This window comes from Oncorhynchus clarkii, chromosome 22 (assembly GCF_045791955.1).
Source record: "Oncorhynchus clarkii lewisi isolate Uvic-CL-2024 chromosome 22, UVic_Ocla_1.0, whole genome shotgun sequence".
NCBI lineage: Eukaryota > Metazoa > Chordata > Actinopteri > Salmoniformes > Salmonidae > Oncorhynchus > Oncorhynchus clarkii.
Window position 1 is genome coordinate 18,919,071 of NC_092168.1, and position 138,777 is coordinate 19,057,847.

The window sequence follows — 138,777 nt, forward strand, 5'->3', positions numbered from 1 at the left end:
CCTGAGCAGGGGACGGACCTGAACTGGTACTCCAAGATGAAAGCCTCTTGCTGTAGGTCTATCTGAGGGAGAACAGCCTAGAGGAGATGGATGCACTGGATGGAGAGGCTGAGGCTAGCAGGCTGGAAAGGGCACCCTCAGGAGGGAACCTGCAGCCCTTACTGTCATCTATGGCCCGTAGAGTCTCCTCCTGCTCTCCTCACCGATCCCTCACCTCAAAGTTATGGAACAAGATAAAATAGAACACTGACAGATGCTTAACCTCTAGCGTCGAGCAATCCCGTATCCGGGAGCGTAATCATAGCCTCAAGCTCATTACCATAACGCAACGTTTCCTATTCATGAAAATCGCAAATGAAATGAAATAAATATATTGAAACACAAGCTTAGCCTTTTGTTAACAACACTGTCATCTCAGATTTTCAGAATATGCTTTAACCAAAGCTACACAAGCATTTGTGTAAGAGTATTGATAGCCTGGCATAGCATTAAGCCTAGCATTCAGCAGGCAACATCTTCACAAAAAAAAGAAAAGCATTCAAATAAAATAATTTACCTTTGAAAAACTTCGGATCTTTTCAATGACGAGACTCTCAGTTAGATAGCAAATGTTCATTTTTTGCAAAAATATTATTTATGTAAGAGAAATAGCTCCGTTTTGTTCACCACGTTTGGCTAAGGAAAAAAATGAAAATGCAGTCACTTACAACGCCAACCTTTTTTCCAAATTAGCTCCATAATATCGACAGAAACATGGCAAACGTTGTTTAGAATCAATCCTCAAGGTGTTTTTCACAATTCTATTCGATGAAAAATCATTCCTGGCAGTCGGTTTGTCATCACCTCCGCTGTACCCGCACCCCACCATACCACTGTCGGCGCATTATTCCCTGAATATATTCTACCATGCCCAGAAATCTGCTCCTTTTATTCTCTGTCCCCAACGCTCTAGGCGACCAGTTTTGATAGCCTTTAGCCGCACCCTCATTCTACTCCTCCTCTGTTCCGCGGGTGATGTGCGGGTGATGTGGAGGTAAACCCAGGCCCTGCATGTCCCCAGGCACCCTCATTTGTTGACTTCTGTGATCGAAAAAGCCTTGGTTTCATGCATGTCAACATCAAAAGCCTCCTCCCTAAGTTTGTGTTACTCACAGCTTTAACACACTCTGCTAACCCTGATGTCCTCGCCGTGTCTGAATCCTGGCTCAGGAAGGCCACCAAAAATTCTGAGATTTCCATACCCAACTATAACATTTTTCGTCAAGATAGAATTGCCAAAGGGGGAGGAGTTGCAGTTTACTGCAGAGATAGCCTGCAAAGTAATGTCATACTTTCCAGGTCCATACCCAAACAGTTCGAACTACTAATTTTGAAAATTACTCTCTCCAGAAATAAGTCTCTCACTGTTGCCGCCTGCTACCGACCCCCCTCAGCTCCCAGCTGTGCCCTGGACACCATTTGTGAATTGATCGCCCCCCATCTATTTTCAGAGTTTGTTCTGTTAGGTGACCTAAACTGGGATATGCTTAACACCTCGGCAGTCCTACAATCTAAGCTAGATGCCCTCAATCTCACACAAATCATCAAGGAACCCACCAGGTACAACCTTAAATCTGTAAACAAGGGCACCCTCATAGACGTCATCCTGACCAACTGGCCCTCCAAATACACCTCCGCTGTCTTCAACCAGGATCTCAGCGATCACTGCCTCATTGCCTGTATCCGCTATGGAGCCGCAGTCAAACGACCACCCCTCATCACTGTCAAACGCTCCCTAAAACACTTCTGTGAGCAGGCCTTTCTAAACGACCTGGCCCGGTTATCCTGGAAGGACATTGACCTCATCCCGTCAGTTGAGGATGCCTGGTCATTCTTTAAAAGTAACTTCCTCACCATTTTAGATAAGCATGCTCTGTTCAAAAAATGCAGAACTAAGAACAGATACAGCCCTTGGTTCACTCCAGACCTGACTGCCCTCGACCAGCACAAAAATGTCCTGTGGCGGACTGCAATAGCATCGAATAGTCCCGCGATATGCAACTGTTCAGGGAAGTCAGGAACCAATACACGCAGTCAGTCAGGAAAGCTAAGGCCAGCTTCTTCAGGCAGAAGTTTGCATCCTGTAGCTCCAACTCCAAAAAGTTCTGGGACACTGTGAAGTCCATGGAGAACAAGAGCACCTCCTCCCAGCTGCCCACTGCACTGAGGCTAGGTAACACGGTCACCCACCGATAAATCCATGATTATCGAAAACTTCAACAAGCATTTCTCAACAGCTGGCCATGCCTTCCGCCTGGCTACTCCAACCTCAGCCAACAGCTCCGCCCCCCCCCGTAGCTCCTCGCCCAAGCCTCTCCAGGTTCTCCTTTACCCAAATCCAGATAGCAGATGTTCTGAAAGAGCTGCAAAACCTGGACCCGTACAAATCAGCTGGGCTTGACAATCTGGACCCTCTATTTCTGAAACTATCCGCCGCCATTGTCGCAACCCCTATTACCAGCCTGTTCAACCTCTCTTTCATATCGTCTGAGATCCCCAAGGATTGGAAAGCTGCCGCAGTCATCCCCCTCTTCAAAGGGGGAGACACCCTGGACCCAAACTGTTACAGACCTATATCCATCCTGCCCTGCCTATCTAAGGTCTTCGAAAGCCAAGTCAACAAACAGGTCACTGACCATCTCGAATCCCACCGTACCTTCTCCGCTGTGCAATCTGGTTTCCGAGCCGGTCACGGGTGCACCTCAGCCACGCTCAAGGTACTAAACGATATCATAACCGCCATCGATAAAAGACAGTGCAGCCGTCTTCATCGACCTTGCCAAGGCTTTTGACTCTGTCAATCACCATATTCTTATCGGCAGACTCAGTAGCCTCGGTTTTTCGGATGACTGCCTTGCCTGGTTCACCAATTACTTTGCAGACAGAGTTCAGTGTGTCAAATCGGAGGGCATGCTGTCCGGTCCTCTGGCAGTCTCTATGGGGGTGCCACAGGGTTCAATCCTCGTGCCGACTCTTTTCTCTGTATATATCAATGATGTTGCTCTTGATGCGGGCGATTCCCTGATCCACCTCTACGCAGACGACACCATTCTATATACTTCCGGCCCGTTCTTGGACACTGTGCTATCTAACCTCCAAACGAGCTTCAATGCCATACAACACTCCTTCCGTGGCCTCCAACTGCTCTTAAACGCTAGTAAAACCAAATGCATGCTTTTCAACCGTTCGCTGCCTGCACCCGCACGCCTGACCAGCATCACCACCCTGGATGGTTCCGACCTTGAATATGTGGACATCTATAAGTACCTAGGTGTCTGGCTAGACTGTAAACTCTCCTTCCAGACTCATATCAAACATCTACAATCGAAAATCAAATCAAGAATCGGCTTTCTATTCCGCAACAAAGCCTCCTTCACTCACGCCGCCAAACTTACCCTAGTAAAACTGACTATCCTACCGATCCTCGACTTCGGCGATGTCATCTACAAAATTGCTTCCAACACTCTACTCAGCAAACTGGATGCAGTTTATCACAGTGCCATCCGTTTTGTCACTAAAGCACCTTATACCACCCACCACTGCGACTTGTATGCTCTAGTCGGCTGGCCCTCGCTACATATTCGTCGCCAGACCCACTGGCTCCAGGTCATCTACAAGTCCATGCTAGGTAAAGCTCCGCCTTATCTCAGTTCACTGGTCACGATGGCAACACCCATCCGTAGCACGCGCTCCAGCAGGTGTATCTCACTGATCATCCCTAAAGCCAACACCTCATTTGGCCGCCTTTCGTTCCAGTTCTCTGCTGCCTGTGACTGGAAGAATTGCAAAAATCGCTGAAGTTGGAGACTTTTATCTCCCTCACCAACTTCAAACATCTGCTATCTGAGCAGTTAACCGATCGCTGCAGCTGTACATAGTCTATCGGTAAATAGCCCACCCATTTTTACCTACCTCATCCCCATACTGTTTTTATTTATTTACTTTTCTGCTCTTTTGCACACTAATATCTCTACCTGTACATGACCATCTGATCATTTATCACTCCAGTGTTATTAATCTGCAAAATTGTAATTATTCGCCTACCTCCTCATGCCTTTTTGCACACAATGTATATAGACGCCCCCTTTTTTTTTTTTTCTACTGTGTTATTGACTTGTTAATTGTTTACTTACTTCATGTGTAACTTTGTGTTGTCTGTTCACACTGCTATGCTTTATCTTGGCCAGGTCGCAGTTGCAAATGAGAACTTCTCAACTAGCCTACCTGGTTAAATAAAGGTGAAATAAAAAAATAAAAAAAAATAAAAATCAGAGGCAAACGGAAAAATACTGCAGCTGGAGATTACGCAATAATTGCGACGGAGGACACCAAGCGACCACCTGGTAAATGTAGTCTCTTATGGTCAATCTTCCAATGATATGCCTACAAATACGTTACAATGCTGCAGACACCTTGGGGAAAACGCGGAAAAGGTAAGCTGACTCCTAGCTCCTCCACAGCCATATAAGGAGTCATTGCCATGAGGCGGTTTCAAAAAATGCGGCACTTCCTGATTGTATTTTTATCTGGGTTTTTTCTGTAACATCAGTTCTGTGGCACTCACAGACAATATCTTTGCCGTTTTGGAAACGTCAGAGTGTTTTCTTTCCAAAGCTGTCAATTATATGCATAGTCGAGCATCTTTTCGTGACAAAATATCTTCTTTAAAACGGGAACGTTTTTCATCCAAAAATTAAAAGAGCTCCCCCTATATCGAAGAAGTTAAGCTTACGGTGTCCATATTAGGACAGCATGAGGCTGACAACTCCCTGAGAGGTTGCCACCTGATTACGACTCTGAGGCTATTCTTGTATGGATACCATAGACTGTATATTGCTTTCTTATTGATATTTTATTGTATAACTATTTCCTTTTTCTATTTCTTACTTTTTAACTCTGCGTTGTTGGGAAAGGGCTCATAAGTAATCATTTCACGGTAAAGTCACCGTTTCAATTCGGCGCATGTGACAAATACAATTGTATTTTATTTGATACCAGCTAGATAAAATGTGAATTATCTGTCTCACTTCTCCGCTCACCATATCAGCGTAGCGTTTGAGAACTGGGTGAATCTCAAGCTCCATCAGCAGGTCTCCCAGCAATTTCCTCCCATGGTACAACTCCATCCTCAACCTCCTCTCAAGCTCCAGACTCGGGTTGAGGCCCAGATCCTCTGCCTTCCTCTCCCCCACCTCACTGACCTCCTGCTGGGCCTCATGTTCTATCATCAGCCTCTCCTGTCGGAGCTTGGCCTGGATGTCCTGTATCCTGTAGGTGGCCTTCTGTAACTCACCTCCAGAGCTAGCACCCACTGCTCTTTCCCAGTCAAAGCCATAAGCTCCCTGCTAGACTTCCTCAGTCTGGCTTGGGCCTCTCTGGCTATTCCCTCCCTTCTCCTCACAACCAGGATATGCTCCTCATTCCCTTCTCATCTCTCGCCGGTAGACCTCTGGGGATATCTGGATAGCCTTCAACCCACCGCACCCTGCTCTCCTACCCATGTGTCAATGCTGGTGCAGGTCTACCCACTGGTAGTCAAGTCGGGCAGCCCTAGAGCTCTTATAGAGGATATCCGGTACAAGCCATTGAACCTTGACGAACCACTCAGCCCCATCAGCATTGGTCAGTAGACTGAACTTCTCTGCCTTGATTGGACCAGGGACAAACATCAAAGCCCATCTGCATCGGAGAACAAAGAGCTAATTGGCCACCTTGGTCAGAGACGTAGGGGGTGGGCCTTTAGAGTCAGAGGTCAAAGGGACATTCCAAACAGAATTGGCAGTGTGCTTGTCTTCGTCAATGACGTACATGTTTTTGCAGAGAGGGACTATCACTTTCTCGCCAAAGGTCTCTTTCAAGGTGCACAGATGTTCGACGAAAGAGAGAAGCCACATGATGCAGTGTTTTGTGTCTGAGCCTCTGTAGCCACTGACTACCACCACCAGGCACCTCTGTAACCTCAGAGAGGAGAACCCACAGCTGCTCCGAGCTGTTGATTCATCCTGGCGTTTCATGGTCAGGGCACATAAGACTGACTGAAGAGTGTACATATTGAAGGAGTGTTTGCAGTGTTGGACATGGTCCTGGAATGAGGCACTCTCTCTCTTGAGGCAGGTGTACAGGTTATCCATGGTTTCTGCTTTCCCGTCTAGCAGCACCTATCTGAGGCAAACTTTTCCATTACACCAATAAGACACACTGTCCAAACAACACAGTTTTTCACTTTCACAAACAAGTATTTTCAGTGCGGACCCTGTGCCATCTGTATGTTTGCCCTGACTCTAACGATATTATGCAGACAACTAAGTGAAATGGAAATGTTTTCATACGACCATTCCTGCACATTTCACAAGTAGCTAATTGATTATTATTATATTATGTGTATGTTGCTTAGCAGCTCGAGATGGATGTGCATTAGCGAAATCATTGAATCATCACATTTTGCACTTAGGGAAAAATACATGACGGGGGTTGCTGAAAGGTATTTTCACAGGACTCCTGAAAGATTCATCTGTCAAGTGGTCGTCTAGTCGAGGCACATGAAACACCGCACAATGGTGTTCAAACTTTCCATTGCTCACTCTTGAGTTTAATTGAAAAGAGCAGAGTGAAGAGAAGGGCGCTGTTTTGACAAAAGCTAACACCCAAAACAAAAACATTTGACTGATGAGATGAAAGGTTTGAGGGTGAAATTTTCCAGCTTTGCTTTAATTGCTTGTTTAATTGTAGAGAAAGTGGGGGTCTCCAAGTCTAAAGGCTTCATGAATAGCGGCCATTAGGCTTTAAAAAAAAAAATTAATAATAATAATAAAAAAGTAAGTATGTGTGTGATTGTGTGTCTTAGCTTCCGTGTGTGCCCATAGTAGGGCTGGATGCTCATCAGAACATTCGGACAGTTGTGATCTGCAATCCAGGCCTCTTGCCATTCTTCAATCCATCTCGGGAACATTCCCAGAGTGCTGCATTCCGGAACAATTGTTCTGAGACCCGAGATGTTTTTAGAACAAGAGAGACTTGGAAAAGTTCAACCACTCTCTCCAAGGAAACAACTACTGGCACAGCCATACAACCCTAAACAGTGCTTTTTTTCAAACTTGTTTGGACACTTATCCTTCATAGTTTATGGAACAGATCACATTACCTTTTGGGATTTAAGAATAACATTTGACATACATTACATTACAGAGGGCACTATATTATTGTGCTAGTGGCTGCCAAGCCATAAATATGTCAACCTCACTCTGGCAACCATAGGCTTCAACATGCTGTCACTAAGCAATGCCATAGGGGTATGACAGCTACAAGTCACTCCTATTGCACTAGCTCTGGGCCCTGTCAACGTGTTGCGAGGCGAGTGTCAGAGTCTGCAGGACATCTACAAGCTTGTCTGTTTACACAGCTCTACGTCGCTATTCAGTGTTTTAGAAGGTAAAGAAAGAGACAGGCGGGCATGGACATAGACATTAGGCTCATGAGTAAAGGTGGCTATTTCACATAGCAGTACTGCTCTTTTGGCTATAGTAGTCGATCAAAAACAACGACTGAGTGTTGTCATAAAGGTTATAGGACATGAGAATTTTTGACAAGTGGTTAAAAAGTCACAGGATCAAACAAAAAAATATATTATTGAGAGTTTAGAAATAAACGAGACGGTTAAGTTCTAATCCTTTTTTTAAATGCTTCTCTGGAGCATATTGACTACCAAAAGGCTCTATAATTACAAGTAAACTTTTTGCTTGATTGTAGGATTGGTTTGCATTTGGTGCCTTCCAGTATCAGGATTGAGAAACTCTTGGGTATAGAACTTCATCCATATCTGTCAGTGTAGTATGTGTGCCGAGAAACAGCTTGCCTAATGCTGTGTGTGCATGAAATATATATCTCATCGTAGACAATCCAATGACAATAAAAAGGTAATGGAATGAAGGTTGGTGGTTGTAGCGCTAAATTGAATTAAACTGTCTACACACCGTATTTTTCCTCATCCACTACTGCAGATAGATCTTGGGCTTATTTAGGCCATATACAATGTAGTTCAAGTTTAAATCACGTCACAATTCACACGGTTTTACTCGTGACACACAACAACAATGCTACCCATTGTCTTGTGGCTTACTATTAGCCTGGAGACACCGAGGGGTCAAGAGCAGGTCTGGGAGCAGATTTATTGCATGTAATTACTCAGGATATATCAGTAGGGGGAGAAAACTCAACACTGTGTTACTCTCAGATAAATCTATTGCCTCTCCCTGCTGTCCAATCTATTTAGGTAATATAGAACTGTAATACGATGCTTGAAACCAAAAAAAATATGGACATGAGGGGAGGGTGACTTTTTTAGTGGAACTAGGTCATCAATTTACAGCTTAACAAAACTATTTAATTGGATGCTGTCTGTATGTGTGTGTGTATGTGTGTGCATCTCTGTCTGTCTGTATGCACTTCTGTGTGCCTACAATAGGGATGTGTTGTGGTCACTGTATGTGTACTGTCTGTCTCTGTCTGGTGTACAGTGTGTGTCGGTTACCCCAATACATGTTGCTAGTTAAGGGTAGAGAGCGGATCACCAAGCCTGTACCCTCTCTCCCCATCCCTTCTTCCCCCATCTAGGCCCTCCATCCCACCCCAACATTAATATACTGTACATTTTAACATACCAAAATGTAAGGCCTGCTTGTCCGTTTCACTTGGGTATAGCCGGAGGATGGGGTTTTAAGTATAGAAGCATGGGAAAGGAAGCAGCCTGACAGTGGTTTAGAGCTGGGAGATTGCATAAACACAACTCCCAGTCCCACGGACTGATAAGACCCTGAATCCCTAAAGGGGTTCTCATTCGCTGCAGCCATGAAACAATGTTTCCTTGGTTAGTTGGTTTTCAGCAGCGACTCTACTTCACAGGAGACCGACTGGGCTCCATATTTTGCGTGTGACCTTCCAGGAACAGAAGATGAATTAATCTACAGATATAAGTCAAGGTATTATCTTACCTCATTTGCACACACTGTATATATACTTTTTCTACTGTATTATTGACTGTATGTTTGTTTATTCCATGTGTAACTCTGTGTTGTTGTATATGTCAAACTGCTTTGCTTTATCTTGGCCAGGTTGCAGTTGTAAATGAGAACTTGTTTTCAACTAGCCTACCAGGTTATTTAAAGGTGAAATAAATACATAAAAAATGTATCCAGTTGTGTAAAGTACTTAAGTAAAAATACTTGAAAGTACTAATTAAGTATTTTGTTGTTGTGTATGTATTTAGTTTACTACACTACATCCCTAAAGAAAATATTTACCTTTCACTACCATACATTTTCTCCGACAACCAAAAGTACTCATTACATTTCGAATGCTCGGGCAGGACAGCAATATTGTCAAATTTACACACCTATTAATACAACACATTGTCATCCCTACTGCCTCTGATCTGGCATATTCACTAAACACAAATAGTGTGTTTATAAATGAGTGCTGGCGTGTGCCACTGTCTGTTCATATATTAAAAAAACTAGAAAATCGTGCCATCTGGTTTGCTTAATATAAAGAATATGATATATAGCTTTATATATTACTTTTTACTTTTATTTAAGTAAATCGGTTGGGTGCAGTCAAATGCTGTACTTTTTAACTAATTGTTTGGTGTTTGTAAATCTACTCACAACTCCCAGTATAACCCATGTCCCAAGAGATAAATTCATTCATTTAAAAAAATATTCAGTAAACAGCTGGCCATTCACTATTTTACCAGCTATTAGAGATAAAAATACAAATGTTTTGTGTCAAACAATACAAAGCAACTTGATATTTCAATCATATCAGAACATAAGCGGATGTTCTCTTTCCCTCTTCAGTCATCTATTTTTATAGAACTAAATGACACGACAAGCGATTATCCATTTGAGTCACTTATCTGCACAGAAAGAATGCTAGTATGCTAGGGCGAAGTGAGGTGAGGTGATAATCTGGCAAGGCAGGGCATGGATTAATAAGTAATTTTTCAAACTGCCACAAGTTGAGGGAAAATTATGTGTAAAAGCAGTTGCTGGCATGCATTTGCCAGACTGTCATGTAGCCTGGTTCTGGCATAAGCCGGTTTCAAATCCTATTGCTAGTGTACCATGTGGTCTTAATGATGCCAGCCTGAGGCCTGAGACCTTTACTTTACATTTGCCTTGTATTCTAGACGATCAAAGGTGGGAAGCAACATGTTGATGGTGACGATACTCAGTAGGACGCACTATCTGCACACCTGATAGGTAGTTGCAGGTGCAAACATTACGTATTGCCATTACTGAATTGTCATTGTTTGATTAACTATGGACAGTATCTATTTCTGACAGATGGAGAATCGACAGACTATTTTGACCTGCCTTATTGTGATCCTCATGGCCTTAACACGTGAGCAACAATTACACTACTTCGTTTGACTTGGTCCTCCAACCTACTTTTCAATGCCCTTTCGAGGACAGTTGCATTTTTATCCTGATACAGCAATGTCTACAGCAGTCTAGTCCTCTAATTGTCATGCTAAAGCAAAAACATATAAGGCCTTTAAAAGTGGGGGAGAAAGCAATACAGTGCCTTGTAAAAAAAAGTATTCATCCCCCTTGGCGTTTTTCCAATTTTGTTGCATTACAACCTGTAATTTTAAATGGATTTTTATTTGGATTTCATGTAATGGACATACACAAAATAGTCCATATTTGTGACGTGAAATGAAACGAATAACGTGTTTCAACAAAAAAAATGTAAAAATGTAAAATTAGTGAGTGTATATGTATTCACCCCCTTTGCTATGAAGCCCCTAAATAAGATCTGGTGCAACCAATTACCTTCAGAAGTAACATAATTAGTTAAATAAAGTCCACCAGTGTGCAATCTAAGCGTCACATGATCTCAGTATATACAGTGCCTTGCGAAAGTATTCGGCCCCCTTGAACTTTGCGACCTTTTGCCACATTTCAGGCTTCAAACATAAAGATATAAAACTGTATTTTTTTTGTGAAGAATCAACAACAAGTGGGACACAATCATGAAGTGGAACGACATTTATTGGATATTTCAAACTTGTTTAACAAATCAAAAACTGAAAAATTGGGCGTGCAAAATTATTCAGCCCCCTTAAGTTAATACTTTGTAGCGCCACATTTTGCTGCGATTACAGCTGTAAGTCGCTTGGGGTATGTCTCTATCAGTTTTGCACATCGAGAGACTGACGTTTTTTCCCATTCCTCCTTGCAAAACAGCTCGAGCTCAGTGAGGTTGGATGGAGAGCATTTGTGAACAGCAGTTTTCAGTTCTTTCCACAGATTCTCGATTGGATTCAGGTCTGGACTTTGACTTGGCCATTCTAACACCTGGATATGTTTATTTTTGAACCATTCCATTGTAGATTTTGCTTTATGTTTTGGATCATTGTCTTGTTGGACAAATCTCCGTCCCAGTCTCAGGTCTTTTGCAGACTCCATCAGGTTTTCTTCCAGAATGGTCCTGTATTTGGCTCCATCCATCTTCCCATCAATTTTAACCATCTTCCCTGTCCCTGCTGAAGAAAAGCAGGCCCAAACTATGATGCTGCCACCACCATGTTTGACAGTGGGGATGGTGCGTTCAGGGTGATGAGCTGTGTTGCTTTTACGCCAAACATAACATTTTGCATTGTTGCCAAAAAGTTAAATTTTGGTTTAATCTGACCAGAGCACCTTCTTCCACATGTTTGGTGTGTCTCCCAGGTGGCTTGCGGCAAACTTTAAACTACACTTTTTATGGATATCTTTAAGAAATGGCTTTCTTCTTGCCACTCTTCCATAAAGGCCAGATTTGTGCAATATACGACTGATTGTTGTCCTATGGACAGAGTCTCCCACCTCAGCTGTAGATCTCTGCAGTTCATCCAGAGTGATCATGGGCCTCTTGGCTGCATCTCTGATCAGTCTTCTCCTTGTATGAGCTGAAAGTTTAGAGGGACGGCCAATTCTTGGTAGATTTGCAGTGGTCTGATACTCCTTCCATTTCAATATTATCACTTGCACAGTGCTCCTTGGGATGTGTAAAGCTTGGGAAATCTTTTTGTATCCAAATCCGGCTTTAAACTTCTTCACAACAGTATCTCGGACCTGCCTGGTGTGTTCCTTGTTCTTCATGATGCTCTCTGCGCTTTTGACGGACCTCTGAGACTATCACAGTGCAGGTGCATTTATACGGAGACTTGATTACACACAGGTGGATTGTATTTATCATCATTAGTCATTTAGGTCAACATTGGATCATTCAGAGATCCTCACTGAATTTCTGGAGAGAGTTTGCTGCACTGAAAGTAAAGGGGCTGAATAATTTTGCACGCCCAATTTTTCAGTTTTTGATTTGTTAAAAAAGTTTGAAATATCCAATAAATGTCGTTCCACTTCATGATTGTGTCCCACTTGTTGTTGATTCTTCACAAAATAATACAGTTTCATATCTGTATGTTTGAAGCCTGAAATGTGGCAAAAGGTCGCAAAGTTCAAGGGGGCCGAATACTTTCGCAAGGCACTGTATACACCTGTTCTGAAAGGCCCCAGAGTCTGCAACACCACTAAGCAAGGGGCACCACCAATTAACCGACACCATGAAGACCAAGGAGCTTTCCAAACAGGTCAGGGACAAAGTTGTGGAAAGGTACAGATTGGGGTTGGGTTATAAAAAAATATCCGAAACTTTTAACATCCCACAGAGCACCATTAAATCCATTATTAAAAAATGGAAAGAATATGGCACCACAACAAACCTGCCAAGACAGGGCAGCCCACCAAAACTCACGGACCAGGCAAGGGGGGCATTAATCAGAGAAGAAACAAAGAGACCAAAGATAATGCTGAAAGTCCCACAGTGGAGATTGGAGTATTTGTCCATAGGACCACTTTAAGCAGTACACTCCACAGAGCTGAGCTTTATGGAAGAATGGCCAGAAAATGCCATTGCTTAAAGAAAAAAATAAGCAAACACGTTTGGTGTTCGCCAAAAGGCATGTGGGAGACTCCCCAAACATATGGAAGAAGGTACTCTGGTCAGATGAGACTAAAATTGAGCTTTTTGGCCATCAAGGAAAAAGCTATGTTTGGTGCAAACACAACACCTGTCATCACCTCGAGAACACCATCCCCAAAGTGAAGCATGGTGGTGGCAGTATCATGCTGTGGGGATGTTTTTCATAGGCAGGAACTGGGAAACTGGTCAGAATTGAAGGAATAGTGGATGCCGCTAAATACAGGGAAATTCTTGAGAGAAAACAGTTTCAGACTTCCATAGATTTTAGACTGGGACGGAGGTTCACCTTCCAGCAGGACAATGACCCTAAGCATACTGCTAAAGCAACACTCGGGGAAACATTTAAATGTCTTGGAATGGCCTAGTCAAAGCCCAGACCTCAATCCAATTGAGAATCGTGGTATGACTTAAATATTGCTGTACACCAGCGGAACCCATCCAACTTGAAGGAGCTGGAGCAGTTTTGCCTTGAAGAATGGGCAAAAATCCCAGTGGCTAGATGTGCCAAGCTTATAGAGACATACCCCAAGAGACTTGCAGCTGTAATTGCTGCAAAAGGTGGCTCTACAAAGTATTGACTTTTGGGAGGTGAATAGTTATGCACGCTCGAGTTCTGTTTTTTTCTCTTATTTCTTGTTTGATACACATTAAAAAAGGTTTTGCATCTTCAAAGTGGTAGGCATGCTGTGTAAATCAAATGATACAAAAGGCAACAAAATAGGGAATATGCCAAGGGGGGTGAATACTTTCGCAAGCCACTGTATATCTCCAAACTGTCCTATTCCAAATACAAGAGCTTTGTGGTCCAACAGTTGTTTCGCTGTCAGTTTTTATACCACCTAAAAATAATGGAAAAACACATTCTAACTAGTGTCTACTGATTCAGTAGTACTAAAAGAGACATGTGAGACTGTGGAATATTTCACCGCCTCCTCCCTCGCTCCATAATGGTCTGGGATTTATATGAAACATGTTTTGTTGACACATCCTTAACAGACATGAAATCACCAACCCACTGCCGAAAATCTACAGTTCTATCGAATGGTTGATGTTTTTTACTCCTATTTTGTAATAGATTGGGAGTTGGGATAAACAGGTCTGCTGTCACGATGTGTTTACTTTTCACCAACTCTTGTTTTTTTTCTAGGGTTTAGCGAGGGTGGCTACGTTGCACAGTGCAACAGGCTAACGTTCGACCACTACGTGCATGGTTACTGCCTCCCAAACTTCAACCAGAGCATGGAAGCTAGCAACTATCAGCACAGATGTCCCTGGCCCACCTTTAAAGAGTGCGTGTGTGTACCCCTACAACAGAGGGGTTTGGTGTACAGCCTGACCTGTCTCTAGCCTTCCTGCCTATTGTATTTTGTATTGAGGGGGGTGGGGGGGGGGGGCCCTGAGCTCACATCCCCTGGCTGATGAGTGAGAACAGAGGAAAGGGCTAAGTATAGCCGCGTATGACCATTTTTAATGGCTATATCGCTAAAGATACAACCTTTAGTCATGGGAGAGTCAGACCTTTCCTGTCTCCAGGGTGTATTTTGTGTAACTTCACGTTAGAGCTGATTCAATGTTTTGGGGTGGTAGCCTAGTGTACATGTCTAGCCACACTGCTCCACTCGTATTTCTCCGACATCACATGTTTATTCAGAGCGAAGATGTAGTGCTAGCCCATTAATTACACTGTAATAATTCATATATTACTGTTGACATCGCCTGCAGGGCCCAGACCCTGGAGAACTAAATGGTGTGTTTGGGTGGTGTCTCTTTAACACGGGGAACAGATCAACCGGTTACACCCTGAAATTTGAGCGATTGGTTCACAGTAGTCCAGGCTGTTTAGTACATGCTACTTTTATTAGTCTGTTTTGACAGTGGCTCTGGCCCATTTCTCTCCTCTTTCTTAATGAAGTGTGCACTTGTTCACTCCCCACTAAAAGGAATGGAGTGAGTGAATGCCCACTTCAGGAGAGAAATAGGGAAATGGAACATTACTTTTTTTTACCTTTTCACCATCAGCTCCTACATCATTTTGAAGCACTGTGTGGAACAAGTAGCCACCAGTACCAGGTGTGTGGAGCCTTCACTGAAGGATGACATCTTCCTAGAGGTGCACCAGATGTTCTTCTCACTCTGCTCGCGTGTGGAGGACCCGGCTTTCGCTGTCCTGATGTTGCTGATTCTGCCTTGTATCATCACCATTCTGCTCCTACCCCTGCTGTGTGTCCACATCACCACAACCACTGGGCTCTGAGAGCCAACCCTCTTGGTGGACAAATCTTACAAATGCACACACACACACACAAAATACACTTTCACGTGAGACACACTAGACGTAGCCAACAGAAAGTTGGATATCTGTTTAACATTCAGAAACACACATTTTTGCACACCCATATATTGTATGTTGAATAATGGTACTTATAGTATTGTAATACCCTGTTATGTTCTTAAATAAGTCTTGAATAAAAATGTGATAGATTTATTTGAAACACATAATAAAGATTTATTTGAAACACATAAATATTTATTTTCAGACAAAAAAATAACAATTTGTTTTACAGTAGTTTGAAAACCCCTTTACAATAATAACAGGCTGAACCGCTATTCAAGTATCCACATAACAGAAGTATCTTTCAGTATTGCTAATGCTAAAGTAATTAATAATTTATCATAAAATTAACTCACATACTTTTTTTTCTCAGACAGACAAACCTCACTTCATCAGGTATCGTTTTCAGAGCAGAAAAACGTATCTTTGTGTGTGTGTGTGTGTGTGTATGTGTGTCACTATATTTGTGTGTGACATGGCTTCAGGATGATTTTAACACAGGTATAGCATGTATAAACCATACTCACCTTCTTAAGAGTGACACTAAAAACATTGTCCTTCATTGAGAGATATGTCATAAGTCCTTCATTACAAGTGAGCTGCAGAAAATCCTTTAAATGCCACAAGACCGTCAATTAAAGTCAAATTCACCTACCTAACAATAAACCCGTTATCTACTTCCCCAGAGTCTGATGAACTAGTGGATACCATTTTTATGTCTCTGCGTACAGTATGCAGGAAGGTAGTTTTGCGAGTCAAAGCTAACTAGCATTAGCATAATGACTGGTGCTAATGCTAACTGTTCCAGTATACTTCCAGTCATTGTGTTAATGCTAGTTAGCATTGAGGTAACTAGCTCGTAGCTTCATTGTCAAAATCTTGAACTATCCCTTTAAAGGGGACCTTCACCTTTATAACTTTATATTCATTACAAGGTGCAAACTTGTAGGACAAGTTGGGAATGACCAATTAATAAAAATAAAAAACTGGACATACAATAGGATGTTGCCACAGGGTTAGCAGTGCTATCTTATTACTTATGAAGGTAGATACATAAAAGATATACAGGTAATCTATTTGCATACATTTCTGATTGTCTACAGTACTTCTTAACGCCTTCACAAATGTCCTAGTCATCCAATCAAATGAAGAAAAAAAAGGTCCCAGAGACTTCAAGTGAGAGACGGGTAAGTAGCAGCGGCTACAAAATAACGCTATATTCCTAGATTTTGGGTGGGTGGTCTGGTCTGTGCTAGCATGGAGGTATCAGGCGACGAAACATTGTGGATTCCCAACATCCAACATGCCAGGCCTATTTCATGGGCCTAGAACTATTTTCTTTTCATGTCCCTGCTCCAAATCTTGAGGAATCCAGACAGAACAGAAGAAAGTGGCTACACTATACCTTTTTATTATCTTGAATAATAACCACTCTTCCAAATCTTTATTTTTTTCCCAGTGACTGAGTGATTGTTTTACTGAGTGTAGGCATATCCACCACAGGGCCACGGGGATCTCTGGTAGCCCTCAACACACCAGCAAGCCTGTGTTCTCAAACAACAATGACCTTTCCCCGTTTTTCCTTCACATCAAGTGAGGGGGAAGCTTTCTCCCCTTGCCCTCATCCCATTTTCATGTCTGACGCCATGGTAACTGTGATACCTTTTGACTTTGACATGCCAAATACAATGCCAGTAGCTGTCTATTACTCCAAGCCCAGAGTAAAGCACGGCCACTTTGGTCTGAGATTCTATTGACTTAAGTCCTTCCTTCAGAAGCCAAGTTGACGCTAGCATACCTCCAGTTTAACAGAGCAGCGGAAGAGACAGTGCAGACAAAGTAGAGACTATCAAAACAACATCCCTGGAAACTTACTATATAGGCCTGTACATTCAATACGTCTCAGGGGGTAAGTAGGTTGTCCATACACAACATGCCATTGCAATCCCAGTATCTACACTCTTAGGGAAAAAAGCTGATAAATAGTAGTACCTTGTAGGGTTCTTCGGATTGACCCCATAGGGGGAACCCTTTGCAGAGGGTTCTATCTTGAATCTTTTATATAGTGTTCGTTATAGAACTCCCTGTATATGGTTCTACCTAGAGCATGCTGGGAAATACTGTATGATATATGGTTCTATGAAGAACCCTTGCCTTCCAAAGTACCCTTCTTGCTTTCCAAAGAATCCTTATTGCCATCTAAAGAATTATCAAAGAACTCCTTCCTACAAAAACGGTTCTTAGAATGTTAAAGGTTCTAGGTAGAACCCTTTCCCTTACAAAGAACCCTTGTCTTCCAAAAAGGGATCTTCAGATCAAAACGGTTCTTAGTAGAACCCTATCCCTCCGCAAATAACCTTTTTAGAACCTTTTTTTCTAAGAGTGCAGTGTTTGTACGACAAGAGTCAATAAGACATGCGATGTTACACTTCTCTAGTGGGGTCCATTTAAAAAATAAAAAAAACAGCAGTATCCTATTATACAATACATCATTTTGTCAAATTCAGCAGATGCTTCAATATTTGAAACATGGTCTCCACTTCACGTGTATCAATTTAAACCTATGGTTCTGCAGCACTGTTCATGATAACATAGTCCATTTTAAACAGACAAACATTCTGTGTGGGGTAGAAACTTGAACCTTGGGGAAAAGAGTCCATTCCAATCACTGTACATGTTAAACACATGCCAAGTTGTATATAATCACTTCTGAACCACTTGTGTGTATAATTTTAAATATTTCATTGAATGGTTTGTGTACACAACAGGGACACAAAACCAATGATCAATGATCTATTTGCTTTACAAAGGTTAGTTTTACCTCATGCTATAGTACCCTTCACATTCAACAGTTGCCTACAGAACATGGAAGTACAGTGCCTTGCGAAAGTATTCGGCCCCCTTGAACTTTGCGACCTTTTGCCACATTTCAGGCTTCAAACATAAAGATATAAAACTGTATTTTTTTGAGAAGAATCAACAACAAGTGGGACACAATCATGAAGTGGAACGACATTTATTGGATATTTCAAACTTTTTTAACAAATCAAAAACTGAAAAATTGGGCGTGCAAAATTATTCAGCCCCCTTAAGTTAATACTTTGTAGCGCCACCTTTTGCTGCGATTACAGCTGTAAGTCGCTTGGGGTATGTCTCTATCAGTTTTGCACATCGAGAGACTGAAATTTTTTCCCATTCCTCCTTGCAAAACAGCTCGAGCTCAGTGAGGTTGGATGGAGAGCATTTGTGAACAGCAGTTTTCAGTTCTTTCCACAGATTCTCGATTGGATTCAGGTCTGGACTTTGACTTGGCCATTCTAACACCTGGATATGTTTATTTTTGAACCATTCCATTGTAGATTTTGCTTTATGTTTTGGATCATTGTCTTGTTGGAAGACAAATCTCCGTCCCAGTCTCAGGTCTTTTGCAGACTCCATCAGGTTTTCTTCCAGAATGGTCCTGTATTTGGCTCCATCCATCTTCCCATCAATTTGAACCATCTTCCCTGTCCCTGCTGAAGAAAAGCAGGCCCAAACCATGATGCTGCCACCACCATGTTTGACAGTGGGGATGGTGTGTTCAGCTGTGTTGCTTTTACGCCAAACATAACATTTTGCATTGTTGCCAAAAAGTTAAATTTTGGTTTCATCTGACCAGAGCACCTTCTTCCACATGTTTGGTGTGTCTCCCAGGTGGCTTGTGGCAAACTTTAAACAACACTTTTTATGGATATCTTTAAGAAATGGCTTTCTTCTTGCCACTCTTCCATAAAGGCCAGATTTGTGCAATATACGACTGATTGTTGTCCTATGGACAGTCTCCCACCTCAGCTGTAGATCTCTGCAGTTCATCCAGAGTGATCATGGGCCTCTTGGCTGCATCTCTGATCAGTCTTCTCCTTGTATGAGCTGAAAGTTTAGAGGGACGGCCAGGTCTTGGTAGATTTGCAGTGGTCTGATACTCCTTACATTTCAATATTATCGCTTGAACAGTGCTCCTTGGGATGTTTAAAGCTTGGGAAATCTTTTTGTATCCAAATCCGGCTTTAAACTTCTTCACAACAGTATCTCGGACCTGCCTGGTGTGTTCCTTGTTCTTCATGATGCTCTCTGCGCTTTTAACGGACCTCTGAGACTATCACAGTGCAGGTGCATTTATACGGAGACTTGATTACACACAGGTGGATTGTATTTATCATCATTAGTCATTTAGGTCAACATTGGATCATTCAGAGATCCTCACTGAACTTCTGGAGAGAGTTTGCTGCACTGAAAGTAAAGGGGCTGAATAATTTTGCACGCCCAATTTTTCAGTTTTTGATTTGTTAAAAAAGTTTGAAATATCCAATAAATGTCGTTCCACTTCATGATTGTGTCCCACTTGTTGTTGATTCTTCTCAAAAAAATACAGTTTTATATCTTTATGTTTGAAGCCTGAAATGTGGCAAAAGGTCGCAAAGTTCAAGGGGGCCGAATACTTTCGCAAGGCACTGTACACAATGACAGTGGTGCTACACAGTGATTTTGATACCTGTGGTATAATTCCAGTGACTTTGACAAAGGTTTTGAATAATGTTAATAATTGCAAATTCCTCCAACTAACAGGCATTTAGAATGCATCCCATATGTCAATATCGCTTCATATAATTTTGGCAACTAACAACAAACTAAAGTAAATAGGTAGGCTAACATTTAATTCGGTAAGGTCACAAAAATACAATTTTTTTTAACATGTTCAAGGTCAGCAGATCTCAATGTGTTTACTTGTATGCATCCACAATCATTGGATTGGCCTGTTGGGCAAAATATACCTTATAAAGTAACATCTCTCCAAAACACACGTAATCCTCATGTACTGTATCTTCGTTTCAGGGAGAACTGCATTCAGAGGGGATCAACGAATGTATCTTCTCCTGTTATTAGTATCGGTGCAGGTGAATCACAAAGGTCAAAAGTGAACGTATCCTGTGAGGAGCACACAACTAAAGGGAGTGCACACAGTGAAAATAATGCCGAACTTCCTGTTTGGTTAACGTCGTCATTGAATTCCACTGATAATGGCTACAGTACGAAGAAGGGTAAAAAGGCAGTTATGCTGAGGAGGGCAGTAGAGTATTGGCTCCCAGTGAAACCAGTGTGGCTGTCATACAACCAGTGTTCATTCCACTGGTGCCCCAAATAAATGGGACCCCAACACAGGGAGGGAAAACCAACCTACTGGAGTACTTGGGGTTGTTGTCATTGCACTTACGCCCGGAACCTGTAGAGAGCTTGACCGTTAAAAGCAAGAGGAAGAATCCATGTCCAGGGTTTGAGTGGGGACGAGTGTTTATGAATTATTGGTCTGTGTTTAAAAGGTGCAATGTCCATGTCACGCACTTGAGGATTCCTGACACGCTCAGCAACAGTAGGGCAGCAGAGCTACTGACCTCTTTGAGAGGAAAAACTGTTGCAGCAGGAAAACCAGAAACAAATTATAACAGTGGGGTTATTCCTTTACATCATTTTTAGATCAAAGTACAGTAGAATTTGAATATAATATATGTATATACAGTATATATACACATAAGGTTTCTCTGTTGGACGAAAATCCTACCGTCATCTGAGTGTTTTCAAGACACAGCTCCCAGACGTAATAAGAAACATGCTCGTGATTGGAAGATGGAGAGAGCCTTGGAAGATGGAGAGATCCGATTGGGCCTACCCGTGTGACGTGTCTACACAAGCATGTGAATCTCATTATACTCGTCCCGACCATCCTCGTCAAAGTTGGGGGAGTCCTCATTTTCCCCGTCGAGCTGTAAGAGCGAGAGATGTTGGGATGTCATCAGAATCTTCATTCATAGTGTCTTGATGCTTTGGCCAATATAGTGAAACAATAATAGAAGAATATGCATTTAGCAGACATTTTAATCAAAAGCGATTTACAGTCATGCGTGCATACATTTTACACGTGGCTGGTCCCAGGAATCTAACCCACAATTCTGTCATTGTCACACACACACACACACACACACACACACACACACACACACACACACACACACACACACACACACACACACACACACACACACACACACACACACACACACACACACACACACACACACACACACACACACACACACACAATTATCCTCTGTGTTTTGATCAAGTCCGTTCTCCAGGACCCCTGCCTCCTGTTTTCGTTAAGATCATGTGGTTTAGAGACTTGACTTCGAGGAGATAAACATTTTTAAAATGTATTGTTAACTGAATTAAAGTACTGTGTCGCACGCACATTTCACAAATAAACTGAAATCCTCTTGCGAACACGGGACATCAGTGTTACTATTTGTAACGTGTGACCCAATGTTGCCTGGACCAGATGATTGTGCCTGAATTCAGAGAATTCCAGGAATGTCCACCTACCGCCTGAAGCTCACGCTCCTCAAAGACCCGGGAGAGGATGAGGCGGCGGAGCGGCACGGTCATGATGAGGATGAAGGGGAAGGCGAGTGAGGCCACGGTCGACTTGACCACCCACAGTAGCACAATGCAGGCCAGCTGGATGATGGTGAACATGTTCATACGCCACGTCTTCACCTGTGGCCCACGCACACACAAACATGTAAATGGGGTTATACTGCTTATGCTTATGACAAGTCTTACAATGCATCATACCTGCAGACTTTAAGTACAGCCTTACCCATAATTGAAATAAATTGAATTCATATTTTATATTAATTTGTTTAGGAATAATGATCTGGGCAGGACAATTAACACATACTGTTCATAGAGATGAGACAGACAGACACTGAGTGTACAAAACATTAGGAACACATTCGTCGGGGCATGGACACTACAAGGTGTCTAAAGCATTCCACAGGGATGCTGGCCCATGTGGACTCCAAAGCTTCTCACAATTGTGTCAATTTGTCTGGATGTCCTTTGTGTGGCGGACCATACACACAGGAAACTGTTGATTGTGAAAAACCAAGCAGAGTTGTGGTTCTTGACACACTCAAACCAGGGCGCATGGCACCTACTACCATACTCCGTTCAAAGGGACAAATATTTTGTCTTGCCAATTCAACCTCTGAATGGCACACATGTACAATCCATGTCTCAATTGCCTCAAGGCTTAACAATCCTTCTTTAACCTGCCTCCTTCCCTTCATCTACACTGATTGAATTGATTTAACAAGTGACATCAATAAAGGATCATATCTTTCACCTGGATTTACCTGGTCAGTCTTTGTCATGAAAAGAGCAGGTGTTCCTAATGTTTTTTTGTACACTAGTAAATACATGTTATATCACTGTCATAATTCAACCCCATCCTGTCACCGAGTTAAGATTTGCTACCCTGCCTATGGAAATGATTATATAGCGGGGCAGCAGGTAGCCTAGTGGTTAGTGTTGGGCTAGTAACCAAAAGGTTGCTGGATCAAATCCCTGAGCTGGCAAGGTAAGAATCTGTCATTCTGCCCCTGAACAAGGCAGTTAACCCACTGTTCCCTGATAGGCTGTCATTGTAATTAAGAATTTGTTCTTAACTGGCTTGCCTCGTTTAATAAAGGTTAAAAAAAATAGAATTAGATGGATTGAGCTCCATCTAGTGGGTGGATCCCCTTCTGTCTTTCACTAACATTGACAGCCTACACCTGACTAGACACGGATCAAAAACATACCTATTGCAATACCGACATTAGATCAATGTCTATGGTCAACTTCATCCTTTTATCATTTGATTGCAAAGTAAGTCCACACACACAAGTCCGACATCATGCACAAATAAACTCACAAACATGCAAAACCAGGATACCAAAATAGATTGGGCACAAATCTATAACAAAAACAGAGGTCGAGTAGATTCTCCATCGTATTCTGCTATTGGGCTCACCTTGGTCACGTATATGTGGTCGGGGTGGTGCTTGGCGGGCGTGAACATGAGTGTGATGCGCTCGTAGAGCTGGATGCCGGTGATCGACGTGACGCCCATGTAGAGGAAGATCCCGAACAGCACGGCCAGTGGGATGTTACGGAGCACGTCCGTCATCACGATAGACATGCCTTAGGAAAACACAAGTCAAAGGTGAAAGGTCAAATGTGTGAGATCCAGGTCGCATGGGGATCTGTAGGTTGGTTGAATTCAGATCGACTGAGCCAGTTCAGCAGTAATCTCGGTTAACCCGGAACTCAAATCTGGTTATATTTAAGTAGTCTGTCCACGAGTGAATAGTTCTGGTGTAACACCATTCAAGAACGTCTGTTACAGTACCTTGCAAACGCATTCATTCATGGACATACATAAAATAGTCCAAATTGGTGAAGTGAAATGAAAAAAATTACTTGTTTCAAAAAATTATTTAAAAAAATCAGAAAAGTGGTATGTGCATTACTGTGTGTATTCACCCCCTTTGCTATGAAGCCCCTAAATAAGATCTGGTGCAACCAATTACCTCACATAATTAGTAAACCTGTGTGCAATCTAAGTGTCATATGATCTGTCACATGATCTCAATATATAACCTGTTCTGAAAGGCCCCAGTGTCTGCAACACCACTAAACAAGGGGCACCACCAAGCAAGCGGCACCATGAAGACCAAGGAGCTCTCCAAACAGTTGTGGAGAAGTAGAGATTAGGGTTGGGTTATAAACAAATATCTGAAAAAGACTTGCAGCTGTAATTGCTGCAAAAGGTGGTTCTACAAAGTATTGACTTCGGTGGGGGGGGGTGAATAGTTATGCGTGCTCAAGTTCTCTGTTTTTTGTGTTATTTCTTGTTTGTTTCACAATAAAACATATTTTGCATCTTCAAAGTGGTAGGCATGTTGTGTAAATCAAATGATACAAACCACCCAAAAATGCCAAGGGGGGTGAATACCACAGAGAACGCTATATACACAGATAAACTACACCACTGGTATTAGAACATAGTCCCTATCAACCATTGACTGTTTATTTTCCTATTTCTTAGTTTGCTGTCCATGTTACATTTCTGAGTGCAACAGTACAGTACACCTGACAAGATACTCTGGGATACACTAGTGACCATATCCCCCATGCATCCCGCAAAGGCGGAGGTGTTGCTAACATTTACGACAACAAATGTCAATTAAAAAAAAGAAAGAAATGACTGCATCTTCGCCTTTTGAGTTTCTAGTCATAACATCTATGCAGTCTACTCAATCACCTTTTATAGCTACTGTTTACAGGATTACTGGCCCATATACAGCGTTCCTCACTGAGTTCCCTGAAATCCTATCGGACCTTGTAGTCATTGCAGATAATATTCACATTTTTGGTGACTTTAATATGGAAAAGTCCACAACCCCACTACAAAATGCTTTTGGAGCCTTTATCGACTGTGTCTTGTCCAACATGTCTCCGGACCTACGCATTGCAAAAGTCATACCCTGGATCTATTTTTGTCCCATGGAATAAACATTGTGGCTCTAAACGTTTTTCCTCATAATCCTGGACTTTCGGACCAATATCTTATTATGTTTGCAATCGCAACAAATAATCTGATCAGACCCCAACCGAGGATTATCAAAAGCTGTGCTATAAGTTTTCGGACAGCCAAAAGATTCCTAGATGCCCTTCCAGACTCCCTCCACCTACCCAAAGACGTAGAGTAATCTGTTAACCACCTAACCTAAATGTAACCTTGCGTATTACCCTAGATGCAGTCACACCTTTTAAAAACAAAAAATATTTGTCACAAGAAATTAGCTCCCTGGTATAAAGAAAATACCCGAACCCTGAAGCAAGCTTCCTCGGACAGGGCCACAATGTCTCCTGATCCCTCCTGTCTCAGCCTCCAGTTTTTATGCTGCCATAGTTTATGTGTCGGGGGATAGGGTCAGTCTGGTGTATCTGGAGTATTTCTCCTGTCTTATCCGGTGTCCTGTGTGAATTTAAGTATGCTCTCTCGAATTCTCTCTCTCTCCCGATGCAACTTGGGTACACTGCAGCATCCACCGAGAGACTCTTGCTGCCAAGGGAATGCCTGACAGCTTGAAATACATTTTGGACACTACAGTGAAAATGGTTAACTTTGCTAAAGCAAGGCCTGTGAACTCTCGTGTATTTTCTGCGCAATGATATGGGCAGTGACCATGTAACGCTTTTGTGCTCGTTATTAAGAGGCAAAGTATTGAAACTGTTTTTTTTATTTATTAAGAGACAAGCTTAAAGTTTTCTTGACTGACCACAATTTTCACTTGTCTGACCGCTTGCATGATGACGTGTTTCTCACACGACTGGCCTATCTGGGTGATGTTTTTTCTCACCTTAATGATCTGAAGCTAGGATTACAGGAACTCTCCGCAACTATATTCAATGTGCGGGAAAAAATTGAGGCTATGATTAAAAAGTTGGAGCTCTTCTCTGTCTGCATTAACAAGGACCACACACAGGTCTTTCCATTGTTGTATGTTTTTTTGTGTGCAAATTAACCCAAGGTTATGGACAATGTCAAATGTGATATAGCGAAGCACCTGAGTGAGTTGTGTGCGCAATTACGCAGGTACTTTCCCATCTCGGATGATACAAACAACTGGATTCGTTATCTCTTTCATGTCCATGCTTTTCATTTATGAACATTTGAACATCTTGGCCATGTTCTGTTATAATCTCCACCCAGCACAGCCAGAAGAGGACTGGCCACCCCACATAGCCTGGTTCCTCTCTAGGTTTTTTCCTAGGTTTTTGGCCTTTCTAGGGAGTTTCTCCTAGCCACCGTGCTTCTACACCTGCATTGCTTGCTGTTTGGGGTTTTAGGCTGGGTTTCTGTACAGCACTTTGATATATCAGTTGATGTACGAAGGGCTATATAAATACATTTGATTTGATGTCCTGCCTCCAGTCCACTTACCGATATCTGAACAAGAGAGCCTCATCGAAATTACAACAAGTGGTTTTGTGAAAAATTGAATTGAATCAAAAGCCACTGCCAGATTTCTGGATTGGACTGCTCTCAGAGTATCCTGCCTTGGCAAATCACGCTGTTAAGACACAGATGCCATTTGCAACCACATACCTATGTATGACAGGATTCTCGGCCCTCACTAGCATGAAAACTAAATACAGGCGCAGACTGTGTGTGGAAAAAGTCTGAGACTCTCCAATACAACCCAAAATTGCAGAGTTATGCGTCTCATTAACAATTGTTTTAATGAACAAATAAGGTTTTATATGTAAGGTGTCTAAGTAAAGAGCAAAATGATTGATTATTATTATTTGTGGCCTGGTCCTATAAGTTTTCTTTGTCACTTCCCGCGAGCCAGGTTGTGACAAACTCACACTCATTCTTATATTTAATAAATGTATCTTATAGTGTGTGTGTGGCAGGCTTACAATGATGGCAAAAAAGAGCTGGAGGCTGGGCTTTCTCCTATAGAGCTACAGTGCATTGCGAAAGTATTCGGCCCCCTTGAACTTTGCGACCTTTTGCCACATTTCAGGCTTCAAACATAAAGATATAAAACTGTATTTTTTTGTGAAGAATCAACAACAAGTGGGACACAATCATGAAGTGGAACGACATTTATTGGATATTTCAAACTTTTTTAACAAATCAAAAACTGAAAAATTGGGCGTGCAAAATTATTCAGCCCCCTTAAAACCTGTTGAGGACATGGCAGATTTACGCCCCCTTTGGAGAAATTGGGTACCCCTAGTAAACTGAAAAAAAAATTGTCAAAAATTGCTAATATATGCATATAATAATTATTATTGGATAGAAAACACTCTAAAGCTTCTAAAACCGTTGGAATTATGTCTGTACGTATAGCAGAACTCACAGGGCATGCATTCTTCCAAACTAGTTTTGTGGTCATGAAAGTTGGAGCAACTTTGACGTCATCGCCCCCACCCTTCCCAACCACTTATGGATCTGGGGATACTTTCTATCTCTTCCACTAGATGTCCTCATTCTGTAGAGCGTTTAATCGTTCAAATCGCGCGAGAATTGGCCCTATGGGAGTGATTTGAGTAAGTGCCGCGAGAAAAAACCTGTGCGTTAGGGCGCGAATTGGTCACAGCCATTCCTTTGTTCCAGCACTCCTGGGAAGAGCAAACGATGCCCGATTGAATTGAAATTTGTTTTGTGTGTTAAAAACATCATAAAGCTTGCTTCTGCACTTAGTTTGACCTGTTTAGTCGACATATAATATGTAATTTTGAAGTTTTGATGCGCAACTTTTCCGGACCAGAGGACATTTTGGGTGCATTTCAGCTGATGTTATTAGCAGTAGCTAATACAAAGACGCAAGACTTGAAACCAAACGATGTATTGGGTAAGTATGAACCCTTCCAGAACATTCTGAACGAAGACCATCGAAGGTAAGGGAATATTTATGCTTAAATGTGTGTTTCTGTTGACTCCAACATTACGGAGAAATGTAGCTTGTATCTGAGCGCATATTGAATAGTGTGCGATTTCTGTAACGTTAAAAATAAATGTAACAAAGCGGTTGCATAAAGAAGCAGTGTATCTTTCTAACTATATGTAGAACATGTATATTTAGTCAAAGTTTATGATGTCTATTTACGTTATCTTGCCGCGCTACCTAGATTTCCTGCGGACATTTTTGAGTAATTTCTGAACATGAGCTCAATGTAAATGGACATTTCTGGATATAAATGGCATATTATTGAAAAAAAAAAAATGTACTGTGTAACATGTCCTATTACTGTCATCTGATGAAGATTTTCAAAAGGTTAGTGAATGATTTATTTTTTAATCCTGCTTTTATAATTTTATATTTTCTGGGACAAAATGGCTGCCTCTTGTCTTGGTTTCGGTGGTGGTCTAATATAAATATGTGGTGTGTTTTCACCGTAAAACATTTAAAAAATCTGACATGCTGGGTAGATGAACAAGGTGTTTATCTTTCATTTGAGCTATTGGCATCAACAGGTTTTAAGTTAATACTTTGTAGCGCCACCTTTTGCTGCGATTACAGCTGTAAGTCGCTTGGGGTATGTCTCTATCAGTTTTGTACATCGAGACTGACATTTTTTCCCATTCCTCCTTGCAAAACAGCTTGAGCTCAGTGAGGTTGGATGGAGAGCATTTGTGAACAGCAGTTTTCAGTTCTTTCCACAGATTCTCGATTGGATTCAGGTCTGGACTTTGACTTGGCCATTCTAACACCTGGATATGTTTATTTTTGAACCATTCCATTGTAGATTTTGCTTTATGTTTTGGATCATTGTCTTGTTGGAAGACAAATCTCCGTCCCAGTCTCAGGTCTTTAACAGACTCCATCAGGTTTTCTTCCAGAATGGTCCTGTATTTGGCTCCATCCATCTTCCTATCAATTTGAACCATCTTCCCTGTCCCTGCTGAAGAAAAGCAGGCCCAAACCATGATGCTGCCACCACCATGTTTGACAGTGGGGATGGTGTGTTAAACTGTGTTGCTTTTACGCCAAACATAACGTTTTGCATTGTTGCCAAAAAGTTCAATTTTGGTTTCATCTGACCAGAGCACCTTCTTCCACATGTTTGGTGTGTCTCCCAGGTGGCTTGTGGCAAACTTTAAACGACACTTTTTATGGATATCTTTAAGAAATGGCTTTCTTCTTGCCACTCTTCCATAAAGGCCAGATTTGTGCAATATACGACTGATTGTTGTCCTATGGACAGAGTCTCCCACCTCAGCTGTAGATCTCTGCAGTTCATCCAGAGTGATCATGGGCCTCTTGGCCGCATCTCTGATCAGTCTTCTCCTTGTATGAGCTGAAAGTTTAGAGGGACAACCAGGTCTTGGTAGATTTGCAGTGGTCTGATACTCCTTCCATTTCAATATTATAGCTTGCACAGTGCTCCTTGGGATGTTTAAAGCTTGGGAAATCTTTTTGTATCCAAATCCGGCTTTAAACTTCTTCACAACAGTATCTCGGACCTGCCTGGTGTGTTCGTTGTTCTTCATGATGCTCTCTGCGCTTTTAACGGACCTCTGAGACTATCACAGTGCAGATGCATTTATACGGAGACTTGATTACACACAGGTGGATTGTATTTATCATCATTAGTCATTTAGGTCAACATTGGATCATTCAGAGATCCTCACTGAACTTCTGGAGAGAGTTTGCTGCACTGAAAGTAAAGGGGCTGAATAATTTTGCACGCCCAATTTTTCAGTTTTTGATTTGTTAAAAAAGTTAAATATCCAATAAATGTCGTTCCACTTCATGATTGTGTCCCACTTGTTGTTGATTCTTCACAAGCAAATACAGTTTTATATCTTTATGTTTGAAGCCTGAAATGTGGCAAAAGGTCGCAAAGTTCAAGGGGGCCGAATACTTTCGCAATGCACTGTACATGTTAATTGAATGGTCTGCCTATCCATGTGAGAGACACAGACTCGGTCTTGACCATTATGTCTTTACTGAAGACTCATCTCTTCAATAGGTCCTATGATTGAGTTTAGTCTGGCCAAGGGGTGCAACCAATGGACTGGAGTGACGAACCGCCCTTGCTGTCTCTGCCTGGCAGGCTAACCCTTTCTTCACTGGGATTCTCTCCCTCTGACCCTATTATGGGGGCTATGTGACTGGCTTACTAGTGGTTTTCCATGGCATCCCTAGGAGGAGTGCGTCATGTCGTGCCACGCTTTTTTCTATACTCGACTTGAGTGGGTTGAGTCACTGACGTGATCATCCTGTCTGGTTTTGCAACCCTTCAGGCTTGTGCGGTGGAGAAGATCTTAGTGGGCTATACTCAGCCTTATCTCAGGGTAGTAAGTTGGTGGTCTATTGATATCCCTCTAGTGGTGTGGGACTGTGCTTTGGCTAAGTGGGTAGGGTTATATCCTGCCTGGTTGGCCCTGTCTGGGGGTATCGTCGGACAGGGCCACAGTTTCCCCCGACCCCCCATGTCTCAGCCTTCAGTATCTATGCTGTAATAGTCTATGTGCTGGGAGGCAAGGGTGAGTCTGATCTATCTCATGAATTTTTCCTGTCTCATCTGGTGTCCTGTGTGAACTTAAGTATGCTATCTCTAATTCTCCCATTTCTCTATCTGTCTCTGTCAGAGGACCTGAGCCCTATGACCATGCCTCAGGACAACCTGGCGTGATGGCTCCTGGCTGTCCCCAGTCCACCTGGTTGTGCTGCTGATCCAGTTTTTGCTGTTTTGCCTGTGGCTATGGAACATTAACCTGTTCACCAGATGTGCTATCTTGTCCCAGACCTGCTATTTTCGACCCTCTCTCTCTCTTTCTCTCCTTCTACCGCACCTGCTGTCTCGACCTCTGGTTGCTTGGCTATGAAAAGCCAACTGACATTTAGTTCTGAGGTGCTGACCTGTTGCAATCTCTACAACCACTGTGATTATTATTTGACCCTATTGGTCATTTATGAACGTTTGAACATCTTGAAAAACGATCTGGCCTTAATGGCCATGTACTCTTATAATCTCCACCCGGCACAGCCAGAAGAGGACTAGCCACCCCTCAGAGCCTGGTTCCCTTCTAAGGTTTCTTCCTAGGTTCCTGCCTTCATAGGGAGTTTTTCATAGCCATGGTGCCTCTACATTTGCATTGCTTACTGTTTGAGGTTTTAAGCTGGGTTTCTGTATAAGCACTTTGTGACATCTGCTGATGTAAAAAGGGCTTTATAAGTACATTTGAATTGATTTTGATCAATGACATCTTCCTTCACATCACACCAGGGCCTACATCCAATCCTTTCCAGAAAAACAGCATCCTCCTCACCCACGAGCACGGCAACTACCAGGCCCGTCACCCGCTGCTCCTTCACCTCCTGGATCATAGGCTTCTCGCCAGGCGCTGTGGCCTTGCTCATGACAGTAAGGGCGTTGACATGCGTGACAGAGCGCACAGTGGCGGCTGTGAGCCAGGGCAGGCCTAACAGAGGGCACATGGCGCCCAGCGTGACAATGAGCAGCAGGTCCAGGTGGAAGCCCGATCCCTTGACCAGGCGACGCTCCTTCTTGCTGACGATTAGTCTAGGATGGGAGGATGGAGGAAGAGTAAGAGAGTAAGGAATGGGTAAGGAAGGTGTAAATCACACACACCTGTACACATACATTCACACATGCATCCACATGCATGTTTACACATACATGCATAAACACATATGTGCAAAATCACATGTATGTTCACACACACACACACACAAGTAAACACCCAGCACACGTATGCAGCCCAGGTCACCACATGTAGAAACAAGCACTATTTTCATGTTCTTATTTGTTTAGTATTGTGCCTGTGATATAAAGTCAGTAATCTTCACTCTACTCCAATGTGATTGGTAAATGCCAGAGAAGGAACAGATGTCAGTTGGTTAATCATTATGGCCTGCAGCCAATTGATAGTTGACATTGTTGAACTTGCAGTACCTCCAACTCTGTTTATAGATTTGCTTCACAACATCATCCTACCAAAAACTGGTTTCTCGATAGCAACCCCTACACTGATATCACCATGGTTACCCAACTAGCACGTATGAGACAACATATATCCTCATCGCCCAGACGGCATCCCTAGCCGTGTCCTCAGAGCATGCGCAGACCAGCTGGCTGGTGTGTTTACGGACGTATTCAATCTCACCCTATCCCAGTCTGCTGTCCCCACATGCTTCGAGATGGCCACCATTGGTCCTGTACCAAAGAAGGGAAAGGTAACTGAACTAAATTACTATCGCCCCGTAGCACCAACTTCTGTCATCATGAAGTGCTTTGAGAGGCTGGTCAAGGATCATAACACCTCCACCTTGCTTACCACCCCAATAGGTCCACAGACGCAACACTGCCATAACACTGCACACTGCCCTATCCCATATGGACAAGAGGAATACCTATGTAAGAATGCTGTTCATTTACTATAGCTCAGCATTCAACACCATAGTACCCTCCAAGCTCATCCTTAAGCTAGAGGCCCTGGGTCTCAACCCCGCCCTGTGAAATTAGGTCCTGGACTTCCTGACGGGCCACTCCCAGGTGGTGAAAGTAGGAAACAACATCTCCACTTCGCTGATCCTCAACACTGGGGCCCCACAAGGGTGCGTGCTCAGCCCCCTCCTTTACTCCTAGTTCACTCATGACTGCGTGGCCATGCACGCCTCCAACTCAATCATCAAGTTTGCAGATGACACACCAGTAGTAGGTTTGATTACCAACAATGACGAGACAGCCTACAAGGAGGAGGTTAGGGCACTAGGAGTGTGGTGTTATCAAAACAACCTCTCACTCAACGTCAACAAAACAAAGGAGATGATCATGGACTTCAGGAAAAAGCAGAGGGAGCACCCCCCCCCCTATCCACATCGACGGGACAGCAGTGGAGAAGGTGGAAGGTTTTAAGTTCTTCGGCGTACACATCATTGACAAACTGAAATGGTCCACCCACACAGACAGTGTGGTGAAGGTACAACAGCGCCTTTTCAACCTCAGGAGGCTGAAGAAATTTGTCTTGGCACCTAAAACCCTCACAAACCTTTACAGATGCACATTTGAGAGCATCTTGTCGGGCTGCATCACCGCCTGGTACGGCAACTGCACCGCCCACAACCGCAAGGCTCTCCAGAGGGTGGTGCGGTCTGCACAACGCATCCACCAGGGGTAAACTACCTGCCCTCCAGGACACCTACAGCACCTGATGTTACAGGAAGGCCAAAAAGATCATCAAGGATAACAAGCACCCGAGCCACTGCCTGTTCACCCCGTTACCATCCAGAAGGTGAGGTCAGTACAGGTGCATCAAAGCTGGGACCGAGAGACTGAAAAACAGCCATCACTAACACAGAGAGGCTGCTGCCTACATACAGACTTGAAATCATTGGCCACTTTAATAAATGGATCACTTGTCACTTTAATAATGTTTAAATATCTTGCATTACTCATCTTATATACTGTATTTTATATCATCTATTGCATCGTACATATGCCACTCTGTCTTTGCTCATCCATTTATATATATTCTTCTTCCTTTACTTAGATTAGTGTGATTAGGTAGTTGAAGTGGAACTGTTAGATTACATGTTAGTTATTGCTGCACTATTGGAACTAGAAGCACAAGCATTTCACTACACTCGCAATAACATCTGCTAATCATGTGTACGTGACCAATAAAATGTTATTTTATTTTATCTAGTCTAACAAATGTGACTGGCATAACCATGGTAATTGACTCCCTCTTCACTTCTAAAGTGACACGTTACCATAGCAACATGCAGCACTTACGAGGTGATCTGTGTCTCCATGAAGATGAGGATGAAGACAAGGAGGGCGGGCACCACCGAAGCCCCCATCATCCACAAGGGAAAGGGCTTCTTGTCACCGAATGGACTGATTAACCAGCCCCGCTTGTCAGGAGACGTGACCGAGAAACCAGATGGTACATTCAGCTTCTGTAAAGTCACAGGCAACAGAAACAAGATCAGTCAGGGCAAAATTATAACGAGCAAGAACAGGACAGTTTGTTGTGAGTGACTTTGTTTTAAATGTTCAATGTGTATCAGGGATGTAGTTATCAGGGATGTAGTGGAGCCTTTAGATATGTGACTTGTTTCAGGAAACTAGGCGTTTGTCGCGCGTCACTACTTCACAGGTGAGCCATTTGAACGTAAACTTTTTGGGGAGCAGAAATGCCTTCTGGAACATGCAAACTTTCATGTGCCTTAATAACAAACTTGTAAGCCATCTGTAAATTATGAGCCTAGATGGTTTAGCCAGGGAAAAAGTCAGCAACCTTCCCGCTGGCCATGATTGGCTGAGATAATGAGTGGGCTGGACATCATGAGAATTGATTTCGGATTGGTCTACCAAGTAGCACGCTTCTGTCTATAACACGAGCTGGTCAGTATGTGTAGGTAATCCTTTCTAACCCTGCTTTTTTGAAAGATATCACGTAGTAGAACTGCATAAGTGTTGCTCTCCACTTTCTGTCTGTAGGATCAAGTTTTGAAATCAGTGGAATTAGTGGAATCAGTGGAACTATGACAGCTAAGGAGACAGAGAAAATTCTGACGTTTGATTGCATATATGCAGACGGAGTCGAAAAGAGAACACACTGGTGTATAAAAAACCTGCCTACGGATTACATCTTCAAACTAAGGGCAACCATGGCATTCGTGACAGAGATGGTGAAGCGTCCATCCATGTATATGGTAAGATAGTCTAGGTAGCTACATTTTCAGATAATTTAGATTTTCAGATTTTCTCATTTTGTCAGAAAGTCATTTTCATTTCAAGTTAAAGTCTATGTTAGCCAGCCAGCTAACGTTACATGTTTAATCTGTGTATATTATTCATATCTAAGAGCCATTTGCATTGCTAGTTATAGCCTAATGTTAGCTAGATAACATTGATCCTGGTTGATTAGCTACCTGCAGATTCATGCAGGGTAGTAACGTTATGAGATGGGATTATGGTTCATTGTTTAGCTAGCAGGCTAAATGTCTAAACAAAATACTCCAGTATGCAAGTAAACATTTAAATAGAATGTTCATGATGTCACTGTGACAACTGTCGATAGACATAGCTGGTAAATTCGCTCTGGCTATCTACTCCGATTTCAGAGTACTCTCGTCTGAGTGTGCTAGAGTGCAGAATAACAGACAAATTTACGAACGCTCAACACACGATGAATATGGCCGGTGTCAGTAAACGTTGGCAAATTAAATTGTTACCAGCAGCACAGTTGCAGTCACCAATGCTCTGGATAACATAAAAACAACCTAACCATCTCTGCTAGGGCGAGTAAAATGGTCAGAGTGAGCTGTTTACTCATTTGTGTCTGGAAGTAGCTAGCAAGCTAGCCAACATAAGCCAGTCAGCTTGGGTGCTTGACTGCTGTTGTTAGGGCAGAACGCTCTAATCAACCCTGCACCTCGGCCAGAGTGTCCAAAGTGCGCTCTAAATGCTCCAAGAGCAAAACGCTCTGAATTTACAAATAGACCATCTGACAGCACTATGAATTTACGAACGCCCAGAGCACACTCTGCACTCCAGATTAAATTTACGAACAGACCCGGAGTATAAACCAGCCTTCAGTCTTGAAATCTTTGGTTGTTTAGTACATGGCCTCACATAGATGGGTTGGGCTAAAGCTTAAAAGGGTGTGAATGATGCCGAATGGGTGTAGACAAAGAAGAGCTCTCCAGTATGTGTACCAAAACATTCAAGGGCCATTTTATCAACTTTCAAAGCAGAATTACTTTTCCATTGTTCCTCAAATGCAGTGTATGCTATACCATTTTCTAGTCTCTACTTTTATCCAATGTAAAAAACACAATTTCAAATTTTGCAACATAAGACCGAATCAGGCCGGTCAGTCACATATACGGATGTAGGTGTTGGCAATGGCAGTTATGGTTACCTGGGTGTACGTGTCGGGGATGGAGTAACTCAACAGTACAGAGAAGAGGATGGAGATGGGGATGCCAAAGTCTCCGATGACTCTTCTGGCCTGGGGGGATCACATGATAAAACAGAACACTCTCCAGATCATAGGGTCACTAGTATAGATTATACTGTATACGGTAGGTGTAAAATAGGAAGCCTATATTCATACTGCATTTTGTGATAACATTGTTATTGTTATTAGTAAGGGAGAAACACTTGGACCAAAACCTATACGTTGGATTGAAATGAGCCCAGAGAAAACAAATGAGGGGTTTCTGAGAAAATGGCTGCCATAGGTTACCTTCCCGCCCAGGAAGCGACTATTGCGCAATTTCCTGAGGAAGAAGGCCACAAAGAAGGTGCCAAGCATAAGGACGAGAGACAGCAAGGCTGTGTTGGGTTGGTTTAGGACCGGGCCCCCGGGGTCTGTGGGGTTGATGAAGTCCATACCGGGCAGGCTGAGAGCAGGCGGGTAGCTTCTCATCAAAGGATGCTCCTGGAATACCTGGAAGATGGAAAAAGGCTAAATACCACATCTGATGTATCAAACTGTCCTCATGTAAAACATTACCCATTAGTTTTACCTTGATGAGCTTCGAGAAGGTCTCATAGATGAAGATGAGCGAGATGAGGAAGGCGAAGATCTCCTGGGTGAAGGGTGAGATGTATTTGACCAAGAAGCTGCCCTCGGCCGCTACTATCAACAGCACTATGAAGACGAGCCAGAAGCCAATCCACACCCTGCCAGTCAAGTACTCAAAGCCCTGGGCCTGGCAGAACTGAGGGTGGAAGAGGGAGGGAGAGACGGAGAGATAGGGAGGAAGGGAGGGAGGAAGGGAGAAAGAGAGGCAGAAAGGGAGTGAGAATGGAAGAGTGAAATAGATATTTAATAGGCTCCGAACCGGGGCAAATGGGGTTTCAAATGGGCTGTGCAACATGAAGTAGCCTATTAGATACACATATCTAACGCTCTTAAGACCTCTTTTTAAAATGCTTTTAATTATCATGATTTTTGGATGATTCCTGTCCACCATCGCCCTGCTGTAAATGTGTTTATTTTCAGGCACCTTGTAGAAGGCCTCCTCAAACACCAGCAGTGGTCCTGAGAATCCGATGATGAGCAGGGGCTGTCCGGCCAACAGCGAGAACAGCACCCCCAGGGTCGCCGTGGAGATGATAAGCTCAGAGACTCCCATCATGCCCTCTGTTTTCTCTCCTGTTTAATTGGAAAGGTGGAAGGATATTGACTGAGCTGTAGTTTTTAAACTTCCTTTATGTATCTTCTCATTCAGTAACAGCTACTTTTGAGTTAATGAGAACACTATTGAATATTGTACAATATTAGTGAACTAATCAGTATCTAAAACCTACAGTGACATGTAGAGGTACAAGTAAATTGTGAAAAACTGCTAGCTATGTTGTCGCAAACGTTTTTGGCAATGGGGTGTTATATTAAGCTAGCTGGTTATTTAGTTAGCTAGCACTTTATGGAGTACACATCCTCTTAGGACAGCTAGCAAACATTTCATTCATCTGAAACGTCGGTGAATCACATTCTTGAGGTAGAAGGAAAACAAATATGTGCCGGCAAAGCTCTCTTACCCAACAGTCCTCCGAAGGTGATAGTGGGCGAGAGGGCTGCGAAGTAGATGAAGATGATGGCGGCAATGCACTGTGAGTCCAAGGCGTCCTTGATGTCACTGGCGTAGCGTGGGTAGCGTCGCCTGATGTCATGGATGAGGCCCCCGAATGGGATGCCTGACCGCTTCATGGGGTCCACCTCTTGGTCCTCCTCTTCCTGCTCGTCCTGGCTCACCTCTGCAGTGCAGTGAAACAGACAGACATCCAGTAAGCCTGTGTTTTTCAATCTACTCCTGGGGAACTCCAAAGGGCTGCAAACAAAATAAAGAAATAAATACAATTATGATCACCTTTGGTCTCCTGGTCTGTCCCGGGGGTGGCATGGGTCATGCCCTTCTTAATGTTCTCTCTCTCCTTCCTCTTGCGCAGCATCTGCTTCTGGAAGGAGGCTACCGTCTTTAGCAGGTCCTTGCCCTCCACGTCCGACGGGGGGATAACGATGCTGCAGTCCAGGAACTCATTGATGCCGTTCAGCAGGTCCTGCCGGTCATCCGCGAAGTAAGCCACCTCGTGGAAGTTCTGGGGATGTTTTGAAGAGATGAGTAATGGTCTATAAGATCTCACTGATCCAGACTATACCTCTATTTTTTTCCCAAGACTTTTAATCTGTCTGGGAAACCAGACCTAAATGTTTGTACTATTTGTACCATTTACAGCTGAGAGGAATTATGGGAAAAGTTGTGTGCCATGTTTTTTTTCAGGTCAGCTACCTTGTCAGACATCAGGGTGGAGAAGGAGCGTCCGATCTCGTGATAGTCCATGTTGGACTGAGCGGGGCCGAGCAGGGCAAAGAGGAAACGGACTGGCACCGGCACCTCCAGGACCGACTCCAGCAGCACCGCCTCACTCAGCCTGATGAAGGCCATGGCCGGCTGCTCCAAGAACTCCACACACCCTGAGGAATGACACGCAGTTAAGGATCTTTGGAAACAATGCTAATGCTAATAGGTAAGGGGTAATTGGTGAGGGCTAAGGGAGGCAAGCTAGGCTAATATTTCAGCCAATGGGTGTTTCCAGGGCAAGCCATTTTGCCTGAGAAATTGCACCACACATCTGCTACTACTGTCAGTGGAGAGATGAGTTGTGCCAATTAGAAATTAAATCAATGCTAACAATTGGTACACACCGCCCTAAGGCTGACATGTGAACGGACAGAGCCAATACTTACACAGGCAAATATAGCCGTGAAAATAAATGTACAGTACATCCAAATGCATTTCACACACACATACAGTACCCGGAAAACGTTTGGACACACCTATTCATTCAAGGGTTTTTCAAATTTTTACAACTATTTTCTACATTGTAGAATAGTAGTGAAGACCTCAAAAGTAACCAAAAAAAGTGTTAAACAAATCAAAATATGTTATATTTGAGATTCTTCAAAGTAGCCACCCTTTGCCTTGATGACAGCTTTGCACACTTTTGGCATTCTCTCAACCAGCTTCACATGGAATGCTTTTCCAACAGTCTTGAAGGAGTTCCCACATATGCTGAGCACTTGTTGACTGCTTTTCCTCCCACTAAGAGCAAACCAGATGGCGTATCTCTGCAGAATGCTTTAGTAGCCATGCTGGTTAAGTGTGCCTTGAATTCTAAATAAATCACTGACACTGTCAACAGCAAAGCACCCCCACACCATCACACCTCCTCCTCCATGCTTCACAGTGGAAACCACACATGCGGAGATGTCCGTTCACCTACTCTGCATTTTTGGTTGGAACCAAAAAACTCACATTTGGACATCTGACCAAAGGACAGACTTCCACCGATCCAATATCCATTGCTCATGTTTCTTGGCCCAAGCAAGTCTCTTCTTATTATTAGTGTCCTTTAGTAGTGGTTTCTTTGCAGCAATTTTACCATGAAGGCCTGATTCACGCAGTCTCCTCTGAACAGTTGATGTTGAGATGTGTCTGTTACTTGAACTCTGTGAAACATTTATTTGGGCAGCAATCTGAGGTGCAGTTGACTCTAATGAATTTTTCCTCTGCAGCATAGGTAACTCTGGGTCTTCCTTTTCTGCGGCGGTCCTCATGAGAGCCAGTTTCATCATAGCGCTTGATGGATTTTGCGACTGCACTTGAAGAAACTTTTAAAGTTCTTGACATTTTCCGGATTGACTGACCTTCATGTATAAAATATATTTTGCTTAGATTATAATTTTTTTTTAGTTACTACATGATTCTATATCTGTTCTTTAATTGTTTTGCTGTCTTCACTATTATTCCACAATATATAAAATAGTAAAAAGTAATGAAAAACACTCATGTCCAAACCTTTGACTGGTACTGTATATTACTCCTTGGGCTTACCCACTAAGACCACGGTTGCTTCGGCGTCCTTGGGAATCTTGGCTAAGAGTTTTGTGTGTTTGGTAACCTGATGGTCGTGAGCCGTCGGCAGGGGGGGGTGATGTGATTTCTGAAGTCACAAACCAGAAAAATGTTAACAGGTGAAGCGTAAACATAAGGATGTATTTCATGCTAAGCCTGTGTAAGGCCTGTGCTAAACAAAAGCTTTGCCAGACGGTCACAGAACATCCACAGGCTCACTCCTTGGCATTAGTTAATCCAAACCCTACATTTGTAAATTTTACAGACTGTTATGAACTTCGAACAGTCGTACAGTGTCTATCTAGCATTCATCTGCAGACACAAATCAACACAACGTCAGTGACAAAAGTACGAAATGGTAAAATCACTTTCAAATATTTTAATATGACTGGAGTTTTAGATTTTTATGAGCTGTTTTAAATTTGCCAAAGTTTCAAGCCACGGGGAACATTAAAGTTTCACAGTTAATGCATCAAGAAGTTTTAACAAGGAGCACCTGTAAGCTGACTAAGAACATCATTCATCTCATGTGGGTGGAGTGGCTAATGGAAGTATTTTTTTGTCTCCGATTCCAAGCAATATCTGGGGTTTTCTGTTTCCCACTGTGGCTGCATTACTGAACTCGACGCATATCTCAGATTTGTTTTTACACTCTAATATACACTGAGCGTGCACAACATTAGGAACACCTTCCTAATTTTGAGTTGCACCCCTTTTGCCCTCAGAACAGACTCAATTTATCAGAGCATGGACTCTATAGGGTGTCCAAAGCACTCCACAGGGATGCTGGCCTATGTTGACTCCACAGTTGTGGCAAGTTGGCTGGATTTCCTTTGGGTGTTGGACCATGTTTTATACACAATGGAAACTGCTGAGTGTGAAAAACCACACATACACAATCCGTGTCTCAAGCATTAAAAATCCTTCTTTAACCTGTCTCCTCCCCTTCATCTACACGGATTGAAGTGGATTTAACAAATTATATGAAAAAGGGATTATAGATTTCACCTGGATTCACCTGGTCAGTCTATGTCATGGAAATAGCAGGTGTTCCTAATGTTTCGTACACTCAGTGTGTGTGATATACAGTACTATACAATGGAGAGAAAAAATTGAATATGACATACAGTAATGTATTTCCATTTCAAGGTGGAATTTGAGCAATATCTCTGTGCCTCAGAACGTGAAATCATCTACTCAGACCATTCTTCGTTTGTTTTCAAAGGAATTGGACAAGGCCATTGAGCCAAGAAAAGGTGTATTATGTCCATCTGAATAAATATTCAGGCTTGTAACTGAGACACAAAGACGCAGACACAAATATCCAAAAGGCTAACAGTATCGGACCAATAGCTTTAAAGGCCCAGCGCACTCAAAACGTGTGATTTTCCTCTGTTTTATATATACTGTACTTCCACACTATGAGGTTGTAATAATAATGTGAAATTTTGAAAGTTATGATAATATCCTTTTAGTGTAAGAGCTGAAACGACCACCTGGAATTTCAGCCTGTTTTGGTGGGATGGAGTTTTAGCCCGCCTGGTAACATCACCAGGCAGTAAATTAGTTAATAGACTAATAAGAGAATTCCAAACCTCTCTGCAAATAACAGCTGGTTGTTTTCCATTTTCCACTCCCCACTCATACCACTCCCAGACAGTCCTAGAGAAATGTTGCTTGAACAATGGCTTTTTGAAAATTGTAATTTAAAAAAAATCACAGTAAGATACTTAATTTTTTACCCAGAAATCATTTGATATTGAGATTAAAAAAACGGTTGTATTGGGCCTTTAAACATACATCTCCAGTCCAGCCTATAGATGTGCACAAGACTAAACAAAAAAAGCAACACTTTGCCCACGCCCCTCATAAATAAGCTCACAAACACCTCTTTGTCATGGTCTGGTGCTTTGTTGTCATGGTGGTGGTGGTGGACCGCTGCATGGTCTTCGGCCACAAGGGGCAACGCAGTGTTGGGAACGTGGTTGTGATTGCGGTGGAAGCTGCCTTGAAGGCTGTTACTAGAGTGGTTGCGATGGAAGAGGCCCTCCTTTTCGTCGTTGGGGTGGCTGGAAGCAGGAGACACAGGTGGTTGTATTACAGTCGGGAGTTGCCATGCAATAAGACTGGAACTTCATGAAGGTTGTTATACAATATAAAGTGATTATTATGCACTGCGATGTTAAAATGTATTGCGTCCATTCAAGAAGTGGATGATAGTTAATGGAGTCAGTATAAAAAGAAACAAATCCTCCATATCCTCTACATACCGTCCAACGACTCTTATTAAGGATATGTTATGAAGACTCTTATTAAGGACATGTTATGAAGACTCTTATTAATGATATGTTATAAAGACTCTTATTAAGGATATGTTATGAAGGCTCTTATTAAGGATATATTATGAAGACTCTTATTAAGGATATGTTATAAAGACTCTTATTAAGGATATGTTATAAAGACTCTTATTAAGGATATGTTATAAAGACTCGTATTAAGGATATGTTATAAAGACTCGTATTAAGGATATGTTATAAAGACTCGTATTAAGGATATGTTATAAAGACTTGTATTAAGGATATGTTATAAAGACTCGTATTAAGGATATGTTATAAAGACGTATCAAGGATATGTTATAAAGACTCAAGGATATGTTATAAAGACTCAAGGATATGCTATAAAGACTCAAGGATATGTTATAAAGACTCAAGGATATGTTATAAAGACTCTTTAAAAAATTGACTCAACCTATTCAAGTGGGTGACGCACTGGTGGTTTTCTATGTATTCCTTGGAACACACTGGATTGTATTAGGTGTGCTCCTCTAAAACAAGACAGCAATGTGTGTGTGTGTGCTTGCGTGTGTGTGACCAGGCCCCTCACAGCACACAGACAGTTTGATCACACTCACACTCCGGTCCAGAGGTGACATCACCTCCATCATTAGGTCCGTTTGGTCTTGTTACCCGTCTCCCGAGTTGGACACAATAGTTCAACAAAACAAAAGAACAAGGTGTGCCACCACACCGAATTGTGCTCAAGCAGCACCCAGAGAATCTTTAAACCGGAATGAGTAAGCGATGAGCTAAATTCTACAGCCACCTTGATGCATTTCTTTCCACATCATAAATTCCTATCTTGGACTGGCTCAGCCAATTCGAAGGCTTTTCCCATGGAAAGCAGCTGGTGACATGGTGGAAAATGTTGCTGAAAGGTTGCAACTGACGGGGTGTGTGCAACGAGGCCTGGTGGCGGAGTGTTGATGACCGTCTGTTGTGTGTGTGTGTGTGAGAGAGAGTGAGAGAGAGAGAGAGAGAGAGAGAGAGAGAGAGAGAGAGAGAGAGAGAGAGAGAGATAGTTTAATATAATCAACCAAATGTGTTTGTCTGTGTGTAAGTGTATGTGTGTGTGTGTGTGTGTGTGTGTGTGTGTGTGTGTGTGTGTGTGTGTGTGTGTGTGTGTGTGTGTGTGTGTGTGTGTGTGTGTGTGTGTGTGTGTGTGTGTGTGTGTGTGTGTGTGTGTGTGTGTGTGTGTGTGTGTGTGTGCGTGCGTGCGTGCGTGTGTGTGTGTGTGTTTGTGTGGTGCACTTATAGTGAATCTGTCTAAATGGTTGACAATGGTTCAATCTGGCCCAGAGTTTGCTCTATGGTTGGTGACAGACTGCCAGGTGACTTGTCACTGACCCCTGGTGTAACATGGCTTACAGGGAGGTTGGCACTTGGCACCATAAGAGACAGACTAGGCAGGTTCCAGTTCTGGTATGAAGCCACAACCCATGTTTTGACAACAATGCCTGGGATAAATATAACTGCAAGTACATTTGTCCTCAAGCTTCACTTTTTTCTTGTTTTCCATAAGAGACAATAGTGACACTATTTTGATATTGTACTGTGTAGATGGTGTGTAGATGGTGACCTGTACCAATTTAAACATCAAACAGCATAATAGCAACAGGTATAAAAGAACACACTAATATAACACAGCAATCGATCAACTTCAGACAACACAATAGGCCTAGTAGCCATTACTTCATCCCATCATCCAAAGGGCATACATACCATTTAGATAAAAATGGATGATTGCTTGAAGCAAACCCAGGAACACACCACAACATTAGTAAGAAAACCATGGCTGCTGAGTCTCTGCAAACCATTAATGTTCCACCACAGAGTACCTCAAGACACCATGCAAGGTGAATACTGTTATAGCCAAACATGGTACCATTCTGTCCTCTTCTTTACTGGAGGGCTTGTGTCGGGATCTGGGACCAAGCTGGGCCTAGGGACCAAACTGGGCCTAGGGACCAAACTGGGCCTAGGAAAACTGAATCTGAGTACAGAGACAGATAGAAGAGAGGGTTCACACACATTTGAAAAATGCTTGCTTGTGTGTGTGTTTATGCATGCGTATGTTGGAATGAGGCCACATAGGCCTGTGTCCCAACTTAAGGCGACTTCCTGGGTTGTATTCAACTATTGCAAGCTACCACATTGAAGGCAACAAAACACATAGGAAAAGTCCTCCTCTATCCTTCAGTCATGTACTCATACTGCTCATCCCTCAGCCTTAAATTCAAATTGACTGCTGACACTCATCAAGTCTTTTCTCCCTATATATGGGGTGGCAGGGTAGCCTAGTGGTTAGAGTGGTGGACTAGCAAGTTCAAACCCCCGAGCTGCAAGGTTGCAAGTTCTCTCTATACCATTTGTATTTCATATACTGTATCTTTGACTATTGGATGTTCTTATAGGCACTTTAGTCTTGCCAGTGTACCAGTTTGATCCTGCAAGTTCAAACCCCCGAGCTGACAAGGTACAAATCTGTCGTTCTGCCCCTGAACATGCAGTTAACCCACTGTTCCTAGGCCGTCATTGAAAATAAGAATTTGTTCTTAACTCACTTGCCTAGTAAAATAAAAATAAATAAGTACAATTTAAGGCTTGTTGAACTCTATCATGTGCCTCAAATACTAACCACTGTAGGTAGATAAACCAACATAAGGGCTTACCAAGAAAAACTTCAAAAGGACTAATTGGAGACTGGATAGATAAAGCAATGGAGGCTGGAGGGGGAAGTGGGTGAATGGGGCGGTTGCCGTTTGGCAAGGGTGGTGGTTGTCGATGTGTTCCTGGTTTGAGCCCAGGTAGGGGCGAGGAAAGGGATGGAAGCTATACTGTTACACTGGCAATACTAAAGTGCCTATAAGAACATCCAATAGTCAAAGGTACAGTATATGAAATACAAATGGTATAGAGAGAAATAGTCCTATAATTCCTATAATAACTACAGCCTAAAACTTCTTACCTGGGAATATTGAAGACTCATGTTAAAAGGAACCACCAGCTTTCATATGTTCTCATGTTCTGAGCAAGAAACTAAAACGTTAGCTTTCTTACATGGCACATATTGCACTTTTACCTTCTTCTCCAACATTTTGTTTTTGCATTATTTAAACCATATTGAACATGTTTCATTATTTATTTGAGGCTAAATTGATTTTATTGATGTATTATATTAAGTTAAAATAAGTGTTCATTCAGTATTGTTGTAATTGTCATTATTACAAATATATTTTTTTTCTTCAATAGGCCTATTAATCGGTATGGGCTTTTTTTTTTTGGTCCTCCAATAATCGGTACCGGTATCGGCGTTGAAAAATCATATCGGTCGACCTCTAGTACAGTGCATTATATATAAAAATATATATATATATTTAATCAATTTTAGAATAAGGTTGTAACATTGGAAAAAGTGAAGGGGTCTGAATTATTTCCGAATGCACTGTGCTATTTTATGTGTGATAGCCCTCTGAGCTAAAGCCTGGGCAGCTGACCACTCACTGGTGTTTGAGCAGCAGGGCACGGAGCACGTTGGCCCGGTCCTCCGCTCTGATCTGGTCTGAGATGATCATGGTCTCCACCACCAGGTGAGCAATACCAGGCAAGGTGGTCTGCTCCAGGTCCAAAAGGACAGCACCTTATGTGGGATGGCAGGGTGAGAGTGAATGGCACAGATTTACCTCCTATTGTAGTGGAATTTCAAAGTTTTATCAATAGTCAATTTGTGACTGTGTGTCTGTGTGTTTGTGTGTGTGGCGTCACCATGTGTGATGGTCCGGCGGAGCTCCAGCAGACTACGGAAGGAAAGCGAAGCCACGTGGGGTTTTCCCCAGCGCTCTGTCTCCTCTTCCACGTCCTCCTCAAACTTGATCCAACGGGCCGTCTCCTTCCAGCGCATTTCCTGGTTCTTATCCACTATCAGCTCATTGAGTTCCACAAACACCTATAGAGACCAAACAGACACCTAGTTATCCATGACTTCACATACAGTGCCTTGCGAAAGTATTCGGCCCCCTTGAACTTTGCGACCTTTTGCCAAATTTCAGGCTTAAAATATAAATATATATAACTGTATTTTTTTGTGAAGAATCAACAACAAGTGGGACACAATCATGAAGTGGAAAGACATTTATTGGATATTTCAAACTTTTTTAACAAATCAAAAACGGAAAAATTGGGCGTGCAAAATTATTCAGCCAACTTAAGTTAATACTTTGTACCGCCACCTTTTGCTGCGATTACAGCTGTAAGTCGCTTGGGGTATGTCTCTATCAGTTTTGCACATCGAGAGACTGAAATTTTTTCCCATTCCTCCTTGCAAAACAGCTCGAGCTTAGTGAGGTTGGATGGAGAGCATTTGTGAACAGCAGTTTTCAGTTCTTTCCACAGATTCTCGATTGGATTCAGGTCTGGACTTTGACTTGGCCATTCTAACACCTGGATATGTTTATTTTTAAACCATTCCATTGTAGATTTTGCTTTATGTTTTGGATCATTGTCTTGTTGGAAGACAAATCTCCGTCCCAGTCTCAGGTCTTTTGCAGACTCCATCAGGTTTTCTTCCAGAATGGTCCTGTATTTGGCTCCATCCATCTTCCTATCAATTTTAACCATCTTCCCTGTCCCTGCTGAAGAAAAGCAGGCCCAAACCATGATGCTGCCACCACCATGTTTGACAGTAGGGATGGTGTGTTCAGCTGTGTTGCTTTTACGCCAAACATAACGTTTTGCATTGATGCCAAAAAGTTCCATTTTGGTTTCATCTGACCAGAGCACCTTCTTCCACATGTTTGGTGTGTCTCCCAGGTGGCTTGTGGCAAACTTTAAACAACACTTTTTATGGATATCTTTAAGAAATGGCTTTCTTCTTGCCACTCTTCCATAAAGGCCAGATTTGTGCAATATACGACTGATTGTTGTCCTATGGACAGAGTCTCCCACCTCAGCTGTAGATCTCTGCAGTTCATCCAGAGTGATCATGGGCCTCTTGGCTGCATCTCTGATCAGTCTTCTCCTTGTATGAGCTTAAAGTTTAGAGGGACGGCCAGTTCTTGGTAGATTTGCAGTGGTCTGATACTCCTTCCATTTCAATATTATCGCTTGCACAGTGCTCCTTGGGATGTTTAAAGCTTGGGAAATCTTTTTGTATCCAAATCTGGCTTTAAACTTCTTCACAACAGTATCTCGGACCTGCCTGGTGTGTTCCTTGTTCTTCATGATGCTCTCTGCGCTTTTAACGGACCTCTGAGACTATCACAGTGCAGGTGCATTTATACGGAGACTTGATTACACACAGGTGGATTGTATTTATCATCATTAGTCATTTAGGTCAACATTGGATCATTCAGAGATCCTCACTGAACTTCTGGAGAGAGTTTGCTGCACTGAAAGTAAAGGGGCTGAATAATTTTGCACGCCCAATTTTTCAGTTTTTGATTTGTTAAAAAAGTTTGAAATATCCAATAAATGTCGTTCCACTTCATGATTGTGTCCCACTTGTTGTTGATTCTTCACAAAAAAATACAGTTTTATATCTTTATGTTTGAAGCCTGAAATGTGGCAAAAGGTCGCAAAGTTCAAGGGGGTCGAATACTTTCGCAAGGCACTGTATGGCTCATCTTCTCTTTTTCTTTTCTTTGTTTGTTCAAGAACTGAGAAAAAATCTATTGAATGGAAAAATGTCAAATTCAATTATATTAAAGTCTATGAAGTAAAGCAGAATGATTTCTTATTAAGTCTAAGGAAAAAGCTTTTGGTCTAATTGACATGTGTGCTTTGCACTGTCGCAGACTTATTGAAATGTTTCTACAAGGAATGTTCTTGGAGCACACAGCGAGCTAACAGAGTCGATGTTAGCTCCAACCTTCCTGGAACATTAAAGGGACCAAACAGACGGCGATCACTCCTTTGCCAGACTATGACATCATACGAATGGGACACAAGGGAGCTACTCAGATAACACTTTGATAGAAATAGTACACAAAGTTAGAAAATAAGTTGCAAAGGTCACCGATTAGATTATACAGTCTCAAAATAGATCTTCTAAGTGTTATGACTGAGGGCTTAGGCCTACAGTATGTCGTGACTTCAACTGTGAAGTGAAGTTCCCTGGCTTTAGATCTGCTAAATGTTTAGTAAGCAATTACTAGGAAGATCCTATGTTTTCAATGATTTAATATTTCCAATTAGTCAATTAATCAATTGACCAATCAACTGGTGCCGTGGAGTCTCACCTCATGGGTCTTCTTGTCAGCCGTCCTCTTCTTCTTCACGCTGGACAGTTGAGAAGAGCTGTTGGTGGTCTGGAGGAGCTGGCATCGAGATGACTTCTTCACCAGGTGACGCCTCACTCCAGGGTTGTCCTCGAATCGGTGACCTTAAAGCACAACAACAGGAGCAGTTATTAATGACACTGGGAGGTCAGCTGCAGAAAAGGTAAACTGTGCTCACTCGAAGGCGTAGTATCGTACACACTCAGGTTGTATGAGGCATTTGACATGTGTTTTTATTTGTCTGCACAACACAACCGTTGTGCAGTGTCACATTTTGTTTTTGCAAATATCACAAATGTTATGTCAAATGTGTGTGTGTACCAGGCAAAAGACTGGCTGAGTACTGTCTCTATGGGGGAGCTCTGTCTTATGACAGAGAATAATAAATCAATCTGATTATAGATGTGTATTAAAAGCGCAATAAGCAGTTGAAACAATAACAAAACGCACTCCCTGCCCCTGTTTCAGTAAAGATCTGCGGGATAGGGCTGGAGAAATGTAACCACTCTCAAATTCATGTTTTGAGGCTTTAGTGTTTATTTACATTTACTTTGCTTACAAACATTGGAGCAAAACAAGCTTATATTTTGGGTTCTGACTGGGTACTTCAATGGGTACATATCATGATGGTCGATTGCCCCTTTAAAGTTTCCATGGGAAATAAAGGGAAAATAAGGCACACAGTAGGTACATGGGGTAACAGAGGAGCTGGGCAAACAGACGGGTCGTTATGTTGGGTGGTTTTTCGCCCACCACAGACCTTTAGAGAATAAAAAAAAGCCTGATTCAATCTGAAGCTCTTCAGGCCACAAACCATATTTTATTGAATTTTGCGTAATTGATGCTGTCTACTCCTTAGGAGTGGGGCCTGGCGATGTGGGTGGAACGAGGAAGAGGACGCTCTAAGGACAAGGGTGTGTGTGTGCATGTGTGTGTGTGTGTGTGTGTGTGGGTAGATGCTAGTTACACTGCCAATCAAAGGGCTGGTTTTGCAGACACTCTGGGGAGAAGGCCTGGCCAGACCACCTCTAGACCTCAGCTGCTTTGTGTTGTGTTGTAGTCACACCCACCCCAGAGTGTGCCATAAACAAAGTCTAGGAAACAGGCTGTTTTGTTCCCTCTCTCATCCTCCATCCCTCTGACCCCAAGTTCATCCCTCCATCCTTCTATTATTTCATTCTGTGGTGTTTTTCAGGCAATACAATCATCATAACAAACGCTCTATGCTAACAGGTTTGGGAGTGCTCCCAGGAGTAACTCGGTATTGAAGTGGAAGAGACACCCTTTGGCTGGACTCGCTCTGAGCTTTGCTAACTAAGTAAAAGTTATTCTGCTGCTCGTAAAGTGCGCAGCAAATTCCCCAGTGTTGAATGAACACTGAAAGTGTGAACCCATATAGACACTGAACTGTGTTGAACTAATACACTGCTTAGTAAAGCTTTATTTGCATATTTCCCAGAGTGCCTTCCTTTTCAAGTCAATTGTAGAGTTACCACCCATGACTGAATTTGTTAGTGACAAAGACATGGTTGTTGCATTCATTAATTTTCAGTCCTATGAACTTTACAAAGTGCAATCCTAAGTGAATGTTGTCATTATATTATATTGCAATCTATTTCATGAGGCCCTACACTCTAAACATAATAATGAACTCTGTAAGTGTTGAATTAACACTTATTGGAGTAAAATAACCCCTTGTGTTGGTGTTAACACTTTTCAACATGGAATTCGAACCCGGGTCCAACAACTGTCAACCCAACATCTTAGTCATTGCGTCAAAAGATCTGAACCTCTTGATGAGGTCTATAGGTGTTGGGTTAAGGTTGCTACAATATGCATGTAACTTTTGTATATACATGTGAATTCAAGTCATCATCATCATAACTTCCCAAAGTATTGCCCGTGATCTTGAGTAGCTTCTGAATGCCCCGTCTGTAGACGCTATCTGCACTCTGTGCCCCTCTAATACCCACTCTATGCCCCCCTCCTATGCCCTACATAACCCCACTTCTCTCCCTCTGTGCCCCTTCTGTGCCCTATTTGTGCCAATGAGTATGCCCTCGACAACCCCACTTTTCTCCCTCTCTGCCCCCTTTGTTTTCGATTCTACAATTACCAGTCTGGATGGAAAAGATTTGATACAGATTAACACAGTAGTGAACATAGTGTATGCCCTCGGTAACCCCAATTATTTGCCATAGTAAGCGACCAGTGTCTGTCTCTCCAATGTCCTCTGTAGCACACCGTGCAGCTTCACCCTCTGTAAATCCTCTAATGGCCCTTAGTGTGGAACTCATGTCATTCTGCATTCTGTATTCCACTGCTCTCTCTGTAGCCCCTCTTTTAGTGAGTAGTGTGTATATGTGGTTTACACATCTTGTATATCGTCAATTCCTGGCCGCAGCGTGACTTTCCCAATTAGGACAATTGAGATATTGATCAATCAACATCATCATCTTTCAGCTGCAACACAGTCGACCACAAGCTTCCTCCAGTAGCTACGGTCACTAGCGAGGTTTGACGTGGTTGTGAATGATCAATAGGTGACTCTTCTATGGGCCCATTAGTAACCCTTGTCCCTTCTCTTTTGCATCTCTGGGAATGCTCTGTAGCTAGTTATATCCCTTAGGTAACCCGCTTGTGGCATCTATATGAACCCAGTAGAAGGTGTAATGTATATTCAGTATGTATTATCTATACAGAGGGGCAGAGAGCCATCATCAAAGTCAAGCAAAGAAACCAGATGATGAACCAGAAAACAGATGGCACTTCTCTTAACACCTGTCCCCTTTCTCCTTCTTTCACTCTCTGATGAGCTCTTTGGGTCCATTCTGGTCGTCATTGGACACCAGTGCCCACACTGTCATTGCTACCAGCACCGAGGTAACCCTCACAGCACTACTGCAGAAGTGTCCAAATCCAGTGCCAGTCATAGAAACAACAGTATAGTTTGTCTATGGGATTTCTTTCTGCCCCAGTAAAGGAGGGGCCCAGGACCAAACAGGGGCCACATGATCAATAGTTTAGCAGGGGACATCGAGGAATAGAGAGGGTTCCAATTCACCCATGGCCAACCCAGCATTGGCAGAAATGAGCTTGTATTTATTGCTCCATACAATCAATAAAAACAACTCTGAATTCTCACTAATCAATTACCAATGTCAGGGCTTTCCACCAAAAGAGTTGAGTGCTACTCCTCCACTTTAGACTCACATTCTCCATTCGTTAGTATGGAAAAATGTACAGTTGCTCTGAAGTACTGTAGATGAGTGAATGGGAACGCTGATGTATTTCAGCAAATGGAGCCATTTATAGCCATGGGAAACAATGTAAGCTGAAATGTATGTCAATGGAAAAACAATCAATCAAATACTAACTAGCTGTATCAATAGTCATACTTTATCTCAGGCATACATGAATGAATGTGCTTTTAAGAATAAAACAGATTCTAATATTGGCAAATATGAGCCTTATCTGGAAACAGTAAACAAAACAAAAATAAATAAATTCATGATTCAATTTTCCAGTCACATTTCATAGGCCTCTACGATAGCAATTACCAGCAACATAACCTATGTACAGTGCATTCGGAAAATATTCAGACCCCTTGACTTTTTCCACATTTTGTTACATTACAGCCTTGTTCTAAAATGGATTTAATAAAACATGTTCCTCATCAATCTACACCCAATGCCCCATAATGACAAAGCGAAAACAGGTTTTTAGATTTATTTGCAAATTTATTGCAAATAAAAAACAGAAAAACCTTATTTACATATGTATTCAGACCCTTTGCTATGAGACTCGAAATTGAGCTCAGGTGCATCCTGTTTCCATTGATCATCCTTGAAATGTTTCTACAACTTGATTGGAGTCCACCTATGGTAAATTCAATTGATTGGACATGATTTGGAAAGGCACACAACTGTCTTTATAAGGTTCCAGAGTTGACAGTGCATGTTTGAGCAACAAGGTTGTAGTATCTGCTTGAGGGGGAATGTACACGACTTGAGTTCCTGTATGTTATCACAATCGCACCCTGAGTAGTTAATCATGAAACATACACCCCCGCCCTTCTTTTTCCGGGAGAGATATTTATTCCTGTCTGCGTGATGAACTGAGAACCCAACTGGCTGTATGGACTCAGACAATAAATCCGAGAGAGACATATTTCTGTGAAACAAAGTATGTTACAATCCCTGATGTCTCTCTGGAAGGAAATCCTCGCCCTGAGCTCGTCAACTTTATTATTCAAAGACTGAACATTAGCGAGTAATATACTCAGAAGTAGTGGGTGGTGTGTGTGCCTCCTGAGACGGACTAGAAGTCCATTCCGAGTACCTCTTCTCTGCCGGAAATGTTTTGGGTCAGCCTTTGGAATCAGTCCATCACAAAGAAGATTCTCTGGTCTGCTGAAACCAAGATTGAAATCTTTGGCCTTAATGCCAAACGTCACGTCTGGAGGACACCTGGCACCATCCCTACGGTGAAGCTTGGTGGAGGCAGCATCATCCTGTGGGGATGCTTAACAGCAGCAGGGATTAGGAGACCAGTCAGGATCGAAGCAAAGTTGAACAGAGCAAAGTACAGTGAGATATTTGATGAAAATCTGCTCCAGAGCGCTCAGGACCTCAGACTGGGGCAAAGGTTCACCTTCCAACAGGACAATGACCCCAAGCACATAGCACACAAGACAAAGCAGGAGTGGCTTAGGGACAAGTCTGAATGTCCTTGAGTGGCCCAGCTTAAGCCCCAACTTGAACTGGATCCAACATCTCTGGAGAGACCTGAAAATAGCTGTGGAGCAACGCTTCCCATCCAACCTGACAGAGCATGAGAGGATCTGCAGAGAAGAATGGGAGAAACGCCACAAATACAGGTGTGCCTAGCTTGTAGCGTAAAACCCAAGAAGACCAGAGGCTGTAATTGCTGCCAATGGTGCTTCAACAAAGTACTGAGTAATGGTCTGAATACTTATGTAAATGTGATATTTCAGTTTTTTAAATATTTTTTATAAATTAGCAAAGTTTTCTAAAAACATATTTTTGCTTTATCATTATGGAGTATTGTTTTTAGATAGATAGTTTTTAGATAGATAGATAGATAGATTTTTTTTTTAAATCAATTTCAGAATAAGGCTGTAACATAACAGAATGGGGAAATAGTCAAGGGGCCTGAATATTTTCCGAAAGCCTTGTATGTTGCAGTATGTTGTCCCCTTACACAGTTTTCCTAACCTAAATTGGGTAAGAGAATATAATGTTACCATTGCTGTATTAAAATGAGAATGATGATAATAATGTGATAATAATCCCAACTCCTGAATCCAAGTGCCGACACTCTAAACATAACAATTAACTCTGTAAATGTTGAATTAATGCTTATTGGTTTAACATAACCTCAGTGTTGGTGTAAATAACCAGTTGAAACAAAGCCACACCCATCATTATCATATTTCCCAGGATGCTGTATTTGCATGTTGAGTTTCACAACTGTTTGTTTCAATATCTATGTTTTGATTGATTGATTAAACTTATGCTTCTCAAATATAAATGATAAGTATTTTCTAAACTAATCCAAATATGTTACTTGGACTTATTGCACCCATTACTGAAATGGTTGTTCCCAGTTTAAATGCTTTAGGTAGTCTCATATTGCAATCTTCTTGATCTTGGCAGACATTCTGAATCCAGGTTGCAGGTGATAAAACGTTCCAAAAAATTGGTTATGCCCACACTGGCTGGCTTTCAATAGGAATTACACATTTATCTGTCAGGTTTGGTAAATAACCCAACATGTTGTGTTGTTCAGATTACCCAAACATGAGTTAATTTAACCACCAATTGGGTTTTCATTAATTTAATTAATTCACTTTTAACAAACTCATACACTTCTGTAATCTTCATTAAAGCTACAAAAGTGTCAGTGTTTGACCGTAACATGTAAAAACAATTCAACAGAACTGATGAACCGGAAGTACATTTACACTCACATGTGGCCAAAAACAACTTCCTGAAAGTCATACCCTTACTAAACCATGCCTCCAGTCTTCTAATCTGACCCGCTGGGTCATATCTCAATAACCCAGCATCAACAAACCAACCTTGCTCTTTTTAAAAATGCCTGCAACCCAGCAGTTGGGTCATCCAAACAACCCAGTAGTTTTTTTTTAATAAGGCTTATGAAATACACTGTAATGGGTTAAATAATTAAATGTATATGATAACATATTCACTTAGGATCTCACTCGGGGAAGTCCATAAGACTGAAAATGATCGAATGCAACAAGCACTAAGCAGTTTTTTAAAACAATACTGTAAAGTGTCTACCCGGGTCCACACTCTCAGTGTTAATTTCAAACTTGGGAATTTGTTGTAAAGTGTTGTCCATTCTTCCATGACCACACACTGCTTCCCTTGGGGGGTGGGAGCCCTGATACTTACGGATGTGCTCCAAGGGGTCTGGGTTCTCAGGGGACCCCGTGTGGTCATGGATGGACTCCAGCAGGTCATAGTCATCGAAATCAAAAACAAACTCCTCAAAGTCCCCCAAGCCCACCATGTTGAACTTAGAGGCGCGGCGCACAACCTCTGCTCCCTCGCTATGCTGGAGGAGCACAGGGTGACACTGGGGTGAGGTGTCCAATGTCCCTGGTCTGTGAACGTTGGTGGTTGCCTTGGTGTTGGTCCCTTCTGAATAGGTGTGTTTGTCTCCAATCACCTCCTCCGAAGAGGGGGCTGGTGGTCCCTTGTTCTCTTGCCCCCCGGGGTCTGTCATCTCCTGGGTCGGCGCCGGTGTCTGTGGTGCCTCCTCCCCACCCTGCTCCAGGTGGGCGCCCTGCTCATCCAGGGTTCTGGCGATTTCTCGCTTGCCGTCTCTCGCCGAGGGGTTGGTGTTAGCTGTCAGCCAAGCCTGTGCGTCTTCTGTGTTATTCGTCAGAAACAGGAACAAAAGCAAAGCTGGAATAGTGGTTGCTGGTTACCAAAACACTATGTCCACTCTGCAGACTACTATGAGCTCAGGTGGAGGTTTTTGAATGTTTTTTGGCAGGCGTTCTCTCGCTGGGCGCCCCAGAGTTGATTCTATGGGTCCTATTCTGCACTAGCTGTTGTCGCTGGAAATCCACTCTACCAAGTGAGGATACCCTATGGAGTACGAAGAATGGAAATGAGGAAAAAAGTGTGGGAGAAAAAGACTAAAAAATACTAAAAACAGATGTTTATCTTCTCAGCGTCCTCCTAATTAGCCCCAATCCACCTCAAAAGCGGAAGAGAAATGTCACATTGCTGCTATCCTCCCATCGGCGCAGACGGAGGTGTAAGTGGTGTCGGTAGTAGAGTTAGTGGTACAGCCTCAGGCAGCGCAGGCTTGAGCAGGCAGAAGTGTAAAGCTCTGAAGGCCCCCCCCGTGATGGTCCCACAGCAAGAATAACAGGGGGCTCGAGCTGTCATTCCAAAAGGAAATACTGACACAAACTGATCCACTTTTTTTCAGACCTCCCTCTAACCTATTGGGCCAATTCAACCATTTCCGTGACGCTGGCTGTCCATTGATCCTGGGATGGACACTTGGCTGGGGCAGGGTATGCTGGTGGGGTGAGGGCAGGCAGCAAGAGCAGAGTCAAGGCTGAATCAGAGGATCAAGAGGAAAGCATTGACGTGATGGCTCTCTTCTTCTCTCAGAAAACATCCACACATCTGAGAAAATCATAATTCCACAACACAGACACAGTCACATACAGACAAACAGTAGGCATACTGCTGTTACACAGCATGGTACTCTGCTTTGGAGCAATAGCCTGTCTCCAGCACAGGTCTCCATGGAAACTGTGATTATTTCGAATAGTCTGCCACTCTTCGCCCACAACGGGTACCTGAGCTGAACACTGACCTTTCCTCAAACCTGTGTTTACAGTGTGTGCGCGCGTGCGTGCGTGAGCATGTGTTTCACTTGCTTAGAGGCATTCTGAACATAAGCACCAGTTGAAGCTTCAAGACAATCCTGCTCTATAACATTGTCAAGCATAGTCACTAGTAATCCATATCACAACTATGCTCTAGCATTACCAAGCAGGGTCACTGGTAACCCGCATCAGCCATGTTACTCTCAGTGAATGAACAAGTACACTCTCAGTGGGGCAATGGAACTCACAGTGCCATGGGCAAGATAGGCCAAATCTCTGTGAACATTTCAAATGGTTATCATGAAAGCTATAGTACTAGATTCCAATGCAGTGCTACAGTACATCCTCTATGTTTTACCCCTGGACGTTTTAAAGTTATGTCCTGTTAAAAAACTATGCCAGGGCTTTCCCTACATAATGCCAGTTAACAATCATCAAACGTCAAACCGTAACCCTGTACCACATCAAACTATCATTGTAAACCACAAATATACTGCTGTGTGCTGTGACTGAATGACAATATGGACTCGTCGGAGTGGAAAGTGACGGGGAGGAGGTGGAACGGATATGAGCTATACGATATATGTGCTATAGCCTGACATCTTACTGTCCTATCGCCTACATCTGATAGCCTGTCTGTTTCATAGTGGGTGCCCTGTTTCTTGTTCTATTTCCATCTGGTCTGAGCATCTGGTCAAGGCTTCCCTTGCTGGGTGGGTCATAGCAGGAAGGGCCTGGGGCAGGGTTGCTGTCAAGGAGAATCAGCAACTGATCTCCTCTGTTAATTATTGCCCAGGGATCGTGGAATGGGCCAGGGAGTGCTACCCATTAATTTGTCATACAAATAAAGAGAGTCGTTAACCCTATATATACAGTACCTGTCAAAAATGTGGACACACCTACTCATTCAAGGGTTTTTCTTTATTTTTACGATTATCTACGTTGTAGAATAATAGTGAAGACATCAAAACTATTAAATAACACATATGGAATCATGTCGTAACCAAAAAAGTGTATATATTTGATATTTGAGATTCTTCAAAGTAGCCACCCTTTGCCTTGATGACAGCTTTGCACACTCTTGGCATTCTCTCAACCAGCTTCATGAGGTAGTCAGTCACCTGGAACGGATTTCAATTAACAGGTGTGCCTTGTTAAAAATGTATTTGTGGAATTTCTTTCCTTCTTAATGCGTTTGAGTCAATCAGTTGTGTTGTGACAAGGCAGGGGTGGTATACAGAAGATAGCCTTATTTGGTAAAAGACCAAGTCCATATTATAGCCAGAAAAGCTCAAATAAGCAAAGAAAAATGACAGTCCAACATTACTTTAAGACATCAGGTCAGTCAATATGGAAAATATCAAGAACTTTGAAGGTTTCTTCAAGTGCATTTGCAAAAACCATCAAGCGCTATGATGAAACCAGCTTTCATGAGGACCGCTACAGGAAAGGAAGACACAGAGATACCGCTGCTGCAGAGGATCAGTTCATTAGAGTTACCAGCCTCAGAAATTGCAGCCCAAATAAATGCTTCACGGAGTTCAAGTAACAGACACATCTCAACATCAGCTGTTCAGAGGAGACTGTGTGAGTCAGGCCTTCATGGTCAAATTGCTGCAAAGAAACCACTACTAAAGGACACCAATAAGAAGAAAATACTTTCTTGGGCCAAGAAACACGAGCATTGGACATTAGACCGGTGGAAATCTGTCCTTTGGTGTGATGAGTACAAATTTGAGATTCTTGGTTCCAACCGCCTTGAATGGATGATCTCTGCAATTGTAGTTCCCACCGTGAAGCATGGAGGAGGAGGTGTGATGGTGCTTTGCTGGTGACACTGTCTGTGATTTATTTAGAATTCCAGGCACATAACTAGCATGGCTACCAAAGCATTCTGCAGTGATACACCATCCCATCTGGTTTGCGCTTAGTGGGACTATCATTTGTTTTTCAACAGGACAATGACACCTCCAGGCTGTGTAAATGTTATTTGACCAAGAAGGAGAGTGATGGAGTACTGGATCAGATGACCTGGCCTCCACAATCACCCGACCTCAACCTAATTGAGATGGTTTGGGATGAGTTGGACCACAGAGTGAAAGAAAAGCAGCCAACAAGTGCACAGCATACGTGGGAACTCCTTCAAGACGGTTAGAAAAGCACTCCAGGTGAAACTGGTTGTCATCAAGGTAAAGCTGTCATCAAGGTAAAGGGTGGCTACTTTGAAGAATCTAAAATATATTTAGATTTGTTTAACACTTTTTTTGGTTACTACATGATTCCACATGTGTTATTTCATAGTTTTGGTGTCTTCACTATTATGTAGAAAATAGTAAAAAATAAAGAAAACCCTTGAATGAGTAGGTGTGTCCAAACTTTTGACTGGTACTGTATATAAACAACATACCTCAAATAGAATAACACACAGATGATATTATTAGACAGATGTGTAATATATTTTTACATCAATAATGCCCTACAATTGCATTTTTCTCTACACTTTTCCCCTTAAGGTACATGCTCTATGGCAGGGTTCCCACTCTGGCTCCCAAGTTATTTTAATTTGAGAAATATATTCCAAAATATTCCCACGCATAATAGAGAGATACATGTGATAGTATACCAATGTAAACACGGTTTGAAATGATTATGTTTAAGTCAAATATTATATATGTTTGGGCTTCTTGGGTCAATTTGCAGTCAACAAATTATTTGTAATTATGTTCCGGCCCCCTGACCTTCCATTTAAGAAAAAATCTGCCCGCGGTGGAATCTAGTTGATGAACCCTGATCTACAATAATACAGTACCTCTCTCTCTCTGGAGTGCAGAACTGAGAGACAGCTGCAAAAACAGATCACGTGACATTGCTGGATGCAGGCCTCAGTCTGCTCCATTGTCAGTGAATGCATGATTCACAAATCTGCGAAACTGTGGATAAATTAATTGTCTTATTGAAAGCGTACGTCCGAATGAGCTATTTTGCATCAGTTTTAAGTCTGAAAATGTGTACTTTTCCACCTAAAATATGTGTGTTATTTTATATCATTATTTTACGTCACCAACTACCACAACAGCAGAGATTGGTAACAACTGCATACATATGGAGTGCCCTCGTGAGGGAAACGTCATGATATGCCCTTATAAGGAGTTTGACGTCACTGATTTTTTTTTTTTAAGAAGTAGAAGTAGTGAGGATAATGAAAGCTGCAATATGTAACTTTTTGGGCAACCCAAAAAAATCCACATAGAAATGTGAGTTATAGATCTGTCATTCTCATTGAAAGCAAGTCTAAGAAAAGGTAGATCTGTTCTATGTGAGCTATTGGTCTGGAGCCCCAACCCATCCCCAGCATCAACACAGACTGGTGGTACAGTTGTGGCAATTGTGCTCCAATGCCTACAAATGAGGAATGTTTGTGCTGCAGAGAATTCTAATATGTGACTACAATTGTTACAGACATGGAGTAACTTATTGATGATGAGGAGCAGTTAGTTTGCTTTTGCGACCACAGGGATTTTGCTGCCAACAAAATCACTGGTGTCCTGGTAACATTTTCTGTATTCCAAAAAGGAATTGAAGACACAAACCTGTTCCTGCTTCACCAAATGGACAGTTATCCAACTGGTAAGTAGCTAAACTTTACTTTAATGAATAATCACTTATCATAAACTTCTATGAGCGAACCATTAGTTGGTTTATGTTTTCAGATTAGCCCAAACCACTATATGGCCTATGTTTATTTCTCACAATGTTTTGGGGATATTCTATTCAGCATTATAGGGTGACACAATGTCTATTATCTCCTCAATCCTCCTTGTCATAAATACAGTGCATTCGGAAAGTATTCAGACCCCTTGACCTTTTCCACATTTTTTTACATTACGTTACAACAGAGTGGGCTGTTTTTAACCCAGCAATTTATTTTTGTGTACTGGGGCATTAGTACATCATGCCGTGTGTGGTAAGTGATTTATGATTGATATTTTATCCCTGTACTTTTATCCCTTCAATCTTTGTCCTCCCTGTCCGTCGAGGTGCCGATTGTGGAACCGAGAGTTTGGCTAAAAATGTATTTACTAAGTTCCAAGTCGCAAGGCGCAAGGTATGGCCTAGGTTCATTTGAACCAGCACAAACTAAAAATGGTATGCCTTTCAGAAAACAGGGGCTAAGCCATGCATGGTCAACCCGCCTCCAGGAGCTGGGTGTGCAGGCTTTTGCTCCAGCCCTACAAAAATACACCTGATTCAGCCAATCAAGGTACCGAGAAGCGGCTGATTAGTAGAATCAGGTGTGTCTGATTAGTGCTGCTGGGGGTCAGCTCTCCAGCCTGATGGTTGGCTAGAGTGGTTGATTTGGGGACTGGTCCATTCTCTCTGTTTAAGTATGTGTGTGTGTGTGTGTGTGTGTGTCTTACTTTTCATGTCGTCCAGATCAGCGCTAGCCAGCATCTCAGCCTCAGCGTCGTCAGTGGGCACTTTCTGGTACACGGCTGTTTCCATGGTCGTCATACTGCCGATGCAGATGCGCTCCCGCAGGTCGTAACTGGTCCTCGGTGCAGGGTGGAGGGGACTCCTCCTGAACCAGCCGCAGGTGGTCACACTAGGGGGGTCCACAGAGGGGGGGCATCTGGGGAGGGGAGGACAGTGGGGTTCACTTGAGTATGTGTGAAAATCCATCGTAAAGATTCTTCCAACATTTGCTTTAGAAGTATGTCAGGTAAATATCTGTAATCCATTGCATCAACTATCATGAAGGACAAACAGCCATAAACCATTACATAGTGGTGCTTTTTATCCCAAAGTATTAGAACTCGAGTATCTACTTTCTGCTTTTTCTTCTTCAAAAATGAACATCAGCTCAGCCTATACAAACAAATATCTTGACTGGCACACACACACAGTATGAATCATCTGGGAGCGGTCAGATTGTTGGATGTAGTGTGGTCCATCTTGCAACAGAGGGCGCCAGAACACAGCACAGCAGCACAATATCTTCAACACAACACTGGCTTCCTCACAGGGTGAGTCGTTGGCTGCTTTCACTCAGGCAACGATGGCATAACAGTACATGACATTTCTTGTTCACTGCAGCAATAATAATAAATCAGTGAGATTAACCGCCCTGCAGAGGGGAGAGACAATACCTGGTTTGCGTTCATTAGGCTCCAAACAGAAGAAAAACAAATTTACAATAAAAAAATGCTCATGTTTCTTTTCTGTTGCAAAATGTTTTGCTACGTTGTGCCCTAATGAATATGTCCCTGGGCTCCACACAGTTCCACCTCCCAGGATGCTTCCATACATTATTCAAACCATTACCAAATAATTCATATTCTCAAAGCTGTATGTGTTAATGAGCCAGATGTGTTTACTCATACAGTACAGATCATATCTAGGGTACATGCCCCCCCCCCCGAGACATGATTGTGACAGGCACACTTTGGCCATTTGAGACACATACAGTGTGTGCTTTGCAAAAGTATTCGGACCCCTTGGATTTTTTCACAGTTTCTTGTGTTGCAAAGTGGTATTAAATTATATTTTTTATCAACAATTTACATAAAATATTCTGTAATGTCAAAGTGGAAGAAAAAAGCAAAAAATAAAATACAAATATATATATATTTTTAAAGGTAATAAAATGTATTAGTTGCATAATAATTAAATTCTCTGGGTCCATACATATTAGAAACACCTTTGGCAGTAAGTCTTCTGTGAGTCTTCTTGTGTAACTCTCAAAGAGCTTTGCACACCTGGATTGTGCAATATTTGCCTATTATGCTATTCAAAATTAGTCAAGGTCTTTCAAGATGACTTAAACAGCGATTTTCAAGTCTTGCCATAGGTTGTCAAGCAGATTTAAGTCAAAACTGTAACTTGGCCTCTGTCTTCTTGGTTCTTATTCACTGTCTTCTTGGTAAGCAACTCGAGTGTATATTTGTCCTTGTGTTGTTGGTTATTGTCCTTCTGAAAGGTAAATTAATCTCCCAGTGTCTGGTTTAAAGCAGATTGAAGCAGGTTTTGCTCTAGGATTTTGTCTGTGCTGAGCCCCATCCTGATAAACTCCTCAGTATTTGCTGATGACAAGCATACCCATATCGTGATGCAGCCACCACCATGCTTGAAAATAAGGAGGCAGTGTCTCAGTGGTGTGTTGGATTTGCCCCAAACATATGGCTTTGAATATGGGACAAAACATTTATTCCATTTGTATATTTGTGTTCTTTGTTTCACTTCATTTAGGTCATAATTGTGGAGTCACTATAATGCTGTTGATCCATCCTCAGTTCTCTGCCCTACAATCACCAATGTAACATCCCTGAGCAGTTAAATTCCTCTCCTGCAGCTCAGTTCAGAAGGATGACAATATCTTTGAGGTGTCTTGATGGTTTAATACATAATGCACAGCATAATTATTAACTAAACCATGAAGATAGTTGAATCTGTGCTTGAAATTAAATGCTTGACTGAGGGACCTTACAGTGCCTCCGGAAGGTATTCAGTCAGACCCCTTGACTTTTTCCACATTGTTAAATTACAGCCTTATTCTAAAATGTATTCAATTGTTTTTCCCTCAATCTACACACAATATTTTGTGTATACTGTTGACAAAAATGACAATTGAATCCATTTTAATCCCACTTTGTAACACAATAAAATGTGAAGCTCTGTGGCCAGCTACAGTAGCTCCGCCCTCAACTTCCAGACTTGTATCTGTGCTGCTGTGCTGCTTGTTACTACTTGTCTATCTGCCATACTTTTCAGTTTATACTTTTAATACACTTAGCAACGTCTTCATTTCTTCCTCGCTCAACTTTTTTCATTTCACTTTTTCACCCCTGATGCTTTATTGTGACATGGTTCGACAGGACCTCCACCAGCTGAATAAGCTAAGTAGTAAACATTAACATCAGCACTATGCCATCCAATTGCAGTCGCTGTACTCATAATATACACAGTAACTATTGCCTTATGGTGAGAATAGACGTGTTGCAAGCACAGCTTCAGATGCAATCGTTAGGCAAGGGCAATTTAAGTGTAGGAAAGGATGAAACAGTGTTTGTGCCACCAGTAAGTACAGATAGTAGTAGACATCCCCTTGCACAGTCCCTGCAGCCGAACAAGTTTCTCAAGGCTTCTGCAAAGCAATGGTGTTGGCGTGCTCAACCTGTGTCGCTCATTCAGCCAACAAATTTTCATTCGGTTCCCCCCATTAAGCAACAAGTCGGAGTCAGAGGCCGCACCTTCTCTGGTCTCTCCTCCACCCATTACGGGGTCTGAGCCGCCGAAGCCTCCCACCATTTGCTCAGACAAATTGAAAACCCTAGTCATTGGCAATATCCAGCCATACACTGTTTACCAGGGTGCAGTGCTACCGACGCAAAGGCTAATCTGAAGATGGTGCTGGCTAAGGCTAAAACTGGCGAGTGTAGAGAATATAGCGATATTGCTCTCCACGTCGGCACCAACAATGTTAGGATGAAACAGTCAGAAGTCACCAAGCTCAACATAGCTTCAGCGTGTAAATCAGCTAGAAAGATGTGTCCATATCGAGTAATTGTCTCTGGCCCCCTCCCAGTTAGGGGGCGTGATGAGCTCTACAGCAGTCTCACAACTCAATCACTGGCTGAAAACTGTTTTCTGCCCCTCCCAAAAGATAGAACTTATAGATAATCGGCCCTCTTTCTGGGACTCACCACAAACAGGACCAAGCCTGGCTTGATGAGGAGTGACGGACTCCATCTTGGAGGGGTGCTCTCATCTTATCTATCAACAAAGACCGGGCTCTAACTCATCTCGCTCCCCAATGAGATAGGGTGCAGGCCAGGCTGTTAACCAGCCTGCCAGCTTAGGTAGTCTGCCACTAGCACAGTCAGTGATGTCAGCTTAGCTATCCCCATTGAGACTGTGTCTGTGCCTCAAACTAGGTTGAGCAAAACTAAACATGGTGATGTTCGCCTTACCAATCTCATTGGAATAAAGACCTCCTCCTTTTGTCATGTATTGTCATATCATGTCTTGTTCCTGTTCTTTCTCTTCACTCCGTCTCCCTCTGCTGGTTGATTAGGTCTCTATTTCTCTCTCTGTTCCTGCTTCTGTCTTTGTCAGATTCTCGTTTGAGTTTCTCATGCCAGAACCAAACTATCGTCTCGTTTGCTTCACCCTTGTCCCGTCCTGTCGGAATCTGCCTGTTCATCTGATGCTACGTGTGATCAGGTACCTCTGTCCTCTACGACCCGCGCCTACCCAGAGAGACCAGCAGTCTGTCGCCGCTAACCCAGCTATTCTCCTCTGCTGCTAAGAAGGGGACTCTAACCCAGCTATTCTCCTCTGCTGCTAAGAAGGGGGACTCTTCTGTGAATATCAGAAGGACTTTATGATTCATTTGTCGCCCTCTCTGCGGGTTGTCTATTTTGCCATTATATACATCTGAAGAGGATCTATGTCTTCCCTGTGTTTTGACATTAAAGGACTCTGTTTTTGTTAAACCGCTTTTGGGTCCTCACTCACGTGCATAACAGAAGAATCTGACCAAGAATGGACCCAGCGACTTCGGATCCTCTCCACTCAGCCGTCGAGATCCAGGGAGCGATGCTAGGCAGACACGAGCAGGAATTGTCTGCTGCTCGACATGCCGTTGAGACCCTGGCCGTCCAAGTCTCCGACCTCACAGAACAGATTCACCATCTCCGCCTCGATCCACCGGCCACTTCCAGGGCTTTCGAATCTCCGGAGCCCAGAATCAATAACCCGCCGTGTTACTCTGGGGAGCCCACTGAATGCCGCTCGTTCCTCACCCAGTATGATATTGTGTTTTCTCTCCAGCCCAACACTTACTCCAGGAGCACAGCTCGTATCGCCTACGTCATATCTCTCCTTACTGGACGGGCTCGTGAGTGGGGCACGGCAATCTGGGATGCGAGGGCTGAGTGTACTAACCAGTATCAGGACTTTAAGGAGGAGATGATACGGGTTTTTGATCGTTCTGTTTTTGGGGAGGAAGCTTCCAGGGTCCTGTCTTCCCTATGTCAAGGTAATCGATCCATAACAGATTACTCTATTGAGTTTCGCACTCTTGCTGCCTCCAGTGACTGGAACGAGCCGGCTTTGCTCGCTCGTTTTCTGGAGGGTCTCCGCGCGGAGGTAAAGGATGAGATTCTCTCCCGGGAGGTTCCTTCCAGCGTGGATTCCTTGATTGAACTCGCTATTCGCATAGAGCGACGGGTTGATCTTCGTCACCGAGCTCGTGGAAAGGAGCTCGCGTTCTCCGTTGCCCCCCTCTCCGCATCACTACCATCTTCCTACGCCGGCTCGGGTGCTGAGCCTATGCAGCTGGGGGGTATCCGCATCTCGACTAAGGAGAGGGAACGGAGAATCACCAACCGCCTCTGTCTCTATTGCGGTTCCGCTGGTCATTTTGTCACTTCATGTCCAGTAAAAGCCAGAGCTCATCAGTAAGCGGAGGGCTACTGGTGAGCGCTACTACTCTGGTCTCTCCTTCAAGATCCTGCACTACCTTGTCGGTCCATCTACGCTGGACCGGTTCGTCAGCTTCCTGCAGTGCCTTGATAGACTCTGGGGCGGAGGGCTGTTTTATGGACAAGACCTGGGCTCGGGAACATGACATTCCTCTCAGACAGTTAAGGGAGCCCACGGCCTTGTTCGCTTTGGATGGTAGTTCTCTCCCCAGGATTCAGCGTGAGACGCTACCTTTAACCCTCACTGTCTCTGGTAATCATAGCGAAACCCTTTCTTTTTTAATTTTTCGTTCACCTTTTACACCTGTTGTTTTGGGCCATCCCTGGCTAGTTTGTCATAATCCTTCTATTAATTGGTCTAGTAATTCTATCCTCTCCTGGAACGTCTCTTGTCATGTGAAATGTTTAATGTCTGCTATCCCTCCTGTTTCCTCTGTCTCTTCTTCACAGGAGGAGCCTGGTGATTTGACGGGGGTGCCAGAGGAATATCACGATCTGCGCACGGTGTTCAGTCGGTCCAGGGCCACCTCTCTTCCTCCGCACCGGTCGTATGATTGTAGTATTGATCTCCTTCCGGGAACCACTCCCCCCCGGGGTAGACTATACTCTCTGTCGGCTCCCGAACGTAAGGCTCTCGAAGATTATTTGTCTGTAGCTCTTGACGCCGGTACCATAGTCCCCTCCTCCTCTCCCGCCGGAGCGGGGTTTTTTTTTGTTAAGAAGAAGGACGGGTCCCTGCGCCCCTGCATAGATTATCGAGGGCTGAATGACATAACAGTGAAGAATCGTTATCCGCTCCCTCTTATGTCTTCAGCCTTCGAGATCCTGCAGGGAGCCAGGTTTTTCACTAAGTTGGACCTTCGTAACGCTTACCATCTCGTGCGCATCAGGGAGGGGGACGAGTGGAAAACGGCGTTTAACACTCCGTTAGGGCACTTTGAATACCGGGTTCTTCCTTTCGGCCTCGCTAACGCTCCAGCTGTCTTTCAGGCATTAGTCAATGACGTCCTGAGAGACATGCTGAACATCTTTGTTTTCGTTTACCTTGACGATATCCTGATTTTTTCACCGTCACTCCAGATTCATGTTCAGCACGTTCGACGTGTCCTCCAGCGCCTTTTAGAGAATTGTCTTTTTGTGAAGGCTGAGAAGTGCACTTTTCATGCCTCCTCCGTCACATTTCTCGGTTCTGTTATTTCCGCTGAAGGCATTAAGATGGATCCCGCTAAGGTCCAAGCTGTCATTGATTGGCCCGTTCCTAAGTCACGCGTCGAGCTGCAGCGCTTTCTCGGCTTCGCGAATTTCTATCGTCGTTTCATCCGTAATTTCGGTCAGGTGGCAGCTCCTCTCACAGCCCTTACTTCTGTCAAGACGTGCTTTAAGTGGTCCGTTTCCGCCCAGGGAGCTTTTGATCTCCTCAGGAATCGTTTTACATCCGCACCTATCCTTGTTACACCTGACGTCTCTAGACAGTTCGTTGTCGAGGTTGACGCGTCAGAGGTGGGCGTGGGAGCCATTCTTTCTCAGCGCTCCCTCTCTGACGACAAGGTCCACCCTTGCGCGTATTTTTCTCATCGCCTGTCGCCGTCGGAACGTAACTATGATGTGGGAAACCGCGAACTGCTCGCCATCCGCTTAGCCCTAGGCGAATGGCGACAGTGGTTGGAGGGGGCGACCGTTCCTTTTGTCGTTTGGACTGACCATAGGAACCTTGAGTACATCCGTTCTGCCAAACGACTTAATGCGCGTCAGGCTCGTTGGGCGCTGTTTTTCGCTCGTTTCGAGTTCGTAATTTCTTATCGTCCGGGCTCTAAGAACACCAAGCCTGATGCTTTATCTCGTCTCTTCAGTTCTTCAGTAGCCTCCACTGACCCCGAGGGGATTCTCCCTGAGGGGCGTGTTGTCGGGTTGACTGTCTGGGGAATTGAGAGGCAGGTAAAGCAAGCACTCACTCACACTCCGTCGCCGCGCGCTTGTCCTAGGAACCTTCTTTTCGTTCCCGTTCCTACTCGTCTGGCCGTTCTTCAGTGGGCTCACTCTGCCAAGTTAGCCGGCCACCCCGGCGTTCGGGGTACGCTTGCTTCCATTCGCCAGCGTTTTTGGTGGCCCACTCGGGAGCATGACACGCGTCGTTTCGTGGCTGCTTGTTCGGTCTGCGCGCAGACTAAGTCCGGTAAGTCCGGTAACTCCCCTCCTGCCGGCCGTCTCAGACCGCTTCCCATTCCCTCTCGACCGTGGTCTCACATCGCCTTCGATTTTATCACCGGACTGCCTTCGTCAGCGGGGAAGACTGTTATTCTTACGGTTGTCGATAGGTTCTCTAAGGCGGCTCATTTTATTCCCCTCGCTAAGCTCCCTTCTGCTAAAGAAACGGCACAAATCATCATCGAGAATGTTTTCAGAATTCATGGCCTTCCGTCAGACGTCGTTTCGGACAGGGGTCCGCAATTCACGTCTCAATTTTGGAGGGAGTTTTGCCGTTTGATTGGGGCTTGCGTCAGTCTCTCTTCCGGCTTTCACCCCCAGTCTAACGGTCAAGCAGAACGGGCCAATCAGACTATTGGTCGCATCTTACGCAGTCTTTCTTTTCGTAACCCTGCGTCTTGGTCAGAACAGCTCCCCTGGGCAGAATACGCCCACTACTCGCTTCCTTCGTCTGCGACCGGGCTATCTCCTTTTCAGAGTAGCCTCGGGTACCAGCCTCTGCTGTTCTCGTCTCAGTTCGCCGAGTCCAGCGTTCCATCCGCTCAGGCTTTTGTCCAACGTTGCGAGCGCACCTGGAAGAGGGTCAGGTCTGCACTTTGCCGTTATAGGGCGCAGACTGTGAGAGCCGCTAATAAGCGTAGAACTAAGAGTCCTAGATATTGTCGCGGTCAGAGAGTTTGGCTCTCCACTCAGAACCTTCCCCTTAAGACAGCTTCTCGCAAGTTGACCCCGCGGTTCATTGGTCCGTTCCGTATTTCTCAGATCATTAATCCTGTCGCAGTGCGACTTCTCCTTCCGCGATATCTTTGTCGCGTCCACCCGGTCTTCCATGTCTCCTGTGTTAAGCCCGTTCTTCGCGCCCCCGCTCGTCTTCCCCCCCCCCCATCCTTGTCGAGGGCGCACCTATCTACAGGGTCCGTAAGATTTTGGACATGCGTCCTCGGGGCCATGGTCATCAGTACCTAGTGGATTGGGAGGGGTACGGTCCTGAGGAAAGGAGTTGGGTTCCCTCTCGGGACGTGCTGGACCGTTCGCTGATCGATGATTTCCTCCGTTGCCGCCATTCGAGTGCGCCAGGAGGCGCTCGGTGAGTGGGGGGGTACTGTCATGTATTGTCATATCATGTCTTGTTCCTGTTCTTTCTCTTCACTCCGTCTCCCTCTGCTGGTTGATTAGGTCTCTATTTCTCTCTCTGTTCCTGCTTCTGTCTTTGTCAGATTCTCGTTTGAGTTTCTCATGCCAGAACCAAACTATCGTCTCGTTTGCTTCACCCTTGTCCCGTCCTGTCGGAATCTGCCTGTTCATCTGATGCTACGTGTGATCAGGTACCTCTGTCCTCTACGACCCGCGCCTACCCAGAGAGACCAGCAGTCTGTCGCCGCTAACCCAGCTATTCTCCTCTGCTGCTAAGAAGGGGACTCTAACCCAGCTATTCTCCTCTGCTGCTAAGAAGGGGGACTCTTCTGTGAATATCAGAAGGACTTTATGATTCATTTGTCGCCCTCTCTGCGGGTTGTCTATTTTGCCATTATATACATCTGAAGAGGATCTACGTCTTCTCTGTGTTTTGACATTAAAGGACTCTGTTTTTGTTAAACCGCTTTTGGGTCCTCACTCACGTGCATAACACCTTTCCTGTCATTATTGAAAGAGATTGTGATATCTCACATCTCACAATTTTGGCTACATAATGTTAGATCCCTCACTTCCAAGGCAGTCATAGTCAATTAACTAATATTGATGTGATTGGCCTGACTGAAACATGTCTCAAGCCTGATGAATTTACTGTGTTAAATGAGGCCTCTCCTCCTGGTTACACTAGTGACCATATCCCCCGTGCATCCTGAAAAGTCGGAGGTGTTGTAAACATTTACAACAGCAAAACAAAAATCTAAACATTTCAAAAAAATAAAAAGTCCACGTTTTCATCTTTTGAGAATCTAGTCATGAAATCTTTGCAGCCTACTCAATCACTTTTTATAGCTACTGTTTACAGGCCTCCTGGGCCGTATACAACGTTCCTCACTGAGTTCCCTGGAATCCTATTGGACCTTGTGTAGTCATGGCAGATAATATTCTGCCAGATACGTTTTGATGACTTTAATATTCACATTGAAAAGTCCACAGACCCACTCCAAAAGGCTTTCGGGGCAACTCCGTGGGTTTTGTCCAACGTCTCCGGACCCTGGATCTAGATTTGTCCTGTGGACTGGCTGACTTTTTCCTCATAGTCCTGGACTATCAGATCACCATCTTATTACGTTTGCAATCGTAACAAATAATCTGCTCAGACCTCAACCAAGGATCATCAAAAGATTCCTAGATGCTATTCCAGACTCCCTCCACTTACCCAAGGATGTCGGAGTACAAAAATTAGGTTAACCACTTAACTGAGGATCTAAATTTGCGTAATACTCTAGATGCAGTCGCACCCCTAAAAACAAAAAAACATTTGTCAAAAGAAATGTGCTCCCTGGTATACAGAAAATACCTGACCCTGAAGCAATCTTTCAGAAAATTGGAACAAAAATGGCACTCCACCAAATTGGATGTCTTCCGGCTAGCTTGGAAAGACAGAACCGTGCAATATCGAAGAGCCCTCACTGCTGCTCGATCATCCTATTTTTCCAACCCAATTCGAGGAGAATAAGAACAATCCAAAATGTATTTTTGATACTGTCGCAAAGCTAACTAAAAAGCATTATTCAACAAGAGAGGATGGCTTTTACTTCAGTAGTGATGAATTCATGAACTTCTTCAATTAACTTCATTATCATTAGAAACTTCATGATCATTAGAAAGCTAATTGCGGACTCCTCTTTGAATCTGTGTATTTCTCCAAAGTTCAGTTGTCCTGAGTCAGCACAGAAGTGCCATGATCTAGGATCAATGGAGACACTCACGTTTTTTAATCCTGTATCTCATGACACATTAATGAAAATAGTCATGGCCTCTAAACCCTCAAGCTGCATACTGGACTCTATTCCAACTAAACTACTGAAAGAGCTACTTCCTGTGCTTGGCACTCCTATTTTTAGTTCTGATGTACTGACCTGTTGCACCGTCTACAACCACTGTGATTATTATTTGACTCTGCTGGTAATCTATGAACTTTTGAACATCTTGAAGAACAATCTGGCCTTAATGGCCATGTACCTCCCCCCGGCACAGCCAGAAAAGGTCTGGCCACCACCCAAAGCATGGTTCCTGCCTTTCTAGAGAGTTTTTCCGAGCCACAGTGGTTCTACATCTACATTGCTTGCTGTTTGGAGTTTTAGGCTGGGTTTCTGTATAGCACATCATTACACATTCTGTATAGCACGTTTCTGTATGTCACATCTGCTGATGTAAAAAGGGCTTTAAAAATATGTTGATTGATTGATTGAAGAAATCCAAGGGGACTGAATACTTTTGCAAGGCACTGGAAATGCTTTGATGTTTTTAGATGTTCACTTAAAAACAGAAATCTACTGGAATCGGGCATAATGAGCATTGACTGTTTGAAGTGTACAAAATGAATAGCATTGTAGGACGAGCTGGTATTTGCATTGTCTGATGAGATTTTAAAGATCTTAAAATGTTAAGTACGGACCTCTGTCACCCAAAACAAATATTGTAGGCACTGTACTATTTTAGTGCACTTCAGTTTTGAGTTTTCTTAATGTATCATTTATTATGCATATAATCTAGCTAGTAACATCCTAGTTTCACCTCGTGCCTTACGGCGAGGTGTGTTAACAAAATATTAAATGTTGGATGGTTACTGGATATCGTAGTGAACAATACAAATGCCTGATTTGAAAATACTAATTGTTTCACACCACAGCCAATACACTGTCTATTGTCTTGCTAGCTACTGGGCCCACCTGTTGTTGGACTCTTCATCACCTTCCTCATCCTCCGGTTGATCCCGAACCTCCTGTTGCTGTTCCCCCTCCTCCTCCTCCTCCTCCTCCTCCTCCACCACCACCTCCTCTGCCGTGGCCAGTGTGGCCTTCTCTGGCGGCAGATGTTGTTCGCTCTCCATGTGGAAGGAAGTGAAAGGGAGAGCCGGTTGCAAATCCTCCTCACTCCCCAAGCTAAACTGAGAGGAGACGTAGTTGGTTACAGTGGTCCTAGTACAAGGAATCCCTAACAGCTTCATCTGAAGGTTCAATCTAAAGGCCAGTTGATTGAGTTTAAGTGCCTGGACTGTGAGTGTCAGTTCAAGTCAGGTGCTGTCCTGTTCCAGTCAGGCGAACAAGGTGTCGAACATAGGACTCCTAGCTCTCCCTCTCTCTCTAGGGCACCTGTTAGACTAGTACTTGGCAGATATTCATCTTTCCTGTGTCAGCTACTGCCCGCTTTTTATTAAAGGTCTCATATTACACAGTAGACCAAAATCCCCAGCCAACTTCACACATCACATGTTGAGCGTGACGGACATTTTTCTCTGGATCGGCTTTGAAATTAATATACTGAATTAATATATATAACAGATTAATATACTAGACTCCTACTTGCAACACTCAAAACATTGTAGCGCACTGTATAAAGAATAAAGGATACATAGCAATAATACACAGCAAATTATCCAGTGTTAAATCAACACTGGGGAATTTGCTGTGCAGGCATTCTGATTGGCTGTCAGACATTATCACAACTTTCTTTGTTAAATTACCTGTGGTTGGTTGTCAGGCTGCTCAGTGGGCGTGGCCTCTTGGTCCCGCCCCTCTGTCTCAGACTCCGCCTCCTCCTCCTCATCTACCTCATGGATGGTGGGCGTGACCTCCGAGGGCGGCATGGAGGTCTTTTTTTTCTTTCGTTTCTTCTTGCGCCGGCGGTCGCTGTCCATGCTGAGCACCCGCTTGCGTAGGCGCTGGGGCGGGGGCAGGTGGGTGGACAGGGGGTGGTGAGTGTGGTGAAAGGTGTGCCGATGATCTGTGAAAGGGAACGTAGGAGTTTAAGTGAGAATAATGGCAAAGCATGCCGGCATAGTGCATTGTGAAGAAGTGTTATGAGCATTTACAGCCCCTTTATAACATCTTACAGGTTGTTTTCAATAAAACGTCACTATATGGTGTAGAGTGTTCAATTTTCCTGCTGTGGGGCAAGCAGACCCAGAGCTCCGCTAAAACCATTGACAACTGCGTGCCGTTTGTTAAATAAATGTTAACTATTTGGTTGTAATGTCATCACCTCATGAAGAGCAGCCCTACAGATTTCAGATTATTCCATGCAAAACAATTGCTCACATTTAGCTCTATCATCAGTTAAGCAGCAAGTAACTGCATGCTTATGTGTCGGTGTATGCACCTAGGCCGTGTTTGCCGTGGTGCTGTTGGTTGATGTTTACTTTCCAAGCTACAGGTAGAAACGTTGTACAGTTGGCTGAACATTTAGTGTTAAGCAGACAAAATGTACTTTTCTTCTCCAACTAGCGCAGTTAAGTAACAAGAGTGTTCAATTACGATTGCTGCTGACAGGCATGATATAGGCTACATTGATTGATGGACCATGTCAAATTGGCTAGCTAGCTATTAACAGATCACTACAATATGGCAAGTTAACAAGGGTACTTTTAGGGGATGAGCTACACTATATCCAAATATTGTTTCATTTGCTTGCCATCTATAGTGGCGATGACAGTAGTCCAACTGACAACTTTACTAGGTTGAGGACTTGCCGATATCAAGCTGTTTCCAAAAGCATTATACCGGCAGGCTTAAGGAACCCCAACACTGATTTATGTTAGCAAAAACTGTTAAAAGCAGACATCCTGGGAACTTTTTCCCTGTGTTCTACAAAAGCATACCAGTATAGAAGTCTACAGATTAGTGAAAGGGCTTACACTCAAAATCCTTTTCGTTGTAGTTGCGGCCCATTTTTTCTCCGCTGCTGAACACGGACTCAGTGATGATGTCCCCGAACCTCTCCACTGATAATGCCTTCTCCCAGTCCTCCTCCTCCTCTTCCTGCTCCTCTGTGGAACCTTCCTCATCCTCCTCCTCCTGTAGGAGAGAGAGAGAGAGAGAGAGAGAGAGAGAGAGAGAGAGAGAGAGAGAGAGAGAGAGAGAGAGAGAATAGGGGAGTTTGTGCATATGTTGTCAATGTCACAAATTCTGCAGTTACCAAGTGGTTTATAGTCAAGCTACATCAATCGCGTTCCTACATATGTAATTACTCCACTGTATTACAATGGTTACCTAAATAAGCCAACTTTCAGTGTGTCAGAGAGTCGTCACAGACAGTGCAGTCTATTCACTATTCAGTGTGCATGTGTGTAGGGTAAGTGATAGGATAGGTAAAGGTATGTAATAGTAGCATGACCAACTGTACCAGATAAGACAAACCAAAATACGTTAACAGACAGTATCAGTGTCCACTCCATAGTACTATGTATATACAAGAGGACCTGTCATTAGCCATCTACTCACGTGCAGTGGATCGATGCAGCAGAGCGCTGAGAGAGGGTGAGGCTAGCCTAATGCACTGCTGGGCTCTCTACTAACACTTTTTCATTGTTGTCATGTTGTGTTGCTACCATGTTGTGTTGTCATGTGCTGCTGCCATGTTTATGTTGTTGTCTTAGGTCTCTCTTTATGTAGTGTTGTGTTGTCTCTCGTGTCGTGATGTGTGTTTTGTCTTCTATTTTTATTCAATTTATTTTTAAAGCCACCATCCCCACAGGAGACCTTTTGCGTTTTGGTAGGCCATCATTGTAAATAAGAGATTGTTCTTAACTGACTTGCCTAGTTAAATAAAGGTCAAATAAAAACTGTAATAACACACTACTGTCGCTAATGGGCTTAAAAAAAAGAAGACACCTGTACCGTGTCAGATATAGAATTGAAATGTATTCAATTTTGAGTTTGCAGCCCAATATTACACTTTATCACAGATGACTGAAATCTAACAAAACTGTTTTTACATAGAAACACCAGGTTTTCATCTTTTAAAAAAGAAATGTTTATTAATTATGAAAATATGAAAAATATGAATACCATTCCACTCGAGGCCACTAGGTAATTTGATTGCCGGAAAGGGCCCCACTAACACACTGCACTCTGGGAAGCCTAACTTCCCAGAGTGCCTTCCTTTAAATGAATTGTAGAGTTACCACCCATGACTGAATTTGACGAAGACAAGCTTGTTGCATTCATCCAATTTCAGTCCTCTGGAGTTCACCAAGTGAGCTCCTGAGTGAATATGTTTTCATTCAAATGTACTTTGTTTAAATGTCATAAAGAGTCAAAATCATGTTTTTCCTGAAATTGGATGATGCTTGAAGGAAACCAAATCAAAGTATGAAAAATGACTGTCCCTTCTACATTGATACAGTTTGATCATAAAGTTACTGGTCCCCTCCCCATGTCAAACACTTGGATTCAACATTAAGGGGACAAGGTGACATCACCTTAACTCTCATTTTAATACACCAATGGTAACATGATATTCCTTTACCTAATTAAAAGTACTGCCTTTTAACCAAAATCGGCGAAGGTGTGTTTGCAGTGGGGCGTGGTTTATATAGCTAGATAGCTACTCTACTGGTGCCAAAATTTGACTGCAAGGTGTCAGCAAATATAATTAAAAGTTGACCCTATTCATCTATGGCAAAGATACATATGTGTTTCCCCTTTCATCTATGTCTGGTGCAAGCTAGTTACTGGCTAGCTGTGTCTTCAGACAGCATGGAACGAAAGGGGGGAAGGGTCGTTAAAAACTCAGATTACAGTCAACACATCCGTCAGTGCTGATTTGAACCGCATAACAAGAGACAAGCCAAACAGGAGATGTAGGAAAAAAATGATGTATCACTGATGCAATTTCAATGTTGTTTGAGTTGCACTGTGTGTCACCAAATTTGCTTGAGATAATTTTACTGCAATGCTGCCCACTGCATCCAAGTTGATTGACATAGGCGTTTGAAAGAGCTGCCAGTGAAGGCGAGCTCATGAATATAAGCTCCCTGCCCACTCAGCCTGTCTTTTCAAACGTCCTGGTAGTTAGCCATGAGAGAAAAAGTACTTTCAGAATGACTGTTCAGAACCTTTAACACAATACAATATAGCTGTGTTCAAATACTCATACTAACAGCACTAACCCTACTATTTCAGACATAAATTCAGCATGTAGTACGATTATTGGTCATAGTATAGATATAGTTAGTATGCCAAAAGTTCCCGGATGTCGTACTACATACGACAAACTATGAAGCACATAAGCAGTGGACACAATTTCCATGCTTTTAGGGCCCATAAGGCAATTATTTTGAAAATGGGCGTGGCTTCACAACATTTTCAGATTTGAAGAAAATGCCAGAAAATATGCAGCTGAAGAGAGGATACAAATTCAATGCTTTAACTAATTATGACAAATGTTAAGAAGTGTTGAGCAATGTGAAAAAGTACCCTTACAAAAAAAGATTGCAGTCAAGTGCAGTATAACTGTAGTATGCTGCAAATATTGCATCCAAATTAACACAGGTTATTTTACTGCAGTAATTTTGCTGTGTGACTGCAGTTAGAGTGCAAGATAACTGCAGTACACTATAGTTATTCTGCAATTACTGAATCCAAAATGCCACAGTTGACTGCACTTTTACTGCAGTTTCAAAACTGCAATCTTTTTTGTAAGAGTAATGACTTTTCAAATAAGTTACGTTATGTTGGCAATTTGTTAGCTATGCTAGCCTTATGAACCACACAGTTGCTTGCATGTACCAGTATGTTAGCTAACTACCTGAAGTTGGTTGGCTACTAATACATCAAACTTGCCTGTATATTAGCATAACTAACTAAAAACCCAACGTTTATTGACTTGATTATTCACGTCATTCTTAGCATAGCTAAGTAGTATAGTTATTTTTTCTTCTCAATGGACATTGTTAGTGAAGTCGGAAGTTATGCTAGTTAGTCGTTGTTATGCTAACAAGCTAGCAAGAAGTTGCATATCAACAGCATCAACTTCCGGCAGACAGGTGAAGCGCTTGTCCACTCAACTGAAAGGATACTGTTTGTTTACAATATACTAAAATAAAGTAATAGTATGTAGTATATACTCATTAAGTATGTAGTATACAGTATGTTATCTGATGGTCCAATCGCATTCTATCCCCTATCAACACTTTTTAACTGTTGGTGCCAACGAGAATGACATAAGAAAGTAGTCAAGATGACAAGCTTGATTGAGCCTCTGCCATGTATATCGAGTGTTACTGTATTACCTTATGCCTCACTTATTATGAAAATATATATGTTATTTTGAAGCTGCAAAAGTGGTCTACTCTAATGTATTTCATTCTACCTATAGGCTATATTAATATTTATATCTAAGATCCCAACAAACAAAATTTCCCTCCTGGGTGGGGATCCAAGAGAGGGGGGGGGGGGGGGGGGGCGTCGTAAACTCTCTCTCTCTCTGCACTGCAATATGAAGAAGTCAAAAATCCTTTGTGAGTAGAGAGAAACTCTGCCCCAAAACTTTAACATCAAAACGTTGGACATTGAAACAATATTTCTAATATAAATAATGTGAGAAATGGTTGGTGGGGCTCTAAACAATAATCATGTCAATCAGTTGTTGTTTTGTGATATCATTAAGGACAGTATAACCAAATAACGGTATCTCTACAAATGTATACATCCCAGTTATCAGATGTACATTTAAATGTTGTGGAAGTTATATGGTTAAATATGAAACTATTTGTGAATAGATGAAATGTGATTTTAGCTTTCTAAATGAGATTATTGTTTTTCATGTAAAGTTTTACCCAGTCAGTAACCACGCCCACTTGAGCACAGACATTATCCCGAGAGTGTTTATGAAAGGACTCCTAACAAAATGTACATTAGACCAGACAGCGTGGTGCAGTGGCTGCACGGCTGAGAAATGGTTTAAAACTAAAGACCAGTATATGTGCAGCACGAGCTGAATACTTTAAAGAAATGGTTTAAAGACTTCAATACCAGAAAATGGTTATACCCTCTGAAGCTCTCTCTCTCGATGAAGAAGAAGAAGAAGAAGAAGAAGAAGACTGCACGGGAACATTCAGCTTGCAGCTGTTTATGCACTGTTAGCCTAGGAAACTCGATTGAAGACCAGAGTCAAATAAGGGAAAAGGGGATACCTAGTCAGTTGTACAACGAAATGCATTCCACTGAAATGTGTCTTCGGCATTTAACCCAACCCCTTTCAATCAGAGAATTGCGAGGGGCTGCCATAATAGTCAGCCACGTCTTCAGCACCCAGGGAACAGTAGGTTAACTGCCTTGCTCAGGGGCAAAATGACAGATGTTTGCCTTCTCAACTCGGAGATTCAATCCAGCAACTTTTCGGTTACTAGCCCAATGCTCTAGGCTACCTGCAATTTCCTCTCACTGCTATAGGTATTCTAAATAATTAGAGTGAAGGACAAGGCCCGCTTAACACTGAGTAGTACAGCTCCGGAAGATCCGTTCTAACAGAGCCTACACTTTCTGTCGTTTCCCCAAGGTGTTTGCAGCATTGTGATGTATTTGTAAAGTTGAAAATTGACCATAAGAGACTACATTTACCAGGTGTCCGCTCGGTGTCCTCCGTCGAAACTATTGCGTAATCTCCAGGTGCGTGCATTTTTCCATTTTGAACAGAGGAGAAACCAAACTGCCACGAGTGATTTATCATCGAATAGATATGTGAAAAACACCTTGAGGATTGATTCTAAACAACGTTTGCCATGTTTCTGTCGATATTATGGAGTTAATTTGGAAAAAAGTTTGCCGTTGTAATGACTGAATTTTCTGGGTTTTTTCTTAGCCAAACGTGATGAACAAAACGGAGCGATTTCTACTACACAAATAATATTTTTGGCAAAACTGAACATTGCTATCTAACTGAGAGTCTCCTCATTGAAAACATCCGAAGTTCTTCAAAGGTAAATTATTTTATTTGAATGCTTTTCTTGTTTTTGTGAAAATGTTGCCTGCTGAATGCTAGGCTTAATGCTCTGCTAGCTATCAATACTCTTACACAAATGCTTGTGTAGCTATGGTTGAAAAGCATTTTTTTGAAAATCTGAGATGACAGTGTTGTTAACAAAAGGCTAAGCTTGTGAGCCAATATATTTATTTCATTTCATTTGCGATTTTCATGAATAGTTAACGTTGCGTTATGCTAATGAGCTTGAGGCTATAATTATGTTCCCGGATACGGGATTGCTCGTCGCAACAGGTTAACTAAAATGTTCCCACGGTGCCCCAGATTACTACTTAATTAATTGTTATATGATTCATTTATTTGCTAAATAATTGAACTTGGTATATAATTATTCGATAAATAGCCATCACTGCATTAATGGTAGTCACATCACAACATCATGTGCTTATGATCATATATTTATACAAATTCAAATAACTGTTGTAGTTTTTGGTTCTTCATGAAATATTTGGCAGCCATCAAATAATTTTCGGGGGTTTTCAAATAACTTGCATATATTCAAATACCTTCAAATATTAATTGTTTTTCTGAGACTTGTATTTAAATATCAAAGAAAATCTATATCAACTATATTTGACTGCCTTGAGTATTTGAAAAGTTGGAATTTTCAAATAAATTACAAAATACAACAATTTTCTGCCCAGGTCTGCATGTGACTATAGCTCAGATGCACATTGTCAGAGGGGGCTTCTAGAGATGAGGTAGCCTCACCCTTTAGCTCCCATTGGCCTCCAGAAGCTTTCATCTGGGCTTTGAAGTTAAGACAAGAAGGGGTGGGGGTTGTTTGTTGAGGTGAGAAGGACCAACAGGTGCCTGTTCAGGAGGACAAAAACTGACAGGTACACTGTGTTGTTACTTGTTATAAGCATATATGAGCATTGGCCACCTGTTTTACAGTTGCACCAATACCACAACCATCATTTCTTCACAGCAAGTGTTCTGTATAAAACTATATTTCGATTCAAACACATCTGACAATGCATATAACTGCCCTGGTTTAAAAAGCATAATTAATATTTCATATGCTGTGGCTAGGAAAATCCAGCACAAAGAAGATCATTAAAATATTTAGAAGGTGCTGATTAGTGGAGTGATGCTGTGTGTGTGTGTGTGTGTGTCTTTCATCCAGACTCCATCTTTGACCTTACAGTAATACAGACGACACTACCTGTGAAGTCAGATGATATATCATTCTCCCCATCACAGACAAGTGGTTGGCCATGTGCCTGAGCCCAGTCCTCTGTGTGTGCGCGCTCGTTCACTTGTGCATGCGTGTGCATTTGTGTTGGTCAGTTTCTGGGCATTTGTAATCATGACAATGTCAGTCACTATGTCACTCTTGTCGCCTCCTATCTCCTTTGCATAATCTATGCTGACATAGTCCATGCCTGGATGCCATCCATCAAAATCTGTACTGATGCGTATGATGTCTTTATGCTACAGGCTAATGTCCAAAAAACAACCAGAGACACTCTACTACAAGAACTGAGTAAAGTGGTGATCTCCTGGCTAAAAGCCTTTGCACAGAAGAGAGAGAGAGGCGGAGAGCCATGGTGGATACACTGTTCTCCCAAGGGGGCCAAGAGGTTTATGTTAACTAAGTAAGTCAAGTCACAGGCTAATAATCTCATTTCATGTGAGTTATTTTATGTTAGGAAGTTACTCTCTGGCTATGAATGCCTTCAAGCTGCATTATCAAATGAGGGAGGTAATGTATGACTGTATGACATGTTTAGTACTGTATATTCAGATGAGTGGAATACAGTATTCAATCAGTATTCACTGTACTGTCAAGCTTACTGTCACAGTTAAAAATGGAATTCAAGGTTTTATCATGTTCAAACAACATTCGTCGGGTTGAGACAAGTGTCTTTATACACCTACCGTACAGGCACACAAATATTTGTTCCAAATCTACGCTTCAACTGAGAAAAGGACACAGGTAAAGAAGCAAAAGCACGATTTGAAGCATATTGCTTTTGACAACTATCTAAGCATCACATTGTACTCCCAACACAAGCATATTGGCCTGAATAGTGTTTGTCTCGTCTCTTCATCCTGCACATTGTATCTGGCTATTGTGTGAATGGTAATTGCCTTGTTGCTACATGTGGGCTTGAAAGAGTGCAGAAAAAAAGGTTATGGATTGCATTTACATTTGTGACACTGGCGAGACAAACAAAGGACGGCGCTAGGAATTCAGGATTGGCCTACAGATGTGTTTGTTCTCTCTTCACCAGGGCTCTGAGTAAACTGCAGATAGAGTTAGAAATGTCACAAGCAGCAGGCTCTGTGCTGTTAGAGCACTGATTATGCTTTTGTGTCCCAAGGCGCTACTGTGTCTCTGTAGAACTGTAGCCTACTCCCGACCAGTCACGTTGTACAGCGCCTTAGTGGTGCAGCGATCTAAGACACTGCTTCGCAGAGCAAGCTGTGTTGCTACAGATGCTGTTTCAATACCCGTGTCACGCCCTGACCTTAGAGAGCCTGTTTATTTCTCTATTTGGTTAGGTCAGGGAGTGATTTGGGTAGGCACTCTAGTTTTCTATTTCTTTGTTGGCCGGGTATGGTTCCCAATCAGAGGCAGCTGTCTATCGTTGTCTCTGGATGGGAATCATACTTAGGCAGCCTGTTTTCCACCTGAGTTTGTGGGATTTTGTTTTTGCATAGTTGCTGTGGAGCCTGCAGAACTTTACGTTAGTTTGTATTTTGTTGTTTTTTGGTGTCATTTGAAAATAAAGTAAGATGTACACTTTCCACGCTGCGCTTTGGTCCCATTCCGACGACGGACGTAACAACCCGTGCCGGTCTTGACTGGGAGACCCATGAGATGACTGTAGATTTTTGGTTTCTCTCCCTCTAAAAACAGAAATAAATATTCATAACAAACTGGCTTTACTTACAAATTAGTAACAATGTCTCACCCCATGTTCAAGAATGGCCTTTTTCTCGCTCTTTTTACATTATTTGAAAACGAAATCATCTCCAAAATATTGTTATTTTGGAAGCAGAGCAATTATTATTAATTTAGAATTATATAAAAGCTCCTTGGATATTCTCACAGATATATTATTAACCCTGTTATTAGCAGGACAATATATACAGTATTGGTCATATTGGTCATGGCACCCGAGTGGCACACAATGGGATTGCCTTGCAGTTCTTCAGCTGTATCCACTGAAATATCGGTGGGCGAGCAAGGTTCAAGTCATGAGGGCAGGGGGCACGGGATGGGGGAAGGGGGTTGGAGGAAGGGGGAGGGTGGACCCCCACCCTGCCCCACTGGGTAGCACAGAGCAACAATTTAAGGGGCATTGCACTAATAATGGCGCTGAAACATTCCTGCTGTTCTTAGAGCCAGTCTGCATGTTCAAACTAAAACAATGTAACTAATAATGGCGCGAAAAATGCCCCTTAGATATGATTTCGGAGGGCAGATATTATTGAATATTAAAGCATTAGACCTCTCACTAAAGGCGTCACTGAAAAGTTATACTTAAATCCGAACTGGATTTACTGAAAAAGGATATGAAAAGCACACATTTGGAAATCCCAAACTCTAAAAGTAATTGGAAAGATAGATACAAATTATTTGTGACATTGTGGTTACAATAAACAATGTAAACAAGATGCTGTGTTTTTATTTACAGTAGTGATTGACTGCTGGTGGCATTTTGAAAACAGGTTTTCCAACACTTGTAGGCCGATTAGCAGGACAATAGACTCTTTATTGCCCGGCTACTGTAGGTGTGACACCTTTTCAGTATTCTTCACCCTGCCACAAACTCCACCTTTAACACAGTTACCATTCAAAAACGAGCTGTTTATCTAAAAAAAAAAAAAAGATGACATTGCGACCAAAGAGAACAGACGAAATGGACATCGTCTTCATCAAGCCAGGTTATTTCTATGGCGCTACCTGTTCCAGGGTTAGGACCATAACCACGACAGGATCAAGAAAACTAAAGGTAGTTTGGTTTCAGTGCATTTTCTTCAAAGAAATGTATATAGCCTGTCAATGTGTAGGCATACTGTGTAATAAAATTGATAATGAAATAAAGGTTAATAAATCAAAAATGGTGTACTAAAAACGTGTTTTTGCAGAGCATACAACCATGCTGGCAACCCTCCGTGGAGATCAGAGGACAAAGGGCTGGACGACAGGCCGCACCGGATAAATACATGGTTGCCAAGAAAGAGGTTACTTTTGCTAGATTATTCAAATGTGTATGCAGCATTTGTGTGTTGGGAGTCACTTCTAATTCTTAATTGATCTACCGGTTCCATCATTGGCCACTGTAATCGATGGGGGCTCAGGGTGGTACCATTCTGCTCATCTGATGAAGGTGCACATGGATCAGATTCAAACTTTGAAGACCGAGATTGAGTCATTGAAGGCAGACCATCAGAAAGAGAAACCTTTTCTGAGGGCAGAGGTGCAGGCGACAGCTGATGCATTGGTCCAGAGCCAGGCGCCATTGGTGGAGCATAGAAAGACGCGTTGAAGAGGGTGAGGAACGAGATGGAGTCACAATCCATGCCAGGCACACCTGTGATCTCTGGAACTCCACCTCCGACAGGCAGAGTCAACATACCTGGCGGGTTTATCGGGTCGTTGGTTCACCCTGACATTTATATTCCTCTTCTGACAACAGAACTTGACCAACTGCTCACCAGGCACAGCATGTTATGCTGTTCAGCTATTCCAACGATGTGTAACCGAAGAGAAATAACATGGGTGGGCAAAGAATACCAACTGGGATGGATCCTGAGGCAAATGTGGCTTACCAGTGAATCTCTGGGTGTTCATCGTTAATACTGTGTTTCAGAAGTTTCTGTTCATGACTGATGCAACCCGAAAAAGCATTAAAGACAGAGTTAATGCATACTTGAGGTCACTGAGAAAGTCTGGACATGGCCTGCTCTCCCTTATGTAAGGAATTAGGCACTTTCCCATATTTACTACAGTATGTACTGTAGGCTATGTTTACTTGTCAGACTGCACAGTAGCCTAATAATCTTCAAAATGCTTTATTGCCCAAATGTAAAAGCATGTCGGATAAAGCATTTACTGTACAGTACTGTATTTCTTCATCAGCATCTTTATGCTTTCGTTAATAAAATAATGATAAAAATACTCTTTCACGAATTACTATGGGAATAAATATCACTGAATTACAGAAATATTGGAACAATGTTGTCTAATGAAGGTCAACAAACTGTTGCTTACTGGAAAATACTCTTTCAAACACACACGGTCACGTAGTACAGTGCCATTATGGTGATTAACAGGTGGCTGGACAATAGACTTGCCTAGAAGGAGGGCAGGAGGATAATTATATTGTCAAATGTATTTCTTAGTTAGGTTGGCTGTATCACAATCGGCAGTGATTAGTTCCAATATCAGTTTAATCCACCAGAAAAGACAAAACAAATAATACAACAAAAGGTATTATTATTATTATTATTATCTATCACATCCGACCGTGAAATGGGAGTCCCATAGGGCGGCACAATTGGCCCAGCGTTTCTCTCCCTCTAAAAACAGAAATAAATGTTTTGGCCTTTACAAATATTACTTGGTCCTTTATTCAGATTACAATCACTCACTTTAGTCTTTTTGAAAACCAAATATTAAGTTGGCACAGTCGTATAGCTCGGCACCTACATAAAGCTGAGTGACTCACTCATTCATGGCTTTGGATCAAAATAAACAAGTACTAACAATCTTTCTGATAGTCTTTAATAAATAAATGTTTTGGTTATCCTGACCTGGACACCATGTACAGTATTATAATAGCCCCTCCCGAGTGGCGCAGCTGTCTAAGATGCTGCATCACAGTGCAAAATGCGTTGCAACAGATGAAGGTTTGATACCTGTGCTGGCCGACACCTATGAAGTGGCTATTGGTTTTATTAATCAAATCAATGTAGCAAAATTTCTTAAAATCAGTCCCATATACTATGTTCTTACAAAAAATGTTTTAAATTCTCTAGTACAGCCACTATTGAAGGCTATCAAATACTTCTCAAAGATGCCCTCTTGTGGTCAAACTAGCACTAATGGTAACAGTGGTTGGTAACAGTGCCATAGAATTAATGGTAACAGTGGCATAGAATTCTGTTGCACCATGCAAGCTGTGCTGCAGTAAGCTGCAACTTTTAAAGGACGAACCACTGTAGGACACTCTATGGGCAGCAGCTAGCAGACTTCTCCATTCCCAAAGCTGCAGGCCTTTGGGTAGTCATCTAGAACCTGTAAAACATGGTTTTCCATCCAGTAGCAGTTAACAATGATCCATATTGGGCACACATTTACGATGTCCATCTAATCCAAGTTTGTTGTCACAATGCCCCCTCTCCCAGCATGTTCTAGCATAGGCGTAGTTGTGTTTCTTTACACAAACCTAACTCTACCCATGTACTTCTCTCTCATGCCTACACAGGCTATGCCATCCCACAGGCTTCCTGGAACTCCCACCTTGAAAGAGAAGGGTTACACAGGTATGCAAACCTCTTTAGTGCTGTGAATAGTTTGGAAGTGACCACACAGCAAAATATCCAAGGACCTGGGAGTCCGATTTGACTGGATTCCTTTGGGCTTCAGAGGTCCTGCCCCCCTGATCTCCCCTTGTTACTGCAGCTGACATAGTGCTGAAGCTGGCTGGTGGCTGCTTGGATGACATCACATCACCATGGTAACCCAGTCCCAGTTGGCCCCTGGGGATAGGGCTTGCCTACATGTGGTTTATGTTAACCCCACTGTTGCTGACCCCCACCCATCCCACCTCACCCTACACCAGTGGGGATCAGATGTGCAGACAAACTAAACGAGACAGGGCTCCACCTTAGCTTGAGATTTATTGTGTGTGTGTGTGTGTGTGTGTGTGTGTGTGTGTGTGTGTGTGTGTGTGTGTGTGTGTGTGTGTGTGTGTGTGTGTGTGTGTGTGTGTGTGTGTGTGTGTGTGTGTGATAACTGATCCTCCCACCTGCAAAAGTAACAATTCTAAGCATATTGTAGTAGAAAAATGATATGCCACCATACATGGTGACTCATCAGTCTCCACTTACTGGAGCTCATTCTGTGACTCCTTATACATTGAATCTAACACACACACACACACACACACACACACACACACACACACACACACACACACACACACACACACACACACACACACACACACATTAATAGTCCCATAGCCCCTGTATGAGTCATCACTGCTAAACCCATTTAATCAGACTGAATATCATCCATTGATTCTGCAGCAGAGAATACTAAAAGAAGAGTGGGATATGCTCAGCATTTTCATCTTGAGGATATACAGTGGGGCAAAAGCCACCAATTGTGCAAGTTCTCCCACTTAAAAAGATGAGAGAGGCCTGTCATTTTCATCATAGGTACACTTCAACTATGACAGACAAAATGAGAAAAAAAATCCTGAAAATCACATTGTAGGATTTTTAATGAATTTATTTGCAAATTATGGTGGAAAATAAGTTTTTGGTCAGCTACAAACAAGCAAGATTTCTGGCTATCACAGACCTGTAACTTCTTCTTTAAGAGGCTCCTCTGTCCTCCACTCGTTACCTGTATTAATGGCACCTGTTTGAACTTGTTATCAGTATAAAAGACACCTGTCCACAAACTCAAACAGTCACACTCCAAACTCCACTATGGCCAAGACCAAAGAGCTGTCAAAGGACACCAGAAACACAATTGTAGACCTGCACCAGGCTGGGAAGACTGAATCTGCAATAGGTAAGCAGCTTGGTTTGAAGAAATCAACTGTGGGAGCAATTATTAGGAAATGGAAGACATACAAGATGACTGATAATCTCCCTCGATCTGGGGCTCCACGCAAGATCTCACCCCGTGGGGTCAAAATTATCACAAGAACGGTGAGCAAAAATCCCAGAACCACACGGGGGGACCTAGTGAATGACCTCCAGAGAACTGGGACCAAAGTAACAAAGCCTACCATTAGTAACATACTAGGCCGCCAGGGACTCAAATTCTGCAGTGCCAGACGTGTCCCCCAGCTTAAGCCAGTACATGTCCAGGCCCGTCTGAAGTTTGCTAGAGAGCATTTGGATGATCCAGAAGAAGATTGGGAGAATATCATATGGTCAGATGAAACCAAAATAAAACTTTTTGTTAAAAACTCGTCGTGTTTGGAGGACAAATATTGCTGAGTTGCATCCAAAGAACACCATACCTACTGTGAAGCATGGGGGTGGAAACATCATGCTTTGGGGCTGTTTTTCTGCAAAGGGACCAGGACGACTAATCCGTGTAAAGGAAAGAATGAATGGGGCCATGTATCGTGAGCTTTTGAGTGAAAACCTCCTTCCATCAGCAAGGGCATTGAAGATGAAACATGGCTGGGTCTTTCAGCATGACAATGATCCCAAACACACCGCCCGGGCAACGAAGGAGTGGCTTCGTAAGAAGCATTTCAAGGTCCTGGAGTGGCCTAGCCAGTCTCCAGATCTCAACCCCATAGAAAATCTTTGGAGGGAGTTGAAAGTCTGTGTTGCCCAGCAACAGCCCCAAAACATCACTGCTCTAGAGGAGATCTGCATGGAGGAATGGGCCAAAATACCAGCAACAGTGTGTGAAAACCTTGTGAAGACTTACAGAAAACGTTTGACCTCTGTCATTGCCAACAAAGGGTATATAACAAAGTATTGAGATAAACTTTTGTTATTGACCAAATACTTATTTTCCACGATAATTTGCAAATACATTTTTCTGGATTTTTTTTTCTCATTTTGTCTGTCATAGTTGAAGTTTACCTATGATGAAAATTACAAGCCTCTCTCATCTTTTTTTAAGTGGGAGAACTTGCACAATTGGTGGCTGACTAATATATTTCATTCCTTTAACAGATTTATTTTTAAATGTTTACATATTTTCATGTATTATTTCCTGCAAACCCTACCACCCCTCACCTAATTGGAGTAAACTAAGAAGCAACAACACTTTTTTATGGCGGTTTTGGAGCAGCGGCTTCTTCCTTGCTACGCGGCCTTTCAGGTTAAGTCAATATAGGACTCGTTTTACTGTGGATATAGATACTTTGTACTTGTTTCCTCCAGCATCTTCACAAGATCCTTTGCTGTTGTTCTGGGATTGATTTGAACTTTTCACACCAAATTACATTCACCTCTAGGAGACAGAATGCGTCTCCTTACTGAGCGGTATGATGGCTGCGTGGTTCCATGGTGTTTATACTTGCGTACTATTGATTATACAGATGAACGTGGTACCTTCAGGTGTTTGGAAATTGGATGAACCAGACTTGTGGAGGTCTAAAAAAAAAGATCTTGACTGATTTCTTTCGTTTTTCCCATGATGTCAAGCAAAGAGGCACTGAGTATGAATGTAGGCCTTGAAATACAGCCACAGGTATACCCCCAAGTGACTCAAATGATGTCAATTAGCCTATCAGAAGCTTCTAAAGCCATGACATAATTTTCTGGAATATTCCAAACTGTTAAAGGCACAGTCAGCTTAGTGTATGTACACTTATGACCCACTGGAATTGTGATACAGTGAATTATAAGTTAAATAAAATTGTTGGAAAAATTACTTGTGTCATGCACAAAGTAGATGTTGTTGAAAAACAACTTTAAATGACTCCAACCTAAATATATGTAAGGGAATACCCCCCTGAATTGTACAAAAATGAATGGCAAGATATTGGCATTGGACAAACCATGTACACGATGTCCAATACCACCCAAAGCGGCGTTGATTCGTGCAAAGTATATGGCAAATGCCATATGGCAATTGCCAATTGTAACACCTCAAAAATCCAACAGGGGGCGAGTGCGCTCCACCGGGGTTTTTCATATTGGAAATGCAACCCAAGTCAACATCCAAAAGAAAAATTTTGAAAAAAGGATATTTTTTTCAAAAACTTTTCACCCCTTAAAAAAGTGCTTTCTGAGCCTTTTTTCGAAATTCTTTCGCTTTTTTTTGTCAATTACACATGTGTAAGAACTGTATGAATATACTTTTATCCAATTTTGATATCAATTTTTTTTTTTTTTTAATTACATGCGCATAAGGCATATGTTTTGTCCATTTGCAATATGATTTCATAGGAAGTCAAAAGTCAAAAGTCAAAAATGTCAAAATTTGGTAAAAAACTTCACACATCCTTAAAAAAGTGCTTTCTGGACCGTTTTTCAAAATTCTTCCAAATTTTGTGTCAATTACACACGTATAAGAACTGTATCAACATACTTTATTCATATTTTATTATCATAATTTTTTTTTTTTTTTTACTTGTGCATAAGGCATATGTTTTGTCCATTTGCAATATGATTTAATAGGATGTCAAAAGTCGAAAATTTGATTTTTTTTTTAAACTTTAAAAACTAAAAAAAGTGCTTTCTGGACCGTTTTTCGAAATTGTTTCGATTTTAAGACAATTAATCATGTGTAAGAAGTGTATGAATATACTTTTGTAAAATGTTATTATCATAATTTTTTTTTTTTACTTGTGCATAAGGAATATGATTTGTTCATTTGCAATATGATTTCATAGGAAGTCAAAAGTCAAAGTCAAAAGTCAATTTTTTGGGGGGCCAAAATTGACTGAACTGATGAACTCGGGACGGCCGGGCAGTGATAGTTGTTCATTTCCATCACTCGTTGTGTTGATTTCATCATGTCCATTTGGTGATGTTTTTTCACTATAGAATCATATTGCAAATGCGCGTGCAACTGGTAACCGGGAAAAAAAAAATGATGATTTCATTATGTCCATTTGTTTATGTTTCCTTACTTTTTCAAAGTCACTGTGCATTTGCAATATGTTTTACCATCACGAATTTGTCATGCTCAAAATTCAAACTATACTTTGCTCAAACTATACCTTTGTCAACTTGTATTATCATAATTTTTTTTTGTTTTACTTGTGCATAAGGCATATGTTTTGTCCATTTGCAATATGATGTCATAGGAAGTCAAAAGTCAAAGTCAAAAGTAACGATTTTCCTCCGTGCAACTGGTGATCTGAAATGTGCAACTGGTGATCTGAAATGTGCAACTGGTGATCTGAAATGTGCAACTGGTAACCCCAAAAATAAATATATGTAAACTTCTGACTTCAACTGTATATTTTGTTCGTTTTTAGCCCTGGCCTTCCTATTTCTGATGTCCATTCAGTTTGATTTCTATTTGACATATATTTTTAACAGTATATTTTACATTTGTTATCTTGTTGTTATTTGTCCCACCCTTCAGCACCATTGAACCCCTCCCATCTATCTCTTAACACCATCTATATTGGATTTCTGGTAAGGCGAGGGGTGGGGGTTTTGTCTTTTTGTCAAAGCAGCTGGTGAGCGATGTCTAATATTAAAGAAGTCTCAAGGCATTGCTCGCCTGAGGTAGAGTACCTTATGATAAGCTGTAGACCACACTATCTACTAAGAGAGTTCTCGTCTATATTATTCGTAGCCGTCTATTTACCACCACAGACCGATGCTGGCACCAAGACCACACTCAACCATTTCTATAAGGCCATAAGCAAACAAGAAAATGCTCATCCAGAAGCAGCGCTCCTAGTGGCCAGGGACTTTAATGCATGCAAACTTAAATCAGTTTTACCAAATTTTTACCAGCATGTCACATGTGTAACCAGAGGGAAAAAAACTGTAGACCACCTTTACTGCACACACAGAGATGTGTACAAAGCTCTCCCCCGCCCTCCATTCGGAAAATCTGACCAAAATTCTATCCTCCTGATTCCTGCTTACAAGCAAAAACTAAAGCAGGAAGTACCAGTGACTCGCTCAATACGGAAGTGGTCAGATGACACAGATGCTATGCTACAGGACTGTTTTGCTAGCACAGTCTGGAATATGCTTGGGGATTCCTCCAATGGCTTTGAGGAGTATACCACCTCAGTCGTCGTCAACGTTGTCCCCACAGTGACCGTACGTACATATCCCAACCAGAAGCCATGGATTACAGGCAACATCAGCATCAAAATAAAGGCTAGAGCTGCCGCTTTCAAGGAGCGAGACACTAAATCACTCTCGTCGCTAGCCATGAAGTGCTTTGGAAGGCTGGTCATGGCTCACATCCACACCCTCATGCCAGAAACCCTAGACCCACTCAAATTCGTTATACCGCCCCAAAAGATCCACAGACGACGCCATCTCAATCGCACTCCACACTGCCCTTTCCCACCTTTACAAAAGGAACACCTATGTGAGAATGCTGTTCATTGACTACAGCTCAGCGTTCAACACCATAGTGCCCACGAAGCTCATCACTAAGCTAAGGACCCTGGGACTAAACACCTCCCTCTGCAACTGGATCCTGGACTTCCTGATGGGCCGCCCCCAGATGGAAAGGGTAAGCAACAACACGTCTACCACGCTGATCCTCAACACTGGGGCCACTCAAGGGTGTGTACTTACTCCCCTGTTCACCCACGACTGCGTGTCCAAACACGACTCCAACACCATCATTAAGGTTGCTGACGACACAACAGTGTTAGGCCTGACTACCGACAACAATGAGACACCCTATAGGGAGGAGGTCAGAGAAAGTATTTTGGTCTGTAAAGTATTTTCCGTTATATGTCGGACCCCAGTAAGACTAGCTGTCACCATTGGCGTCGGCTAATGGGGAGCCTAATAAATCAAATGAAACAGAAGGCTGGTTGGCCAGCATAACCAGGTAGACAAGTGGTCACCAGCTGTTCGATCGCGATCGACTGGTCGATCTCCAAGGCATTCATAGACAATAGGCAAAAAATTATGTAAAGAACGCTACGCTAAAGACTTGCCTTCCAATTTTTATTTATTTATTTGCGCTATTGGTGGTAGGTGCACCCGATTCAGTTGCCATGTCTGTCTGCAGTAACGTAGCAGGCATAAAAGACAGTTAAAGCAAAGTTCATACTGTGAGATTTCTAAACTTTTAAAACCAGGAGTAGAGAGACAAATACAAATACAGCAAAGAGATGCTGTTTTTGAGTGTGTTCATGTTTAAGATTTTACTCAGCACTGTCAACACCTTTTATGAAATACTTTTATAAGCCATAACAGGTGCATTCTTCCTACTTCCACTTGCACTACAACCAGCACTGCAGCTGTAATTAATGAGTAGGAATGTGTTTTGATAGGCTTGCTTTGTTATTAATGGCTCTTTTTTAATATTGAGGAATATTTCACTTTCTCTTTTCATTGGAGTAACAACATGAATTTGTGCATGAGGCATGAGTTCCTCTATCAGCTGGAAGACAGTGTCCCTTTTTGGTCAGTATCAGCAGATAAAAGGGAGAGCGGAGGGACGTTGAGAGGCGGACCCTCAGTCTGCTGCTCTCTCCCTCCACTGAGACTAACCATCAGATGCAGGCACCAGCAGCCCAGTAAAACTACAATAAAAAGCATATTATTTAAATGTAAGCTCACTCAGCTGTGCCTCACAAATAATACAACAACTGATCTATTATCGGTGTTATTATTTGGCATACTTCAAATATATAAATTGTCCAAACAACAATGCATTGGCAGGGCAATTCAAGCAAAGCCAATATGCTGTGATGTATTGGGCGTATGGCACAAACCTCATTGCTACAGTACAGTTTTTAATAGATTAATGTTGCATATACATACGTTTTTTAAGGTATGTAACAAAAAAATCTTTGTAGGAGATCTCGGCTTGCATTTTGAGAGAGTGGTCTTGCTTCAGAAAAGGTTGGTGACCACTGAGCTAGGCCATGCTGGTCAGACCAGCTCCACCAGCATCTGACCAGCGCTGACCAACATAGACCAGAACGAACCAGCTTGAAATTTATGCTGGTCTATGCTGTTTTTTACAGCAGGCTATTCCTAGATATATCTTTTGTGGCTGCTGCAAAATGTCAAAGTGAACAAACAAACTAATGACTGGTTTGTCATGAGAAGAGGCGGGTTTAGCATTTAAACTACGTCATACTGCCCAGAGAGAGAGGGAAAAGGAGCCAAGAGAAAGAGCGTGAGAGAGGTGACTGCTCAGAAAGAGAGAGAAATGACAAAAAAAGGATTTAGAAAGAGAAATGCAGAGGTGAAATGGCATTATTGTTTATAGCAGATGTGTCTATGAAAGGGCACATATTGAATTCACTCTCTCACAGCCAATCAAAGGAGATGTGGCACTGACAGGGAGAGGCTAATCTCTCGATGCTAGCTGATAGATGAACAAAGAGACAAAGCCTTCGATAGCCAGCCTAGCGTGCATGGGAAATGCCACACACACACACATGCTCGGGCAGGATTCAAAATGAGTGTGTTTCTGTAAGCTTCAAATTAAATGCTGTCACAAACACTGTTGCACACACTGTACTACAGCAAGTGTATCTATCTCTACATGCAAACACATCTAAATACAGTACATGCACAGTATAATCTACAGGGGCCATACAAGTGTAAGGATACATAGCATGAGTGCCTCACCCTGCAGCTAAGCAGCTCAGTGGCTGGCTACACTGGCAGTTTGTTACCTCTGATCTCTCAGCAGTGATAACAGCTGGCGGCAGCAACATCTGCCCTTATTTCCCACCCATCTATCTGTCAACTTGTTCTACCTGGGAAGTGGCACATACCATAGAGCATAGAGTGCATTATCCTTAAGAGGTTCTGTCAGTGCCAGAGGCTAGAGGTTAATTCTGATGCAGCATGACGGATACTGACTGGAGAGCTTAAGATCTTAACCTTTGATGTCCAGAAGGCAAGCTAGTAGACTGGTATTTACCCACAGTATTTTCCCGGTTGCTTACCTTCAAGGCCCACTGTGATATTTTATGCTATTTTTGATCAGTTAAAATTAATACACATATGTATTTCATTTTTTAACGAAGGAGTGTCCCAGCTAGTACATTTGGTTCCTTGAAAGTTGTGGGACTGTACATTTTCGGTTTCCCATTGGTTCTAGGAATGAAGCCATACGTTTCCTGACTCAAAAAAGTATTTTAAAATGTTCTGAGAATGGAAGTGAACATTTTGCCTGTTCTGGAAATGTACATTTTTAGGTTGCAGGGATGGTCTGAGAATTCTTTTGGGAAATTCTAGGTTATTTTAAGGAAGTTAAATACAATTCTGAGAACATTTTCTTAACATTGTGATTATTTGTAGGTTTTTGAATAACTTCCTTAAAAGTTTTACTTAATGTTTCAACGAGACGTTTAATAACACTGCTACTTTAGTTTGGGTTAACTCCAAACACAGATAGGACACATGGAAATGAATTTGCTTTGGCATTACTCATGCGAACATCATTTTTAACTGTGCCATGTTTTTTTAACATAAAAACATTTTCTATTCAAACAGACCATATTTTAAAGGAAACAAGAACTCATTAAGATCATGTGTGGCCAATTAGTGGGCGCAGACAGCACACCCGAACACACTTAACAAGATAGAAGATAGAAGATGCATAGAGATCTGTTGACGCTGAGAACAGAATGTATCGGTCATTAAATAATATTCTTAGAACATTCTTTGAACATTACTAACATTTGCGTGTGGTTTTAATGGAAGGTTTCTTAATTCTCTAGAACCAGGAGGAAACCAGTAGAAACATTTATGCTGAAGTACTGCAATTCCCACAGAAGAATGTTGTTTTTAACGACCTCGTAACTATTTGAGAGCATTACCAAAATGTAAATAAAATGTAACCATGTTTGAACTTTTAGAAAACATTCTGTTAAAGTCCATATTGGATTTCAATATATGGCAAATAGAAATCAAATCAAACTTTATTTGTAACATGCGCCCAATTACAACAAGCCTACCTTACTGAAAAATGCTTACTTACAAGCCCTTAAAGTACATTTGGTTCCTTGAAAGTTGTGGGAATCTTTTAAGCCCTTGGTTCTCTCCAGACCTGACTGCACTCGACCAGAACAAAAACATCCTGTGGCGTTCTGCATTAGCATCGAACAGCCCCCGTGATATGCAACTTTTCAGGGAAGTTAGGAACAAATATAGACAAGCTAAGGCTAGCTTTTTCAAGCAGAAATTTGCATCCTGTAGCACAAACTCAAAAAAGTTCTGGGACACTGTAAAGTCCATGGAGAATAAGAGCACCTCCTCCCAGCTGCCCACTGCACTGAGGCTAGGGAACACTGTTACCACCAAAAAATCCACTATAATTGAGAATTTCATCAAGCATTTTTCTACGGCTGGCCATGCTTTCCACCTGGCTACCCCTACCCCGGTCATTAGCCCTGCGCTCCCCACAGCAACTCGCCCAAACCTCCCCCACTTCTCCTTCACCCAAATACAGATAGCTGATATTCTGAAAGAGCTGCAAAATCTGGACCCCTACAAATCAGCCGGTCTAGACAATCTGGACCCTCTCTTTATAAAATGATCTGTGAAATTGTTGCAACCCCTATTACTAGCCTGTTCAACCTCTATTTCGTATCGTCCGAGATTCCCATAGATTGGAAAGCTGCCGCGGTCATCCCCCTCTTCAAAGGAGAGACACTCTAGACCCAAACTGCTACAGACCTATATCATATCTATTCTACCCTGTCTTCTAAGGTCTTCGAAAGCCAAGATAACAAACAGATTACCAACCATTTCAATAAGAGACATTACTGTGCAGCCGTATGCTTCGACCAATCACAACATTCTTATTGGCAGACTCAACAGCCTTGGTTTCTCAAATCATTTCCTCACCTGGTTCACCAACTACTTCTCTGACAGAGTTCAGTATGTCAAATCGGAGGGCCTGTTGTCCGGACCTCTGGCAGTCTCTATGGGGGTGCCACAGGGTTCAATTCTCGGGCCGACTCTCTTCTCTGTATACATCAATGATGTCGCTCTTGCTGCTGGTGATTCTTTGATCCACCTCTACGCAGACGACACCATTCTGTATACCTCTGGCACTTCTTTGGATACTGTGTTAACTAACCTCCAGATGAGCTTCAATGGCATACAACTCTCCTTCCGTGGCCTCCAACTGCTCTTAAATGCATGTAAAACTAAATGCATGCTCTTCAACCAATCACTGCCCGCACCTGCCTGGCCGTCCAGCATCACTACTCTGGACAGTTCTGACTTAGAATATGTGGACAACAACAAATACCTGGGTGTCTGGTTAGACTGAAAACTCTCCTTCCAGACTCACATTAAACATCTCCAATCCTAAATTAAATCTAGAATCGGCTTCCAATTTCGCAACAAAGCATCCTTCACTCATGCTGCCAAACATACCCTCATAAAACTGACCATCCTACCGATCCTCGACTTTGGCGATGTTATTTACAAAATAGCCACCAACACTCTACCCAACAAATTGGATGTAGTCTACCACAGTGCCATCCGTTTTGTCACCAAAGCCCCATAAACAACCCACCACTGCGACCTGTACACTCTCGATGGCTGGCCCTCGAATCATACTCGTTGCAAAACCCACTGGCTCCAGGTCATCTACAAGTCTCTGTTAGGTAAAGCCCCGCCTTATCTCAGCTCACTGGTCACCATAGCAGCACCCACCCATAGCATGCGCTCCAGCAGGTATATCTCACTGGTCACCCCCAAAGCCAATTCTTCCTTCAGCCACCTCTCCTTCCAGTTCTCTGCTGCCAATGACTGGAACAAACTGCAAAAATCAATAAAGCTGGAGACTCTTACCTCCCTCACTAGATTTAAGCACCAGCTGTCAGATCAGCTCACAGATCACTGCTCCTGTACATAGCTCATCTGTAAATAGCCCATCCAATCTACCTCATCTCCATAATGTATTTATTTATGTATCTTGCTCCTTTGCACCCCAGTATCTCTACTTGCACATTCATCTTCTGCACATTCTACCATTCCAGTGTTTAAATGCTATATTGTAGTTACTTCGCCACCATGGCCTATTTATTGCCTTACCGCTCTTATCCTACCTCATTTGCATATGCTGTACATAGATTTTTTTCTACTGTATTATTGGTTGTATGTTTGTTTATTCCATGTGTAACTCTGTGTTGTTGTATGTGTCGAACTGCTTTGCTTTATCTTGGCCAGGTCACAATTGCAAATGAGAACTTGTTCTCAACTAGCCTACCTGGTTAAATAAAGGTCAAATAAAAATAAATAAAATAAAGTGACTATGTATAGATAATAAACACCGAGCAGCAGCAGTGTAATAGGGGGGAAATGCAAATAGCCTGGGTAGCCATTTGATTAGATGTTCAGGAGTCTTATGGCTTGGGGGTAGAAGCTGTTTAGAAGCCTCTTGGACATAGACTTCCGGAAGCGCTCCGGTACCGCTTGTCGTGTGGTAGCAAAGAGAACAATCTATGACTAGGCTGGCTGGAGTCTTTGACAATTTTTAGGGCCTTCCTCTGACACCGCCAGGTATAGAGGTCCTGGATGGCTGGAAGCTTGGCCCCAGTGATGTACTGGGCCATACACACTACCCTCTGTAGTGCGTTGCGGTCGGAAGCCGAGCTGTTGCCATACCAGGCAGTGATGCAACCAGTCAGGATGCTCTCAATGGTGCAGCTGTAGAACCTTTTGTTACCTTAGTGTTATTGGGCACAGGGACTATGGTGGTCTGCTTTAAACATGTTGTTATTACAGACTCAAACAGGTAGAGGTTGAAAATGTTAGTGAAGGCACCTGCCAGTTGGTCAGCGCATGTTTTGAGTACACGTCCTGACAATCCGTCTGCCCCAGCGGCTTTGTGAATGTTGACTTGTTTAAAGGTCTTGTTCACATCGGCTACGGAGTGCATGTTCACGCAGTCGTCCAGAACAGCTGATGCTCTGTGTTACTTGCCTTGAAGCGAGCATAGAAGTAATTTAGCTCGTCTGGTAGGCTCGTGTCACTGGGCAGCTTGTGGCTGTGCTTCCCTTTGCAGTCTAATAGTCTGCAAGCCCTGCCACATCCGACGAGCTTTGAATCGTTTTACACCGGCTCCAATCTTAGTCTTGTATTGACGTTTTTACTATTTGATGGTTCGTCGGAGGGCATAACGGAATTTCTTATAAACTTCCGGATTAGAGTCCCGCTCCTTGAAAGCGGCAGCTCTACCCTTTAGCTCAGTGCGGATGTTGCCTGTAATCCATGGCTTCTTGTTGTGGTATGTACTGTACATACGGTCACTGTGGGGACGACGTCATCAATGCACTTATTGATAAAGCCAATGACTGATGTGGTGTACTCCTCAATGCCATTGGAAGAATACCGGAATATATTCCAGTCTGTGCTAGCAAAACAGTCCTGTAGTTTAGCATTTGCTTCTTTTGACCACTTTCTTATTGACCGAGTCACTGGTGCTTCCTGCTTTAGTTTTTGTTTGTTTAGTTTTAGTTTTTGTTCGCCCTCCATTTGCCAAATGGACTTTGTACGTGTTTCTGTGTGTGGAGTAAAGGTGGTCTAGAGTTTAACATGCTGGTAGAAATGTGTTTTTCCTGCATTAAAGTCCCCCGCCACTAGGAGCGCCACCTCTGGGTGAGCGTTTTCCTGTTTATTTGTGGTCGATATAGCTCATTGAGTGCGGTCTTAGTGACACCATTGGTTTGTGGTTGTATGTAGACAGCTAAGTAAAATACAGATGAAAACTCTATTGGTAAATAGTGTGGTCAACAGCTTATCATTAGATACTCTACCTCAGGCGAGCAAAACCTCAACACTTCCTTAGATTTCATGCACCAACAGTTTTTTTTACAAATATACATAGACCGCCACCCCTTGTCTTACCAAAGGCCGCTGTTCTATCCTGCCAAAAAAGCTGAAAACCTGCCAGCTATATGTTATTCATGTCGTCATTCAGCCATGACTCATAAGATATTACAGTTTTTAAATGTCCCGTTGGTAGGATATACGTGATCGTAGTTAGTCTATTTTTATTATCGATTGATTGTACGTTGGCTAATAGGACCAATAGTAAAGGTAGATTACCCTTTCGGCGACGGATCTTTACAAGGCACCCGGATATTCGTCTATGATACCTTTGTCTCTTTCTCCAGCGAATTACGGGGATGAATGCCTTGTCGGGTCTGAAGTAAATCCTTCCCGTCCGACTTGTTGAGGAAAAAGTATTCCTCCAGTATGGGGTGAGTAATCGCTGTCCTGATAATAAAAAAGGCTATTTTCGGTCATAAGACAGGGTGGCAGAAAGATTATGTACAAAATAACTTACAAATAATGCAAAAAAAACATACACAATAGCACAATTGGTTAGGGGATCGTAAAACAGCAGCCATCTCCTTTGACGCCATCTGAATACTTTACATAAGTATTCTGACCGTTTACTCAGTACATTGTTTAAGCACCTTTGTACCGCAATCTTTAAGTCATAACACAGATTCTGAATTGGATTGAGGTCTGGGCTTTGACTAGGCCATTCCAAGACATTTAAATGTTTCCCCTTAAACCACTTGAGTGTTGCTTTAACAGTATGCTTAGGGTCATTGTCCTGCTGGAAGGTGAACCTCCGCCCCAGTCTCAAATCTCTGGAAGACAAACAGGTTTTCCTCAAGAATTTCCCTGTATTTAGTGCCATCCATCATTCCTTCAATTCCCTGCCGATGAAAAACATCCCCACAGCATGATGCTGCCAACATGGATGCTGTTCTCGAGCTGATGAGAGGTGTTGGGTTTGCGCCACACATAGCATTTTCCTTAATGGCAAAAAACTACATTTTAGTCTCATCTGACCAGAGTACCTTCTTCCATATGTTTGGTGAGTCTCCCACATGCCTTTTGGCGAACACCAAACGTGTTTGCTTATTTTTTTCTTTAAGCAACGGCTTTTTTCTGGCCACTCTTCTGTAAAACCCAGCTCTGTGGAGTGTACACCTTAAAGTGGTCCTATGGACAGATACTCCCAGCTCCGCAGTGGAGCTTTGCAGCTCCTTCAGGGTTATCATTGGTCTCTTTGTTGCCTCTCTGATTAATGCCCTTGCCTGGTCCGTGAGTTTTGGTGGACAGCCATCTCTTGGCAGGTTTGTTGTGGTGCCATAGTCTTTCCATTTTTTAAATAATGGATTTAATGGTCCTCCGTGGGATGTTCAAAGTTTCAGATATTTTTTTAGAACCCAACCCTGATCTGTACTTCTCCACAACTTTTCCGTTTTAAAAATAAATACATTTTGAAAGGTTTTTATTTTTATTTCACTTCACCAATTTGACTCATTTGTGTATGTCAATTACATGAAATAGAATAAAAATCAATTTCAATTACAGGTCGTAATGCAACAAAATAGGAAAAACGCCAAGAGGGATATATACTTATGCAAGGCACTGTACATATTGTATGTGTAACATATATTGAGCTGCAGAAGTAATGTCCTGAAGGAAAATAAACATCATAGATAAATAAATCAATCGAACAATCTTACCTGATGCAGGTTGATCAACACATCCTTCTCAGGGGCATGGCCTCCTGCAGCCATGGGGTCCGGGGTCCGGCGGAGTGGGAGTGGGGGGCTATGTGTGGTTAGGGAGGGAGGTGGGTGGAGGTGGGAGGAGAGTAGCTAGAGCTTGGGGATCAGCCCTTCTCTTTCACAGTGGGGGTTTCAGGAAGCCTGTGGAGTGGCATAACCTGTGTAGGCAAGAGAGAGAAGTACAGGGGGACAGTTATTAGGTGAGAAGGGAACCTAGTTTCACCTGTTAACAGTCACACTGACAGACACACATATACAAACACCAACCCTAGCTTCAGTTGCAGACCTAACCCTAACTCCAGCCACAACCCTAACCCTGACCCTAGCCCCAGCCGCAATTCTAACCCTGACCCTATCCCCAGTCACAACCCTAACCCTGACCCTAGCTCTAGCTGCAACCCTAACCTTAGCTCCAGATGCAACCCTAACACCGATCCTGCCGCAACCCTAACCCTAGCTCCTGCCGCAACCCTAAGGAGTTGGCACATACAGTATATGATATCAGTTAAAGCTAAGTAGGAGAACAACATTGACAGTTCTTTACTCTCCTATTCTATTCCACAGAATGAATAGACATCGTATAAACGAAATAACCAAACACACAGACTTCAGAAATACAGCAGGTCAGGCCCTCTCAGAATAGTGGTCAGTACAAGCATCTGCTTCTGATTATCCCAATCCAGTTCCCCTCCATGCCATCACTCCTGATGAATTACAGTGGCATCCTGCCATCCACAAAGGCATGCCCAACACCAACTGTCTCTCTATCCTCCCTTTGCTCTGAGACCAATGCCTCTGACCACCTGTCTATATGTCTACTCTCTTATATGCCCAACAAACAATCTCAGTGCCAGCATGCTTGTCAGTGCAACTTTAGGAAAGGCCATTGGCCATGTGAATTTTGCAGCCCTCTCAACCTGAAAGGATGGCACGACGATTAATGCCTCTACAGCCTTGGCCCTTTTGGAATGTGCCTAATGACAGTCCGCTCTTTTCACTGGTTGATAAATAGAGATACCAGGCTTTGGTGTCCTTTTAACTGTTGCAATGTTCTTTGGTGTCCGTAACATGTACTGTTTACTGTGTACTGTGTAACTACACAATTCATAAATTGTGTGATTTAGTTTATCACAATTTATTAGATTGTGTCTAATCACAAATTATAAATTGATGCACATGTAATTCAAAAACAAATGGAAAGACCAATAGGAGTGGTTATAATTTATCTGTGGCGGAAACCCACTCTCATCGTGGTATTGACACGGCACAGAGTGGCATTACAAACGCAGCAGATTAAAATAACTGGCTGCAACTGTTTGACCTTATAAACAATACTTTACAGAAACAAAAGCTCTGTGACAGGAGCATGTTGTTTCTACTAATACACACAAGAACAATAGAGGTTGATTAAAGTAAACGTATCAATCCACAGCTACAAATGACTGTTGGAACTATACAACCATCACAACCAGATGTAAACAGAGAACCCATGGAGAACCCATGGAGATTTTAACATTGTTATTGGCGGCAGACTAGCTAATAGGCTTGCAAAGGAATTGTATATTAATAATGAAAGGATTTATTTAAATGTTCTCTAGATCTTCAATTCAGATCAAAATGTATATTATTATTCATCTCACTCTCTTCTCTGTCCGTTACCTCTGTCAAACCTTCATGTCAGCAGGAGTAACTTGTTTTTGGAGTTAATCACCTGAAGGGACAGTTTGAAGGACAATGATCTGGGAAGTACTACATTCATTTCGTAAATCTGCAACAGCCGTCTGCCATACTTGACTCAACTATATTGACGCAAGCATGGTCCCTATAGGCCGACTTGCGTCACAAGTCTTAGCACGTTGCCAAGGAATCGTCTCGTGCAAGCCCCAAAACAGCTACGCTATATAGCTAGCATATTAATAGACAGACATTTATTTTAATGTTTGTTTACGTTATACAATAAACCAAAGTGCAAGTGGAAAACTGCTATCAATGTAACGACGCTTGCCAAGGGCACCTTGGGATCACCTAATAATCCCGACGTTGCCAAAATAGCCGCGGCTGACTGATTTCTGCTTGGGGAGAAGCAACAGGTGTTTCTCATCTGTGTAAACATACCATGAACAGTAGAGCCGTAATTACCCAGGCCAGGGCAGTGGGAGAGAGGGCAAGGGGGCTGAAAACAATCTTTCCCCCCACCAAAGATCCGCCTGCCTGAATGACATCCAGGATCCAGACCAAACAAATCTGGTCCAGACGTCTTGTTATGTATTTTTATGCCTAGTGCCAGTCGCGTTCGAGCTGGCTAGGATTGGTCGCTCAGAGAATAACTCGATATAACGAACAGTGTCCCCAGTGAACAGTATGGTACTTGCTGTGGGGCACTGGAACTGGCACTGGAGGCTCCCCATTGGTTAGAAAAATGCCACATATACTGTATGTGCCACATAAAATTGATAAACAACTATATGGTGAAACTTCCACAACAGCCTATACGAGGGCAAGGTGGAACAATTTCCATTGTTTACTATTTGTAGGGTTGCAAAGCTACCGGTAGTAAGTTACCAAAGTTAGAAGAATCTTAGGTCAAATATGGCAATCTATGGTAAGTTTGGTAATTTATACTTTTAAAACTGTCTTCATATATAGCATTCATTTTCTATATCTGTATCCATATTGTCCAGTAGTTTCTAGTGGAAACACCATATTGTTCAAGAGAAAATAGCCTAATTTATGAGAAAAAAAAAGCAGCTTAACTCTCCAACTCTTCCAACCATTGACTTTTTCACAACTGCAACCAGTTTGGTGGCAAATATTTACAACAAAGACATATTTCTATATTAGAATAAATAAGTGATTGTAAAACATTTTATATAGCAATAATATTTCATGCTGAAACCCTCATATTAAACACCAATGGTATTCATTTAGTTGATGGTTCATATTTAGGATAATGTTTTACAGCTTTGTTATTCACATTTTTATTTTAAAATCTTATTTGATTATTTTACAGTGCCTTGCGAAAATAATTGGCCCCCTTGAACTTTGCGACCTTTTGCCACATTTCAGGCTTCAAACATAAAGATATAAAACTGTATTTTTTTGTGAAGAATCAACAACAAGTGGGACACAATCATGAAGTGGAACGACATTTATTGGATATTTCAAACTTTTTTAACAAATCAAAAACTGAAAAATTGGGCGTGCAAAATTATTCAGCCCCTTTACTTTCAGTGCAGCAAACTCTCTCCAGAAGTTCAGTGAGGATCTCTGAATGATCCAATGTTGACCTAAATGACTAATGATGATAAATACAATCCACCTGTGTGTAATCAAGTCTCCGTATAAATGCACCTGCACTGTGATAGTCTCAGAGGTCCGTCAAAAGCGCAGAGAGCATCATGAAGAACAAGGAACACACCAGGCAGGTCCGAGATACTGTTGTGAAGAAGTTTAAAGCCGGATTTGGATACAAAAAGATTTCCCAAGCTTTAAACATCCCAAGGAGCACTGTGCAAGCGATAATATTGAAATGGAAGGAGTATCAGACCACTGCAAATCTACCAAGACCTGGCCGTCCCTCTAAACTTTCAGCTCATACAAGGAGAAGACTGATCAGAGATGCAGCCAAGAGGCCCATGATCACTCTGGATGAACTGCAGAGATCTACAGCTGAGGTGGGAGACTCTGTCCATAGGACAACAATCAGTCGTATATTGCACAAATCTGGCCTTTATGGAAGAGTGGCAAGAAGAAAGCCATTTCTTAAAGATATCCATAAAAAGTGTTGTTTAAAGTTTGCCACAAGCCACCTGGGAGACACACCAAACATGTGGAAGAAGGTGCTCTGGTCAGATGAAACCAAAATTGAACTTTTTGGCAACAATGCAAAACGTTATGTTTGGCGTAAAAGCAACACAGCTGAACACACCATCCCCACTGTCAAACATGGTGGTGGCAGCATCATGGTTTGGGCCTGCTTTTCTTCAGCAGGGACAGGGAAGATGGTTAAAATTGATGGGAAGATGGATGGAGCCAAATACAGGACCATTCTGGAAGAAAACCTGATGGAGTCTGCAAAAGACCTGAGACTGGGACGGAGATTTGTCTTCCAACAAGACAATGATCCAAAACATAAAGCAAAATCTACAATGGAATGGTTCAAAAATAAACATATCCAGCTGTTAGAATGGCCAAGTCAAAGTCCAGACCTGAATCCAATCGAGAATCTGTGGAAAGAACTGAAAACTGCTGTTCACAAATGCTCTCCATCCAACCTCACTGAGCTCGAGCTGTTTTGCAAGGAGGAATGGGAAAAAATGTCAGTCTCTCGATGTGCAAAACTGATAGAGACATACCCCAAGCGACTTACAGCTGTAATCGCAGCAAAAGGTGGTGCTACAAAGTATTAACTTAAGGGGGCTGAATAATTTTGCACGCCCAATTTTTCAGTTTTTGATTTGTTAAAAAAGTTTGAAATATCCAATAAATGTCGTTCCACTTCATGATTGTGTCCCACTTGTTGTTGATTCTTCACAAAAAAATAGTTTTATAACTTTATGTTTGAAGCCTGAAATTTGGCAAAAGGTCGTAAAGTTCAAGGGGGCCGAATACTTTCGCAAGGCACTGTATATATTTTACTTGTGATAAGGCCACAAAGAGGGCCAGAGATAGTTTCCCATACTGTCGATAACCTGAAGTACCCAAAAATAACACTATAGGTAATGTGATCCAATACACAAAAAAAACTTGAAAGTCACAAAAATTCTGGAAGTTGAAAGATAACAAGTTTACAGTAATATATCCTCCCTTTGCAACCCTACATACAGTGCCTTCAGAAAGTATTCAGACCCCTAGACTATTTGATATTTTGTTATATTATAGCCTTATTCCAAAATGGATTACATAGTTTTTATCCTCATTAATATACACACAATACCCCATAATGACAAAGCAAAAACAGGTTTTAAGACTGTTTTGTTAACTTTACATAAGTATGCAGACTCTTTACTCTGTACTTTGTTGAAGCACCTTTGGCAGCGATTACAGCCACGACTTCTTTGTCTTGGCTGCGTGCTTAGGGTCGTTGTCTTGTTGGAAGGTGAACCTTTGCCCCTGTCTGAGGTCCTGAGTGCTCTGGAGCAGGTTTTCATCAAGGACCTCTCTGTACTTTGCAGTCCCTAGTTGCAGTCCCTGCTGCTGAAAAACATTCCTACAGCATGATGCTGTCCCCACCATGTTACACCGTAAGGATAGTGCCAGGTTTCCTTCCGATGTGACACTTGGCATTCAGGCCAAAGAGTTTAATCTTGGTTTCATCAGACCCGAAAATCTTGTTTCTCATGGTCTGAGAGTCTTTAGGTGCCTTTTGGCAAACTCCAAGCGGGCTGCCATGTGCCTTTTACTGAGGAGTGGCTTCTGTCTGGCCACTCTACCATAAAGGCCTGATTGGTGGAGTGCTGCAGAGATGGTTGTCCTTCTGGAAGGTTCTCCCATCTCCACAGAGGAACTCTAGAGTTCTGTCAGAGTGACCATCCGGACCAAAGCCCCTCTCCACCTGATTGCTCAGTTTGGCCAGGCGGCCAGCTCTAAGAAGAGTCTTGGCAAGCCTAAAAAGTTCAGGAGTAAAGATTTGCTTAACAAGTCACAAAAGTTGCATGGACTCATTCTGTGTGCAATAATAGTGTTTAACATGATTTCTGAATGACTAGCTCATCTCTTTACCCCACATATACTATTATTAGTAAGGTCCCTCAGTCCAGCAGTGAGGATGGATCAACAACATTGTAGTTACTCCACAATACTAACCTAATTGACAGAGTGAAAAGAAGGAAGCCTTTAAGGAACACAAATATTCCAAAATATGCATCCTGTTTGCAACAAGGCACTAAAGTAATACTGTAAAAAAATTGGCAAAGCAATTCACATTTTGTCCTGCATTGAAATTGTTGTGTTGTGTTTGGGACAAATCAAATACAACACATTACTGAGTACCACTCTCCATATGTGACCCATTTCAGGAAACTAGGCGTGTGTCGCATGTCACTACTTTACAGGAGAGCCATTTGAAAGTAAACTTTTTTGGGGCAGAAATTATTTCTGGTAATGTGAACTTTCATGTGCCCTAATATCAAATGTGCATTCCATCTGAAAATACAAATAACATTGTTAAATTACGTGCCTAGTTGATTTAGCCATGGAGAAAGTCAGCAACCTTCCCGCTAGCCATGATTGGCTGAGATAATGAGTGGGCTGGAGATGTTGAGAGATGATTTAGGATCGGTCTGCCATGTAGAATGCTTCTGTCTATAACATGAGCTGGTCAGTATGTGTAGATAATCCTTTCTAACCTGGCTTTTTTGAAAGATATCACGTAGTAGAACTGCATAAGTGTTGCTCTCCACTTTCTGAAGGAACGAGTTTTGAAATCAGTGGAATTAGAGTATGATAGCTAAGGAGATGAAGAAAATTCTGCCGTTTGATTGCAAATATGCAGACAGCGTTGAAAAGAGAACACACAGAATGGATAAAACACCTTTCTCCGGATTACATCTTCAAACTAAGGCCAACCATGGCATCCGTGATGGGTAAAATAGTCTAGATTCTAGTCTACATTTTAGTCTAGAAAATAGTCTACATTTTCAGATATTATACGTTTTACATTTTGTCAGAAAGTCATTTTCATTTCAAGTTAAAGTGTACTGTTAGCTAGCTAACATTAGCTGGCTGGCTTGCTAGCTAACATTATGTGTATGATCTGTGTAGTAATAGTATTCATATCTCAGAGCCATTTGCATTGCTAGTAATAGCTTCATTTTAGCTAGCTAACAATGAACATGGTTGGTTAGCTACCTGCAGATTCATGCAGAGTAGTAATGTTATGAGTTGGGATTATGGTTCATTGTTTAGTTAGCTAGCTACATGTCCAAACAAAAGACTCCACTATGCAAGTAACCATTTCAATAGAATGTTCATGATATCACTGCGACAACTGTCGATAGACGTAGCTGGAAGCAGAATAACTGACAAATTTACAAAACCTCAACACCTGTTGAATATGGCCGGTGTCAGTAAAAGTTGGCTAAAAAGCATAGTTAAATTGTTGCCAGCAGCACAATTGCAGTCACCAACGTTCTGGATAACATAAAAACAGCCTAACCAGCTCTACTAGGGCGAGTAAAATGGTCAGAGTGAGATGTTCTCTCATTTGTGTCTGAAAGTAGCTAGCCAACATTAGCCAGTTAGCTTGAGTGCTTGACTGCTGTTGTTAGGTCAGAACGCTCAGATCAACCATACTCATCGGCCATAGCGTCCAGTGTGAGCTCTGAATGCTCCGAGAGCGAAACACTGAATTTACGAAATTGAGTTTACAAACGCCCAGAGCCCACTCTGGCTCTCCAGATTAAATTTACAAACACACCTGTAGTATAAAACAGCCTTCAGTCTTGAAATCTTTGGTTGATTAGTACACAGCCTCACATGTGAATCCTTAAACATGACTAGAATCCACTACACCACTGGATTCTTGCAGTAAGCTCAGACCCTTTGCATCGGATCATCGCTGCTAGCGAGCTGCTACCAAGTGACTAAAGTGGCTAACACCCATGTCCTGAAGCTAGCACCAGTTAGCCGCGAACCTAGCGGCTTCCCTGTTTCATCTATTGCTGTTCACTGGACCCTATGATCACTTGGCTACATAGCTGATACCTGCTGGACTGTTCATTAATCACGCTACTCCATTTTGTTAATTTTGTTTATCTGTCAGCCCCAGCCTCGAACTCAGGCCCTGTGTGTAGTTAACTGACCCTCTCTGCCCGTTCATCGCCATTTTACCTGTTGTTGCTGTCTTAGCTGATTAGCTGTTGTTGTCTTACTCTTTGTTGTCTTAGCTAGCTCTCCCAATCAACACCTGTGATTGCTTTATGCCTCGCTTTAATAGAGGTCGACCAATTCTGATTTTTCAACCTCGATACAGATATCGATTATTGGAGTACCAAAAACCGATACCGATTAATCGGACGATTTATAAAAATGTATTTGTAATAATGACAATTACAACAATACTGAATTAACACTTATTTTAACTTAATATAATACATCAATAAAATCAATTTAGCCTCAAGTAGATAATGAAACATGTTCAATTTGGTTGAAATAATGCAAAAATAAAGTGTTGGAGAAGAACGTAAAAGTGCAATATGTGCTATGTAAGAAAGCTAACGTTTCAGTTCCTTGCTCAGAACATGAGAACATATGAAAGCTGGTGGTTCCTTTTAACATGAGTCTTCAATATTCCCGGGTAAGAAGTTTTAGGTTGTAGTTATTATAGGACTATTTCCCTCTATACCATTTGTATTTCATTAACCTTTGACTATTGGATGTTCTTATAGGCACTGTGTAACAGTATAGCCTCCGTCCGTCTCCTCGCTCCTCCCTGGGCTCGAACCAGCAACACACCGACAACAGCCACCACATCGAAGCAGCGTTACCCATGCAGAGCAAGGGAAACAACCACCCCAAGGCTCAGAGCGAGTGAAGTTTTAAACGCTATTAGCACGTGCTAACTAGCCAGCCATTTCACTTCGGTCACACCAGCCTTATCTCGGGAGTTGATAGGTTTGAAGTCATAAACAGCACAATGCTTGATGCACAACGAAGAGCTGCTGGCAAAACGCACGAAAGTGCTGTTTGAATAAATGTTTACACGCCTGCTTCTGCCTACCACCGCTCAATCAGATACTTAGGTATGCTTGTATGCTCAGTCAAATTATATGCAACACAGGACACGCTAGATAATATCTAGCAATATCATCAACTATGTGTAGTTAACTAGTGATTATGATTGATTGTTTTTTACAAGATGAGTTTAATGCTAGCTAGCAACTTACCTTGGCTTACTGCATTTGCGTAACAGGCAGGCTCCTTGTGGAGTGCAACGAGAGAGAGGCAGGTCGTTATTGCGTTGGACTAGTTAACTGTAAGGTTGCAAGATTGGATTCCCCGAGCTGACAATGTGAAATTCTGTCTTCCTGCCCCTGAACGAGGCAGTTAACCCACCGTTCCTAGGCCGTCATTGAAAATAAGAAAATGTTCTTAACTGACTTGCATAGTTAAATAAAGATTAGATAAAGGAGTTTAAAAAAAAGATTACATTTTTTTTTTTTTAATCGGCAAATCGGCGCCCAAAAATATCGATTTCCGATTGTTATGAAAACTTGAAATCGGCCCTAATTAATCGGCCATTCCGATTAATCGGTCGACCTTTACTCTCTAACGTCAATATGCCTTATATACTGTTGTTTAAGATAGTTATCATTGTTATAGTTCACTGTGGCGCCCCTAGTCCCACTCAACATGCCTCAGATACCACTTTTGTCCCACCTCCCACACATGCGGTGACCTCACCCAGCACAACTAGTGCGTCCAGAGATGCAATCTCTCTTATCATCACTCAATACCTAGGTCTACCTCCACTGTACCCGCACCCTACCATACCCTTGTCTGTACATTATGCCCTGAATCTATCCTACCATGCCCAGAAATATGCTCCTTTTATTCTCTGTCCCCAACGCACTAGACAACCAGTTTTGATAGCCCTTAGCCGTACCCTCATCCTACTCCTCCTCTGTTCCTCGGTGATGTGGAGGTTAACCCAGGCCCTGCGTGTCCCAAGGCACTCTCATTTGTTTACTTCTGTAACCGTAAAAGCCTTGGTTTCATGCATGTTGACATCAGAAGCCGCCTCCCTAAGTTTGTTTTACTCAATTGCTTCAGCACACTCAGCCAACCCTGATGTCCTTGCCATGTCTGAATCCTGGCTTAGGAAGGCCACCAAAAATTCTGAGATTTCCATCCCCAACTACAATATTTTCCGTAAAGATAGAACTGCCAAAGTGGGAGGAGTTGCAATATACTGCAGAAATAGCCTATAAAGTTCTGTCATACTTTCCAGGTCTATGCCCAAACAGTTTAAGCTTCTAATTTTAAAAATAAGTCTCTCACTGTTGCCGCCTGTTATAGACCCCCTCAGCTCCCAGCTGTGCCGTGGACACCATATGTGAATTGATGGCCCCCATCTATCTTCAGAGTTTGTTCCATTAGGTGACCTAAACTGGGATATGCTTAACACCCCGGCAGTCCTACAATCTAAACTAGATGCCCTCAATCTCATGCAATTATCAAGGAACCTACCAGGTTCAACCATAAATCTGTAAACATGGGCACTCTCATAGATATTATCCTTACCAACTTGCCCTCCAAATACACCTCTGCTCTTTTCAATCAGGATCTCAGCGATCACTTCCTCATTGCCTGCATCCGCGATAGGTCCGCAGTCAAACGACCACCCCTCATCATGGTCAAACGCGCCCTAAAACACTTCTGCAAGCAGGTCTTTCTAATCGACCTGGCCCGGGTATCCTGGAAGGATATTGACCTCATCCCGTCAGTAGAAGATGCCTGGTCGTTCTTTAAAAGTAATTTCATCACCATCTTAAATAAGCATGCCCCTTTCAAAAAATTGAAAACTATAGATACAGATACAGATATAGCCATTGGTTCACTTAGACCTGATTGCCCTCAACCAGCACAAAAATATCCTGTGGCGGACTGCACTAGCATTGAAGAGTCCCCGCGATATGCAACTTTTCAGGGAAGTCAGGAACTAATACACGCAGTCAGTTAGGAAAGCTAAGGCTAGCTTTTTCAAACAGAAGTTTGCATCCTGTAGCTCCAACTCCAAAAAGTTCTGGGACACTGTAAAGTCCATGGAGAATAAGAGCACCTCCTTCCAGCTGCCCACTGCACTGAGGCTAGGAAACACTGTCACCACCGATAAATCCACGATAATCGAGAATTTCAATAAGCATTTCTCTATGCGTTCCTTCTGGCTACCCCAACCCCGGCCAACAGCTCCGTACACCCCACAGCTACTTCCCCAAGCCTGCCCAGTTTCTCCTTCACCCAAATCCAGATAGCAGATGTTCTGAAAGAGCAGCAAAACCTGGACCCGTACAAATCAGCTGGGCTAGACAATCTGGACCCTCTCTTTCTAAAATTATCTCAGCTAACTGGTCACCATAACAACACCCACCCATAGCATGCGCTCCAGCAGGTATATATCACTGGTCATCCCCAAAGCCAACACCTGCTTTGGCCACCTTTCCTTCCAGTTCTCTGATGCCAATGACTGGAACGAATTGCAAAAATAGCTGAAGTTGGAGACTTACCTCCCTCACTAACTTTAAGCATCAGCTATCTGAGCAGCTTACCGATCGTTGCAGCTGTACATAGCCCATCTGTAAATAGCCCACCCAATCTACCTACCTCATCCCCATATTGTTTTTATTTACTTTTTTTGCACACACTGTATAGACTTTTTCTATTGTGTTATTGACTGTACATGTGTTTATTCCATGTGTTACTCTATGTTGTTGTTTGTGTTGCACTGCTTTGCTTTATCTTGGCCATGTCACAGTTGTAAATGAGAACTTGCTCTCAACTGGCCTACCTGGTTAAATAAAGGTAAAATAAAAATGTAAATAAAGCGATGGGTGCTTAAAACTTAAGAGGGTGTGGGTATAGACACAAAGAGCTCTCCAGTAGGTGTACAAAAACATTAAAAGGGCCATTTTCTCAAAAGTGAGGTTACTTTCCCATTGTTCCTCAACTGTAGTGTATGATATACAATTTTCTAGCTCTGAGTCTCTAGTTTTATCCAATGTAAAAAACACAATTTCTAATTTTGCTATATAAGACCGAATCGAGACGGTCAGTCACATATTTTACAGTGTAGTGATGGCTGCTTCATGTTATGGGTATGCTTGTAATCATTAAGGACTGGGGAGTTTTTCAGGATAAAAAATAAACAGAATGGAGCTAAGCACAGGCAAATTCCTAGAGGAAAACCTGGTTCAGTCTGCTGGGAGATGAATTCTACTTTCAGCAGGACATTAACCTAAAACACAAGGTCAAATCTACACTTGAGGTGCTTATCAAGAAAACAGTGAATGCTCCTGAGTGGCGGATTTTTGACTTAAATGTACTTGAAAATCTATAGCAATACCTGAAAATGATCAACAACCAATTTGAAAGAGCTTGAATATCTTTTAAGTATAATGGGCAAATGTTGCACAATCCAGGTGTGGAAAGATCTTTGATACTTACCCAGAAAGGTGCCCCTACAAAGTATTTACTCAGGAGTAAATTAGATACTTCTGTATTTCATTTTCAATAAATTTGCTATAATTTCTAAAAACATATTTTCACTTTGTCATTATGGGGTATTGTTTGTAGATCGTTGAGAAAAAAATATATTTAATACATTTTGAATTCAGGGGGTATGAATACTTTCTGAAGGCCACAATACCAACAAGCCTATCAAAGGGCCCACCTACTGTATTAAGATTATGGTGTAGCTAGCTACTAGTTCCAGCCTCAACCTCTAGATGCCCTTGAGATTCCCCAGTGTCTGTGAAAGTGGGCCACTGCACTCAGAGCCCGAACAAGTATATAGTTACGCTAAAACTGTAATTGAAAGGCATGCGTGTGCATGCTCCGTCTGTTGCAGTAAGCAGTTAAAAAATCCAATCATGATGAATAGCCTGGCCATAGATATTAGCCCACCCATGGAGATTCCCCCTTTACGTTTTAGTGCTGAAGCTATCTGAATGTGACACGGCTCTAAGAATGCCAGTCTTGAGCACGACTAGTTTTACTGCCTCCTTGTGCCCTTAATAGAGATATCTCGAGGTCTGCACAATAAATACTAAGGGTCCTACCTTCCCTTCTCTCTGGTATGCCAGGGTGTCTTCCTAGTTAGCAGCCAGTGGAGTGTGTCGCCACCCTGGCCACAGCTAACCTCCACATAGAAAGGAACCTCTCTCCAGTCAACCACCTTAACCTCTCGACAGACCCGTATCAAATGACAAGCCCGTCACATTACAGTATCTGGCAGACTAACAGCAGGGTCTAGGCTCTAGGGGCTGTGTTTATGACTGAGTGTCCGTGGAGGAGGGGGGGGGGGGGGGCAGTTATGTAGAGGGATGCATGATGAAGTGTGTGTGTGTGTGTGTGTGTGTGTGTGTGTGTGTGTGTCTTTCAGTGGTGTAAAGTACTAAAGTACTAAAGTATTTATTTTTAGGTACTGTATCTGTACTTTACTTAACTATTCATATTTTTGACTGCTTTTACTTTTATTTCACTGCTATACATTCCTAAAGAAAATAATGTACTTTTTACTGCATACATTTTCCCTGACACCCAAAAGTACTCGTTACATTTTCATTGCTTAGCAGGACAGGATAATGGTCCACTTCACTCACTTATCAAGATACCAACACCCTGTCATCCCTACTGCCTCTGATCTTGAGGACTCACTAAACACAAATCCTTTATTTATAAATTATGTCTGCGTGTTGTAGTGTGCCCCAGGCTATCTGTAAATTTAAAAAATACAAGAAAATTGTGCCGTCTGATTCGCTTATTATTAACTGTTTATACTTTACTTTTGATACTGTACTTAAGTATATTTTTTCAATTATATTTACTTTTGATACTTAAGTTTATTTAAAACCAAATACTTTTAGACTTTTACTCAAGTAATATTTTTCTGAGTGACTTTCACTTTTACTTCATTTTCTTTTAAGGTATCTTTACTTTTACTCAGGTATGACAATTGGGTACTTTTTCCACCACTAGTGTGTCTCAGCATGTTTATATGCCTGGCATCTGAGGAATGCCTCCATCCATAGAGAAAGCAATGTACTCTTTGGCAAACAAAACCACAAACCACTGTAAAATGTATTGCATACCCTCTCCCCTCATCGAATGAACTCAAAATAATGTTTACGAGCACAAATAACAATAACTGTAGCAACCTTGTGTTTATAAAGATGGATATCGAGTTTGCCATGCAGGGCTACAGGCCTGAAGTTTGAGGGTTTGAGGCCTGTGTGGTACCAGGACAACAACCTCTCCCTCAATGTGAGCAAGACAAAGGAGATGATGGTGGACTACAGGAAAAAGAGGGTCAAACATGCCCCCATTCACATAAACGGGGCTGTAGTGGAGCGGGTCGAGAGTTTCAACTTCCTTGGTGTTCAAATCACCAACAAACTATCATGTTCCAAACACATGTCGTGAAGAGGGCATGACAACGCCTTTTCCCCCTCAGGAGACTGAAAAGATTTGGCATGGGTCCCCAGATCCTCAAAAAGATCTACAGCTGCAACACCGTGAGCTACCTGACCGGTTGCATCACCGCCTGGTATGGCAACTGCTCGGCATCCAACCGTAAGGCGTTACCCTCTGTACGCACTACAGAGGGTAGTGCGTACAGCCCAATATACAAGGCGGTGTTAGAGGAAGGCACAAAAAATGGTCAAAGACTCCAGTCACCCAAGTCGTAGACTGTTCTCTCTGCTACCGCACAGAAAGCAGTACCGAAGTGCCATGTCTAGGTCCAAAAGGCTCCTTAACAGCTTCTACCCCCAAGCCATAAGACTGCTGAACAATTAATCAAATGGCCACTTGGACTATTTGCATTGACACCCCATCCCCCTTTGTTTTTACATTGCTGCTACTCATTGTTTATTTCTCTGCATAGTCACTTTACCCCTACCTACATGTACAAATTACCTCGACTAACCTGTACCGCTACCGCCTCATTATTTTAATTTTTTTAATTTAGGAAATATTTTCTTAACTTTATTTTCTTAAAACTGCATTGTTGGCTAAGGGCTTGTAAGTAAGCGTGTCAAAGTAAGGTGTTGTACACCTACACCTGTTGTATTTGGCATAAGTGACAAATATATTTTTATTTGATATTGAACATTTGTACAGCTTTGAATGATTTTATGTGTGGTATGACTGCTAGTTAGCCTATTGCAGACCTGGATAAATGATCCAACCTACCACTATTGTTAATAGGGGAGCTTTTTGAGCTGCGTGTCTCTGTATCATGTCTTCACTGTTCTTTCATGCACAATGATGCAACTGGCCTCTCCAATGCCAATTTTTTATTTTACCTTTATTTAACTAGGCAAGTCAGTTAAGAACAAATTCTTATTTTCAATGACGGCCTATGAACAGTGGGTTAATTGCCTTGTTCAGGGGCAGAAGGACAGATTTTATCTTGGGGAGTTGAACTTGCAACCTTTCGGTTATTAGTCTAACATTCTAACCACTAGGCTACTCTGCCGCCTATCAGATATTGCTATTTGAAAACCCCTTGATATAAAGGATGCGCATGAAAGCAGATGAGGAAATGTGGCTAGGATGGAAGAAATTATACAGTTAAACCAACAAAAGAGCAAATGTGAACCAGGGAAAAAAATGCACTACCCTCCCCTGTGCCCAGAAAAATCCACACAACCCTCCGCAAAGCAAACCCTCCCCCATGCCACCAACATGAAGGATTGGAATTGAGAGACAGCCTGAGCTCATTTCAGCATGTTAGAACAGGCACCCCTCCCTCAGTCTACAATCTGTGTCAAATCCTTGGCCCTAGGACAATCAATAGATCTAGTAACAAGCTTTAATAGGCACAAATTGATTCCATGTTAGACTTCGATTGATTGCAGGCAGTGCATACGGCAGATTCATCCGATTAATAGGCCGAGGGTGTTAGGGAGGAAACATTTCAAGCTAGTATGGATGGTATTTGTGTGCTACGCAAGCGTGTAAGGCAGTCGGTAAGAATGAAACATGTATGTATGTGCACCACATTTGCCATGGGGGTATCATAGTCTGGAGAATATTATTCATTATGATGTGAAATACCAAACTGATCCTAGATCAGTATAACCACTCTGAAACGTTTTATGAATACAGGTTCTGGTTGAAAAGTATTAAAGTGGTCATTACTTTGTGACAACGGCCACTGTAAGTAAGTGTCAAGGTTTATACAGAGTTTGCCTAACAAAAACGGCAGACCGACTTATAGCTGAGAATGCTATCCTGTCACTTGTGAGCACTTCAGCGGTAGGGTAGTCGAGAATACTCAGTTGAGGCAATATCTGCCCACTCTAGGCAAGCTGTAAGCCGTCCTATTTGTTGATGTATGGATCTATATTTAGAGACTACTGGGCTGCTGCAGACACCCTAGGATGATTCACATTAGGGCTGCACGATATGGCAAAAAATGTATTTGCGTTTTTTTTTTTAGCAAATATTTTGGTTGCAATTTTACTTGTGATTATAGGTCAAAACACCTGGGTAAACTGTTAGAATCATAGAAATGTAATTATCGGTCAGGCCTAGTCCTGCTGCCCATTATTACACACACCTTGATTATCTTCCCTTTATTTAGCCCTCAGTCATCAGGCAGTATTGGTTTGTTTTCATGTTCAGTACGGTATTCCTGTTTTGTTCATCTGCCTTATTATTATTAAACTCACTTCCTGCACCTGCTTCCTGACTCACTGTGTATACGTCACAGAATACTGCCCCATTAATTGTGGAAGCAGCAGAAGAAAAAGTCCTCAGACAGTTGGTGAACTCCGCCAACACCACAATCAGCTGGTGCAACAAGGTGCAGCTATGGAAGAGGTCCTCTGCGTCCTCCACTGCCTCGACGCCTTCCGAGAGGTTTCACCTTCAACTAGCGGAGGGCCTTCTACCACGAGTCGTCTCAGCGAGCCATTCCCCCAGGCTTCCTACTCCAGTGATCCCTCTATTTCGCCCATCAGACAGGAGCCCCCAACACAGCGAGATCCAAGGTTGCCACAGTCATATCCCTGCTGACCGGGCGGGAGTTGGAGTGGGCTACAGCCGTCTGGGAGGAGAAGAGGAGGAATATCTGGGTTCCTACGAGAGGTTCATGGCTCTTATCAGGGTGGTTTTATACCATCCACCGGAGGGCAGAGGGGGAGGTGAGCGACTATTCCAACTCCAGCAGGATGGCCAAATTGCTGCTCAGTACACCCTCACCTTCCAGACCGTAGCAGCCTCCAGCGGATGGAATGAACCAGCGCTCTGCACCCTATTCAGTAGAGGACTGTGCAAGGAGGTTGGCGCACCGGGACGACAACCTTTCCTTGGACTCGCTCATTGCAATGGCCATACATCTTGGCAACCTTCTTCGGGAGCGCCGGCGCCTACCTCTCTCCTCGCCCTCCTCCTTTGGCTGTCCTGAGGCAGAGCCTGAACCCATGGAGTTAGGGGCCACACACCTCTCCGCGGCAGAGCGGCATGGAGACAGCTGGGGCTCTGTCCCTATTGCGTCCTGGAGGGGCACCAGCTTCAGCTGTGTCTGGTGCGTCCCAACCCGGGTTCAACAAGGGCAGAGGAGAGGCCCCGTGATCTTTCATCTCCCAGGGTAGGCGTGAGTATTCCATAATCATAATTTCCCGCCAAAACCTTTCTGGTTTCCATTTCGCTGGCTGTCCCTCAAGTGTTGTCTCTACAGCTCTAGTGGACTCCAGTGCCATGGGGAATGTCATCAACCAGCCTCTGCAGATGGTTGTGACAGAGTAGGAACCAAAGTGTGGAACAAAAATTTAAATGCAAAGATTTCACATTATCTGTGGTTGTGAGTGAGGCTGGTTGGACGTACTGCCAAATTCTCAAAAACGACTTTCGAGGCAGCTTATGGTACAGAAATTAGCATTCAGTTCTCTGGCAACAGCTCTGGTGGACGTTCCTGCAGTCAGCATGCCACTTGCACACTCACTCAAAACTTGAGACATCTGTTGCATTGTCTCATGTGACAAAACTGCACATTTTAGTGTGTCCTTTTATTATCTCCAGCACAAGGTGCATCTGTGTAATGATCGTGCGGTTTAATCAGCTTCTTGATACGCCACACCTGTCAGGTGGATGGATTATCTTGGCAAAGGAGAAATGCTCACTAACAGGGATGTAAACAAATTTGTGCACAACATTTGAGAGAAATAAGCTTTTTTGTGCGTATGGAACATTTCTAGGATCTTTTACTTCAGGTCATGAAACATGGGAACACTTTACATGTTGCATTTATATATATTTTTCAGTATATACAAGTACATTTTCAGACTACATTTTTTGAATATTCTTTGCCTTATCCTTTTGGGATTAAGAACAAGCTTTTAAACAAACAATGCTTATATACTCCACCACTGGTACCGGCCTTTATCAGGGCAAAAGTCTGCTAGCAAGATTTGCCCAATCTCATTGGATTTAGCCAGCTAGCTAACTCACGATTAGCATTAGGGGCTAACACAATTATTTAAGGCACATTTGTAGTTTTCTATGACCAACTAACTAGTGTTTTGCAGAGAGCAAGTTACACAAATGAATAGTATAATCAGTTGCGATTTTAGAGTGTAAATCTTGGTGGGGCCAAAAAATAATAATGTGGGGGGTGCATGCCAGCAAAGCCACTACACAACATAACACTAAACAATACATTAATTGCACTATAATGGTGACAAACGGTGCCCAAAAACTGCTAGGGCCTACATAGAGCTGTCCGAACAGCAGAGTTCCAACACCTTACCACTGCTATCAGCGGAGCCTCGTCTGGCTACGAAACAGTTAATTCAGCCTCATTTACTGCCTTTTAAAAAACATGCTTAAATAAATGTGTTTTCTACTGACAATTGAGATGTACAAACTATGTCATAAGGGAACGACAAGCGGATAAGAGGCAATCCGTAATTTTGATTAAGACATTAATGAGCAAGCTAGGACGTACGTAGTCAACTATTTGTTCAGCACTTTTGAAATGTACAGCAACAGAATTCAGAACATGGGCCTTTCTTACAGTGCTCTCCCTGTACACCAAGTCAGAACCGTAACATAAAAAAAGGGGGCATATAAGCAGACAATGAAAGCTCTTACAATATTTGATGATTAGATTTCTCAAAAACAGGTTATAGGCTACATGTGCACCAACAAGTCAGAACATTAGGCGAAATTAAGAGGTGAATATAGACCAAATTATTAGGGTTAGGCACATGGGCAACTAACAACTTACTAAACAACATTACAATTAGTATTACTTTCTAAGCTGCAGTATACATATCTCCCTGGCATATTAAATCATTTATGCAGCATACAAGACATTTTTGGACTCACCTTGTTGTGCTGTGCTCACTTGAACAGGAAGGTGGCGCAGCAGTCCTTCGTGGTCAAATTTAGTCATCAAAGTCATCAAATGTAGTAATTTAGTCATCAAAGGGAGCTCGACAAAAAAAAAAATTGAATCATGATGACATTAGTGATCTTCAGGTCGTAGCTCTAGAAAGAGGCCCGAGTTCCGCATTTACAATTCCGAGTTGGATGAAAGTTCAAAATGTATTTTCCCAGTCATAGCTCATTTTTCCCGAGTTCCCAGTTGTCTTGAACTCAGTAAAGTCTTATTTTGCAGTTCCGAGTTAATAGTTGTTTTAGGCACAAATCATGCTTCATTGACATTCACCAATGTTGAATGCTTATCATTTTAAACTAGGAAAAGAGACCCTTAATCTTAGACTTTGGACCAGACCTCGACTCCACTGAATAGCAGGCTAATGATTTCTTTGCAATGCTTGCAGTTAGCCACTGATTCCTTCCAAACCACTCATTGCTAAATTTGCGATTTCCAACTTGTTGTGTAATGTTTATGTCCATTGGCCGATAAGCACCGATACGTTTTATCTATAATTTCTCTACATTATTTATCTTCATACGACAAGGATCAAAAAGGATTTGCCAGTAGATTACCGACTTGATTCATGACGATGACTGCTAGCTAAGATTCTGAAAGTCAGTCCAATCAAAGCTACTGTAGATATAAAGTGATTTGATGTAATTGTATCTGTTGCCAATGACCTTGAGCCTTCTTGGATAGGCACTTCTAATGTAACTCTATGGCAGCACCCTATTTTTTTAACACTTGCATTTTAGAGCTGCCTTACTCAAGAAAACAAAATAGAGACCATGTATATGTGGCTTTATTAACTCAATGATATAAATGTTTTAAATTGCTGGCAAACTGATATGTGACATGCATTAATGGAAAAATAATATGCAAAACAGGCAAGCCCCCAGTCAAATTAGTTGACTGTTTTGTCAATGCATGCAGAACTAATCTCGAGCATGAGGAACTACTTGCCTTAGTGACCGTGGGTGGGGCTTGGTGTGTGTGGGATTGGGAAGCGGCAAAAAGAGGAGAGACAAGAGAAAACTCCATCAAATCGAGCAATAAATCAAAAGGTTTTTTTTTTTAGTTTAAAAAGTGCCATTCCAAAATAGCACAGCTATTGCTATTTCGATAAAAACTTGATTAATCTTGCAGCCCTAGGCCTCACCCAGCTAGAACATTTGGTTCATTTGAAGTTGTATGAAAACTATGAAAACTATGTTTTTGGTTTCCCATTGGTCCTGGGAACGAAGCCATACATTTCCTGACCGGTAAAACAGAAAGTTATTTATACATTCTGAGAACGAAAGTGAAAATGTTGCCTGTTTTGGTAACGTACATCTTTTGGTTGCAGGGAGGTTCTGAGAACATTTTAGCATGGTTCATTGAAAGTTTTCCTGGGAGGTTTTATTAACGTTCTGAGAAAAATGTTCAATAAGACTGTCAGCTTAGGTTAATTGTTTTACACTCCAAGCACAGATAGGACACATGGAAATGTATTTGAATTAATCATGCAAACACATTTAAAAATTTTGGATGGCATCAGTGTAATTTGAACCTACAATGTTTGGTTGTTTATCCATGGAATTAGTCCACCGCGCCACCAGGATGGAGCTAGCATGCAATTTTTTTAACCCATACAATGCTGTTCATTTTAGTCTATTCAAACAGACCCCATTTCAAAGGAAACAAGCACTCAATAAGAACAGGCCAATTAGTGGGTGCGGCAAACACACCTGAACATACTTAACAAGATAGCGGTTAGAAAAACTTTTGTTGACACTGAAAACGGAATGTATATGTTGTTAAATACCATTCTGGAACATTCTTTGAACGTTACTAATGTTTTCTTCTGTTTTTCATGGAATGCTTTCTAAATGTTCTGAGAACACAACTTTACATACAACTCTGAGGAAACCTGCATAAAACATGCTGAAGTACTGAAAATCCCACAGAAGAACATTGTTTCTTAGCGTTCTCTGAACTATTTGAGAACATTCCCAATGTCAAACCAGTTGGAAAATGTTTCTAGAACATCACCAAAATGTAAGTTAAATGTAACCAAGTTTGAACTTTTAGGAAACATTCTGTTAAGGTAACAAAATACCAAGAAAATATATTTTTGGGGTCAAGTTGCATGAATGGTCCAAAGCCAAGCAACTTTCCAGCATCATTCCCAGAAAGTTATAGGAAGGTTGTATGGAAAATAATCATAGGACAACCACACTCTCACCAAGCTCTACGAAACATATGGTTAATTTACCTGAGAAGTCTAGTAACCCATTTGACATCACTGGCTGCACTTCAGAGATTATGAATGTGTGTTGCTAAAGCACAATGGGACAAGGTCATCCCAGCCGGCCAAGCCCTCCCTTAACCCAGACGACAGTGGGCCAATTGCACCTCAAGCACTGTGATGCAGTGCCTTAGACCACTGCGCCACTCGGGAGGCAGAATGCTAATATTATTGATCTAAGTTCCAATCGCACCTGCCTCTCTGCAAACTAGTGAAATAATGATTCAGGTATGCTCATTATGTTCGCCTGCTCTTCCCAGATTCGCCTTCTTAGCAGTGCATTCATTCACCACTCTGTTCAATGGGAAACGCACAGACCGAGACATGAAATTACCTACCAACGCTGGCATGTGACAAGTAGAGAGAGACACCGCTGACAGTGGCCTTGCGCGATGCCGGACGTAAGGCATTTTTTTAAACAACCCTCAACTCCTGCCATCCCTTGACATCCACCCTCCCAAAAAACAGTCTCAGAATGAGCGTACAAAAAAAAGTTGCTGAAATTTCAGTCAGATGGCTACCTACTGTAACTCAAGGGCTCTGGCTACGGTTAGCTAGATAGCTAAATATAACTAGCTGGTTATATGGATGAAGTTAGAAGCTGACGTTAAATGGAGACTGACCTCAGAAGGAGAAGTTGACTGAAATTAAGCTAGCTATAATTTAACAAAATATAGGCTACTATAAGTTCACATAACAAAATAACTTTGCTTTACACAGAGAAGTTTGACCGACAGTGGTGAGGCAGGATACAATGCAAACAGAAAGAGTAAGCATGCAGAGAGAGAGGTTAAAAGTACAGTAGTTCCCAAACGTGTTATCCAGCCCCATGTGGGGTCCCCTCAAACCCATTTATAACTTGTTTCTCTTCAAATGGATATATAATACAACATTTTAGAATTAACTAAGGGCCATTCTCATAAATGCTTAATCTATAAGCAAAATTACTGTCTTGGCTAAATTAGCCATGAAATCCCTAGTTTGAAAGTGACTGTTTTTCTGGAAGCACCATTTTCCCTACATTTCCCCCATGTGGGCCATTCCCCTAACAATTTGAGTTCAACCAATGAGCTTCAGCCCCTAACCATATGAGTGACAGCTAGAAAGAGGCACATCAATCACACACAACAGAGCAAGTGAGAGAGAGCAATGACGAGGTGCACATATCTTCACATGTGACGTAGTACGCCATTTTCAGGGACCACTTTTGTTCTGAGTGTTACTTTCAGAACTACTGGCTAAAAAGTATACAAAAGTACAGGAGAATCTCTTTAACTACAGAAATATACATTAGGCCTTTCCTATAGACCTGCGTAAAAAGGAAACCAAACAATACAGTTCTAAAAATGTAATATGTTTTGGTTTATATCGGTGGTTATTCGGCTTATCTCGATCCGTCTCTGGAATTGATACACACTTTTTTACCACTACATCACTGACAGTAGATATGTATATTTAAGCAATATAAGACCTTATTTCCTAAATATAATTCTATATTTGTGATACAGTTTAAACTGCCTGAATGTTTAATGATAAGCATACTGAATTGAAATTGAGACCTCATAATACAGGCGACATGTGGTTTTCAACAACAGGACACTACCCATCTCCCATTCTGCAAAATCAATAGGCTTCTAGGACTAAGTCATGCACTTGGTATGTCAAATTTAGCCTCTGCTATCCTAGCCTGGTCTCAAAGACTAGATGTAACATAGTAAACGTCGATTTGCCACACTCATATGTTACGTTTGGTCTGGTTACATGAAACAGAAGGTTACTTAAGACAAAAACTAAAGGCGAGTGGTTGGTCGGGGCGTCCAATACAAAAAAAAAAACATTTTTGAATCTCATCATGGGCCAGTTTAGCTTTTTAGATAAGTAGCAACTACTTACTAGTTTTTACCCAGTTATCACGTTATGTTCTGAGAGTCATATGTTTCTTAGAGCTTGGTGAGAGTGTGGTTGTCCAATGGTTATTTTGCATACAGTGCATTTGTATACAGGCCCCTTTATTTTCTCAACAAAAATAACGTGTTTCAGCCTAATTCTAAAATGATATAAATAAAATTGCTCCTCGTCAATCTACACACAACACCCCATAATGACAAATCAAAAACAGGTTTTTATATATTTTTTACAATATATATATAAAAAAAACTGACATATCACATTTACGTAAGCATACAGACCCTTTACTCAGTACTTTGTTGAAGCACCTGTGGCAGCGATAACAGCCTTGTGTTTTCTTGGGTATGATGCTACATGTTTGGAACACCTATATTTGGGGAGTTTTCCCATTCTTCTCTGCAGATCCTCTCAAGCACTGTCAGGTTGGATTGGGAGCTTTGCTGCACAGGTTTTTTCAGGTCTCTCCAGAGATGTTCGACCAGGTTCAAGTCCAGGCTCTGGCTGGTCCACTCAAGGACATTTAGAGACTTGTCCCGAAGCCACTCCTGCGTTTTCTTGGCTGTGTGCTTAGGGTCATTGTCCTGTTGGAAGGTGAACCTTCGTCCCAGTCTGAAGTCCTGAGCGCTCTGGAGCAGGTTTTCATCAAGGATCTCTCTGTACTTTGCTTTGTTCATCTTTCCCTCGAACCTGACTAGTCTCCAAGTTCCTGCTACTGAAAAACATCCCCACAGCATGATGTTGCAACCACCATGCTACACCGTAGGGATGGTGCCAGGTTTCCTCCAGAAGTGACGCTTAGCATTCAGGCTCAATAGTTCAATCTTGGTTTCTTCAGACCAGATAAACTTTTTCTCATGGTCTGAGAGTCCTTTAGGTGCCTTTTGGCAAACTACATGTGAGCTATCATGTGCCTTTTGGCTTCTGTCTGGCCACTCTACCATAAAGGCCTGATTGGTGGAGTGCTGCAGAGATGGTTGTCCTTCTGGAAGGTTCTCACATCTCCACAGAGGAACTCTGGAGGCTCTGTCAGAATGACCATCGGGTTCTCGGTCACCTCCCTGACCAAGGCTCCTCTCCCCTGATTGCTCAGTTTGGCTGGGCGGCCAGCTCTAGGAAGAATCTTGGTTGTTCCAAACTTTTTCCATTTAAGAATGATGGTGGCCACTGTGTTTTTAGGGACCTTCAATGCTGCAGAAATGTTTTGGTACCCTTCCCCAGATCTCTGCCTCGACAAAATGCTGTCTCGGTGCTCTATGGACAATTCCTTCGACCTCATGGCTTGGTTTTTGCTCTGACGTGCACTGTCAACTGTGGGACCTTATATAGACAGGTGTGTGCCTTTCCAAATCATGTCCAATCAATTGAATTTACCATAAGTGGACTCCAATCAAGTTGTAGAAACATCTCAAGGATGATCAATGAAAACTGGATGCACCTGAGCTCAATTTCGATTCTCATAGCAAAGGGTCTGAATACTTATGTAAATAAGGTATTTCTGATTTTTTATACATTTGCTAACATTTCTAAAAACCTGTTTTCCCTTTGTCATTATGGGGTATTGTGCATAGATTGATGAGGGGGAAAAAAACAATTTAATCAATTTTAGAATAACGCTGTAATGTAACAATGTGGTGGGGGAAATTCCGAAGTACTTCAGCATAATGTTTTCTACTGGTTTCCTCATGGTCCTATTTAAAGTCATGTTTTTAGAACATTAACAAAACTTTCACATCTGTTCTCAGAAAGTAAAAAAAAAAGTGTTCAGCTTTACCGGTCAGAAAACGTATGGCTTCCTTCCCAGTACCAATGGGAAACCAACAACGTACACTACCATTCAAAAGTTTGGGGTCACTTAGAAATGTCCTTGTTTTTGAAAGATTATTATTTTTTTGTCCATTAAAATAACATCAAATTGATCAGAAATACAGTGTCGACATTGTTAATGTTGTAAAAGGCTATTGTAGCTCAAAATGGCTGATTTGTAATGGAATATCTACATAGGCGTACAGAGGCCCATTATCAGCAACCATCACTCCTGTGTTCCAATGTTACGTTGTGTTAGAAAAACCTTTTGCAATTATGTTAGCACAGCTGAAAACTGTTGTTCTGATTAAAGAAGAAATAAAACTGGCCTTCTTTAGACTAGTTGAGTATCTGGAGCATAAGCATTTGTGGGTTCGATTACAGGCTCAAAATGGCCAGAAACAAAGAACTTTCTTCTGAAACGTGTCAGTCTATTCTTGTTCTGAGAAATTAAGGCTATTCCATGTGAGAAACTGAAGATCTCGTACAACACTGTGTACTACTCCCTTTTCAGAACAGCGCAAACTGGCCCTAATCAAAATTAAAAAAGGAGTGGGATGCCCCGGTGCACAACTGAGCAAGAGGACAAGTACATTAGAGTGTCTAGTTTGATAAACAGATGGCAATACAAGTCCTCAACTGGCAGCTTCATTAAATAGTACCTTACAAAACACCAGTCTCAACTTCAACAGTGAAGAGGCGACTCCGGGATACTGGCATTTTAGGCAGAGTTGCAAAGAAAATGCCATATCTCAGACTGGCCAATAAAAATAAAAGATCAAGATGGGCAAAAGAACACAGACATTGGACAGAGGAAGATTGAAAAAAAGTGTTATGGACAGACAAATCTAAGTTTGAGGTTTTCGGATAACATAGAAGAACATTCGTGAGACGCAGAAAAAATGAAAAGATGCTGGAGGAGTGCTTGATGCCATCTGTCAAGCATGGTGGAGGCAATGTGATGGTCTGGGGGTGCTTGGTGGTGGTAAAGTGGGAGATTTGTACAGGGTAAAAGGGATCTTGAAGAAGGAAGGCTATCACTGCATTTTGCAATGCCATGCCATACCCTGTGGACGGCACTTAATTGGAGCCAATTTCCTCCTACAACAGGACAATGACGCAAAGCACCACTCCAAACTATACAATAACTATTTAGGGAAGAAGCAGTCAGTTGGTATTCTGTCTAATGGAGTGGCCAGCACAGTCACCGGATCTCAACCCTATTGAGCTGTTGTGGGGGCAGCTTGACCGTATGGTACGTAAGAAGTGCCCATCAAGCCAATCCAACTTGTGGATTGCTTCAGGAAGCATGGGGTGAAATCTCTTCAGATTACCCTCAACAAATTGACAACTAGGATGCCAAGGTCTGCAAGGCTGTAATTGCTGCAAATGGAGGATTCTTTGATGAAAGCAAGTTTGAAGGACACAATTATTATTTCAATAAAAAAAATCATTATTTATAACCTTGTCAACGTCTTGCCTATATTTCCAATTCATTTAATGTATATTTTCATGGAAAACAAGGACATTTCTAAGTGACCCCGTACATTCCCACAACTTCCAAGGAACCAAATGTGCTAGCTGTTTAGCTACTTTACAACTTAGCATGTTAGTTAACCCTTCCTCTAACCATAACCTTAAACCTTTTAAGCTAACCTTAACCCCTAGCCACCTAGCTAACGTTAGCCACCTAGTCACTATCTATTGTTAGCCACAACAAATTGGAATTTGTAACATCATGTCATACCTATTTCAAATTCGTAACGTATTGTACAAAGAGCATTTCGTTACCATATCATATGAATTGTAATTCGTAACATGCGAAATGGATGATGGACATCCATGCATTTTTTTAGAATACGAAACGTAATATATTACACTAAATGGAGAGAGATAGATTAACATTCACTGTGTTACGTCTACCCCTGAGTCCAGGTAGACAATCCTTACATCAATTTCATGGATTGCAATGAGACAAAATAGAAGAGTGAAGGGTGCATTGAATGAATAGTTAGGGCATTGGGGAAATAATTAATGCATTTTGTATTGACTGAAATATCACCGTACACGTTTACACCATCACTGCAAGTAAAACACTACTACCCTAACCTACTTTCAAGTCATTTGTGAATTCGCCCAACAATAAAGCTGATAGGATCCGCTTTCATCCAACAATTCAGTCCTTTGTTCTAATGCGAACGAATATCATATTGGCTACATATTGACTCAGTGGCCTAAGTAGGCTAAGCACAATTGAAAACTATTGACACAAATAAAGCCATCAAATTCATCGCTACGCCGCCTCCGCAGCAACCCATAATATCAGCTACATCGATACGGTGAGCATCTTGCGATACACAGCGCTACCACGCGTCCTATATGGATAACCTGCATGGACCCTTTGATGTGCATTTGCAAGGTTGCATTTGAACGCGGCATGTTATCAAGTCCTTTGTCTCTGCTTTATATTAAACGCAAATAGGCTACTTTGTTGACTGGATAATGTGGTTAATGGCAGCTTGAAAGAGGAGACTCCAGAGGCTAAAACGGCTAGAGCTCTTTATTGTGCTTTCCGAATAACATTGCAACATTGTATGATATTATTGGTCAGACCCTTTTTCCTATCTGGATTGAACTCTTACCTGTGCGTTTGGAGAGCTGCCTAGATGGAATTGGTAGCAAAGGCTTGCAGTCAAATTGCGCAGCAGTCGCGATGATGCTTCATAGTGGAAACGCGCTGCGATACAGCCAGCTGCGTGATGCTTCGACCACGTGATGCAGTGAAGCAACCTCACTCAAGCATCCAGATGTTGCCTGGCTACACAGACTCCTTGCTCCAGCTAAACGCTACGCCACGCCCACGGGTTTTAGTTCTTTCTTTGCAATGAGTCTCTGAGTCTGATCTTCACTAGTTACCACAGCCACAAATGTATAATTATTATTAACCTTTATCCCTAACTTAAGCGACAACCAATGCGTCTGGATCAGAGTACTTCCCTGACCCTTCACCTAATGCAAAAATATTCGGGGTCCTTTGACTGGTCCAAAAACGGATGTGTTGAGCCAGAACACACATGGGCAAAGCCCAGTTTGAAAATTCGTCATTGGCTTTGATACTCAGATTGGTTAGAGACGATCCAATCGCTGACGACCTAGTTTTGTACAATGCCCATCACCACATATGACTTCAATGATGGCAGTCTCGGGATGAAGTATATAGTGAACGAATTTAGTGTGTTGTCAGGCTAACCCAGATGAGCATCCACCACAGAATAGCCTACTGTAGTAGGCTAGTAGTAGCCTTGTAGAGATTGACTGTAGCCCACAATGCTGCACATTTATATAGATTTACTGTACATGCCTTCTTTCGATTAGACAAATGTTCAATAGCACATTGGTGATACTTTCTCAATAAGTTACGTGTTTAGTCATCAGTTTAAGGTCTGTTACGTAACAACTGGGATGTAGGAAACGTATAGGAGTTTTCTTTATTGCATCTTAATCATGTAGCAGACATGCTTAGCCAGAGCAATACGGTTGAAGTTGATGTGGGCAGTTTTTCAAGGGCACATCAACAGATTTTCCACTTAGTTAGCCCTGGGACTCAAACCAGCAACCATTTGGTTACTGGCCCAACACTCTTAACCTCTAGGTTACCTGCTGTCCTGAAGGGTATCTGCTTTGATTTGAGAACCTAATATCTTACATCCAGGCAAGATGTGAATCAGAGGAGGTTGGTGGGAGGAGCTACAGGAGGACAGGCTCATTGTGATGGCTGTAATGGAGTTATTGGAACGGAGTCAAACATGTGGTTTCCATATGCTTGATGTGTTTGACTCCATGTACTCCATTTCAGCCATTACAGTGAGCCTGTCTTCTTATAGTTCCTCCCAACAGCCTCCTCTGATGTGAATGGTTAATCTCAGTTGACTCAGAACTCAAATGTTGCGTAATTTAGTTTTGGTTGGTGAAGTCTCCACCCTCGCAAAAGGAAACTGTCAAAGCCCCCGATCTTAGTGAGGTAAACCCAAACACCGGACCTACTGCTGCTGGTTATCCTACCCTCTAAGATAAATGGGTTCCAAAAATTGTTCTTCGGCTGTCTCCATAGGAGAACATTTTTGGTTCCAGGTAGAACTCTTTTGGGCTCCATGTAGAACCCTCTGTGTAAAGGGTTCTACATGGAACTCAAAAGGGTTTTACCTGGAACCAAAAACAGCCAAAGAACCCTTTTAAGTTCTGGATAGCACCTTTTTTCTAAGAGTGTACGTATTCCATCCCGTCACGACAGATTATTCTATTTATGTGCAGAATCTGTCCATGAGAGATTAGTTAATGGTTCAAATGTAGGGTTTTGGGTGCGATTCAAACCCTTTTTTCTGTGCCCTCGAGGCAGAGCAGCCCTCAGAACAAGATTTAATAAGAAAAACTCTCCACTGAACAATATGTTTTCACACATTTGAGCTGTTTTCACAAATGTATTGTAGATTTCACAACTCATTATCACCCTGCAGGCCTCCCCGAGAAGTGACATGTGAATAGACCCTGGTTTGAACTCTGTGAGAAGAGTAGAATAGGCTTCTTCAAGAAGTGTAATGTTGATAGACCCTGGTTTAAACTCTTTATGTAGGACCAAAGCTGGTTACACCAATATATCGAACATTTGATTTTACGCTTTCACAAATAACTCGTTGAAGTTACTCTTTCAATTTGATTGGGTTCAAATTCCAATGTTTGGCATATAACGTTTCTAAATATCATTTTAAGATACATCACTTTCTTCAGATGCCCACACTCAAGCATCCATGATCAATTCTGCACTCTGTGATACTTTCCAAGGAAATAAATACAGGCCACATGAGGCATGTACAAAATAATTACATTTTGTCTACACAATTTACTAACAAGAAATTCACTACATGACCAAAAGTATGTGGACACCTGCTCATCAAACATCACATTCCAAAATCACCTCACTTTGTGCATGGGGGCACTGTCATGCTGAAACAGGAAAGGGCCTTCTCAAAACTGTTGCAACAAAGTTGGAAGCACAGAATCATCTAGAAAGTCATTGCTTGCTGTAGCGTTAAGATTTTCCTCCACTGGAACTAAGGAGCGTAGCCCAAACCATGAAAAACAGCCCCAGACCATTTTTCCTTCTCCACCAAACTTTAGAGTTGGCACTATGCATTGGGGCAGGTAGCGTTCTCCTGGCATACGCCAAACCTAGATTCAAACGTCGGACTGCCAGATGGTGAAGAGTGATTCATCACTCCAAAGAACGCGTTTCCACTGCTCCAGAGTCCAATGGCGGCCAGCTTAAGCTTGTGTGGCCTACCATTTCACGGCTTAGCCGTTGTTGCAGGCCAGAAATTGGCCAGAAATTGGACAAACTTACTTGTTAGGAGAGGTGGCATCCTAGGACGGTGCCATGTTGAAAGTCACTGAGCTCTTCAGTAAGGTCATTCTACTGCCAATGCTTGTCTATGGAGATTGCATGGCGGTGTGCCTTATTTTATACACCTGTCAGCAACAAGTGTGGCTGAAATAGACGGATCCACTAATTTGAAGGGGTGTCCACATACCTTTTGTATGTGGACCTTGAATTAAAAAATATATATACAGTATCTCACAAAAGTGAGTACACCCCTCACATTTTTGTAAATATGAGTATATCTTTTCATGTGACAACACTGAAGAAATGACACTTTGCTACAATGTAAAGTAGTGAGTGTACAGCTTGTATAACAGTGTAAATGTGCTGTCCCCTCAAAATAACTCAACACACAGCCATTAATGTCTGAACCGCTGGCAACAAAAGTGAGTACACCCCTAAGTGAAAATGTCCAAATTGGGCCCAAAGTGTCAATATTTTGTGTGGCCACCATCATTTTCCAGCACTGCCTTAACCCTCTTGGGCATGGAGTTCACCAGAGATTCACAGGTTGCCACTGGAGTCCTCTTCCACTCCTCCATGACGACGTCACAGAGCTGGTGGATGTTAGAGACCTTGCACTCCTCCACCTTCCGTTTGAGGATGCCCCACAGATGCTCAATAGGGTTTAGGTCTGGAGACATGCTTAGCCAGTCCATCACCTTTACCCTCAGCTTCTTAATTAAGGCAGTGGTCATCTTGGTGGTGTGTTTGGGGTCGTTATCATGTTGGAATACTGCCCTGCGGCCTAGTCTCCGAAGGGAGGGGATCATGCTCTGCTTCAGTATGTCACAGTACATGTTGGAATTCATGGTTCCCTCAATGAACTGTAGCTCCCCAGTGCCGGCAGCACTCATGCAGCCCCAGACCATGAAACTCCCACCACCATGCTTGACTGTAGGCAAGACACACTTCTCTGGTTGCCGCCACACACGCTTGACACCATCTGAACCAAATAAGTTTATCTTGGTCTCATCAGACCACAGGACATGGTTCCAGTAATCCATGTCCTTAGTCTGCTTGTCTTCAGCAAACTGTTTGCGGGATTTCTTGTGCATCATCTTTAGAAGAGGCTTCCTTCTGGGACGACAGCCATGCAGATCAATTTGATGCAGTGTACGGCGTATGGTCTGTGCACTGACAGGCTGACCCCCCACCCCTTCAACCTCTGCAGCAATGCTGGCAGCACTCAAACGTCTATTTCCCAAAGACAACCCCTGGATATGACGCTGAGCATGTGCACTCAACTTCTTTGGTCGACCATGGCGAGGCCTGTTCTGAGTGGAACCTGTCCAGTTAAACCGTTGTATGGTCTTGGCCACCGTGCTGCAGCTCAGTTTCAGGGTCTTGGCAATCTTCTTATAGCCCAGGCCATCTTTATGTAGAGCAACAATTCTTTTTTTCAGATCCTCAGAGAGTTCTTTGCCATGAGGTGCCATGTTGAACTTCCAGTGACCAGTCAGTATGCGGGAGTGTGAGAGCGACAACACCAAATTTAACACACCTGCTCCCCATTCACACCTGAGACCTTGTAACACTAACGAGTCACATGACACCGGGGAGGGAAAATGGCTAATTGGGCCCAATTTGGACATTTTCACTTAGGGGTGTACTCGCTTTTGTTGCCAGCGGTTTAGACATTAATGGCTGTGTGTTGAGTCATTTTGAGGGAACAGCAAATTTACACTGTTAACCAAGCTGTACACTCACTACTTTACATTGTAGCAAATTGTCATTTCTTCAGTGTTGTCACATGAAAAGATATACTCAAATATTTACAAAAATGTGAGGGATGTACTCACTTTGTGATATACTGTATATATTTTACCTTTATTTAACTAGGCAAGACAAATAAGAACAAATTCTAATTTTCAATGACCGCCTAGGAACAGTGGGTTAACTGCCTTGTTCAGGGGCAGAACAACAGATTTTTACCTTGTCAGCTCAGGGATTCTTGCAACCTTCCGGTTACTAGTCCAACACTCTAACCACTAGGCTACCTAGCTGAATATCAATATCAACCTATTCAGTCCCAATATAGGCATCATGTCACATAAATCACAGGGCACCAACAAGTAGTAGAGCAACATAACTATCACTGGAGAGATTGTACAAAGAGATGGGATTTAAAGGGTATATAGGGCAAGGCAAGCTGTCTTTCAGAGTTAGCAATAAACACTTTGCTCACTAGGTGGAGTACTGATACTAGATATAAAAAGTAGTTCAATCATTTCAGAATTCAGAGGCAATGCCTCATCATTTCCAACATTCTATAACATGGTTAACTAGTCACTGAAAGTAACACTTAACAACATTATTTCAGTACTGAACTAATGTGAAATGAACAACCACAACTAGGCAAAAGCAAACAAGATGGGGTTGTTTGAAAAGTGTCATGCCAACATTAGATGATGAAGGGAGTACATTTCCCTCATTATCAATGAGCTGTTGATTGATGTTCTTCCATTTGCCGACGGCAAATTGTGATCCAGCATCCTGGAATGTCAACGCCTGGATGACGGCATGATGACGGCCTACTTATAAACAGGAGGGAAAAAAAACACAATTGTGATGGGTGGAAATCTGGAAGACAGATTATCTGAAGTTGCTGTGTGTCACTGCTACAAACAGAGCCCAGATGGAGGAGCAGGCTAGGAGAATAGTCTCTACCAGGGTTGTGTTTACCAGGGCACACCATAAAATACACCATCACAAAACGCTTATGAACTATTACTATTGGATGAGTTCAGGTGGTTTCACTGGATTTAAAACTGTTTTCTCCCTTCTGGACACAACCCAGGGCAAGTGTGTAAATGAATTCCGTAAAAAACAATATCGTATTTTTTTTTAATTCTTTTTTTTTTAGGTTAATAAAAGTGAGGCATACAAGCGAGATGTTCATGTTGAACTTTATTCTCGTTTCCCTGTCGAAAAGAAAACAGAAGAGAGGTCTCCTATTACGAACTTTATTGCTGAGTGCCCTTTCCCTACGAATGTGGTTTTAAACATGAATCCACAAGACTTCTGAATAAACGTTGACACTTCATCCCCCTGTCTTGCCACGACGCCAACTAAGTGAAGCTATGACGTGGGCTGTGTTTGAGCTAAAAGTTCCTAGCAGTGTCAGACAATGCAGGGGTGGGGATTAGGGACTAGCCCTGGAAGAATCCTATTGATATTCATCAAGTGCCTTACATGGAAGATACAGTAAGAATATCAAGTTGAGATTAGCCTTAATAGTTCGAACATTAAACACATAATACATGCTGTCGATAGGTTGTGCATTTAAAAAAAATGGATGGCTTGGCTATTATTTGAAAATGTTCCTCAGCCTGAAATGCCTCAATGCACACCTTAACCAATGCCAAACGTATACACAACTGAATCAAGTCTGAGTTTCATTTCTCAGGAGTGTAAACAATGTATTCCTCAGTAGTCCCGAGGGCTGTAACTATCCATTGTCCCCCAGTCTTCCAGATAGGAACCTAGGCACTGTGGTTGTGCCCTAGGGGCTAGGCTGTTTCTCCAGTGATTACAGACCTAGATCCCACAGGAGAGAACTGCTTAAAGACCACCAGAAGAGTAGAGAAGATAAGTGTTAAGTGCAGGTAGTCTCTTTCACATCACACATTACAGTAGACTCCCCCAAGGCTTTGTTGCATTTTTATGTCAGCGAGGTGCAGTTTGAAAATGTCCTTTTTCCTGTTGTGATGTAAAATTGAGTGGGGTATGTAAACAAATTATACTTCAGACTTGCTTGGACCAAGACGCATTTTTAACATGACTAATAAAGAATCAGAATCTGACTTGTGACTACATAAATCAAGTCCAAGAAAAAGGAAGGGATGGTCTTGTGAAGTCTCAAACATGATCCCAGAGTGTCTTTGTGTCCTCATGAAATGCATCTATTGTGCAATGAATACTACATCATAAAATTAGCTGAAGCAGTATCTTCTCATACTGAATACTGAGGCTTCAGTGTTAGAATGTCTCTGCTGCTTCCTTGGATAATTGTGAAAAGACAATATACAGTTCAGTATGTCCCAGTTTTTGTGTGTCGGTCATGCTTGGATGTTTAGGTTATGTAGTTTCAAGATGTAGATATTCGTTTTCAGATGTCATACAGAAATTATAGATTTCAAACCAAACCGATTTCAAGCCAGTGGGCAAAGTCAGACATGTTCAAAACAAAAGTGTTATTTGTTTGAAAGGTAGAAACATATTTTAAAAAACGCTGTCTTTTAATCAAGATGTTGTAATCCAAAAATGATTATGCTTGTGAGTGATTTTTTGCGGAGGATAATGCAGCAGATGTCTTTGCTGGAACATAACATACAGCGTGGCCAAGGCAGACATTTTGAAGGGAAGTTGGAAGAAGAAAGGCAGCAAATATGCAAATAATGAAAACATTCCTATTGGGATCCAAGTTCACGACAACTAAATATTTGAAAGGAACATTTCTGGGGCAGAAGATGAACAAACTGAAAGCAAAATTAAAACAGCCAAAACCAAGGTATCCTTCCAAGAAAACTCTGTATGAAAATTTCTCAATCATATAATATTTCCAACAGTGCCTTGCGCAGTGATTGAGACTTGTTAACAAAGTAATCAAAAGAAACAAGTACTGAAAAAGTTCCGTAACAATAGGGACAGACCCGAAAAGACAGAAGACAGGCTGCACAAAGCAGAGAGCTCAACAGCAGAAGAACAACAAACACGACAATCTGACTTTACAAACAATATCGGTATAGCCTCCACTTCCACAAAGGCCCCAAGGAGACAACCTGGAGTCAGGGGTAGATGAAACATAGTAAATGTAAATCTGTCTCACTCCATTTAGTATGATATGTTACATTTCGTATGGTATGTATTCGTTTGTGGATGCCCATCATCTATTTTGTATCATATGCTACGAATTGCAATGTGTACAATATGTTACGTATTTGCAATACAAATATGTTACGAATTCCAATTTGTTGTGGCTAACATTAGCAAGGGGGCTAGGTGGCTAGTTTTAGCTAGGCTAGGGGTTAGGGTTAGGGGTTAAGGTTAGGGTTAAGGCTAAGGTTGGGATTAGAGGAGGGGTTGACTAACATGCTAAGAAGTTGCTAATTAGCTAAAATTCTAAAGTTGTCTGTGATGTGACTCGAAAAATCAACCTTTGGGTTGCTAGACATTCGTGTTATACACCTACCCATCCTCTCCGACCAACCTCCCTTTTTTCGTTTTTGGCTTTAAGGAGCTTTTTGTCTTATGTAACCATGTCATACTAATTTGAATGTCACAGATTTACATTTAATATGTTACGCCTTTGAGGCCAGGTTAAAGGAGTCGATACTTTCAGGAGTCCTAGTTACACTCTGGAACAACAGAATGTTCCCTATTCTGTTCTGTTCTTGCTTGAGCTTCCTAGAATTTTGAAGACTGGCTCTGGTCATTGAATCCTGACAGCCATGAAAGAAAACTACATTTTAAGAATTTGAACCTTGGGATGACGTTTCAGTGATTTTGTTCAACATGGGGGGCATATTGGGACAAAAAGGTGTCGGCAACTTTACAAGTGTATTGTTGTGCCTTCAGAAAGTATTCACACCCTTGACCATTTTCACATTTTGGTGTGTTACAAAGTGAGATTAAAATGATTTTAATTGTATTTTTTTGTCAACAATCTACACAAAATTCTAACATTTGTAAAAAGTTAATGAAAACGAATACACTAACATAACTTGAATAGATAAATATTCAACCCACTGAGTCAATGCAAGCTAGAATCACCCTTGGAAGCGGTTCCAACTGTAAGTCTTTCTGGGTAAGTCTCTAAGAGCTTTGCACACCTGGATTGTACAATATTTGCACATTACTCTTTTTAAATTCTTCAATATCTGTCAAGTCGGTTGTTGATCATTGCTAGACAGCCATTTTCAAGTCTTGCCATAGATTTTCAAGTTGATTTAAGTCAAAACTGTAACTAGGCCACTCAGGAACATTCAATGTCGTCTTGGTAAGCAACTCCAGCGTAAATATGGCCTTGTGTTTTGGGTTATTGTCCTTCTGAAAGGTGAATTTGTCTCCCAGTGTCTGTGGGAAAGCAGATTGAATAGGATTTTGCCTGTGCTTAGCTCTATTCCATTTATTTTTATCATAAAAAAGTCCCTAGTCCTTGCCGATGACAAGCATACCCATAACATGATGCAGCCGACACTTTGCTTGAAAATGTGAACTCAGTGATGTGTTGTGTTGGATTTGACCCAAACATCATGCTTTGTATTTTGGACAAACAGTTAATTGCTTTGCCATATTTTTAAGCAGTTTTACTTTATTGTCTTATTGCAAACAGGATGGATGTTTTGGAATATTTATATTCTGTTCAGGCTTCCTTCATTTCACTCTGTCAATTAGATTAGTATTGTTGAGTAACTACAATGGTGTTGATCCATCCTCAGTTTTCTTCTATCACAGCCATAAACTAAGTAACTGTTTTGGCCTCATGTTGAACTTCCTGAGCGGTTTCCTTCCTCTCCGGCAACTGAGTTAGGAAGGATGTATGTTTGTAGTGACTGTGTGTGTTGACACACAGTCCAAAGTATAATTAATAACTTCACCATGCTCAAAGGGATATTTAATGCCTGCTTGGGACTGGCGGGTGCTGAAGCGCGTACTGAGTAAAAATGGTCTGTCCTCGGTTGCAACACTCACTACCGAGTTCCAAACTGCCTCTGGAAGCGACGTCAGCACAATAACTGTTCGTTAGGAGCTACATGAAATGGGTTTCCATGGCAGAGCAGCCACACACAGGCCTAAGATCACCATGCACAATGTCACGCATCGGCTGGAGGGGTGTAAAGCTCGCCGCCATTAGACTCTGGAGCTGTTCTCTGGAGTGAGAACTCACCATCAGGCAGTCCGACGGATGAATCTGCATTTGGCGGACGCCAGGAGAATGCTACCTGCCCCAATGCATAGTGCCAACTGTAAAGTTTGGTGGAGGAGGAATAATGGCCTGGGGCTGTTTTTCATGGTTCGAGCTAGGCCCCTTAATTACAGTTAAGGGAAAACATAACGCTACGACATGCAATGACATTCTAGATGATTCTGTGCTTCCAACTTTGTGGCAACAGTTTGGGAAGACCCTTTCCTGTTTCAGCATAATGTCCCCGTGCACAAAGCGAAGTCAATACAGAATGGTTTGTCGAGATAGATGACAAAGAACTTGACTGGCCTGCACAGAGCCCTGACCTCAACCCCATCAAACACCTTTTGGGGTGAATTGGAACGCCAACTGCAAACCTGGCCTAATCGCCCAACATCAATGTCCGACCTCACTAATGCTCTTGAAGCTGAATGGAAGCAAGTCCCCGCAGCAATGTTCCAACATCTAGTGGAAAGCCTTCCCAGAAAAGTGGAGGCTGTTGTAGCAGCAAAGGGGGGACCAACTCCATATTAATGCCCATGATGTTGGAATGAGATGTTCAATGTTTGTTTAAATAATATGGTGGTTGTTGTTTCTCTGTAATACTACTAGCCACCAAGAAATTGTATGAAGTTTGCTTTAGCTAGACCAGATAGGTTCCCAATCTTCCAACCTCATAATTATCTACAAATAAGTCATTTCAGGCTATCAATCAAGTTAGAGTAGCTAGGTAACTGCCAAAATAAAGGTAACACCAACAAAAAGTGTCTAAATAGGGTGATGGGCCACCACGAACAAGAACACGTTCAATACAGCTTGGCGCAGATTCTACAAGTGGCTGGAACACTATTGGAGGCATGCAACACCATTCTTCCATGAGAAATTCCATAATTTTGTGTTTTGTTCAGGGTGGTGGAAAACGCTGTTTCAGGTGCCGCTCCAGAATCTACCAATTGGGTTTAATTGTGTTGAGATCTGGTGACTGAGAGCTCCATTGCATTTGGTTTATATACGTTTCTTGCTTA

General features: G+C 42.3%; 2 protein-coding genes across 3 annotated transcripts; one reads left to right on the forward strand and one right to left on the reverse strand.

Annotated features, from left to right (window-relative positions):
* The first annotated feature begins 8,788 nt into the window (after window positions 1-8,788).
* LOC139380272 (receptor activity-modifying protein 1) lies at window positions 8,789-17,985 on the forward strand. 2 transcript variants are annotated; one of them, XM_071122829.1, is made up of 4 exons: window positions 8,789-9,014; window positions 10,380-10,437; window positions 14,213-14,354; window positions 15,085-17,985. In XM_071122829.1, exons 2-4 carry the CDS (start codon window positions 10,380-10,382, stop codon window positions 15,317-15,319), a joined length of 435 nt encoding a protein of 144 aa, XP_070978930.1. In that variant the 5' UTR covers window positions 8,789-9,014; the 3' UTR covers window positions 15,320-17,985. The 2 variants fall into 2 exon arrangements, with proteins under 2 accessions (XP_070978930.1, XP_070978931.1); XM_071122830.1 differs by having other exon boundaries at window positions 8,894-9,014; window positions 10,364-10,437.
* Window positions 17,986-20,325: 2,340 nt separating this feature from the next.
* Window positions 20,326-113,153, reverse strand: LOC139380523 (solute carrier family 4 member 3). Its single transcript, XM_071123256.1, has 24 exons — window positions 113,079-113,153; window positions 100,258-100,460; window positions 73,773-73,932; window positions 72,603-72,862; window positions 71,809-72,026; window positions 60,674-60,885; window positions 48,314-48,456; window positions 45,843-46,023; window positions 45,582-45,717; window positions 43,963-44,070; window positions 41,630-41,810; window positions 39,721-39,829; window positions 38,116-38,300; window positions 37,696-37,924; window positions 37,367-37,582; window positions 36,832-36,980; window positions 36,349-36,543; window positions 36,066-36,269; window positions 35,739-35,828; window positions 33,602-33,768; window positions 31,113-31,366; window positions 23,286-23,455; window positions 21,812-21,985; window positions 20,326-21,195 (listed from the first exon to the last, which is right to left on the reverse strand). The coding sequence occupies exons 2-24, from the start codon at window positions 100,309-100,311 to the stop codon at window positions 21,115-21,117; spliced, it is 3,876 nt and encodes a 1,291-aa protein (XP_070979357.1). The 5' UTR covers window positions 100,312-100,460; window positions 113,079-113,153; the 3' UTR covers window positions 20,326-21,114.
* Between the last annotated feature and the right edge of the window lie 25,624 nt (window positions 113,154-138,777).

Coding starts and splice junctions, on each gene's coding strand:
- LOC139380523 (XM_071123256.1), bottom strand. CDS start 100,311: ATGGCTGCAGGAGGCCATGCCCCTGAGAAGGATGTGTTGATCAACCTG. Junction 45,718..45,842: donor CCGCCGGACCATCACACATG/GTGACGCCACAC, acceptor ATCCCACATAAG/GTGCTGTCCTTTTGGACCTG. Junction 33,769..35,738: donor TCCCCGACACGTACACCCAG/GTAACCATAACT, acceptor GTGACTTTACAG/AAGCTGAATGTACCATCTGG.
- LOC139380272 (XM_071122829.1), top strand. CDS start 10,380: ATGGAGAATCGACAGACTATTTTGACCTGCCTTATTGTGATCCTCATG. Junction 10,438..14,212: donor GATCCTCATGGCCTTAACAC/GTGAGCAACAAT, acceptor TTTTTTTTCTAG/GGTTTAGCGAGGGTGGCTAC. Junction 14,355..15,084: donor CCCTGGCCCACCTTTAAAGA/GTGCGTGTGTGT, acceptor TTTCACCATCAG/CTCCTACATCATTTTGAAGC.